General features: G+C 39.4%; 5 protein-coding genes across 9 annotated transcripts in view; 2 read left to right on the top strand and 3 right to left on the bottom strand.

Annotated features, from left to right (window-relative positions):
* The first annotated feature begins 10,208 nt into the window (after positions 1 to 10,208).
* On the top strand, positions 10,209 to 33,560 carry AGPAT5 (1-acylglycerol-3-phosphate O-acyltransferase 5). 2 transcript variants are annotated; one of them, XM_087916292.1, is made up of 9 exons: positions 10,253 to 10,879; positions 14,393 to 14,462; positions 15,845 to 15,960; positions 17,826 to 17,915; positions 19,103 to 19,193; positions 24,500 to 24,661; positions 28,173 to 28,296; positions 29,455 to 29,662; positions 33,412 to 33,560. In XM_087916292.1, the coding sequence occupies exons 1-9, from the start codon at positions 10,661 to 10,663 to the stop codon at positions 33,427 to 33,429; spliced, it is 1,098 nt and encodes a 365-aa protein (XP_087772418.1). In that variant the 5' UTR covers positions 10,253 to 10,660; the 3' UTR covers positions 33,430 to 33,560. The 2 variants fall into 2 exon arrangements, with proteins under 2 accessions (XP_026550991.2, XP_087772418.1); XM_026695206.2 differs by lacking the exon at positions 33,412 to 33,560 and having other exon boundaries at positions 10,209 to 10,879; positions 29,455 to 31,515.
* Positions 33,561 to 44,682: 11,122 nt separating this feature from the next.
* Positions 44,683 to 60,511, bottom strand: LOC113432927 (glutathione S-transferase 3-like). The gene is made up of 7 exons (XM_026695205.2): positions 60,318 to 60,511; positions 55,436 to 55,549; positions 51,537 to 51,588; positions 49,679 to 49,811; positions 48,538 to 48,679; positions 45,711 to 45,842; positions 44,683 to 45,519 (listed from the first exon to the last, which is right to left on the bottom strand). Exons 2-7 carry the CDS (start codon positions 55,520 to 55,522, stop codon positions 45,373 to 45,375), a joined length of 693 nt encoding a protein of 230 aa, XP_026550990.1. The 5' UTR covers positions 55,523 to 55,549; positions 60,318 to 60,511; the 3' UTR covers positions 44,683 to 45,372.
* A 3,207-nt stretch (positions 60,512 to 63,718) lies between these two features.
* CILK1 (ciliogenesis associated kinase 1) lies at positions 63,719 to 94,381 on the bottom strand. Its single transcript, XM_026695199.2, has 14 exons — positions 93,899 to 94,381; positions 89,692 to 89,964; positions 88,791 to 88,845; positions 87,790 to 87,911; positions 82,905 to 82,984; positions 81,582 to 81,714; positions 79,849 to 80,020; positions 77,628 to 77,795; positions 76,049 to 76,351; positions 73,542 to 73,729; positions 72,372 to 72,514; positions 70,900 to 71,028; positions 70,026 to 70,154; positions 63,719 to 66,954 (listed from the first exon to the last, which is right to left on the bottom strand). Exons 2-14 carry the CDS (start codon positions 89,790 to 89,792, stop codon positions 66,800 to 66,802), a joined length of 1,878 nt encoding a protein of 625 aa, XP_026550984.2. The 5' UTR covers positions 89,793 to 89,964; positions 93,899 to 94,381; the 3' UTR covers positions 63,719 to 66,799.
* On the top strand, positions 94,009 to 122,883 carry FBXO9 (F-box protein 9). Of its 4 annotated transcripts, XM_087916261.1 has the most exons (14): positions 94,010 to 94,373; positions 97,555 to 97,632; positions 97,983 to 98,135; positions 98,840 to 98,897; positions 108,985 to 109,084; positions 110,781 to 110,908; positions 111,875 to 111,989; positions 115,328 to 115,446; positions 116,769 to 116,859; positions 117,828 to 117,923; positions 118,214 to 118,307; positions 119,307 to 119,461; positions 120,128 to 120,214; positions 121,697 to 121,979. In XM_087916261.1, the coding sequence occupies exons 1-14, from the start codon at positions 94,371 to 94,373 to the stop codon at positions 121,803 to 121,805; spliced, it is 1,386 nt and encodes a 461-aa protein (XP_087772387.1). In that variant the 5' UTR covers positions 94,010 to 94,370; the 3' UTR covers positions 121,806 to 121,979. The 4 variants fall into 4 exon arrangements, with proteins under 4 accessions (XP_026550987.1, XP_087772387.1, XP_087772408.1 ...); XM_026695202.2 differs by lacking the exon at positions 120,128 to 120,214 and having other exon boundaries at positions 94,009 to 94,373; positions 121,697 to 122,883; XM_087916275.1 differs by lacking the exon at positions 97,983 to 98,135 and having other exon boundaries at positions 94,015 to 94,373.
* A 19,146-nt stretch (positions 122,884 to 142,029) lies between these two features.
* The window catches only part of GCM1 (GCM transcription factor 1), a 14,444-nt gene continuing 12,294 nt past the window's right edge, over positions 142,030 to 144,179 (bottom strand). The window contains exons 4-5 of the mRNA XM_026726557.2: positions 143,987 to 144,106; positions 142,030 to 142,770 (exon numbers count right to left, since the gene is read on the bottom strand). Of these exons, the coding sequence (XP_026582342.2) occupies positions 142,030 to 142,770; positions 143,987 to 144,106 (861 nt within the window). The remainder of the gene's footprint in view (positions 142,771 to 143,986; positions 144,107 to 144,179) is intronic.

Here is a 144,179-nt window from a genome sequence, read left to right as displayed (position 1 = left end):
AAGCAACTCACTCACGAGCCTCAAAACCACAGGTATTTCAGCCTGCAGCAAAATCCTTTGGAACGTATGTGTGGAAAATTGTTCTGCTTACAGCATTTTGCATACTTTTACCTTGGACTACAGTTTCTCAATTAGCAAAGAGGAGGCTGCCTTAGTATTAAAAAGTTATAAAATCATTGTTTAGAATAGATGCAGACCTGTGAATTCTCAGTAGCAGGACTAGATGTAAAACTTGAATATCTGTACTCAGATACGTGTACTCAGTTTGCAACAATGCAAATGTATTTTAAACATTGCCTTAGTTATTGATCTGGATTTTGGGGGGGATTGTTTCGAATTACAAGGAAAAGAAAAAAGCTCTAGAAAGGTATTGGAAGAAGGCATTGAGAAGTCATGTGGCAAGGAATCTGGCAATAGTCAATCCAAAAGCTAAACAAGAGTTAAAAGCTTTCTAAGATATAAGGCATCAAGAATCATTTTGATTATAGCAACATAGAAATATGTTAAATAAATAATGAACTTCTCATATGAGATGGCACTGAAGATCTTTCAGGGTACTAATTGTGTTTATGACAAGTTAAATTAAAGCCTTTGGGATGTCTAATTGCTGAGGTTGCCATGCAGGGAGAGAAAATCTGAAGCTGCAAGGACAGTATTACAGTGGGAGCTTGCACCATAAGAAAATAATGTTTAGGATCATGCAGCATAGAATATGGATCTCTAAGGAAAGGAAACGCCAGATGTTCATGCTGGATTTAGAAAAGACCAAGGAAAAAAAGACATTATTGTTGTTATAAGGTGAATAATTATAAAAGCCAAAGAATTCCAAAATTTCCATATATAAAAGCAAAATACCACTCACGCATCATCACAAAAACTCCAGAACCGTAAAGCCTACAAACTTGAAATTTGGCACATACATTCCTCTTGGCTTCTAGGTGCTCACTAATAAAGGATTTTTCGAAATGATCATCAGAGCTTTAGTATTTTGTATGTTATTATTAACACACACTGATGCTAAGGAGTTCTACTCCCCCTCTCCAAAGAAATCTGTTCCAGAAAAGAAATCTGTTCCAAATGCAAAACACAGAGGAGTCTCAGTTTCAGAGCAGCAACCAGCTTTAGGACAGAACAGTTGAGCTAAGCCACGCCCAGGCTCCTTGCCGATTCCTTCTTGCTCACACAGCAAATACTGTTTCAATTTCCATGTTTCAGTTTCCAAACAGCCCTCAACTCTCTCTGACAGGATGCTAGCCAGATGAACACAGATAACAGATAATCAGAGTTGGAAGGGACCATGTAGGTCATCTAATCCAACCCCCTGCTCAAGCGGGAGACCCTACACCATTTCTGACAGATGGGACTCCAGTCTCTTCTTGAAAATCTCAAGTGATGATGCTCTCACAACTTCCGAGGGCAAGCTGTTCCATTGGTTGATAGTTCTCACTGTCAGAAAGTTTCTCCTTATTTCCAGGTTAAATCTCCCCTTGTTCAGGTTCCATCCATTATTCCTTGTCTGGCCTACAGGTGCTTTAGAAAATAGCTTGACCCTTTCCTCTCTGTGGCAGTCCCTCAAATATTGGAAGGCTGCTATCATGTCTCTCCTGGTCCTTCTCTTCACATGCCCAGTTCCTGTAACCATTCTTCATGTGTTTTAGTCTCCAGTCCCCTAATCATCCTGGTTACTCTTCTCTGTACTTTTTTTAGATTCTAAACATCTTTTTTATAGTGTGGTGACCAAAACTGGATGCAGTAGTCTAGGTCTGGTCTTACTGAGGCTTTATAGAGTGATATTAGTACCTCACTTGATCTTGATTGAATCCCTCTGTTTAATGCAATTTAGGATTGCATTAGCTTTTTTGGCTACTGCTGCACACTGCTTGCTTATATTTAGTTGGTTATCCACTAAGACTCCAAGATCCCTCTCATAGATCCCTCTTGTCGCAGCGAGCGACCGGTCCGTTGCTCCGTCTGCGTTCTTTCGCTGCCTATGGAGTTCCCCGCAGGGAAGAAGTTTAGAGGGACCCTCGCAAGGGTGAATACCAATAACAGACACCAGACATCCGATTGTTTTCATAGGAGGCAGCACTTCACACCCGAGGCAGATGGAATTGACCCAGGCAGATGCAGCTGCAGCAGGAGGAAGGGGAGGAGGAGAAGGAGGGGGACCTGGAGAAGGAGCTGAAAAAGAGGCCTCGGGTGCTCTGTACAAACCTCATTTATTAACCTCTTTCAAGCGGGTGGGGGAGCACACAGGGGGTAGCAGAGTTTTACCTTATATGGAAGAAGATCATAAACAAAGAACAAAGAACAAAGTATGTGATAGTTTGCAAGCTTGCAAATATGCTTATCATATTGGCTATGGTGTCCTGGGAAGAAAAGCAACAACAGTCAGTGTTTCGTGATATTGAAACATTATTCAGTTGGCTAAAACAAGGTCATTGGATACGTGCAAACATCCCTGTATCCGTGTTTGACAATGTCTGCTTAATGGTGGAATAGCCACACCCTCTGAAGGCTATTAAGCCTGGTTTTGCCCAGTCTATATGTATACTTTTGGTTTTTCTTGCCTAAGTGTAGGATTTTACTTCTCTTTACATTGAATTTCATTTTGTTACATACAGCCCAGTGTTCTAGTCTGTCAAGATCCATCTGGATCCTGAGCCTATCTTCTTGGATGTTAGCTATTCCTGCCAGCTTAGTATCATCTGTAAATTTGGTAAAGTCTACTTCTATTCCCTCATCTATGTCGTTAATGAAGATATTGAAGAGTACTGGGCCTAAGACGGAACCTTGTGGCACCCCACTGCTTACTTTCCTCCATGTAGACTTAGACCCATTAAGGACTACTCGTTGAGTACAGTTTGTCAGCCAGTTGCGAATCCATCTGGATGGATGCTGGTAGGCAGAGACATAATTTCCCCTCCCCCTTATTTTCCTTCCTAAAAACTAAGCCTCATCACATAGTTTCATAGTGAAGCACGGGTATAGAGCTAGTACGTTAATATGTGCTTCATTGAAGATAAGACTTTGAATTATGTCAAGCTGCAGAATGTGCTCAGAACAATGAAAACTTCAAAACACGGTATTGACCTCATGCGAAACCAATGCACGTATCAGAAAACTGCAGTCCAGACTGAACATAGCTCCTAGTTAGCAAAGGAGTAAGAAAATGCTGTGTGTGTATACTCTCTCCTTATTTATTCAGATTATACACTGAATATATATTGAGGGAAGCAAATTGGAAAAAGATGAGTCAGGTTTTAAAACTCAAAGAAGAATCAACATGTACTCTGCTGATGACACTACTCTGAAGGCTGAAAATGCAAATAATCTGCAAGCTCTGGTAATAAAAGCCAAGGAGCAAGCTGAAAAAGCAAGCTGCAAGAAGTACAGCAATCAGTCTTAGAACTGAGAATAAAAGATATTCAAACAGTAGACAGCTTTTGCCTTTTAACTATCAACTATTTAGAGTAAAGGAAGAAGCAGGCTGTAGATTAGAACGTGGGACAGTAGTAATAAAGGCCTGAGAGGCCTTAGGACAGGGGTCTTCAAACTTCACAGCTTTAAGACTTGTGGACTTCAACTCCCAGAATTCCTCCTCTAGTCGTTAGCTCAGGAATTCTGAGAGTTAAAGTCCATAAGTCTTAAACTTGCCAAGTTTGAAGACTCTTGCCTTAGGATGTCATATGCAGGCTACCAAAAATCAGAATCATTAAATCAACGGGGGGGTTTTTTGTGATAGTCAATGGAAGTAAAAACTGAACTTTGAAGAAATAGAAAAGGAAAAATATTAAAGATATGGAACTTCAGTGTTGTAGAAGGCTCCTGAAAATATCGTGGCTGGCCAAGAAAACAAAAAAACGGATCATTGAATAAATGAACCCTTAGTTCTCACTTGATGCATGACTAAATGGTCAAGTTCAAATTATAATCTTTTGGACACAACATGTGAAGACCTCATTCTTCAGAGAAGTTAACAATGCTGGGAAAGGTAGGAAAGAAAAGAAGATAAGCAACTGCAAGGTTGATAGGTGATGATGGGTGCCATACTGGAAGATCAGAAGGACCAAGTTGCTGACAGATTGTCAAGGAGAAAAACTGTCTATTTTGTCCTTAAAGTCAGCACCACCTTGATGGCATATTGCTAATTTTAAGGGCTTTGAGCTAAAGTTGTTTCAAGAGGCAATGGGGTACTGAAAAACTTGTCCCCTAGGAGGGACAAGTTCAGATCTACCATCTACCACCGTACCTCCTGCCAAGATATTTTTACACAAACACATTCCAAAGTTAGAAGCCACCCAACTCACTCACAAGTATTTTTGGATGACATACAAATGTTGAAAGGTGCCAAAATGCCTTTCTTTCAAGGATTCGATTTCCCCGCTGGGAGCGCTCCAACGCAAGGATACGAACTACTGCTTGAAAGCTGGATCTTTTTATTTTTCAGGAAGATGGGGAACAGCGAGAAGCCTGCATTCCTGGGCTAGCTAGCTTCTTATGGTAAGTCCCTGGTTTTTATACTCTTTTCTCCTTTTGTAAGTTGATTTTGTGTGAATGTATTTGTGCTTAATGTTTCAAATCCTGTTTGAGTTTGTCTTTATTCCCGCCGGAAGGCAAACTCTGTGGGGAGACTTTGGAGTCACAGTCTGAGTCTAGGGTTTGGAAGGCTCTCCTGTGCCGTCTCTGTAAGGATGGCATAAGCATGGTTAACCTTCCCAAGGTGCAAGGGCCGTTGGTGTCATTTGCAGGAAGGTATGAGTAGGCTTTTAAGCCACAAAGGAAAAACCACCCTGGTGGGAGCTTCAGGTAACTATATGAGAATGATATGGTCTCGGTGTAGTTGCATTTTAGTTCTGTGTTGCTACAGCTGGTGCATTCTGTGACCCTAGGTGTGCTGCACCCAGTGACATTAAAGCATCTCTCAGAGGTGGTTACTGCAGCAATGTGTAGGGTGTACATGGTGTGGTCTTTGGTTTTTGTAGAGTGGCCCCAGCTAAAAATGCTTTCCTAGGAGTCAGGAAAGTTTCTAAATGTGGTGTAGTTAATGATGTTATGTGATCTAGCTGCCATTCCCATTAGGCATGTGGTTAAGATGTCCTTGACTGATTTCCCTCCTGCTAAGCAAAAGTTAGTGGTGTTGAGTATTTTCCTTACTAAATATTCCCATACGTTTCCTTTCTCTGGGATCAACTTTGGTTCCAGGAACGCAGTTGCTTGTGTTACAAGTGTTACAATTGTTACAGATAATAATACATAGTATATATTGCATTTCATGTTTCCCATTGCTAGATTCCTTTTCTTCCCCCCCCTTTTTTTTTGTACAATGTAAAAAAAAGGTAACAATAAAATGTAAAAAAAAAAGTATAGGTCAAGTCTCAAAAAATTACTGAAAGGTATTGCTGAAGTCTCTTCCTTGTTAAAAAAAAAAATACGAAGAAAAAAGGGAAAAAAGAAAAAAATGGAGGTGAGAGAAAAATAAAAAAAATAAAAAATAAAAATAGAGTTTTATAACTCAGCACCTGGGAGTCCAGTTTTCTATAATTCAGCATTTGCACTTGGTTCCTCACAGTTGTGTGGTTCAATGGTGTTGAAGAATGCTGCAAGCGTCCATTGATCTGTGTCCCGATTTTTCTTGAGTTTGATGGGTGGGATTGATTGTGGTGGAGTTTGTCTATGACTGCTGGCTTTGCATGTGTCCAATGTATCCAAGAGTCTTGTTCTGCAACCTTTATGGCGGTGTGTATAGTTAGTAAGACTTGGTAGGGTCCTTTCCACCTGGGTTGTAAGGGTGAGGCTCTGGTGAAGAACTTGATCCACACCCAATCTCCTGGCTCATATGGATGCAGGGCTTCTTCTAGCGGTAAGGTCTGTATCAGCGCACTCTGGGTCCAGAGGGTCTGTAGTCTCTTTTGCAGGGCTGTAAGATAAGAAGAGAGAACCCTATCCCCCCATCTAAGCAAAGGGAATGAGGATCTAGGCCTTGTAGAGTATCGGGGGGAGGGGGGCGACCAAAAAGGATCTCAAAGGGGGAAATACCTATATCTTGTCTTGGTCTAGTTCTGATATAAAAGAGGGCAATTGGGAGCACCTGTGGCCAGGAGAGGTGTGTCTCCCGACAGAGTTTGCCCAGTAGGGTTTTCACCTCTTTGTTTGCTCTCTCCACGGCTCCTGATGATGTCGGAGAATAGGGCACATGGAGGTTTTGAGTAATGCCCAGGGCCTGGAATATATGTGTGAGGACTTGTGCTATGAGGGGCACGCATGGAGGTAGTCCATGTTTCACTTGGATAATAACAGGTGTTGCTCCTTTAAGTAGTCCCACTTCTGATGCATCCCAGCCCCATAAGGAGGGTGGCAGGCTTTTTAAATCTTCATGAAGCCCTGTGTTGCTGGTTATCAGCATGATTGTCTTGTGTGTGCCTTTTCCTGGGATCTCCAATTGCAGCCCCTGTTTTCCACATGTTATGGTAACTCCCATTTTACATAGGAGATCCCTTCCTAGTAGGGATAGTGGGGACTGGGGGGAAATAGTGAAGGAATGGTCTAATGTGAAAGGTCCTAGTTCTACTGTTACATTGTGGGTAAATTCTACAGGGATTATTTCCCCCACCCCCACTCCCATTATGCTATCCCGAGCCCCTTCAGCCACTGAAGCTTTATATGGCGGTTCAGTAATTAATGAGGAGGTGGCTCCAGTGTCAACTAAGCAATTGTATTTTTTTCCTCCTATAAGAATGGTGACAATGAGTTCCCCTTCAGGGCCGTTTTTTAGGGGAATAGCCAGCCCGTTAAAGGTAGCCATGAATTCAGTGTTTTCATTCTCATGTTCTAGTCAGGGAAGGGCAGGGAAAGTGAGGAAAAGGAGCGCTGGGTGGTTCATGATGATTAAAGCTTTGTTGTTCAGTGTAATGGATTGGATTATTGCCTGGCTTCATGTTTCTAGGTGGTGGATGATACCGGTTGCGGGAAAGGTGTTGCCTGCATTGCCTGCTGAAATGCCCTTCCTGTCCGGACCTATAGCAATGCTGACATCTGCCTTGCGGCCATCCTGCTTTATCACAATGCCAGCATTTCCTTGAATTATAGGGGGTTTTACCTGGAGTTTGTCTGGCATCATGTTGCATTACAGCAAACATTTTTAAGTCCCATGTCTTTCTATCCTCCTTTTCTTATCTTTCTCCTCCTCTTTCAGTTTGTCTCTTTGATCATAGACAAAGTTAGCGATCCTGTGCAACTCTGCTATTTCTAAGGTTGGTCAGTTAGAGACAAAGCGGTGGAAATGCTCTTTGATATCCACGGTGGACTGGTCCATGAAGGCTGAAGCTAAAATCCTTTGGTCCTTCAGGCAGCTAAGGTCTTGATGGACATATGCAATAGCTGCTTCTGACAGGAGGACCCAAAAGGCATCAGGGCTTTCCTTTCCTCTCTGTGTTGTTTTTTGAAATTCTGACCAGTTTAAAGGCTTTTTACCTATTTCCTCTAAAGCTTCTAGTAAGTTATTTTTTGCTCTTGTGTATTCATCCCAGTGATTGGTATCATTGTAGTCCCAGTCAGGGCGATGTCCTGGCCATGTGATGCAGGCTGGGGCTGCCTGTCCAGGGATAGTTGGTAGTTTAGCTATTTGGTCTGTTTTTTCAAATAGTTTTAATAGTTCATCTTTAGTTAGAAAGACTTGTAGCAGCTGGGTCATATCACCCCAGGATGGATTATGGCTGTCTATGATAGAATTACTGTTTGAGGATCAGCCCTGAAAGCTGGGGTATCCAGATGACCAAGTCAGAGGCAGAGAAGGGAGTGTGGGTTAAAACGTATTCTAATTGTCTCCTATTTCTGCCTGGTACTGGTTTGCTTAAAAGGGGAGCCATAATCCGTGCCTCAGTCTTTCCTTCCAGGGAATGGGTTTCAGGTTTTTCCTGATCTTTTCCCTCAGTCAGGTTTTTGGTCCTAGCCATTTCAGCCCAGTAGTACCAATAGGGTATTTGGCTGGGTTTAATGCGTGTTCTAAGTGCTTTCAGGGTTTTATAATCTAAAGTACCACTATCAGGCCAAATTTGTCTACCCGTGTCATCTCGCAATAAAGCCCACTTTTTGCAAATTCTTTTTGCTTCTTTTTTATGCATTCTAGTCAGGACAGTCACTTGCCCTTCATCCCAAGACTCAAGTAGTTTATCCAAGGGGGTCTCTTCCATTGCCCTTGAGCTACAACTTCCCCTATTCCCTGCCTGATGTGGGGATTACTTTGGTTTTGCCGGGCTACAGCCGTCAGTTTTCGGACAAAAAACCTCTGGAAAGGACTCCGGTTTCCCTACACACGGAGTACGGGCCCCTTTTTTTTAGGGAAACTCAGCCGTCAGTTTTAAGACCCCCCCTCTAAAAAACAGGGATCTCGGAGGACTGTCTGCCTCCTAGCAGGTTCGGTACAGGCCCCTCCCTACACTCAGCCGTCAGTTTTCAGATCACCCTTAAAGGTGGGGATCTGGAAGGACTTTTTCTGCTTTTTTTTAGACAAACCATTTCCAATTTTGTTTGCCAGCAGCTGGTACAGGTCCCTTCTAAATGCACAGGGCTTTGCTTGCAGGATGCACTGGGACTATTTTTCCTCTGCTTTTTATTTATTTCCTAACACTAGTTCCTTTTGCAGCCCGCTCGGTTTTTCTTACGTCCTTCAGAAGGACTCACACTTCGTGATCACCCCTTGCGTTCCCAAATCCAGCCAGTCATGGCTCGTGTTTGAGCTAGCAGCTGGCTGGGGTGCAGCTGGCAATCACGGAGGAGGTGAGGTCCCGCTGTTCCCGCAGAGAAAACCCACAATCACACACCTGGTTCACTCACGCTTCCACTCCCCTCCATAGTAAGATTATAAATTTGAAGCGGTACTCACCTGCTTTCAAGCAGCTGTTGAGCGGAAAAGCCCAAGGACTCCCTTTACTACTCTATACCTTCCGGGCTGGGTCCGTGGATGTTGTCCCTGGACAAAGAAGGTCCATGCCGGCTGGGTTTGGATCCGCGACCCGGTCCAGTGGCAGGGTTGGCTGGGAAACCTTCATGGTCGCCAATTGTTGAAAGGTGCCAAAATGCCTTTCTTTCGAGGATTTGATTTTCCCGCTGGGAGAGCTCCAGCACAAGGATACGGACAACTGCTTGAAAGCTGGATCTTTTTATTTTTCAGAAAGGCAGGGAACAGCGAGAAGCCTGTGTTCCTGGGCTAGCTAGCTTCTTACGGTAAGTCCCTGGTTTTTTTATACCTTTTTCTCCCTTTGTAAATTGATTTTGTGTGAATGTTTGTATTTGTGCTTAATGTTTCAAATCCTGTTTGAGTTTGTCTTTATTCCCACCGGAGGGCAAACTCTGCGGGGTGCAGACGGCAAACTCCACGGGGTGGCCAGATTGTATTATTGGTTTTCTCTAATCTGTTTTAGCTTTAAGATAGTTTTTCATATTTGTTCTGTGGCAATCTCCTGTCTGTCCCTTTTGTAATTTATATTTTGTCTTTTGTCTGTTTGTTTTGCTTATTCGGTATGTCCTGTGTTTATAAGGGTTTTCTAAATTATCTATTTCCTTTTCTTATTTGTCTAGTTTTCTTAATTACTCAGGCTTTTGTCTATAGGGATTCTTTAATACCTTTTTATTTGATTCCTTTTCCTATGTAAATTTGTTTTCTGACTGACCTGATGTTCGCCTTGGGCTTTTCCTGTTTTTGTGACACTACTGTCTCTGTGGAGTTCCCTTTCCACACAAATTAAACATAACTATATATAGGTTGTATATTAAATCTCCCTATAAGTTTATGGAAGTGTCCGGACATTTCCTTTCTAGGGCTGAGAGAGAGTGACTGCTCTAAGATCACCCAGCTGCCTAAGGAGGGCCTAGAACTAAAAATCTGCCAGATTCTATTCCGGGGCCTTAACAGTACCGCAAACCGATTCTCATAATTCTCTTTGCGGGCCCTCAAAGTTTGCAAGATCTGCTGTTTCATTTCCATTTCTCCAACAACAGTAAGACCTATCAACAACCAAAGGGCAAATTAAGTTTGGAAAAGCGGAGCAGAGAGCAGAACTCCCCTCGTCCTTCAGCTTCTGCTTTTACTGTCCATTTTACTCTTCTTTGCCCTAACTTTAGTGGCTCCTGCTACTCCACGAGTTAGGACGGGTCACTCCGAGTCGCCTAATTCCGGGCTTTGCGGCTCAGCCTTCCGCCGCCGCTCTTTCCCTTCCCCGCGGTTATTCGCGCCTTTCCAAAACGTGGGGAAAAGGTGGAGAAAGGCCCGGAAGTCTACTCGGCGGCTCCCGACAACCAAGGAGGAGTTGGCTGGTGGTCGCGGTCGCCGCTTCCCACTCGCCCTCCTCAGCGTCGCGGAGATGGAAAAAAAGCGGAGGGGAGGAGTGATGGCAGCGCCGGCTGATTGAGGGCGCGGGCTTCCGTGAGCTCCACCCGGCTGCCTCTCCGTGCTCGCCCATGCTGCTTCCGCCTAGGCTGCGGAGGGCCATGCGGCCGAGGGCTGAGGCCGTCCTCTTCCTTTTCCTCCTTCTCCTCCCCTCCCTCGGCAGTAGTCGGAGCCCCCAGTCACCAGAAGGAGCAGAGGCGCTTGAGTGCAGCGGCGAGAGGAGCTGAAGCCAAATCGCGCCCCGTGCCAAGAGCCCCGGGCGGAGGAGAGAAAATGCTGCTGTCGCTGCTGCTGCACACTTACTCCTTGCGCTACGTGCTGCCCGCCGCTGTGATGCTGGGCACCGCGCCCACCTACATCCTGGCCTGGGGGGCCTGGCGGCTGCTCTCGACCCTGCTGCCCGCCCGCTTCTACCACCAGGTAGACGACCGGCTCTACACTATCTACCAGAGCATGGTGCTCTTCTTTTTCGAGCACTACACCGGCGTGCAGGTGAGGCAGGGCGGATCACGGGGTGTGCTGAGGCTGGGACTCTCTGTTTTCCCGCTTGTCCCTCCAAGCCCAGCCCAGCGAGAGAGGCTGGAAAGGGACCGGGGAACAAATGGAGATAGAGGCCGCTGCAGGCTTCCTAGCCCAAGCAAAGGAACCCGCAGGGGAGGCTTTCGGGGGGCTGGTTAAGCTGTAACCTCCCAAAGCAGCAGACGGAGAGGCAGAGTCTACCTGTGTGCTCAGTTCAAAATCAGCCAGCATCGCAAGTATTGGCAAGAAGGAAGAAAGCAAGCTGTTGACCTCACTTGTCAGGGTTCCCTCTGGCACCAGGGATAGTGAAGGATTTTTAGATTATGAGTTGTGACAGCTGCAGCGGACACAGCTCTCCCTCTCTCCCTCCCAAAACCTAAAAGGAGGGAGGGTGCCTGTGCAAGGTAGCAAATACAGCAGCCGCTGCTTCCAGGTCTTCCTGACATTTTTTTCTCTGTAGCATAAAACTAAGGCACAAATACCATTAATGCACTATAGACTGACTTGCCTTTCAGTCTGAAAGTTGTCACTATTTTCATTGCCCAGAAAAGAGACAATAGATCAGAAGTGAGGGACTGAAAGAATGTTGATGTACGTAAGTTACAATGTGTGTTGAGATGGGTGGCTATAGAAATCAAATAATTAATAAATCTTGATTTTGGCTGATTGACTAGGACCTGGCTGGCTGGCTGGCTGGCAAAATAGATAGGGAAGTGAGCAAATGCAGAGGCATGGTCCTGTTTTTCTGTTGAAATCAGTATTTTACCAAGGGACACAGGTCCAGCTTTAAAACCTGCATGGAGTCAAGGTTTATTCCCACTATACTGCCATGGTCTCATTGGATTTCTCTGAAATGATCTAGTTAGAGCTGCCCGGTGGGTGGTGTAATGCAGATTTGGAGGTTGAACCTTAGAATATATCTATTTTTGTTGGATTTATATTTTACATTTCATATAGTAAACTCAATACTTGTTCCTACAGTTTTTCTGACAACAATCCAGTTGAGCTGATGCCTGAATTACCAGAGTATCATTCTGAAGAATGCTATTCCACTCAAACTACTATTCTTTTTGCTTACGTTTTGATATAATAACTGTAATAGAACTGGCCCCTAAAACAGTTTTTAGGGACAGGGACTTTCGTTAACTAAGCTAACTGTAGGTTTTTTCCCCTCAAAAATGATTTTAAAAGTTTCTCCCCATTTTTTTCAGAGTAAATATATGTGCTGAATCACCTGAATTAAACTGCATTAAATGTTTAATGTGTAGATGATTAATTAAAAAACGTTTTCATTACACAGTATCAGCAACAGGTTTTAACTTGCTTTTAACTGTCCCTTTAACTTTCTTGTTGCATAACTGTTGCAAGCAGCTGCTGGAGCTATAACTTTTGATTACAATATATTTTCCATTCTTACATTCCCACAGACTCCATTATAGTTTTAATGAATAATTTTAATTTCATCAAATTACAATTCTCAGTTGTCAACAAATTTTGGATTTATATTGCAGAGATGCAGTGTTAGATGCTTAAAGCTACATACACAAGTGATGTTGATTTCTGATAGTTTGCTATGTGTTTGGATTGCAAAGATTTCAAATTTCAAGTGGGGAATTATATGATTGAAATTACTCTTATTTATCAAAAAGCAAAATATAGTAATCCTTTGGACACACAAACACCTTGCATGTCAGTAAGAACTATAGGAAAGCGTTCTATTTTTTACATTTTTCCCCATAAATTTAGAAGTCTTGTTTCTTGATTATGATGTAACTCCACCTAAATTATGAAGTAGTATGAACTGCTTATCTCTAAAAACAGCTTGCATGCTCTGTTGGTGCAAGTGGTACTTATTTAAAAGAATTTAATTAACTGCCATGGTAATGAAATTATACCTCAGTTACTACATATGTTAGAATATTCCTGGATTTGCATAATATACTATGTTTCCCCCCCAAATATAACCTACCCCAAAAGTAAGGCCTAGCCTGATGGGGGGGGCTAATATAAGACCTATCCAAAAAATAAGCCCTAGTGAAGGAGGTGGGCTTGGCCAGTACAGGAGGCAGCCCTTCCCTTCCCTAGTTGCCTCATGGAGGCTTAGCCCCTTAATTGCGGCCTGCTGAGCCAGCGAGGGTTGGGCATCTCGGACCAGATGTCCAGAGCACCTCCCCAGCTGCCGGCCTACTAGGGCCCCCTTTGCCAGCGGTCATGCTGCCCTGCACAAACTCCATGGCGGGCCTGCAGTGGGATGGACGAGGTGGGGAAATCGCCCCTTCCTCCTTTGCACCCTAAACCCCCATCTTCCCTGACTACCGAGCCCCCTGCCTGCACCTCTGTCACTGGAGCAAGACGCGCAATTCAATACTGGTATTAACCGTGGAGGGCTCCCAGTGCAACGCACTGATGTAGCTTCGGAGCAAACTTCCCTGTGCAGGATTGCACAGGAAAATCCACCCCCCCTCCATTTCAGCCTTGCAATCCTGGGATGTGGGTCTATGCGGCGATCCCAAAGAAAGGGCTGTCTGCAGGAAAACCCCCCTCCCCATTTTCCTGCCGATTCTTTATTGGAATTGCAGCATAGACACACATCCCTAAAATGCTCCATCCGAAGCCTTCAGCCTTGCAATCCTGGGATGTACCTCTGTGTGACATTCCCAAGGAAAGGACGATGTGTGTGTGAGAGAGGGAAAGGGAGAAGGGGAGAGGGAGAGAGAAAGAGAGAGATCCAACCTTGGAGAGTTTATCCAGGGCTGGCGGCAATGTTCTCTCTCCCTGTCTCTCACATACAAACAAACAGAGATCCCTCACCACCACCACCCACTCTCCCAAGGCAGCCATATCCCTTCACTAACCTGCTTTCCCACTCCACTGTGACATGCAGGGCAAGAAAAGTAGTCTGTGGGATTACGGTAAAAAAAAAAAAAACCTTCCAATTTAGCAAGACTTTTTTTTCATGATAAGTTGGAAGGTATGAACTACCAGTATTTATTTATTTTTTAGTGTAGTCCAATAGACTACTTTTCTTGTCCTGAATGCGCTGCAGAGAACGGAGCTGGAAAGCAGGTTAGTGAAGGGATGTGGCTGTCCTGAGGGGGGATGTGAGAATTTGGCATGGGTGGCTTGGCTGATGAGGGGCCCTTGGGACAGCTCCACACCTCCTGCCTTGCTTTGTTCTCCACCCCCTCACCTCGCTTTGTTCTTCACAACGTGCAGCCTCTCACAGTAATGAGAATTGCAAGCAGAATACCCAGAATACCTTAGCAGGCCACGATCACTGGAGAATAGTGGGAGTTGAAGTTCACAAGTCTTAACGTTGCGAGGTTTGGAGACCCTTATAGTAGACCAATGCTGCATTGAGGAGGAAAAGGGAATCTTGAATAAGATTTATTATTCATCTTTAAAAGAAGAAACCAAATTTGAGATTCGATTTTAAATTTATTTTTATATAATAAGGCTAATTAAGTACTTTTTCTCCCTTCCTAGATAATTCTGTATGGTGATTTGCCAAAAAATAAAGAGAATGTGGTATGGATATCAAATCATCAAAGTGCAGGTTTGTGTATTGCTGGTTTCTCTATAAGGCATTTTTTTGTAATGTTAACGATTACAATGAATGAAGTAGAAGTACAGTAGTCTTTCCTTAAAAACTGTAATTGGGACTTGAGTTTTGCTCATTGAAATGAGATGCCCATGTCACCGCTTCACTGACAACCACAATCCCACCATTCCCGGTTGCAGTCACTAAACAATCTCACGGGTTATTAAGTGAATGAAGTCCCTCTCCATGCTTGTTGAGGGATTTTAGCTTCATATATGTCAACTGCTGAGGTTCAAGCAGACATGAAGGTGGCCATTCTCCTTTCCTGCCTCTGCAGAGCCAGAAAGGCATAAAACAGCACAACCAACCCCCAGAATGAGAGGCTGCCAGATGGTAGCACTATGCAACCTTCTTGCCAGCTTCCCCATCAACTTTCTGTAGAGGCCAACAGGCAGGATTGCAAGGGGTGATCACATGATCACAGGGTACTTGACAACCAGTCATAAGGGTGAACAGGTTGCCAAGAAACCAGATTGTGATCACATCACCATCTTTTCTGAGGTGTTCGTAATTTCAGATAGTCATTAAGCGAGAACTACCTGTATGTAGAACTAACATTCAGATTCAAATGTCTACAACTGAAAATTGAAAAATGTGTAAGAGTTGGTAGAAGTTTGATTTTTTGTACGTTATGGTAGAAGCCTAATTTAAAAGGACAAGTTTTCTATATACAGTGAAGCTTTTAAAGTTCTTGACAATACCTTTCCTTTGGTGCTCTTGCAAGATGAGATATCAAATTTTCTCCAGTTCTTCCCTGCTCTTTATAATTCCCTGTCTATATTGAAAAAATACTTGAAAAGATGGAGACTCGGTAGGGTAGCATGTAAAATGGTTCAAACAGATGAGGGAGTCAGATAGGAGAGATGAGTTTGGTTGCCATCTTCTGGGAATAGAAGCACTTTCTACCACTATAAAACTACTATTGGATTTTGTCACAAAAGTTTCCTGTTTGTTATTAACTTCATTGATAAACCACTTTATACCCCACAAGTCATCTTTTTTCTAATTCAGCTTTTAAGAGCACATTTTATAAAATGACAGTTTATATAGACCTTGTTATGTACTATACTAAAATGAGTTCGAATTTTAGTGAAGTGAATTAAATAGCATCATATTCATTTAAAACTTTTCTATTGAGAATTAAGAAATAAACTGAGAATAGAAAGTTCAAAATCTAAAAAGAGAAGAAATAGAATTGTGGAAAGAACTTATTTTTCTTTGTAACTGAAAAGCTCAATTCATGATCTTTAGCAGCATTTGTTTTTCAGGAAAGAGAATTGGCATTGTGATGCCAAGGATGTGTTATATTTATAAATATTTGTGTTCTGGATTTGCAGTTGATTGGATAATAGCAGATATGTTGGCCATCAGGCAAAATACTCTTGGACATATTCGATATGTTTTGAAAGATGGATTAAAATGGCTTCCTTTGTACGGGTGGTATTTTTCTCAGGTAAATCTTAATTATGTTTCTGTATTTTTATTTGTTTATCGTATTTATATAGCTGCTCATCTCACATAAAATGACTGTAGGGGGTATATAACAAAAGCAATTACATAGCAAGCTAGTTGAGAAAAAATATTAAAAACAATACAGTTCTTTATCATATAGCCACCCATCACACAAAAAAGTTTGTAGTAATGTAAAGTAGCCAGAAGTTACTGCTTATTTTTTAGACAATTGATTCTGAAAAATATTTGGAAATAAATTCCATTAGTTTCAGTAAAATATCATCCCCAATAAAGGATTTTTCACATCCTTTCTTATTGAAGCATAGAGCATAAGAACTATAAGTAAATCATATAGTTATTCTATCTTAACAATGAATTACCATTGCATATTTTGAAGGAAAAGAAATAGAAGACTGATTTACTTACAGAGTTAATTGATTTTGTTTGTATGCCACAAAAGAAATGTATTTCAGTCTGATTCAAGCTATTCCCAATCAAACAGTGTTTGCTCCACTACTAATCCACCCTCCCCTGTTATTTGAAACTCGCCTTAATGTGAATATTTTTGCCATAATAAATGGCTAAAGTTGCTACAGTACTTTCATTGTGCTGCAAGAGAGTATCTTGGCTAATGCCCTGAAAAATGCAAAATATTTCAATCCTAATTAGATTTACTTTGATTTAGAAGTAAACTGCATGGCATTAATTATAGTCAGGCAAGTTGGCATCATTTACAACCTAAGTAGCCACTGAACCAAACACAGTTGGGTTTCCCATGTAAGAAATGTCAACATTTATTTCATTAAAGTCAGTGTCTGACACAGATAAAGCCTTTAACAGATTTAACAGATAATCAGAGTTGGAAGGGACCTTGTAGGTCATTTAGTCCAACCCCCCGCCTGAGACCCTACACCATTTCTGACAAATGGCAGTCAAATCTCTTCTTGACAGTCTCAAGTGATGGCGCTCCCACAACTTCCGAGGGCAAGCTGTTCCATTGGTTGATTGTTCTCACTGTCAGAAAGTTTCTCCTTATTTCCAGGTTAAATCTCTCCTTGTTCAGTTTCCATCCATTATTCCTTGTCTGGCCTATAGGCACTTTAGAAAATAGCTTGACCTCTTCCTCCCTGTGGCAGCCCCTCAAATATTGGAAGACCGCTATCATGTCTCCCCTGGTCCTTCTCTTTACTAGACTAGCCAAGCCCAGTTCCTGTAACCATTCGCTGTATGTTTTAGCCTTCAGTCCCCTAATCATCCTGGTTGCTCTTCTCTGTACTTTTTCTAGATTCTCAACATCTTTTTTATAATGTGGTGAACAAAACTGGATGCAGTACTCTAAGTGTGGTCTTACTAAGGCTTTATAGAGTGGTATTAGTACTTCCCTTGATCTTGTCACTACCCTGCATTGTATTACTTAGATAAGCATGTAAAATTTGGCTGGAGCCTCACTTTTGAGACAAAAGAAATAGGGGATTCTGGACCTCTATGAATTTTTCACTGCTTAATATATATAATAGTCCTAATACTTTAGAACTTTGGCATAGTAATAACCATAGCTCAGATTCCTACACTTAGAGAAACTTTCTTTTATCTAGCATCAATATACTGTAAAATCAACTCTTATAGAAAAAACTGTATTTTTTCTGTTTCCTATTTTTTGAATAGAAAAACGTTATAAAATAAAAGCAAAAACACCTGCATGTTCTTATCACTGCAAAAGCAAATTTAAGAGTATAGAAAGCTGCTTACCCTTCAGCATGGAAAATGCTGGTACAGTACACTATTTTTTTATTATTCTGGAGTATCAAACTACTGTTTCATGAATTATTAAGAGTTACAAACATATTCAATTTGTTTATATACTAGCATGGTGGAATGTATGTGAAACGAAGTGCCAGATTTAATGAAAAGAAAATGAGGAACAAGTTGCATATGCAGATGAAAACAAAAACTCCAGTAAGCTTCTCTATTTCCACTTTGTACGGTATACAAGTTCTCTCCTCCCTCCCCCCACCTCCCCTCCCCCTCCCTCTGCATGTGTGTGTGCATACATATGTTTATCATATCAGGTGACACAAAAGTAAACTTCAGGAGTCAAATCATTTTTTTCAGAATCGGATGCTGGTTTATACTTTCCTTCTGAGAAGTGAGGGAACTGTTTTAAGCAGTTCTCTTTGTTTTGTTACTGGAAGGATAAAACATCTGTACCTTCCAGGAAAAGTCCTGGCATTTGTTTACATAGAAAAATTAGGCTGAAGAAACTCAATTTTTAAAAAAGCCTGTTAATTCTATTGAGGGGTCATATATATCTCTTTTAAACAACCCTAAGCAATAGGATAGGTAGTCCTTGACTTACAACCACAGATGAGACCAAAATTTTGGCTGCTAAATGTTGCAGTCTTTAAGCAAGCCATCACATGATCAGACCCAATTTTATGACCATTTTACTGCTATTAAGTGAATCGCATGATTTGTTAAGCAAATCCAGCTTCCCCAATTGTCACAAATAGCAAGATGCTGCAACCGTCATAAATGTGAGCCAGTTGCCAAGTGCCCAAATAGTGATAATGTGACTGTGGGGACGGTATGCTGATTGCAACTTAAAGGATGGTCTGTAGGTTACTTTTCCTGAGAAGTTGTAACTTTGAACCATCACTAAACAAATAATTATAAGTCAAGGACTACTTGTAGTGGCAAAATATTAATGTAAGTTTATATTCATAAAAAATTAACTTCATGATTAATGCATTGTTGTATTAGAGTATTTGTATTATTAAACAGCAAAGAGAATAAGAAAGACATTAAAGAAACAAAAGAAAATAGTTTCAATTCAGCCTTATTGTCCAAATAATTCATTATGGGGTGCTAATGTTAAATGAATCGAGTTTTGCTTTAGCGCAGCAAGCGTGGGTGAGCTCTACATTCTTTCACAAATTACATTTGTGAGAACTGATAGAAGCACAAAGTAATTTTGTTATGATGCAGGGCTGGAAGAAAACTAAGACTTGACTGGAGCAACCTCATAGAAGTGGGTCTTACAACTTGTTTGTAATTCAGTTCTCAGTCTTGAGGCTGAACTGTTTTACTTAATAAAACCATTTGTACACATGGACACATACACTTATATATATTTAATTCCACAGATGTACTTTGTGATTTTCCCAGAAGGAACACGTTACGATCCAGAGCAGCCCAAAGTCATTGCAGATAGTCAGGCATATGCTGATAAGGAAGGTAAGAGAAACAAAGCGGATTTGAGATGAAAAGACAAGCATGACAGACTTCCATTTATTTAAACTAGTTTTCTCCCTCTTTGCTACTATAAGAAATAGATCTATAGAGGCCACAATAGCCATCACTCTTCACACTGCTTTGACTCATCTAGAACAGCGGGGGAAGGGCTATGTGATGTAGATTTTGTTCTGCATTTAACACAATTCTTCCACATAGATTAGTGCAGTGGTGGCTAACCTTTTTGGGCTCCTGTGCCAAAAATGGTGCACATGCTTGCATGCTCATGCTCGCGTGCCAGCACCCAGAAGGCAATGCGCGCCGCAATGCCCCCACACTTGCACATACAATACCCCACCACCCACCCCACCCCACCCGCTTACCTGCACTGCACCTCACAGCTGACTTTTGGCAAATTTGAGGCCTTTTTCGGCCTCCCAAAGGCTTGAGGAAGGCTTCTTCAGGCTTCTACAAGCTTTGTAGGCCGAAATCTAGCCCCATTTCATCACTTCCTGTTTTTCCAAAAATACCACAAGTGATGAAATGGGGCTAGATTTCGGCCTACAAAGCTTGTAGAAGCCTGAAGAAGCCTTCCTCAAGCCTTTGGGAGGCCAAAAAAGGCCTCAAACCAGCCGAAAATCAGCTGTGAGGCGTGCACATATGCAGTGAGGTAAGTTTGTCTGCAGCTCGCGTGCCGGCACAAATGGCTCTGCGTGCCACCTGTGGCACGCGTGCCATAGGTTCACCATCACGAGACTAGTGTCTAAATTTCTGGACCTTGGACTTTCTTATTCAGTCTGCCTTTGGATTATGGATTTTCTGTCTGGCCGCTCATAGAGGGTCAGATTAGGTAATCATACCTCTTCAGCCCTTATTCTTAACACTGGTACACCACAGGGTTGCATGTTGAGTCCCTTATTCTATACTTTTTATGTGCATGACTGCATTCCCACTCACACTATTAATACTCTTACTAAATTTGCAGATGATACAACAGTAGTGGGACTCATCTCCTGAGGTGGAACAGTTGCTTTCATGGTGTGGAGACAATAATTTGGTCCTCAATACCAGAAAGACCAAGGAGCTTATAGTAGACTATAGAAGGAACAGATCAGACATCCAGACTTTGTTTATCAATGGAGACTGAGCGGAGCAAGAGGCCAGTTTTAAGTTTCTGGGTGTTACTATAAAAGAGGACCTGACCTGGGGTACTCACATTGCAGCATTGGTCAAAAGGGCGCAGCAGAGATTATACTGCTTGAGACTTCTCAGAAAACAACAACTGAATGAAAAACTGCTGGTGACCTTCTACCGCTGCACCTTAGAGAGTATCTTAACTTATTGCACTTCTGTATGGTTTGCCAATTGCACAGTGGCAGATAAGACAGCACTCCAGAGAGTTAACGTCATTGCCCAGAAGATCATTCGTTACCCTCTCCCCTCTTTGGAAGAGCTTTATAGCTCCTGCTGCCTTAAGAAAGTTCAAAACATTCTTAAAAGATCCATCTCATCCTGGGCACCCTTTTTTGGAACTATTGCCATCTGGCAGACGGTACAGAATAATAAAAACAAGGACAAATAGGCTGAAAAACAGCTTCTACCCCAGAGCAGTAGCTCTGTTGAATTCTATTGTATAGTGCAGTGTTCGTGCGGTGTCGGGGGTTTTCAATCTGTGAAGGATGTGTGTTTGTGTTTATTTTCATGGTCATGATGTGCACTGAAGACGGTGTTTGATTTGGTTGTATGAAGTGCAATGACAATAAAGTAAACTAAACTAAAACTAAACTACACTGCTCAAAAAAATAAAGGGAACACTTAAACAACACAATGTAACTCCAAGTCAATCACACTTCTGTGAAATCAAACTGTCCACTTAGGTAGCAACACTGATGGACAATCAATTTCACATGCTGTTGTGCAAATGGAATAGACAACAGGTGGAAAGCAGAGGCAGTTAGGAAGATTTCCCCAATAAAGGAGTGGTTCTGCAGGTGGTGACCACAGACCACTTCTCAGTTCCTATGCTTTCTGGCTGATGGTTTGGTCACTTTTGAATGCTGGCAGGGCTTTCACTATAGTGGTAGCATGAGACGGAGTCTACAACCCACAGAAGTGGCTCAGATCGTGCAGCTCATCTGGGATGGCACATCAATGCGAGCTGTGGCAAGAAGGTTTGCTGTGTCTGTCAGCGTAGTGTCCAGAGCATGGAGGTGCTACCAGGAGACAGGCCAGTACATCAGGAAACGTGGAGGAGGCCGTAGGAGGGCAACAACCCAGCATCAGGACCGCTACCTCCGCCTTTCTGCAAGGAGGGACAGGAGGAGCACTGCCAGAGCCCTGAAAATGACCTCCAGCGGGCCACAAATGTGCATGTGGCTGCTCAAACGGTCAGAAACAGACTCCATGAGGGTGGTATGAGGGCCCGACGTCCACAGGTGGGGATTGTGCTTACAGCCCAACAGCGTGCAGGACGTTTGGCATTTGCCAGAGAACACCAAGATTGGCAAATTCACCACTGGCGCCCTGTGCTCTTCACAGATGAAAGCAGGTTCATACTGAGCACATGTGACAGACGTGACAGGGTCTGGAGATGCCATGGAGAATGTTCTGCTGCCTGCAACATCCTCCAGCATGACCAGTTTGGCAGTAGGTCAGTAATGGTGTGGGGTGGCATTTCTTTAGGAGGCCACACAGCCCTCCATGTGCTCGCCAGAGGTAGTCTGACTACCATTAGGTACCGAGATGAGATCCTCAGACCCCTTGTGAGACCATATGCTGATGCGGTTGGCCCTGGGTGCAAGACAATGCCAGACCTCATGTGGCTGGAGTGTGTCCGCAGTTCCTGCAAGACGAAGGCATTGATGCTATGGACTGGCCCGCCCGTTCCCCAGACCTGAATCCAGTTGATCACATCTGGGACATCATGTCTCGCTCCATCCACCAATGCCACATTGCACCACAGACTGTCCAGGAATTGGGGGATGCTTTAGTCCAGGTGTGGGAGGAGATCCCTCAGGAGACCATCTGCCACCTCATCAGGAGCATGCCCAGGCGTTGTAGGGAAGGTCATACTGGCACGTGGAGGCCACATACACTACTGAGCCTCATTTTGACTTGTTTAAGGACATTACATCAAAGTTGGATCAGCCTGTAGTGTTTTTTTCCACTTTAATTTTGAGTGTAACTCCAAATCCAGACTTCCATGGGTTGCTAAATTTGATTTCCATTGATAATTTTTGTGTGATTTTGTTGTCAGCACATTCAACTATGTAATGAACAAAGTATTTAATAAGAATATTTCATTCATTCAGATCTAGGATGTCTTATTTTTGTGTTCCCTTTATTTTTTTGAGCAGTGCATAAAACAGCATCTGAAGATAAAGTGAAATGAATAGATTACAAATGCTTTACCAGAAATTCACAGTCATATGGCATACAATAAGCTGTTAGAGCCAGGATTTGGGGATGGGGGCGGGTAGTCAGATCTTCCACACTCCCCAAATTTTTTTAATTATTTTTTTTTATTTTCATATATAATAAATCCATTCAATTTCAATTGTGTGTTGATTAGGTACATATTTCAAGTGCTTAACAATTACTAATAATATTCTTATCAATATACCAACGTAACAATAATAACATTCCCATATATATAATGTAAGTAGTATCCAGTATATCTATTACTCTAGTTTCGCTTATTGCTTTATAGATACATCTAGTCCCTTTTAGTTTATTTTACTTTCTACCTATTGGTAAAATAAGTCCCATATCATGTAATATTCAGATTCTTCTTTTTCTTTGATTTCTCATGTTAATGTATTCATTTCTGCACATTCAAATATTTTTTCAATTATTTTTCCCTCTATCGGTATCTTGTCACTTTTCCAGTTTTGAGCAAATGCAATTCTAGCTGCTGTTAATACATGCATAATTAAGTAGATTCTTTTCTTTACTATAACCTTCAGGTACCATTCCTAATAATGATTTAGGTCCATAGGACCACCGTCTCTTGGAATTTCGGCATCCTCCTTAGGGACACCTAAGGATTCTGCCGTACTGCCACGATGTCAGCTCCGCCCTCCTTCCCAAATGTTTTTAAAGGCCCAACTTATGATAGGGGTAGTGCAGTTGCCCTGATTCTGATAGCATTGATCAATGGCATTGCTTATTTATGTCAAACTAAAAGCAGTTCTGTAGCAATATCACTATTAACAGTGTGAATTTGAGTAATGAGACCATTTCATAGGATTCATTAACTGCACTAATCAAGACCTACCTGTATTCCTAAACTTATCACTCTTGACAGTTGAAAAAAAAATTTGGGGCTAAGACTGAGAGATCATCTCCAATTTACTCTGCTTACACCTTCCAGCCTATCTCTTTCCAAGTCTTCCAGAATTTCAGCTGGGAGGAGGTGCCCTGCATTGCCATTTTGAGAGACAATACCCAATCAGGACACTGGTGTCATGACTGAATGGTCAAAGCAAGGTAGAGTGTTAAAAGTAGCCCTCTGGAGCATAAACAAAAGATAACAATAGTTCTGGAAGCAAAGACTGAAGGAAAAAATTGCTGAGTTGAGTTACAATTTACTGGTTAAGATTCTATATAGGATTGTATTTCCTGTGAGCTGCCATGAGTGAGTAGGCAACAATATAAATTTTCCAAATAAAATAGAATAAATATAAAATGTCTAAAAGTTTATAAAAGAAGATATATAAGAAACGTGTTAGGGTTTGAAGAACTCATGAACATTTTTTTCCAAGTCTTGAAGTTGATTTGAAATTAATTTTATGTGCCATGGATGCAACACCTGACAATATTTTATATTCTTTTGCAGTTTTGGAACGGTGTAGATTTGTAACTAAACTGCATTCACATGTCACTTATTTATTATGTTCAGATTGGACTCTTGGGATACATATTTTGTGTTCCATGATGAAGAAAACAATTGTCATGATTAGTTATTGAGGAATATGTTTTGCCACAACAGCTCTTTTTGTTCAGTGAATAGAGAACATTTGGATATTTTCTCTGCAAATTAAATGTGTATCTTGAAGAGATATGGAGGCTTAATGGAATGCTATGAATTTACATGCATTTTAGAATAAGCCCTATGATTCACTGAACTGACCCGTGATAATGTGATCATTCTCCTCAAAGATAAGGAAAAATAAAAATACTTGCTTGGCTCTACGGAAAATCAGAATCTATGGCTGGTTTTATAGATGTCACCTGCAGGATCTAGAGATGTTACCATTTTCCTGGGCAACCTGCTAAATCTTTTTCACTCTGCCTTTCCTCTTGGTTAGGTCTCCCAGTACTGAAACATGTCCTTACTCCACGGGTGAAGGCCACTCACGTTGCTATTGATTCAATGAAGAGCTACTTAGATGCAGTTTATGATATTACAGTAGCCTATGAAGGTACTATAGACCATAAAGGACAAAGGAAATTGGCACCATCCATGACCGGTGAGTAGGTGTTATTGAATTACTTTGAAAAAGCCTTCTCTTGCCTGATTCAAACTGGGAGAATCCACATCCTTCGTGGAATTTCTAGAACATTCAACACAAACTTTTCCTGTTCTCCAAATGGTATATGGTTGGGCTCAGGGTTTTGTTTGACTTCTAAATTTCCAATTAATGGCTTATTTCCATTTTAGGTTGTCTTTCTACTGGCCGGCAAATACATTAATCTAGAATTTTACTTGATTTGTTGCTGCCCTGGATTTTAAACTGGAGAGGAGAGTTCTTTGTTTGTTCTTTCTCTTTTTATACATGTTTTTATATTATGTTTTAATTATATAGTTACATCATTTATATTTTGTTAGCATATACTTAACATTAAGAATAGCAGTTTATTTTTGAGTGTGTAAAAGCAGACATAATTTGTGACTTCCGTGATCTGTCTCTCCTAACAGGACAAGAGTGAAGTCTTACCTCTTATAGCTAGCATTACCACATGTGAGGCCAAATGTGTTTCAAATGGATTTAAGGAGGGGAAGGGCAGAAATAAAAATGAAAATAGAACATTTCATCCTCACAGAACAGGCACCCTCATTGATTGACTACGTGCCAACAGTTCAGTGTCAACACTTAGCGACCACATAGATGGGTATTCTCAGGTTTTCCCGCCATGTACCCATCACTGCTGTAATCGAGTCCACCCACCTTATTGCTGCTTATCTTCTTTTTTCCCTTTCCTTCCACCTTTCCCAGCATTAGAGCCTCCTCCAGAGAACTAGTTCTTCCCAGAATGTGTCCCAAATGAGATAATATGAATCTGGCCATGTTTGCCTTGAGTGAGATTTGTTCTGTGATCCATTTTGTTTGTTTTCTGTGCCATTCATAGTATTCTCAGGAGCCTACTCCACCATCAGATATGAAAAACATCAATGTTGTTTCTATCCTGCTTCTTCAAAATACAACTTTCACTTCCATAGAGTATCACAGAGAAAATCATTATCTGCAACATCTCTGATCTCTGACATCTGAATGTATTTTACAAGTTTTCATTTCTATTCAACCAAGTCTTGTCTATGGCATATTTCTTTATTGCTACTTCCTTCATCAATGGTCAATCCAAAAGCCATCCACCACTTCACTGTCTTCTTTTGTAGTTCTAAGGCTGATGCTATACCTATTGTTATTAGTTTGATCTTTATATGTAGTCTTATTCCCTTGTTGTCATCAGGCTGCTTGATTTCACTGTTAGAGCTTGCAGTTCATTGGCAATCTCAGCACTCAGAGTATAATATCATCAGCACAACACACATTATTGATGTTTCTTCCCCAAACCATTCTACTTTCCTCTGCCCAGAGAGTCCAAGTACATTTTCCTCCTTGATATTTCTAACATTGGCATTCCAGTCTACAATCACAAGCTGCACATCAATTTCAATTTCAGATTTAATGTCCTACCCATTTCAAATTTAATGTGATCATTAAACTCACAAACATTCTCTTCTTCCGTATCATTGGTTGGAGCACAGGTTAAAATAATAAAAATAATATATTGATCAGATTAAAGAGTTGTCTGCAAAATCTAATTGATGTAATTGGTCGGTGATTGTATTGTAGCCAAGTATTGTTCTTATTGTTTCTGACTGTGAAAATGCTGCTTTTCCTTCTTTGTTTTTCATGTCCTGAATAATACAGTGTAGGATCTCCTGAGAATGTTAAATTCGTATCCATTTGAATTTGCTGATACTTAATATGTCAAAGTTATTCCATTCATTTCCTATATCACTGGGTTGAACTTTTGTGTATTTATATCTCTTACATAAGCATCTATATTTATCGTTAATAATTGGGGATTTGCTACCAACTTTGGAAAGGGGACCTCAGAGTGCTGGGGCTGGAAGGGTACAATAGAAAGCTAGAGAGTTGCATATTTGCTGTGGGCCTACCCAGGCTACATGTCCCTCCTTAACCACAGATGGACAATAAAGTCTTGTTTTATGACTGAATAATGCCCAGAGCAGCACATCAAGTAATAGCCATCCTTGTTCTGAGTGTGTTGGGGGAAGATCGGGAATGGATTTATGATCTTAAGAAGCATGCAATGAGGAGCTGGTTTATTTCTATGTGTGTATATGTATATCTGCAGTTTTTCCCCTCAGAAAATGCTATTTTCTTTACTTTTCAATATGCTCTTAGAACAGCATTCTATCCTGTTTTATTGTTTTTATTAATAATGGCTTAAAAACATTTATTTATGTCTACAGTTTTGAGAAAATAAGGCTTCGGCACATACATCTCAGTATACATAACTTTGCATTTAACTTTTATAGAAAAATTGTCATTTTTCTGTTGGGTTTCTTTAATCGTAATCTTAAGGATAATGTTCTAAAAACAGATACATTTTTTTGAAAGTGGAATCTAGGGATTTATTTGAAACAAGACATAGATGTTTTCATTTCATATCAGAATATACAGGTAAAAAATAAAATAGGATACATTCATATGAGTCATCTATTTATCTATCTGGCCACTTCCATTTAACAGATAAAGTGTAAGAAAATGTTATATTATTTTGTATCTTTCAAGAAAGAATATATTTCATATTGTTTTTGTTCTTTAACTAAACTAAATTAAACCAACAGTCTGTTTTGTCATTTCCATTCAATGAGGCCTGTGAGTATTTGCAATACTGTAAAGAGTCACATAGGAATGTGAGAAATTATTTTTCTTGAATATTATCAATGTTTAATATAAAACGTTAGCAATTAATACCACGATTCCCCGAAAATAAAACCTACTCAGAAAGTAAGTCCTAGCTTGATTTTTACACATGCGCCCAATATAAGCCCTACCCCCAAAATAAGTCCTCATTAAGACTCCACCAATTCCAAGGTGCACAGGTAAAAATTAAGCTAGTGTGGGGGTGGGAGCGGTGGAGCTGCTCTATTAACCTTTGGATAATTGCCCATTTCTTCTGCTGCAGCCAGAAAGGATTTCCTGAAGGCCTCTGTAGCCAATAACAGTGCTCTATATCAATCCAGAGCTCTGTTATCAGTTGCAGAGGCCATCAGGAAAGCCTTGCTGTCCTTCCTGACGGCTTCTGATAGCGAAAAAGAGGCTGGGTGCGATGCATGCAAGTGAGGTGAGTCAGTAGATGACATCCCTCCCCGCCCCCCCGCCCCCCCCAAAAAGACCTGGTGTCTTTTTTGTTGGGGAAAATATAAGACATATAAGGGTCTTATTTTGGGGGAAACATGTTATATTTAAACATATTCTAAAAAATCATAGCTCTTGTTACACAATTTTTAAAATTTATTTTGAAAGAAATACATGCAGCCTTTTAGAATAAAATATTTGCTAGCGTGGCTTTAAAAAGAGTTTAAAATCAGAGTCTAAAAATCCAGATTTGAAACCTGGATCAGTTTTAAAGGTTGTTAAATAAGTTAGCCTTTAATTTTACAAATAACTGAAATTAATCATGTTGTAACGAAAGTATTTATAATGTCCTTCTGGATTATAGACTTTCTTTGTAAGGAGTGCCCAAGACTTCATATCTATTTTGAACGAATTGAACTAGAAGACATTCCAAAAGAACAAATATTTATGAGAAGATGGCTTCATGAACGTTTTGAAGTCAAGGACAAGTAAGTGGTAAAAGGCCTGGCTCTGTATCTGGAGCATTTGATTTATTTTTAGAAATAAAGAGCAACTATATTACTTGTATTAATAATAAATGTTGCTAGCTTAACATTTTACAGAATTGTGGTGTATAAGTTATATGCTATGTTACACATGGGAAGATTTGAGTGTGGAAAGTAGAGTAAGGTAATGAGATCGGTGGCTATAAGAGTGGGAAATATCACTCAAACTAATGTTGTGGTACTGTGTGATTGTAACTATAAATCAATATTGATGTGAATATTCTTTACTTACAGGGCAAAAAAAAAAACCTGGACCAATTTGAATCAGTATATCCAGATCTATAAAACAAAACAATATTTTTTTTATAGATGTGGATATACTGATTCAAATTTGATTAAGTTTTTTTGCCTGAAAGTAAAGGTTATTCACATCCATATGGATTCAATAGCAGACTAGCCTTTTTATGCAATAAGTTAATTGATTTTATCTTGAGTGCTGTGCATATTTAGTTAGTTGTGACTTATCACAAATAAACTTGGGTTTATTTGGTACAATAAATGCACCCATATAGCTTCGCTTAAGCTCCAGTCATTTTCATTTGAGTCACTTTAATTATTTATATTTACTTAAGGAAAATAGAGCTGTGCAAAGCATTCAGAATTGGTCCTTCACAAAGCACATCAGTATGAACCAAGGGCTGTTTTTGATGAGTAAAACAGCTGCATCCTTTGTGAGACTAAGGCAGCTACTTCAAAAGGACATGAACACTTCCATTGGAATTGCTAACAAAATCTACAGAGATATTAAGAGAGCTGGCGATATTCCTTCCAGGGGTTGTGAACTGCTTGAACATTTCAGAGAGAGATGCTGCATATGTGCTAAATTGCTTTGCATAGCACCTCTTTTAATGCTTTGTACAGCCCTGAAAATAAGTCTGGCCAGATTACACACTGTTAGAAAAAATTGTGCTATTTGCAGATGAAGCTTAAAAAGTTCAGTCCTTGACTCATGAAAGAAAGAATTTCAGCCCAAAAGTCATGGTGCCTGGAGGAAAGTATTTGTGATAAATTATCAGAGATAATCAGAGAATTGTATAAAAGCTTTTAACCAAAAGGATATGATAAATTAATCTCATTTTTAAACTTTTTCCTTGTTCCTAGATTGCTAATAGAATTTTATGATGCAAAAGATTCTAAAAGAAGAAATAGGTTCCCTGGGAAAAGTGTTCATTCCAAACTAAGTCTCCAGAAAACAGTGCCATCCTTATTATTTTTAAGCGGCTTGACTGCCAGCATGCTACTGACAGAGTCTGGAAGGAAACTTTACATCAAAACATGGATATATGGGAGCTTATTAGGCTGTCTTTGGGTCAGTATTAAAGCATAAAAACTGCACTTTCATTCAGTGGCTTTTCTCTCTTGCTTTGCACATAGCATCAAATTCTTTCTTAAATTTATATTAAACATTTAAATAAATTCTTATCAGTTGAATATTGTATCAACACACTCTGTTAATCTATTTTTGTTGTGGTGAATTATGACAAAAAGGCAGGAGTGGGATTCTTCCGGTTCAGACCGGTTCGAGTGAACCGGATGTTAAAGTTACATCTGGTTCAATGAACCAATATTTTAACTGACCAGCTGGCCCCGCCCACCTCACCCCTCCCCTCCCAGGAGTCTCCATGCGGCCCATTTTTGATGGAGGCAAGTGCAGGGTCTTCACGGAGGCTCTGGGAGGGAGAAAAATGGAACTTCCAGAAGTCCAGAAACAAAATCGGCAGTTGCAAAACAGGCCTGTTTCCAGCTTCCAACTGCCGGTGGGCCTCCAGAGTCCGGGGGAGGCTGTTTTTGTCCTCCCAGGGGCCCGGGGGAAGCCTCTGGACCCTTGGGAGGGTGAAAACTGCTTCCCCTGGGCTCTCGAGGCCCGCCAGCAGCTGGAAATAAGAAGTTCCAGTAGGCCATGCCCACCATGGCCACGCCCACCCAACAACCAGGCAACACACCGGTTGCTGGGATTTTTTACTCCCACCCCCGCAAGAAAGGTAAATTATGTGATTTTTTATTATGATTTTGGGGAAAAACAGAGGAGATAGTAAAGGCTTAGCAGCATATTTTTCTACCATGAATATATATCTACCTACATATAACATGTATGTGTTTAGACTGGTTCAAAGGGAGCAGTGAGTGGATTTTCTAGCATTATTTTAGATGAATGTGTTTATTTCTGGCAAGGTTTTCTGCTTTTTAGTTTATTACAAAAGCTCTTACATCATAAACTTAAAAACCAAACTGGTTTCTATTGATACATTTTTCTCTATTTGAATCTAGATATGTTTTTTTCAGTTTTGAAAAGTTGCTCTAGTACAGGTTATTAAAAAAAACAGGTGAAAAACTCTTTATGGAAAGATGAGTTTAATAAATGAATGAAATTTTGATCCCGTTATGTGGCTAGTTAACTTCAGTTTTATATATATATATATTTTATCAAAAAAGTATAGTTTTTATTTAAACACCTTGAATTTGTACATGAGTAATTATATATTCAAAATAGATAATGCACTAACTGAGGATCATTGTTATAAGTTTGCCAAATTTCTAGAACCCTTCAGCTAAACTGCCAGTTAAGAAACACTAGAAAAGTTCATGGATACTACAAGTTCCTGTCTAGCCAGGCTGCTTCAGGTACATTGACTTGCCTATACAGGTCTCTTCACGTTAACAAGACAAACACACAATCCAGTTTGGGAATATACCAGCTGTGAAACAACAAATAGAGATGGACAATGTTAATGGTGGAATGGGAATAAACTGAAGTAAGCAATGCTGCTGTGCAATGAAAAGTACATTTTATGGAAATGCGGAATATTTGTATGTTCTTGCCAAAATATAAAATATGTGCCTTCATTCGACATGGTCCTGAATTGCAGTCTAATTATTACTATTCAGTCTTACTTTTGGATACTTTGAAAGTTTTTGCCCTTGATGCTTCTGATGAACAGGAGATTGGGTTTTTGAGCTCTGTGGTTTGAAATGTGAAAAAGACGAGAACTTCTGGTCACTGTTTGGAGACCTACCAGTATACAATTTCATAAAATGTAGCATCTGTTTATTCTGTATCTAGTAGGAAAAGAGATGCTATTTTATACTTCCTGTTTTATATAGAACAAAGGGAAAATGTCATGATTCCAATATTAGAATAAAAAACATGAAAGGCTTTTTAAAATCTTCCTGAACTTCCGGTTTTTTGACCTTGCTAAACCTCAAAGTGTTTGATACAAAAAGTTCTTAAATGATCAGGTTTGAAGTGTTTTTTAAAAATAATATTAAACATATTTTACTCCTGTATGTAAAGAAAAACTAATTGTTCTTTATATTCATCCTAAAATTATTTAATGTATTTATTATTCTGTAGATGATCATTTTCATCTGCTTCAATGTTTGACTTTTTGTTCTCAGATTAATGGAAAAATCTAGTAACAAATTTTATGGGAGGAAAGTTTTGAATATTTAGAGTGATATATTGTGCCATGTCAAAACAAGCACATTTCAGAAGGCTACATACTTGTCATTGGCTGTGTTTAGATTAATATTCTTCTCTTCAGCTGTTTTGGTTTAATAAGGCAGAACAGTTAGTTACAAATTTAAAATTATAAACTTCAGGTCGACAAGTCTCAGGAGCCAGTTCACTTTAGCCTCTTGCAATGATCTGCCCAGAATTTCTTCAGTTCCTTTGACTGAAACAAATTTAGAAGCATATTTGGAAAGTCAATTATAAATGGAGTGAAAGTAGTCTTGTTTAATTTTATTATTTCAGTTTATTCAGTAGCTAGTTTTTATTTTAGTTGAAGAAAATGGATGCATGCTCATGGAGGTTTAGGAAACAATTGTGTGGTGGAATCCTCTTCAGAAATTTGTCAGGTTCTGAAAGGGCGGAGCTGGTGTCACGGCGGTACGACGATCCTCCAAGATCGCCATCGATATCTCCATTGCTAGATGGTCCTGACGGACCTAAATTGTCCCGTAGAGATGGTGATTGATTAGGGCACGTCCTGTCGATTCCAGGGACATCGCAAAGTCCCTGGTCAATCCAGGAGAAGCCTTTTTGCCGGTGGCAGAGAGGCAGCCATTCAAGCTGCTGAAGCTGGGACAGCTCCGGAACGGAAGAGATCGAAAGGAAGTGTGTCAGTTTGGTGAGATGAACTTTTACTTATTGCTTGAAGAGAACACCCTGAAAGATTTAAAGTGAAATTAAAAGTGAAGTGAAAAGAGTTTAAGCGGCGAAATTAAGCTAGTTGAAATGAAAGTTTTTTTTCACCTTTTTATTGGAACTTTGAATTTGGTAAAGCTACTGAATTTTAAACTGGACCGGTTTCTTTTAAATTTTCCATCTTTGTTTTTATTTTTTTTTAACAATTTTTTGAAAGTCTGTTTTGATTAAGACTCTTCTTTTGGATTTGAGTTTTTTTTTAAAAAAAGGAAGGATTTCATTTTCTCTTTTTGTTCCTGGTTTTGGATATGTGACGGGGGAGTGAAAGTGAAGGGAAAAAAAGTAGCATTGCCATCTAGAGGCTTGGATGTACTGTTTCTTTCTTTCCTCTGTTTATGTACTTGTGCTATACTCAAGGATTCTGAGCTTTGCACTGGAAAAGATAGTGGGATGAGCATGGCAGATTGTTTATGCAGGTGCCCATCTGTGAAACTATAAATAATTAGAGCTTCGAGTTGAAGTTGAAAGAAAGAAGATTGAAGTGACCTTGAAAATACTGAAACTACAAACATTGAGTTGATTTATTAAAGATCCTTGGATACTCAGTGGCACTGGCTGGCTTAACTTTGGTTATTTTTCTTCTCCTTCTTTACTCCCCCCCCCGCCCCCGCAAGCTGGATTTTTAGATTTAGACTTCAACCTTCTATTCCAGAAACTAGAACATAAATTTTTTACTTTTTTTTTATCCTCGTCCTTTTCTCTCTTTTATTAAGAGAAATAATTGGATTCAGGTACATAAGTGCCTGAAGATTTTTCTTTTTCCCTTTTTATTTTTTAGAGTGGCAATTGCCTGCCTGCACTCCTTTTTTTTTCTTTTTTCTTTTCTCTTTTTTCTCTCTCCCTCTCTACAGGTAAGCACTACAAGATGAGCAGAAAGACAACAGCCCCAGCTTCCTCAGTACCAATATGGTCAATACAGACAATCATACAACAGGAGAAAGAGAAGGAAGTGACATTAAAGATGATTATGCAAGGAATTCAGAAGATTAAAAAGAGAATGGAGAATATTGAGCAAAGAACTGAAAAGATAGATGAGAAAGTAGAAAATATTCAAAAGATGATGATGAAATATGAAGATAGATTTAAAAAATTGAAGAAGATACACAAAGGGACAAGAAAATTGGAGATATTGATACTTGATTGAGCGACGTCGAGAAGGCCAGGTGCGAACCATTAGGATGGGAAATTGATAAATCAGAATTCTACTTAAGATTTCAAAATGTAGAAGGAGAAAAAGGTGAAAATCTTGCTGAAATAATGACAGAAATACTGGCAGAAGTGTTAGAGATAACCAAAGAGAAGATGATGGATGGGATGGATGAAGTGTTCCGTGTCTATACATGATATGCAGTGAGAAACAGACTACCAAGAGAAGTTCATATCAGATTCACTAAAAAAAATTATCAAGACATAGATACTGCAGGTGGCAAGAGAGAAAACTTGAAAGTATGAAGATAAATTGTGGTGCTGAAACAGCTACCAAGAAGAGTAAGAGAGATGAGAAGAGAATACTTATTTTGACCAAAGAGCTATTTAAAAGAGAAGTAAACTACAGATGGCTGATGCCACAAGGCTTCTTGTTCACCTGGCAGGAACAAAGACATAGATTTGACACAGTTGCAAAAGCTGAGCTATTCTACTTAGAATATTTCAAAGAAAAGGAGGATGAAGCAAGAAAGGTAGAGTCATTAATTGAATTTCAAGAGGAATGTATAGCAGTAATTGAAAAATAAAAAGAAGAAGGTGCAGTAGGTGGTGTACCCAGAGAGCAACGAGAATTAAGACCTTCTAGAGCAATAAAACCCCTTCACAAAGCCTAACATGGATGAAAGAAAATTGATTACGATTAACATAAATGGACTTAATTTGGCTACTAAAATAAGGAAAGTATTTAATAAATTAGAGAAATTAAAATTTGATATAATTTGCTTACAAGAAGTACATATTAAAAAACAACATGAATATATATTGAAGCCAAAAAAAATAGGGACATTATTTACATCACTGGCACAAACTTAAAAAAGAGGTGTTGTTTTATATATTAAAGATACAATTTCGGCAAAATTAATTTACTCAGGTGATGATGGAAGGATTTTGATGGTGGAAATAATGGACAATAATGTTAAAACACTTTTTATTATAATCTATGCTCTGAATGATAACCAAGAAAAATTTTACAGGAAATTACATATGAAAATAATTGAATTGGACTATGTTAATATTTGTATGATAGGAGATCTTAATGGAATAGTTAATGATCGGTTGGACTATAAAACGCAGAAATCAACAAAGAAAGCTAGAAAGACACTACCATAATCTTTCTTTCAAATAACTGAAGAATTTAACTTAAAAGATGCATGGAGAGAGAGAAATGTGGAAAATGTGTACACTTTTTACTCAAACAGACATGCATCATGGTCTATAATAGATATGATATGGATATGATATGGATGTCAGCCAAATTACTGGCCAACATACAAGAGATTGAAATAGAAACAAGCACCTGGGCAGATCATAATCCAGTGACAATTATTTGGAAAGGATATAAGAGGAGATCTAGATGGACCTTAAATAATATGATATTAAAAGAAAAAGACTTTAAACAGAAAATAGAGAAAGAACTTTTCTTTTTTAAAGAAAATGGAAAAGAGGATACATCTTTACAGAATCTCTGGGACACGATGAAGGCCTACGCAAGAAGCTTGAAATATAAAACAGAAAAAAACATTCAAAACATTGGAGGATGATTATAAAAGACTGGGAAAAGATCTATAGAAGTCCCCGCAAAAAAAGACATTAAAAGTAAAATGGATATAATTAAATATAAAATGGGACTAATGGAAAAAGAGGAACTAGCACAAAAAACTAAAAATGTTAACAGTTACTTTGAAGATGCAAATAAACCAGGCAGATGGCTAGCTTATAAACTGAGAAAGGATAGAGAATCAAGAAGAATTAGCCAGTTAATAAATGAAGAAGGGCATGTTTGCTATGGAAATGAGGAGAAGAAGAAAAATTATACAAGATTACTATGGAAAATTGTACTTTTAAGAGAATATTCAAGAAGAAAAAGTTAAGCAATATTTACAGAAAGCGAATTTACCTCAGATACCTAAAGATATTGAAACAATGCTAGAAGGAAATATAACAATGGAATTAACAGAAGCCTTAAAAAAACAGAATGTTGGGAAAGCACCAGGTCCAGATGGCTTACCAGTGGAGTTTTACAAGACTTTCCAGGAAATATTGAATCTTCACCTACTAGAAGTTATCAACGAAGTTATGCTAAAGAAAAGAATACCCAAAACATGGACAGAAGCTTATATTACACCAATACCGAAGGAGGATACAGACCTGCAGAAAGTTAAAAATTACAGACCTATATCCCTATTAAACTCAGACTATAAAATTTTTCCTTCAATTTTGGCAGACTAAAAAGATATTTAAATAATTTTATTCATATTGATCAAAATGGATTCCTGCCAAAGAGACAAATCAAAGACAATGTGAGAATTATTTTGGATACTCTGGAATACTATGAGGCACATCCTGAAAAGCAAATGGCCTTGATGTTTTTAGACGCACAAAAAGCCTTTGATAATGTGAGTTGACGATTCATCTTATTTCAATTGACACAAATGGGCTTTGGTAAAAAATTTATTCAAGCCATTGAAATGATATACTATGAACAAATTGCAAAGGTTATGGTAAATGGAGAACTAACAGAATCTATAGATATAAGAAAAGGGACAAGGCAAGGTTGTCCACTGTTGCCCCTGCTGTTTGTGTTCACATTGGAAGTGTTGAATAGGAATATTAGAGAAGATAAAGAAATAAAAGGAATGAAAATCAAAAAGGAAGAGTATAAATTGCAAGCTTTTGCAGATGACCTGGTATTCATATTAGAAGACACATTCGAAACAGCACCTAAACTAATAGAAAAAAATTGAAGAATATGGGAAAGTAGCAGGTTTGAAAATAAAGATAAAACGAAGATATTAACAAAGAATATATTAGCAAGACAAAAGAAAGAGTTGGAAGAAGTTTTAGAAATACAGGTCACAAACAAGGTTAAGTATTTAGGGATAAATACTTTATGGACATAAAAAAAACTTTATGGACATTTATTAGAATTTAAATTGGAGGAGGAACAAGTTAAAGAAACGATGATTACTTGGGGGAAAAATTTTGGATATGAGATTGATTTAGAAAAATGGCAAAAATTGTGGTCTCAAAATTATAAAATGACAATGTCAACTGCATATAAAGAAAATTTGTATAAGATGTTTTACAAGCAGCATCTACCCCCGACGAGACTTGCGAGAATGTTTAAGAATAAATCAGATAAATGTTGGAAATGTCATCAGATACCTGGTTCATATTACCATATGTGATGGACATGTTCGGACGCAAAAAAATATTGGACTAAAATCCACACATGGTTGGAAAAAATGATAAAACAACATATAGACTTTAAACCAGAGATCCTTTTATTGGGAATTATACCAGAAATCTATAACAAAGAGTTGAAATATTTGATTGTAAATGTTTTAATGGTGGCTGGGATTGTATTTGCTAAGAATTGGAAAAATGATAAAATACCTATGCAGGAGAAGTTATTAAGAAAATTATGGACTGCTGAAATGAGTGAATTGATATTTGAAATTAGAGAACAAGAAGATAATTTTATATGATATGGGGTTTGTTTTATCAATGGTTGGATAAAAAGACATGGTAATGTAATAGACTAGATAATTCTGTGATAGAAATTTAATAGACTGATATAAAACTTAATATAGATATATATAACCATTGGTTGAAAGTATAACATAAATTTTAAGATAAAAATTGGAATATCAAGTATAAAATGATGGAATAAATAGTTTAGTCATGGATGATTAATAACTGATAAATTTATAAGCATATGTTAGTTTGACAATGTGAAAATTGATATAAACTGTGAGGAATGACTACAGAAGGGTAGCACAAAAGATTCATAACCAACTGACACACTGTATGTATATAAATGGAAGATGGTTTTATGTTTTTTTGTTTTGTATGTGTATGTTTGTTTAAAAAAATAAAAACTCTTTAAAAAAAAGAAATTTGTCAGGGGCTCTTAATCAGTTTTAAGGGAACAATCTCTTTTGATAAGGTTATGTTATGGAAAAAGTGTGGCGTTTATGGCAGGATTAAACTAAAACATACATTACCATGGAAACTTCTTGCAAAAGATGACTTTTTTTGTTTCTAAACATGCATAATTACAAATACAATTTTTGGAACTGGAATAAATATTCATAAATAACTGCTATTCTATATCCATATTCTCTAGCACCCACCCCAACATCTGCCTATTGGCTCTCCAAACTGTCCTTCTGTTACCACTCTGTAGCACCAGCCTATGGCACTCACACACCTGGTTACATTCCATAATGCCCACCACACCACCCACTTGCCCATATTCTATAGCATCCACTCATGGCACTCACCCACACACCTGCCTGCCCATTCCTAGCTCCCACTTATTAGCCTGCCTGTGCCCCTTTCCACATTGTGGTCACATCAGATCCTCCCACTTAACAACCTTAAAAGTTTAGTTTAGTTTTTTGTAATTGCACCTCGTACAACGAAATCAAACACTATCTTCATTGCACATCATGACCATGACCGTGAAAATGAACACAAACACACATCCTTCACCCTTCACCCATTGAACCAAACCCCCCTGACACCACACCAACACTGCATTATACAGCAGAATTCAAAAGAGCTACTGCCCTGGGATAGAAGCCGTTTTCCAGCCTATTTGTCCTTGTTTTTATTATTCTGTACCATCTGCCAGATGGTAATAGTTCAAAAAAAGGCTTCCCAGGATGAGATGGATCTTTGAGAATGTTTTGAACTTTCTTAAGGCAGCGGGAGCTATAAAGCTCTTCCAAAGAGGGGAGAGGGTAACGAATGATCTTCTGGGCAATAACATTAACCCTCTGGAGTGCTTTCCTATCTGCCACAAACCGTAGAAGGTGCAGCGGTAGAAGGTCACGAGCAGTTTTTCATTCAGTTGTTTTCTGAGAAGTCTCGGGTAGTATAATCTCTGCTGGGCCCTTTTGACCAGGGCTGCAATGTAAGCACCCCAGGTCAGGTCCTCTTTTAGGGTAACACCCAGAAACTTAAAACTGGCCACTTGTTCCACTCAGTCGCCATTGATAAGCAAGGGCTGGATGTCTGATCTGTTCCTTCTATAATCCACTATAAGCTCCTTGATCTTATTGGTGTTGAGGACAAAGTTATTGTCTCCACACCATGAAAGCAATTGCTACACCTCATCTCGATAGGCAGATTCATTCCCTCACCCCCCCGGAGATAAGTCCCACCATTGTTGTATCATCTGCAAATTTAGCAATAGTATTACTAGCATTACAGTTCTCACTTGACATTAGCAACGGGGACTGCTGGGATTGCTGTTGCTAAGCAATGTGGGCACATGACATAGCACTTTACAATTACAATTAGTGGTGCAAATTCCAGTCCCAATTGCTGTCATGACCTGAGGACTACCTGTAAAGAACAAAACAATCAAGAAGCTTTTTAAAAGTAGAAGAGAAAGACCCGATACAAAAACACAAGCTGAAAGAATAGAATAATATTACACCATTGTTACTAATATAAACTAGGAAGCAGACTGTCGTTTAAATTTAGTACTTACATTGTGACACAAAATTAAGATAGTAAGGGAAATGGGCAAAACTAAGATTGTAAGGGAAATGGGCAAAAAGTGAGGTAAGTATGCACTTATTCAGAGTTATTTAAGGGTTAACCAATTTTGTTATATTATGGAATGTGAGACTTTAAAAAAATGTTGATTTAATCTTCCTGTTAGCATAACCAAACTTGACAAATTCCAGGAAGCTAGAATCCATTTGATCAAACAGAAGAGTCTGAATATAGGTGTCAGGATGAGTTGGATTCTTTATGCCTAATGATTCTAATATTCCTATAAAAACATCAATATAATACACTAAAATGTATCTGCCTTCCAGAGTAGCTGTTTAGCGCATTAAATTGAAACAGATAATCGAAGGTTATCTCAACTTGAATACTGTGAAGTAATTTAATATATCTTGGTCTGAGAATATAAGGTTGCCTGCTCAGGAAAACATTCCGGGCAGGACAGACTGGTCTTGTGGCTTTCCATGTCCAGAATGTATGTTGTGTCAGAAGTCCCTTGGCTTATTCATATTACAGGGGCAAGAGAGTCTCTTGAAAAAAAGCCATAAATATACCATTTATCTAGGAAGTATCTTATCTGCTAGTGATAGGGAACTTAGTTCCATGGAGAAAAATAAACTTCAGCCAACACATGAAGATCAGCCAGATCTTCAACTCCATCATAACTGAACCTGTGTCAGAAAGGAGAGCAACATTAGAGATGCACCGTAGTACCTGGAAGGTTTTTCTTAATAATTTGGATTGCATAATTTCTATCTTCAGTCATTGTTACAAGGACCAAACATGCAAGAGCTGGGCACATGCTTTAGCTAAGAATACCTATAGGGGAGCTGGAATAAATAAGGCATCTCTTATTCAGACTTATGTCTAATGCTCCTACTGACTCAATGCAATGGATCATCAGCCTATACAACAATGCCATCTCTTAGTAGCTAGGACCTTCTGTTTTATAGGCATCAAGCCACATACCAAAATAAAAGCTATGATTGGCAGACAGCTTGGGTACAATCAGACATCTGAATGGTTGGTTTAACATTTTGTTTAAATGTTGACACAGAGGGACTGGAGAATCAGAATAGGCAGCCATCTCCAAACTGCTAGTGCATTTGTGTCTGATTGCACAGAAATGCATCGAACAAACTTTATAAATTACAGGTAGTTCTCAGCTGCCATATCCAATAATATTGAAAGTCTTCATTACATCAGGGGTGTCAAACTCAAGGGCTGCAGGTTAGATTCAGCCCTTGATGTGGTTGGATCTGGCCTGCAGAGCTGTCCTGGGAAATGAAAGGGGCTGGGCCATGTTGCTTTGGCCTGGCCCACCCCATCCCAGCAAGCATGCATGCAAAAACGAAGCATTAGGCCTACGTCATTTCGTCCCAGCCTATTCCATCGTGCCTAAATGGCTTCGGCTTGGTCTATCCCTTTCTAGCAGGCCCACCTATGAAAATGAAGCATCAGGTGAGACTGGGCACTGAGGTAAGAGGCCCAGTGAAGAGATGAAGAGGCTGTGCGTGCTCAGGCTAAGTGAAGAGGCTGGGCGAGGCCAACAGGCTGCAGCTGTTGCCGGGCAGATTGATCCCGCCCAGCCTCTTCGCCTAGCCTGTGCATGCACAAACTCTTCATCTCTTCACTGGGCCTCTCACCTCAGTCCCTAGCCTCATGTCTTTAACACCTGGCCTGGTCTCTGTGCCGTCCAGCATTGTCTCTTCACTCAGCCTCCTACCTGGTCTTGCCCCACAGTGGCACTAGCAGCAGTCTTGAGGAGGTAAGTGAATGCCCCCTTGGGGAAGCAGGGCTGGGGGATCCCGATGCTCGAGGACTGGACTGGGTGCTTGCCCTCAACTGCCTAGGGCTCTGGAGTGAAAGTACAAAGTGGAAGGCTCAAGGCAAGACGAGGTTAAAATGACAGGTATCCAGATATTTTGCTGATAAAACTGATTCACACACAGAGCTCCTCCCTGTTCATTTTGTAACTCTAGCATTTCCCAACCTTGGCAACTTTAAGCTGTGTCAATTTCAACTCCCAGAATCCCCCAGTCAGCATGGTAGGGAGAATTCTGGGAGTTGAAGTCCACATAATTTAAACTGGCCAAGCTTGAGAAAAGCTGCTCAAGAAACGATCAGCTCTATCTGTCTCTTTGGATTGGAGTAACAAGCCATCTCAGCTCAGTCACATGACCATCCAGCAAGCCATGCCCAGTGAGCGGTGTCATGCGGGCCATGCCCACCCAATCAGCCATGCCTGCTCTCCCCGAGGCCAACCATAGCCTTGATGTGGGCCTCCATGAAATTGAGTTTGACACCCCTGCATTACATCAATAGCTAAATCAGAAACAGCAAATAGATAGTGGTGATCTGTTTGTGAATCTGGGGTCATACCACCTTTCCAACATCAAAGAGTTGGATTTTGAATGATCCCATGCGCAAGAAAACTATTTCATAATAAGTTCCAAATTTGCAAAATATATTCACAAATAAAGTATTATCCATAAATCACATTGATCATGTTAATACCATGTTAACAGAGCAGAGATCTTACAAGGGAGCTTGTGAGAATATTGATACAATATTTTCAAAATATGCCTTAAAATTTTCCCTATAGCAAGTAAAACCTACTAAGTTCTTCACATTTATGAGTAATGAACACCACTGATAAACCAAAAATCCCGGTTTACCATTTTGTGATAATGTGGTTACTTTCTACATCTGTTTTTTTAAAAAGCAAATGCTGAATGTGTAGTAACTTTCCATTAAAATAAAATAAAAAACTTAATATAACACAGTTCTAGTCACAGTTTCTGCATATAAATTATGATGGGCTTTTATACTATGCAATATTTTATGCTTTTGAGTGACATCTAAATGTCTAGAAATGTTTTTTTCTATCAGCATTCAGTTAACATCTTTTGAAACAATACTATTTTACTATAACTGATATTTGTATAATTATTTACTTGCATGATACTTTTTCTATTTTAGGTGCATCTTGGTTTTTCTATTTTTTTGAAAAACAGTACATGTTCATATTAAAGAAAAAATGGAAATAAAATTACTCATTGTTAGTTGTCTTGGTGTGGAATAAGATAGTATTGTTTAAATAAATAAGTAAACCAATATATATTTGTTTATGACTATTAGTTTGTTATGAAATAATCTCAAACTAGCATTGGGTTTAATATTCTTTTGGTACACTTTCAATGTTTGGGGGAAAACTTCAGTGTTTCATTTTGCTATAAATTTTCCATCTGATGGTGGCTTCCTTTGGATTGCTGGCTGCAAAATCTTAATGGAAGGAATTTAACAAATCCTTGCTCTAAGGGCCTAAAATAGGCTGAATATTTTGTCACGTTTCCCTAAATCTGCAATCTTAACATAAAATCATTGTTAAAGTGATTTGTAACACAGTATAGGTATCTTGGCTAAGTCCTGAGAAATGTCTGAACAGGATGGCTATATTTCCTCTATACCAGGGGTGTCAAACTCACATCGTCACATCGTCATGTGACATGACTTTTTTCCCCCTTTGCTAAACTGGGCATGGGCATGGCCAATGTGTGATGCATCTACCCCATGAGCCACGAGTTTGACAGCCCTACTGTATATAAACTGGGGTGGGGTGGGGTGGAGACTGAGAGAGAGAGCAAGAACTGAGTTTGTTGACTTCCATCCTGACCACAGGTAGTCAATACAAGAGCTAAGGGTTCTTCTTCTTTTGATGCACCAGGTAAACAATGAGCATTCTGAGAAATGTTTTAAGGTTAATACTAATTTATAATATACACTTCTGTGGACTACAGGATAATGATCTTGTTTGAGACATTTGGCTGTGATCGTTTTTCTTTTGCATGGGACCAGTCAGTATTGAAGGTATTAAGCAAGGCTGTTCCAGTGTGTTTGCTTGTTTTTTTACAGGTAAGCCTAAATAAACAGCAGTTGGGATTAGAACTACCGTAACTAAGTAATATGCTCATAAAGCACATCACATGACGGCACTGCATTTTTGCTGAAAATATTTGATGTTCTATGAATCTATGAATCATGATATTCTTGGAAATCCTATGCATTATGAAACCTCATCTTTTAACCATTAGATGACAACAGGACATTATAGTGCAGTGATTAAAGCACCAGGCTAGAAAGCAGGAAACTTTGAGTTCTAGTGCTGCCTTAGGTATGAAACCAGCTGGGTGACCTTGGACCAGTCAATCCCCCTTAGCCCTCTGAAGGAGACAATGGCAAGCCACTTCCATAATTTTGGCAAGAAAACTGCAGGGACTAATTCAGACTGTTGCCAGGAGTTGACATTCACTCAAAAGCACACACCCCCTCCCAAAAAAGAGACCTTAAGTTTTATTAAACATTTTATTCCTTTCCTAAGTGCCGAAGTGTATTGTTGGCATGTAACTTCACGAGAGATAACTTTTATTTTTTTAAAAAAAGACAGATTTTTAAAAACAAATGTAGTGGGAGTTTGTGTGCGCAGATGTGTGAGACAGAGCCTGTGTCATTAGTTATGTTATTCTTAGAGGCACATATTTCTTTAACCAATTTAACTAGAATATTAATCAGTAAGAGAGCTGGCTGAGTCTAGGAGAAAAATGCTAAAGGCCTTAGAAGACTGAATTTGCTGGCTCTTGTAAGAGGGCCCTTTTTGCTTCAGATGATGGCTTATACTGCTACCTTTATTTTACCCTTCCTTTTTTAAAAACAAAGTATTTTCTTCATTTGTTACATTGATAAATTGTGTGAAAGGAATCCTACATTTTAATCTACGAATCATGATATTCTTGGAAATCCTATGCATTATGCTTAAGATTCTAAAATATTCACCTGAAGTAAGTATTCATGAATTATAAAATTGTAAATTGCATTCAGGGAGTTTAATTAATGAATAAATGGTCCTAAAAACTACAGTACAGTATGTGTTTTATCTATAATTGTCACTTATAAAAAGATTACAAGATCAAAAGATCCTGATAAAATCAGAAATTAGAGTTCTTTGTGGCAGTCAGGCAAAAATATTTTTCTGTACAAGAAAAACAGCTCATTAGGAACAGAATAAAATTCCAAAGCACAGAAAAATAAAATATTGACATGTATGCATTTTAAGAGATTGATAAAATATTATGGAAACTTGGACTATATGTTTAAATCCTAAACATATTTAATTTGAGCACTTTTTATGGCATGCTATAAAATAATAATTCATTGTATATCCCACAATGGCTGAATTTGCAAACCACTTTGAATCAAAATCAAGGAACACACACACACACACACACACACACACACACACACAATGATCTGGGACAACAGGAGAAAGGAAAAAGAAGGTTTGAACAACCCAAAAGACTTTGTAAATAAAATACAATGTTAGGTAGAAAATGTTCTTTTTTCTGTTTCTTGCTAAACTTTATTTTATTGGACTAGTAAAAATATTACTTCATACAATACAATGATTCACAATAGCCTTTAAAACAGCAGGCAACTTTTGATAGATCATTTTACAAAAAATAAAATAAAAATGATGGTAATGGCAATGATGAGGACTGCAGTGGCCTGGGTACTATGCTGTGACATTATTCAAAAGGATTGCAGGATTGGTTTACTTATTAGGAGAATTAACTTTTTTGACTGACCCACATTTTGTTTTTCTACCAAAACTTGGTTAATCAGTAAGAGAGCTGGCTGAGTCTAGGAGAAAAATGCTTATTTTGGAGATTGTTCACTAAATCTCAAAAGTATAATTTCAGGGGGGCTATTAAGTTGCCAAAAGAAAAAGAGATTCCAGGTAGTCTAGAATTAGACACTGCTTCTTAAAAATATGATTTTCTTGGTGAATCTGAATCAGTCAAAATGCTTATATCAAATCCCGTTAAAATTATGACTCTCTTTCTTTGCTATAACACTATCATCTACAAAAGAAGCTATTTTCACAGACTATAAACCAGTTTCCAAGGGTTGTGTGATACTCTTGTAAACTATGTGTCTCCAGTACTATGTGTCGCATGGCTTTTGTCTTGGACGTATTACAAAATTCTATAATTCTGAAATTGTCAGAACAATTCGATGGAATGTCAAGGACTTGGCTTCAGCTGGTGATACATCTGGAGGACATTTCTCACGGTCTCCACATATTTACCATCAGGGATAGGTTTCCTCTGGCTTCCCGGTTCCAGAAACTTCTTAATTGTGGGAATGTGACTGATCCTTGTTTTAAAAGCCTAGTGGGGAGGATGAAAACACTTTCATCAACTGGACTTTAGCATTAAACAATCAAAAGGTACAATTATGACACAAGTCACAATATATACACGTAATACCAACCACGTTTAATCCATTTGATAAAATTCTGTTCAAACTCATGGCATAGGCTTTAAATTTAAAGGAATACTAAGACTTCATTTTCGCATACCTGCAATTGAGGAAATTCATTTAGAATAGCAGGGACTTTTTCCTCCACCATTAAAATAGTTTCAAAGAGATGAATGTCGGCCAAGCTAAACCGATTGCCAACAAGGAAATCTTGTCCATGATCCTTCAGCACCTGTAAGGGCAAGAGGATTAGACCAAATCTAACAGCAGCCACCCAGTTGTCTCCAAGATTCCAGTGAAGAGATCTTCTATGAGTAAAATAAGAAATGAATGACTCATTTAGTATGCAGAACAAAAGTGTTGAAATGATGGTTTCACTGTCATATATTGCTCAGAAGGAACACCATAGCCATATTTCTCCCCTTTTCATTATAGCAATAGCACTTAGACTTATATACCCCTCCATAGTTTAATGAATCAGCAAACACCTGGAAGCAAAGTAATAACCAAAGCCAACATGAGTTTGTCAAAAACAGATCATGCCAGACAAATCTTATTGCATTCTGTGACAAAGTGACAAAATTAGTGGACCAGAGGAGTGCTGTCGATATCATTTACTTGAACTTCAGTAAGGCATTTGATAGACAATAGCCTACTATTTGATAAGATAGAAAAATGTGGGTTAGATAGCGTAACCACGGGGTGGATTCATATATTGGCTGACCAACTGGACTCAACTTGTAGTCCTCAATGGAAATGCATCTACATGGAGGGAAGTATGCAGTGGGGGTACCCCAAGGCTCTGTTTTAGGCCCAGTACTCTTCAACATTTTCATCAGTGATTTGCACAAGGGGAACTTGTTAGGAATGATAGTTACCTAACAGTTGGGTTGGCAATATATAAACCAGGATAGTTATTTGATACTGTTGTATCTTTAAGAGAGTGCTGTAATTGTGATTGGCTGAGGTTCCTCCGATGGCCGTAAGATGGAGCCAGAAACCTGGTTTGCTTTCTTATTGAATTTTCCTATTGCCTTTTGCCTGATCGTCATTCTGCTTGGATTGCTGTGAGTCTTGCAAACTGTTAGCAAACTCCGTTTACTGAATTTTGTTTATGATACTGGACTTCGTTTTTGGATTATCCCTGAACTGATTGTATTGAATACTACCTACTTTAACCATGTATGATTTAGGCTGTTTATTGGACTTTGTTTACCCATTTACTGGAAGTAGAACCTACATTTTACTATTCGGTGTATCTGTGTTCTGGTTGTGTGTTATTCCTCACCACTCTCACTACATTTCCCTGAGTGCACTCATTCTCCTAACGGGGAATACCTTAACAGAACTCACCAAATTTGCAGACAAGAAGAAGCTGGCAGGAATAACCAATACAGAAGATATGCTTAAGATACAGAAGGATCTTGACAGAGTTGAACATTGGGCTCTATCCAACAAAATGAAATTCAGTGGTGAAAAAAGTAAGGTTCTACATTTAGGCAAGAAAAACAAAATGCACAGGTACAATATATGTGGTATCTCACTCAATAATAATAACTGTGAGAGGGATCTTGGAGTCCTAATGGACAATCATTTAAATATAAGCCAGCAGTGTGCAGCAGCTGCCAAAAAACCAACACAGTTCTAGGCTGCATAAACAGAGGGATAGAATCCAGATCACGTGAAGTGTTAATACCACTTTATAATGCCTTGGAATACTCCATCCAGTTTTGGTCACCATGATGTAAAAAAAAGATGTTGAGACTCTTGGGGTATCAAATTCAATTTCATTGAGGGCCGCATCAGGGCTATGGCTGATCTTGGGCAGGTGGGTGAGCATGGTCAACTGCGTGGGTGTCGCCAAATGGGTGGGTGTGGCCAGCTTGATACCAATCACTGGGCATGGTCAACTGCGTGGGTGTCGCCAAATGGGTGGGTGTGGCCAGCTTGATACCAATCACTGGGCATGGCCGACTGGGTGGGCATGGCCAGCTTGAGGCCACCCCCCAGACTGTTGGCATGTTTCCTCTTTGCATTGGGTAGACCGGGAAGAAGCCATGCTGTCCCGATGTTTCCTCTTTGCATTGGGTAGACCAGGCCAAAGCAATGAGGCTGGCCCCTTACATTTTCCAGGATGGCCCCGTGGGTCTGATCTGACCACATCGCAGGCCAGATGTGGCCCGCAGGCCTTGTGTTTGACTTCCCTGCTCTAGAAAGAGTGCAGAGAAGAGCAATAAAGATGATTAGGGGACTGGAGGCTAAAACATAAAAAGAACAGTTGCTGGAATTGGGTATATCTAGTTTAATGAAAAGAAGGACTAGGGGTGACATGATAGCAGTGTCCAATATCTGCCACAAAGAAGAGGGAGTCAAGCTATTCTCCAAAGCACCAGAAGGCAGGACAAGAAGCAATGGGTAGAAACTAATCAAGGAGAGAAGCAACTTAGAACTAAGGAGAAATTACTTGACAGTTAGAACAATTAATCAGTGGAACAACTTGCCCCCCAAAATTGTAAATGCTTCAACACTGGAAGTTTTTAAGAAGAGATTGGATAACTATTTGTCTGAAATGGTACAGGGTTTCGTTGCCTAAGCAGGGGGTTGGACTAGAAGACCTCTAAGGTCTCTTCCAACTATTCTATTCTATTCTGTTCCATTCCATTCCATTCCATTATATACATCATTTCTGAGTACAGGATTCAGCACACCTCTCAAGACAAGTCCAGGCTTCAAACAGAACAAAAATACCACTGCATAACCCTGCTGTAAGGCAGAGGTGAGGAACTTGATGCTTTCCAGATGTTTTAAATCCTTCCAACACTTCCACCCAGGCAAGAGATTGTTGGAGTTGCAGTGCACCTGTAAAACATCTGGAAGCTATGTGGGGCTGATTCTTGAACTAAAAACATTTCTTTAGTAACACTTACCTTTTCATAAACGGGAAAATATCTTTTTGTTGCTTTTTCTTTAATAGTAACAAGTTGGCGCTCTTGATCCTCTGGCGTCAAGAAAGGGAAGGACAAAATAAAGAGACTCAGGTCCGTTGTTCCTTCCACATACATGTCAATCCTAAGAAGACAAAATATCCTGCATCAGTCTGAGCACTTATGTTACAATCTGTCAAGCGTGGATGACTTCCAATTCTTGAGTCCTTTTTTTCAGAATGCTCTCTTAGCAAGATCACCAATTGGCCATCATGCTGAAGAAAAGAACACACACAATAACTGCAGTAAAATTCTAAAATACGTGTAGTCTGGTTTTAAAAAAACTGAATATCCCCCAATTTTAGCTTTTTAAATGCCTCTACATGAACAAATTTTCCAGGAAATCTATTTAACCAGATAGCTTTACCGGTCAGAAGTAATATCTAATCAAGGAGTTAAAAACTTGATTTGCAGCTGCAAGATGTTTATTCTTCCTTGGATTCCAAGTGACCGGTGGGAAATGCATAGCGGATGGCGGTAGTAGCTATGCATAACCCTGGGAGAAATTCATACTACTTCAGTTTCTCTAAGTCAAATAATTAAAGACACACACACACACAAGGACCAGCCCTGGTAAATTTTCTTTTGGCATAAGCAAAGAAGTATTCTGAAGCATAATCCTAGCCCAATGGTTGAGTTACTCACAGCTTGCATGCCAATGTGAGAAGCTGCACCTGTACATTGCGTTAAGCCACAAAGTTTGTTTAGTGACAGATATGCATGGCTCTGCCCAATGGCTCCACCAACAACTGTCCTATATGTTGTGCTTACATTCAGTTTCAGCTTCCCAGAAGGAATGCGGGGGCTGAGGGACAGGGAAATCACACAAACAAACATGATGGAGCCCGGCTGGCAAAATCACAGGTGGTTGGTTAGCTGCATGGGCCTGCAAGCAAAAGTAACATGGGTTGCTAAACAAGCCTTATGGTTCAACATGGTGGACCAGCTTACGTAGCATTTTACAGAGTGGGCCACAATTTATTTCAGCAAGAAGGATGCCGTTATGTGACTGAATCAAAGGCAGGGACAATAGACAGGGCTCCAGCTGAAATTTCAAGTTAGCTAAATACAGTGGGGACATTACAGTGCTCTGTCCTTCAAGTTGGTCCCATACAAGTTGTACTTCGTGGCAATGTAACGGAGAATGGCCCGTGTCTGCACCAGCTTCATCCCATCCATTTCCACCATGGGTGTTTGCTGAAACAGGAAGAAGCCATCTTTGGAAAGAAGAAGAACACAGCAAAATGTCAAATATTATGCCTACAAAGCACAGAACAGGACAGAAGCCAGGAGAAGCCAAGGTCATTTTATGCTTGTTGCAGCCTATTATTAGAATACAGATATAAAGAAATTGTTCATTAAACTGATATAGGTTTTGCTATTCTGTTATTAGATCTGCACAATAAAGCAATAAGGATGGTTTCGCCCCATAGGCTTAGCAATAAAACTTGTTTACAAGCCACAACGGATTTCACACAGCAAACAATATCATTATTCAATGCATTGCATGAAAGACACACACACCCTGCTTCTCAGATTTCTGTTTAGACAAAAAGAGAGTATCCTTGAAACTTACAGCTGTCTACCCACATTATATTTGGGATTTTAACACAGCTGATTTAAGGAACGTGTCAGGAGAACAAGAGCCCTGTTTAAAAAGTTACAGGACAAAAATGCATCTGTATATTCCCATGTGTTTCCAGATGTTTTCGGAGATGGGATATCTATTCCTTCATTTTTCAAGCAGGGTTTTTCCCCCCATTCTGTTTGCAATTTAAAAATGTAGAAATGCACACAGCAGGTGCTTAGGCTCTCCTAGAGTCTCATTCAATTTGTTATTAGAATAACCATAGCTTAATAATGCAAACAAATATGTTCTGTGCCGTACTGGTCATCCAACCAGAATTGCAAACAAAGTTTTGAAAAATAAACATGTAGTAACATTCAGTTAAAGATGTCCAAATAAGGCAGTGAATGTAAGCATTCAAGGATACAAAGAATACGGCATAATGTTCCATCTGGATTACAATACAACATAAAATCAGAATTAAAACCAGAGATTTAAAACCAGAATTTAAAAGACAAAGAAACAATACACAGACACACAGGAACTAAAGACAATTAAAATGAAGACTTGATACTCTATTATAAAGAGTGTATTTTTAGTAGTCAAATTAAGAAGTCAAATTGAGCCATTGAGCCAGAATTGCATTCCAAAGTCAGGGCAACACTACTTTCAGCTACTGCAAGAACATCCACCAGCAAACAAGAGTTGTAGTTATTCTAAATATAAAATCTTGCAAAATTTAAACATGTGGTTGACGGAGGCTTCAGATAGTGCCTTCATAAAACTAAGAAACATCAATTTGATAGGCAGAAACCGATCCTTTCCTCCCAACAAGTGTAGGATAATTTACATTTTCAAGGGCAGAGATTGGGTGCCCTTCCAGATGTTGCGTTACAGCCCCCAAGCATTCTTCACCATCAGCCAGACTGGGAGCTGTAACTCAACATCTGGAAATCATTAGTAATGTTTAGAGTTTATCAGGCTACAATCCATGGATATACTCTGTGTTGCAGCAAAACTTGAAAGGGTTCTGTGAGATACTAAAGCCCCCCAAAAGTTCACTCAAATGGAGCATTTTTTTCCATCAGCAGAGCTTTTCCTCTTAATCAATTAATATTAATTAATATTGGGGTTAAAAAAAAACTAACAGGTTTTGTGTTCTAAAAAAGTTGGACAATCCCTGGCTTAGAAGGCCACAGCTTCCCAACCTTGCATTGGGTCATGATGGATTATCGCCTGAGTAAAAATGTAACCATTTTTATTATGCATTGTTCTTCCCCATCTCTCAAGAATTAAAACATCTACTTGTTTCCATCCAAATAGAAATTCAGTGCCATTGGGACAGCCAAATATTTGCAGTTTCATCACAAATAACCTTGAAGCAGCTTCTCATATTGTTCTCGGGTCTCAAAAAATTCCTCTTCAAACTAAAAGACAGAAAAAAAGACACAGAGGAAATTGCTTTTAGAATTCAGTTCATAATTGAACGCAATCCACACAGAAGAATCCCCAAACTTTTGTCTACAAATCAGAGATGGCACTCAGCAGGTTCTGACCAGTTCTGGAAAACCGGTGGTGGAAATTTGGAGTAGTTTGGAGAACCAGCAAATACCACCTCTGACTGGAGATTTTACAGTCTCCTTCCCCTGCCATGCCCACCAAGCCACACCCATAGAACCCGTAGTAAAAAAATTTGAATCCCACCACTGCTACAAATAACCATATCTGAACATCAAGTACCTCAGAACAGAACTGAATTATCTTTCAGGGAGGCTTGTATATTTATATTGAATATTGTATATTTGAAAAGAGTAACTTTTAGTAAGCTGGGTTTTTGCAAGCCAATTTAATCAGAATTATACTTGAAATTAGCCAAGACTAGCTGACAAAATTTTAAATAAAGATAAAGCTTCACATAGAGTCATTCAAGTACCTTGAAATTTGACTCTTTCCTCTCCAATACAACCAAGAGTTTTGACATTCTCTTTTTGGGTTATGCAAGTCAGATCCACACAATTAGCTAGAAAAAGCTAGTCATAAAGTACATGCATTACAAGACAAAAAGATGTAATTGTCTGTTATTAACTTTCTAAATCATGTACTGTGTGGTTCAAAATGCATATCCTACTTTTCAGCCTTTTACACGATCCACAAAATTGCCACTGTTAAATGCAGTATTGAATAATGGGGGAAAGATTGCATCTATCACACGCCCCTTTTCACTCCACCCTCAAGTCTTTTGCACAGCTCATAAACCTTCAGGAAAATCCTAATGTACAGACAGTCCTCAAGTTGCAACAGTTCATTTCGAAGTTCGAAGTTACAATGGCACTGAAAAAAGTGACTTATGACAGTTTTTCAGACTTACGACCATTGCAGCATTCCCATGGTCATGTGATTAAAATTCAGACACTTGGCAACTGACTCATGTTTATGCTGGTTGCAGTGTATAGAGTCATGTGATCATCTTTTGCAACCTCCTGACAAGCAAAGTCATTGGACAAGCCAGATTCACTTAACAACCTGTGTTACTAACTTGACCACTTCTATGATTCATTGTGGTAAGAAAGATCATATAATGGGGCAAAACTCACTTTAACAAGCTATATATATTTTGGACTCAATTATGTTGTTGACCGCTACTTGTATTAGGGACTTTGCAAAATATTTCTAGCACTTTAGATATAAACTTCAAACCTCAAACTGAGGACAGAAAATATCACTTGAGCCTTAAAAGCCACTCATACAGGACGACGAGAGAAAAAGAAAGGGAACCATTGGGAACCAGGAGAAATCTAGTTAGAATCATTAACTATGCCCGCTACCTAGGCGCATATTGATAAAGAGAGAAAAAAGACAACCAGGGCATTGTGTCACATGTGCATGTTGCCTTGGCCGCCATTTTGGCAATGAGCAAATGCTGATATCGCAAGTGTACCCAACACTTGTTCTCTCCCACCCCAAAGCCTGGAGATGTTGTAGCTATCCTCTCACACTCTACAATAAAGCTCCCTAGTGTGCGAAATCTTGGCTTAAATTTTGAGCAATTTTGAAAGCTTTGCCATCCACCCCCCACGATTAGAACTTCAAATCATGACTTTCGCTCTTTCTCTATGGCATAATCATGCCCTTGTAACACCATTTTTTCCCTGCTTGCATCCCCACGATGTTACCTCCATCCCATTGCACTGATGGATGAGGCTTGCTTATTCTTCCTTAGCTGTACTGTAGCTGCAAGATCTCCCCACTTAATCCTCACACCATCCAAGGACAGGTAACTCAATCTCTTACGCTTTGACCTCTTTGGAGGCAAAGCAGGCGATTGAAGATTGAACGAACTTTGGAACAGATAATAAAGGCAAGACAAGCAAGTTTCCCATTGTTATTCAGTAGCTTTCTGTCGAGTCAAGGATTTGTGGATTGCATTTCAACTCACCAGTAGGTAAAGACTCTTAGAAAGCCCCCACCCCCACCCCCAAGCAGCAATTACATGTAGTCCTTGCTTAATGATGGTAATTGGGATTGGCAACTCTGTTGCTAAGTGACATGGTTATAAAATGTGACATCATAGGACTGAGCCGACTTACAATGACAGCTGCTGAAGTCCCAGCTGCCATGGTTGGGCAAACCCCATCCTTAGGCAGCGTCTCGCAGTCATGTGATCACCATTTGCGACCTCCTGCCAGCTTCCCCCTTGACTTTGCTTCTTGGAAACCAGCAGTGAAATTTGCAAATGGTGACCAAATGCCATTGTGACTGTCATAACTGTGAGCCAGTTGCCAAGCACTCAAATTTGCTTTGAGGATCTGCCATAAGTCTCCCTCATTCAATATCCTTAACTTCAACCCATTGTTGAATGAGTTGATCATTCAACAAGGATTACCTGTACTCATCAAAAAACAACAACCCATAATACAATTATCTTATACTTCAGCAATTCCGATATCAGTTCTCTTCATATATTAATTCAGACTAGTCATCCTGAATACACAAAGGCACAAAGTATGTAGGGTGTGTCGAGATCATATGTACCTATAGCCATGCTGGCTTTTCTCCTCACCAAACTAGACTGGAGAATGTTATGAAACACAACATTCTGAAAGTTGAATCCTTTTAGTGCTGAGAGTCAAGGGCAGAGAAGGTCACACACAGCAAAATAGGTCCTTTAAGTTCCCCAACCTTTCTGGCTTTGCGGCCTGGTGGGGGGAAAAGGGGGGAAAGAGGGGATGATTCTGTGGGAGCGGCAGGCAAGTGCGCATGTGTGCACAGCTTCATTTGCGTGCAAATGGAGTGCGTGCACGCACGCTGCTCGTGCAAGTGGGGATGCATGTATGCTCGCCCGTCACTTCTGTGGCCCGATTCTGAACAGCTCAAGGCCCACTACTCAAGGTAGTGGGCTGCAGTCTGGAGGTTGGGGACCCCTGCTTTAAGCATTGCCCTCTGCTCCTCATGTTACCTGTCCTCACTTCAGGGTGTAGATCGCCCGGCTCTAACTTGGAATTGAGGACTCTGAGGAAACAAGGACATTAGATTTGGGATGTAGGGAATCTAAAATATCACTGTTTGGATTCTTAACAAGCATTACTCTTTCCAAAATCCAAGCAATTCCTGCTGCATAGAGGGAAAATTTGACAGAGGAAAATGATACAGAGGAAAAAATATACTGGCAGGGTTATAAGGAATCACTTCTATTGTGTTTAAGCTTCCTAAACAGGTTATGTGGCCACAGCAAAACATTTACAATGCATAACATACAGGCAGTCCTTGACTCTATAACTGCTCATTTAATGACAGTTTAAAGTTACGATGGCCTCAGAAAAAGTATCCTCAAAATTGGTGCACTACCCTCATCGTCACATGATCACAATTAGGGCCCATGGCAACTACTTCACATTTACAAACGTTGCGGTGTCTTGGGAGTCGTGTGGTTGCAATTTGTGAGCATTCCAGACACTTTCTGACAAACAAAATCAATTAGAAAAGCCAAATTCATTTAACAATATCATTAAGCAGGGTTCTCTTAATGATGACCATGGTAAACATGGTCATAACTGGTCATAAAATTAGGTCCAGTCATACAATGACTCACTTCAGGACTGCATCACTTAGCAACCAAAATTATGGCCCCAACTGCGGTTGTACGTTGAGAACTACCTGTAGATCTTTCCTTGAAAATGGTTTGCTTTTTCAAATTCCAAAAGATGATTCTTTCGGAGAAAAATTGGCAAAAATATTCCAACAGCCTTCTGGCTCTATAAATAAGGAAACACAGACCTCTACGCCAGCAGCTGCTAACAACCACCGTATCTGTTCCATTCGGCCTCGTCCATTAAAATAATATAATTTCGGTTTCTCGGCCATTGTTTCTTAATCTCCTGGGATGGGCACCTGAGGAGGGAACAAAACAAAGAACAAAAAGTAATGAAGTGATAATTCTGTTACATGAACACAGGAAAGGCAGAGCAGAGGAAAGCTAATTTATCAAATCAAGATATCTCATCAGACACATGTCTCAAATACAGTTTTATTAATAGAAATACTGATACCACTTAACATAATCTTTGTTTTGTTGATGCATTGGGCTAACACAGAATTGGGTCTCAGTAAAGCAACTGCTAATTCAGAAGTGATGTCCATGGTAACTTGAACTTGATTCAAGGCCTCTGTGTCAACATAGGACAAAATGTTCTGTGTATAGAACTATATTCTATATTTGTCCTGATCTGGATATAGGGCTGATCCATCTCAAAGCAATCTCTTTTGCAAGACTTGATTAATCTCCACATGGTCAAACACCTACTTTTTTTTTTCTAAACTAAGCATAGGTAACTGAATCTCTGGTTTTTAGTGGGCAAAATGTATGTTCTTCAAGTGTGTTGTGGTATACTAAGCAATGCAAACCAAAGCTTTTTGCATGCGTTCAAGTCGGAGACTCAACCCAAAAGGCCTACGGTTGCAGTGATGTTGACAACTAGCATAAGTCCAGGTGAACTATGGCTGCCCTCCTGAAAACCCTTGAAAATCCTTGTCTTTCTGTATCTGGAATGACTAGGAACGATTAAGAACAGGAAAAAGCATCTTGCCCTCTCCTGCAATCCACAGCAATATTCATCAGCAATCCGAGCTCAAATTATAACCAAATTATTACAGTCAATCTAATCAGTCTAGCATAAATGTCACAAAAAGGACAACCCATCAGTCATTTTCTAAAGCCCCATCTAGACTGAATGACTGGAAAGCAAATTCATTCCTGTAGAGCTCTCTGATAAGAAAGGTATGAAAACAGCCCACTGATTTACAAACCTGGAAGCAACATGCCTAGATAACAAGGAAGGGAGAACTCATAAATATGTGTGAACTCAACTTGGAAAGCTTAGCTAGGAGCTCTAGTAGTCTCTTTCAGATAAATAAGTAGTTGCTTCCTTCAGTTCTTTTTCTTTACAGATTTCGCAGAAAAAGCAGGAGCTCCCTTTGAAACAAGCATGAGAAAAAAAGGAAGGGACTTTAATCTACTTTTTACAGCAAGGGCCTTCACACTTAGCAACTTTAAGTCTTGTGGACTTCAACTCCCAGAATTGCTCAGCCCACAAGTCTTAAAGTTGCCAAATTTGGAGATCCCTGTTATACAGGGTTGGATGCACACTTGAACTGGTTTTCTTCTCGGTGCAGTGGATCCAGAATTGGGGGAGCTCTCCATAGCTCCTATCTTTGTTGCTCAAAAGCAATCAAACCATAGCTCCTATCTCCCTAGAAACTAAAAGATTCTCTGGTGCTGCCCGCCCCTCTCTGTCAGCTTTGGAAGCCATATTCCACACTGTTAGGGATACACCCTAGCAGAATCTGCATGGCAGTCAGGCAGGCAGGCAAAATATGTGAGATAAATGTTTTTGTAGCTTACACTCAGTAAAACAGATACACCGTGCTAGTTAAATAGTTTATTCCAGCAAGAGTTTTAGCATAGTCAAAACAGTCCATATATCATTCACTAATTCAGTCCATCCGGGGATTATTCAGTTGCAAATTCCAGTGTCGAAAAAGAGGTCAGTAAACTTACAAATATCAGTCCAGGAATATATCTCCTTGCAGTAGAGATATGAAGAAGTCAAAACCTCCTTTCTTCCTCCAACGTTCAGCAGCTCAGCAGTAGGGAAACACGCAGTTAACAAACCATCAATCCATCAAACCAGTCAATCATCAGCAATCGTCAGGAATCAATCAGGTTCTCTTGCTCCCTCTTATGGCGGTTCACAACCGCACCCAAAATTACATGCTTTGCAGTTTAAAGTGACACACACTTAAACTTACAATCATAGTTTATATATATTATTTTACCCAAACTACGTTAGGTAACCTATGTTATTCCTAACACACACTGCCACATAGTCTGAGATAGTGGGAGGGGGGGTGATTTCAATTAAGTAGCTCTAAGTAGACAAAATAAAATTCTTTTGTTAGTTCAAGGTCATTTAGTATGGCGCAGGATGAAATAAGGATCTTACTTTGGGATGGATCATGTGATGTGATGACAACCATGTGATGTGATGACAACCAAGGGGGGGATGGATTTGTAGTTTGGGAAATTGTGGAAAGCCCGAAAATGTTTAGATCCGGGCTTCCACAGATGTGCCAAGTGCTGTTCTAATAAAGGTACTTTTGAGATATGTTTGTCTTGGGGTTACTGATTGGAATGGAGGTTTGCTGGAACACTGACACTATAATTGGGCCAGAGAGAGACTGGCAAGCCAGGGGGAGAAGTCAAGCAGGGAATTAGGCTGGAATCCTTATATAGGTACAAGAAGGCGAAGTCTGACCACCCGACTCTCCCCCTCTTGAATGAACCATATCTAATCTGGCCCAGATGCAAATGACCAGTTTGGGAAGATTCCTGTGTAAAAGGCATGAGCAATAAAATAGCTAATGGAACTCTTCACGTGTGGATCTTATTGTTCACATCTAACATCCATCTTCTCATACTCATTACCCGCTTGACCTTTGCTCCTGATCCTCCAATCTCTCCCCGACAAGACAATCAGGTGCAAAATTCAGTAGTAGGGGATAGTTTTGTGTACTCCTTGATCAATGCCTGATAACACCTTTGTTCTACAAGTTGCACTGGTTGTCAGTTTGCTTCCAGGTTCAGTTCAAGAAGATGGTAATCCCCTAGCAAAGGGCCGGGTTATCTGTTAAATTACATCTACCCTTCCTTTCAGGGTCAGCAGGAAAGACATATTACAGGTCCCATTTACTAAAGGAATGTCATCTGATGGGATCCAGTGGGAGAACCTGTTCTGCTACAGGCCTTCACCTTATTGGCCTTTTGAAAAGCTCTTAAGGCATGATTTTGTCTTCAGACCTGGGGGAATCCAGTGTTTTTATGGCACCCATTAGGTAGTTGTTTTGTTATATATTGTACGGATTATGCCCTCTGGCAAATTACATTTTAAATTACTTTAATTTCCCCCCCCCCTAATGTTTTTTAATTATTGAGTTATAACTCTTTATTCCTTTTTGGTTTTCAATTGTTATCAGCTGCCCAGAGTTACATATGTAAGATGGGAGGCTTTGAATCAATCTACCCATCCATCAATCAATCCAGATACATAATTTCTGAAGAACAGTGACCAAGTATGACGATTGTGATACTTATGACAATGACATGGCAAAGCAGCAGAAGCTTTAGGGTAGTAATCAGTGGTCTTCCACTACTTAAGGTCCAGGGGAGCTTCAGAAAATCCTTTTAAGATCCGGCCACTGGAAAAAAAAAAAGTCTGGTTTTTGAAAATACAATTTGCTCTTGATAGGGAGGGGATTATTTTAAGTTTGGAAATGGGAGTGCCAGGGCTCTGTGAGGCAAACTACTTCAATTACCATCTGCGTGGTAGGGATGGCTATTGAAGCTATTTTTAAAAAAAAAGAAAGATAAAGATCAGATGCACGAAAATTCATAAGCAGAAAGGAAGATCTGAAAAGGAGATCTGAAGTCACTCACTTGGCCTGCCAATATTTGCTTTTCTCCTATCATCTTCATGGACAAGAGTGATGGCAATGGAGAGAACTAACTCCTGAAATAACATTTATTTTTGCTGTAGAAATCTTCTTATGCCAAAATAAAAAGGCCAAAATATTGAACTGTTTGAAGCTCTATTAGCTGTTTTACGGGGAATAACAACTAAAGATGATTTTGTGTGTAACATCTACAGTCGTTTGACTGCAGGACTGAGCATAGTGTGATATCTACAAAGCTCCAGATAAGATCTTAACTACAGATAAGATCTTAACTACTGTGTTCTTTACAAGCAGAGAGAACACACGAACAAAATGTTTGAACAAAGTCTTGACGCATCTCAGGGGCTTTTACGAACTTCTTCCGAAATGATGTGGGCAATCAGAGGAAGCAAAAGGGTAAATTCCATTCTAAATAGAATGCTAAGCGGAGCATTTCAAACAAAGGTCATCGCTCACTTAATTACAAAAAGTATATTGGGGGAGCTGATAAAACCAATATACAGTACTGTGTTTTCACTAAAAACCCAGCCTGGTTACGCTCTTTTCTTTCAGAAACAAATTTTTACTTCCTTTGAATTAATTCGATGCCCAGGGAATTCTTAAGAAAGAAGTAGGAGATGGGAAGAAATCAGCCAAAGGATGACTTTAAGAAAAAAAAAGTTTTTAAAACACCTGCCATTGTCGCAAACGCGCTCTCTGGTAGTCTATATCGTGTACCACCACCACCCTTCACTTTTACATACACAGACACACTACAATGTGTCCCACGATCACTCTCGAGTTGCAAAGCCTAATTCTGAAACCCAAAGGCAGAGGTCTCCAAACTTGGCAACTTTAAGATTTGTGGACTTCAACTCCCAGAGGTCTTAAAGTTGCCAAGTTTGGGGACCCCGGCCCAAAGGGATGAAGCTTCCGTCTAAGTTCTGTATGTGCAGCTCCATCTCACCGTCCACCGCCCGCCCCCCGCCCCCAAATAATTACCTTCACTCAAACCTGCTCGAGCAGGGGCTTGGACTAGATGACCTCCAAGACCCCTTCCAACTCTATTAACAAAACATCTCCCACGATCAAACCAAGCAACCATCGCAGCTAGCGATCATCCTTCTCAAGCCTATTCATTAGCGCTTCATTTCTCCACAGGATCCAGTACCTCTCCAAGCAGAAGAGCACCTCGCGGTCCCTTTCCAAGCCTTCCCAGCCTCTGCTCCCGAACCACTCGTAGAACGGAGAGGCACGATCCGCGTCTACTTCTCGCTGCCGCTCAACTTTGTCGGGAGCCGCCGCAGACCCTAGGCGGTCCTCTCCTCCTCCTCCTCCTCAAGCAGCGGATTGGAGCGCGGGGGCGGGGAGGGAACGCCAGGAGGAGGTGCTTAAAACGGTTAATTTGCATTTTTCTCAAAGCCTTTTGGGGACGCGTTTAAGGACGGCCGAAACGGACTTTGAAGCTTACAATCATCGCTGTTCGTTCACGGTTTCTTTTTTTTGCAACGCATACATAGCTACAGTAAACAAACAAAAAAAAGAATCGGCTAAGCAGTACCACCATAACCTCGAAGATATCTGTATTTTGTTCTTCATATAAGTATGTGGTATGCTATATTCCTTGGATGTGAGGGCGATCTGGCTGCGACATCTGTCACCCCATTGATCGCCAGGGTTGATTCGGCTGATCTGGCTGGCTAGGCGGGTGTCCCCTTCCTCCCTCACCGCTCCATGTGCGTCCCTCCCGAAGCTGCGCGCTCGGTGGAAGAGGACGACCATCCCAGATAGAAGGAGTGTACCGATCTTCGGTCAAGGGTATACGATAGCTGCGCTCCCCTGCTAGAACCTCCAAACAAGCTCAAGGTCCATTTGTAGGAGAACGTAGGGTAGTCAAGCTTCCAAGACTCCAGACACATCCAAGTGAGGCGCTGCATGTGGCAGTTTGCCATTCTTTTTTTTCAGCTTTCACAGCTACCATTTCTCTTTGCTATAATAAAACATATATAGTATACTATTTTATATTATTTTATATTATGTTTATATATATATAAATGTATTATATATTATTTTATATTATTCTATACTATTTTATAAATACTACTAATATATATGTACCGTATATTTTTCGTAGATTTTCACGGGTACAGGAATGCAGGTCTTGGTGTGTTCAGCTCTTTTCCCGTGTAAGATTGAGAGCATCTTGGCAACGTTTCCACGAGGTTTTACTTGCCATCTTCAGGCTGGTGCTTTTGGCTTCGTGCTTGTGCGAGTATAACATTGTATACATTATATCTTATATAAATATACATAATTGCTTTCAGTGTCTTTTTTTTCAGGTTCAAGCAGAATTTGTAAGACTTTCTGTAAAGCTTAGGTTTTCTTTGGCTATATAATGTATGCTGGAGTCTCTTTCTTTCTTTGGCTATATAATGTATGCTGGAGTCTAAGGCTGCATTCGTTAAGTTTCTTCCTCCTTTCCAACTTTCACCAAGACAGATCAGGCTGAGAAGTTGATGAGTAACCTTTGGCCATGGCTGGGGAGAGTAGCTTTCGTCTAAAAAGGGCTGCATCAATGTGCAGAGGTACAAGTGGCTGCAAATGCTTTTTTCTTTTCTTATCCACCAAATCCAGCATCCAGACACAAAACTCAACTATCACTATTGTCATGACCAAGAATAGATAAAAAGCAGAAATAATTGTGAATTAGCAGCTGCTTGCAAGGCAGGAATGTACGTTTGGTAATGTCTACGTCAAGCACAGGGGAAATCAGGAAATCCAGGCACTTCAAATGAATATAAAGGTTTATTGTAAGCTTAAGCTCTCTACAAGAATCTGAACTACTAACAGTCAAATTAGCAGTAGTAGAGTCAATGGAATTCAAGGTGGGCTGGACTTAGATCTCTTGTGAGCACAAAAGGACCTGAAACTGATGATGCATTTGACCCCTCCCTCGGGCTCAGCCTGGTCATCTCCCACATATAGACAGGACACCTCTTTTTCTCTCTTGCTCCCTACTTACTTTTTTCTTTTACCCCATCACCATTCCCTTTCCCTTTTCTTCCCCTCCCAATATAGCTATCCTTTCTTCTTCCGTCCAATTTCCTTTCTCTTCTTTGTTTTCTATCAGGAAGTAGGTAGGGGTGTGTGTGTGTGTGTGTATACATGCTTTATCTAAAATTGCCTCTATTCCCAACCAGTTGAGCCTAAGGATGCCAAAGCTGGCCAGCACCGATTATTTAGATTTTTACATCTCCCAATAAGGGTCACATTTGTCTTGTGTTTGTCATGACACTGGTATTTCCATTGGGTAAACAATACCCAAGAAATGTTGAAACAAATGGCATAGAAATTTAAGTAACAAGTCAAACAAATAACACTTTAAGTATACTTCTCTTTGCTGAACATTAGAAATTGTCAGTTTCATCCTGTTCAGTTAGAACATTTGGTTTACTAATAAAATGGCAATTATTGCATACTCTGAGTATCTAAGAGGTACTTAATACTCTACAGTGGTACGTAGTTATGTCTGCCACCTCTACATCCCTAACATTTACTTCCTATACGTATCTTTCGTTTTTGCTTGTCATTCATACCATGAACATCACTCTGTACCCTGCAGGATCAGGTGGCCTTTTGAAATGATGTGGGAGACAGCTGGTGGTCAGCAAAAGTCCCCCTAAAGATACTTTGCGGTGACAACTTTTAGGAGGTAGTTTGATGCACTGAATAGTAGAAATTGTGAATGGGAGCCTTCCACACAAGGTCTTGTTTCAGCATTTTGAAGCATTAGTTTCATTATTAGCTCTTCTCCTAAGCATACTGGTATTATTTCAATTCATACCAAATTATTTATTGAATTGTTTGCTGTTCTTGGGGTTCAGGTATCTTCAGCAATTTCCCCAGGACAATGGCCCAGATTTTTTTATTCAGCTTTTTGGATGATCAAGTTTCCATAGGCATCATATGGCTTGGAAAAAACTGTAGCCTTGATCTTATGTATCTTTGTTGTTAGTGTGGTGTTTCTGTACTTTAATACTTTGTAAAGACCATAATTTTCTTTCTCTCAAATAGCAGATGTCTGTATTACATGGTTACACATACCACATCTATGGATTTTTGAACTTGGGAAAATGAGTCTTTTACTACTTGAACATCTAAAACTTGCATTGGGTTGGCATTTTGCCATAATTTTATCAGCTTTTTTTTTAAAAAAAGTTTTTGCCTACAACAAAAACTTTCTTATGTTTAGTTGCTTTGCAGATTTTAATTCCAATATCCATCCCTTCCATTATCCACCTCATCCAATCCAACATTTCTCACTATCATAAAAACTCACAACTGGCTCTTAGCTGGTTAATTTTGAGAGCTATCTGACTTGTTAAAATTTACTTATTTTGATTATAAATACTTACATCATTTATTTCCTAAGAGCCAATAAATCATCTTGGAAAATGTGATTATATATTTTCAATTATACAACAAGCAGAAGACTTCAAAGTGCATTTCTTTTCAAAGAGTATTTAGAAAATAATAACCATATTTGTTAATGCAGAAATTATGAAACAGTAATCAACAAAGTGTAAATAATTTTATTTTGGAAAACACTTTCTGAGATAGAAAAGGAAACAAGCACAACCACACAGAGGAGGAAAAAATGGACAATTTTCATTTGTCAGATATACTTGCTTATTCAAATTAAACTTTAATACTTTTTATACCTACTGTTCTCAACCAGAGGACACAATACTTTTATTTTTAAAAAATACCTAAAGCTTTCTATGACTGCGGTGATCTGCAAGCCGTAGATTTGTGATGGCAATATAGTAACTTTATTCAACACTGATAAATTTGTACTGACAGAAGTATTAACAGAATTATTTTCATATCCTCAACTAATGATATGAATAAATATTACTCAATAGGTTGACAGAAATTTTATTAAGTCATAAGTAACTTCCCAAGAATGTATTACAATGAGTAATTATATTAAAGATGGTTTAAATAAATGAAAAATAGATAAATTTGCATTAACTTTAAAATAAGATAGAGGGAGTATTTATATTTCAAGTTCTGATCTGCTGCATGAGTATACGAACAAGTTTGCAAGTTTTTATCTGATTCAAATCTAATTTTACCACTAATTAGGCATGCATACTTCTTAAATCATCTCAGATTTTTTATAGAATTCTTAAAAAGTCTCAGTTTTTTTTCCTTTCTAGGTTCCTTCCTTCTAGAAAGAAAGAAGAACTATGGAGGCCTATAGTGGAATAGATTGTTTTGTGCATATTCTACTATATGATTTTATTATTTCGTGGTTTCTCAAAAGAACTAATGGCCAAATGTAACCAGTAGATAATTTCAGTTTCGACAATGAGATATTTTTAGACACTGCAGATTCTTTTTACAACATAGAACAAGCATAAAATCCAATATCAGTGAAGATGGCTAGGGGAGTTTGCATATTTTTGTCTTCAGCAAAAATGCTGATCAATTTATATAGCACATCTGTTTCTGGGGGGTGGGGGTGGGTGGGAAATCCCGTTGTCTTAGGATAATCTTGGACCAGCCTTGTTAGAAATGTTATTTTCCAAGGCACTTCCGCGGTCTTTGACATTGATTGTTGTCTTTAGTAATCAACTGCAATTGAACAATTATGATTTATATCAGAGGTCTTCACACTTGACAGCTTTAAGACTTGTGGACGTCAACTCCCAGAATTCCTACTCGTCATGTTAGCTCAGCAACTCTGAGAGTTGAAGACTTCAGCTTGCTAAGTTTGAAGACCCTTGATTTATATCTACAGTTCTGCTATACAGTTGCTTCTCACAAGTTGAGCAGCACCAGGGAGGAAAACTGCTGCAACCAATGAGGAAGAAGGTATGCAACAGGGTGTTAGAACAAAGGAGTGCTCTTTTCCAGCTTTAATCTGGAGTTTTCAGATCCAGCACAAAAGACAGATACTTGATTAGCTATTGAACTAATCGTCTTAATAGGGAAAACTTAACATATACAAATAACTTTTCTATCTGTTTTATGAAAAAGAGAAGAAGCAAATAGCATGCAACAGACAGAGGGGTCTAGAAAACAGCACTATAGAAGAGAGATGGATGCTACATCCAAGACTTAACCGGAATGCTTATTTGGGATTATTATTTCTCCCTGAGAAGATGCAGCCTCCAGCCTTCTCTGTGAATTGATATGCATCGAGTTTAATTCGTCAATATTTTTCAGCATAAGAAGAGAGAGAGCCACTGAACTTCAACACCTGGACTTTTTTTCTTTAAAATAACGCACTGTAACTTTTATTACCTTTTTCCATCCCAAAGCTCCAAGATTTCCACTTCTGGTGTACCAAACAAAAAACAAAAAAAAAACAAATCTATGTTGATTTCTGAAAAAGATGAAATTTACTTCTAAATACTTTAAAAATAAGCAATGCCAACTTATTCCTGAAAGTAAGCTTTTAATTATATGGAATAAATTTTTTCTACTCACTTTTTAGTGAAGCAACAAAATTGCCTTTGGGCAAAAGAAAAGCTAAGAAATGAAAAATAAAATGTAGGCTACGAATATATAAAAATCTTCAACTCTGATGCTGCCGCTGGTACTTATTTTAATACTTTATACTTCATTATATTACTCTACAAACCCAGCGTTGTCATATTTAATATTGCTTTAAATAGTTTTCAAGACTTACTATGCTACAAAACATATTGCTCGCAACTGAAGCAGGATTCCCTATAATAAATTTATTTTCACTGTGAAACGAGGCTACTGTTAAGTATGAAATGGCATGGGGTCCTAGCACACGACTACGCTACTATTTCACTACCATTAACAATGAGCAGAACCATGTTGTAATGCTTTTGGTGAATTATACCAACCAGTAACTTTAGAATTCCACAGAGATATGATACTCTGACCAAATACTATTCAAAATATAATTTTAAAAAACGCCTCTTTCCCTGCCAAAAGTACATTTACCACCTATATCCTAAAATTATACAATTGGGGTCAAGATTGTGCTCTGCTGATTTTATACACTGGCTCTAATAATTCCCAGTTATGTAAAAACAAAATGCCCATCTCATATTTTACTACAGAAAAGTGAAGCTTAGTACCATCCCTGTGGCTATTCAGTTATGGAGTTAGAAAAGAATGTAGCTACCCAGTGGGTTATTTGCCCAGCATACCATATTCAGAAACTTAACTTATAGAATATTTGGTAAATGTCACGACAGTATGCACCATATCTTAATTATATTAAATACTGCCTTATTGCTACATTTATTCTTTTATATAAAATGTGGTCAAAAAAGAAAAGAAAAAAATACTTTTCTTTCTAATAATTTGAATTTCAAAAGTTATTATTTAAAAAAGCCCCCAGAACAAAAAAAAAAATTTTTTTTTCCCCACAATTCTATGCTGATATACAAATGTGCATTGGTCCTGTGAAAATAAATGCCTCAATCATAAAATAAGAACAATACAAAAGTTACACAACTTTGCATTCAAATACATACAACTAAAAAGTAAACTCTCTTAAAAGGTCCTGAAATGTCTCGGTCGTAGAAAATATGGAGAAGAGAAATATTACAGGAGAACGGACGTTTAGCCAGTGTCATGGAATGCATGCTCCAATCCCGTAATTCAGCGGTGAGCAGCATATTTTGAAGACCAGTCAATCCTTCCATGGACTGGTTGAACAGGAGGTGGGGCCGGCAGGAACCCTGGTGTGCTTTTCATAGACATGTTAAATGATGGCCTCACAATATGAGGTCTGACAGTCTTCAAGGAGCTGTACTCTACAAATGAAGAACAACATGAAAAAGAGAGCAAATCAAGGTGACAATCAGATGTGTAACTCAAAGCATCCTATTTGAAATTAAAGCACTAGATTCAGAATTCTATGAATGGAAGAAGACACGGTTGGGTCTTGGTTCATCCAAAATCTACTCGGATTTTGACACTGTCCTTCCCAAATAAAATATAATTGGGAGGGGTGATTTTCCATATCAGAAGAGGAAACGGTAGGAAAGAGCTCTTCTCCTAAGAACAATTTAATCAAAAAGGAAGCAAAATGCTGGGTGCCTTTTTAATTATTAAAATCGACAAGAATTTGGTAGTGGTTCTATCTTATCTGCACGTATGTTGCATCTTGTGTGATTGGTGGTGTTGATAGCCCTGTAGGCATCCCATCACACAGGTGCTGGTCACAGAGGTGTTAGCCCTGTGAGGTAGTCCAGACAAGAGGCACAAGCAGTAGTCTCAGCACTATCTTTATTGCAATGTTACATTAAACAGAACCTTGCAATCTCCTCTCGTTTTAGTCTCTGGAAAGGGTCCCTTCTGAAATGCTTCCCATGTTTTTTTACCACCCCACCTGCAGACTGAGATGCCGGTTATCAGATTGAACTGTGGGTCTTCCTCCTGCCGCCTAAAGTCATTCCCACCTACCATCACAACAGGGCGGGAACCAACATATCCGTAAGAGATAGACTCTTCTCAGCTCAATAAATAATCACTGTCAATCACTTCCAAAATAAAATCTGCCATCCATCCCAGGACCAGAGCAGGCATAACCCTCCCAATGAATGACCTTCGCTTCCCTAAAAGGCAGCAGTTGGGCAATGAAACATCTACCACCCAAAAGCCAAGCGCAGAGAAACTCAACAGTGCAATAGCTGTGTTAAGTTTCCACATAGCTTAATCCATATATTTTTCTTCAAACTAAACTAAAATCTTTCCACTGAGTTTTTTGACTTATTCTGTGCAGCTCTTAGAGGTGAGTTTTAAAAGAACAAAACACATTCCCTATACCTCTGCTTCAACAACACCCTGCCACACCATCAAAATGACAATCTCTGGTTTACCTACAATAACTTATCAATAAAGGAGAGGTCTTTACTGCTCTCTGAGCTTGGTTGATTCCTGCAGATATTTCATTATCCGAATTAGGTAACTTCATCAGTGCTAGGATCATCAGCTAGCACTGATGAGGTTATCTAGTCATTACCTAGTCATGAAATGTCTGCCAATAAACAACCAAGCTCAGAGAATGCCAATAACTTGTTCTATTACTGGCATTCATAGTAATAAGGAGAGCTATAAAGCTATAGCTTTGTTAGCTTCTGAAGAGTTATCTGGGCATTGCCTAAGCAGTCTTCGCTACTATAAGAACTAGAAATGTTCTAAAAAGGAGGAAGAAAAACCAAGATGAATTCCCAAGTTCCAATTATAGAAAAAGCATTGGTCATACTCAAGAGCACAGTTCTCTACTGAAGAAGAGAACATTTTCTGATTAGGGCAATGTTTTCTTGATTCTTGGTTTTCTTGTTTTGCTGCTTGCTTGTTTGTTGGGTATTAATCTCAGCTTATCTAAGTTTTAGTACAAAACATTCCAAAGAGACACTAAGAAGGAGAAAACCAAGCCCCACCAAACATTGACAGGGCAAGCTCCATACTCATTAGCGCTGGTGATGTTATCTAGTTGGGTAATGAAAAACCTGCAGGCAAACAACCAAGCTCAGAGACCTCTTTGGACTCCAGCATTCAACCCCATGAACTGCAGATACCCTCTTCTATTGAAAGAGAACATTATCATGTACATTAGTGCAAGGCATAATAGAGTATACAATATAAGTATCTACCCTGTTTCTCATAAAACAAGGCCGGGTCTTATATTTTTTTGAGCCCCCCAAAAACGGCTAGGCCATCTTTTTGGGGGTGACTTAATTCCCCCCCTTACATCCTCATCTAGAGCACCCTGCGGGCAGCCTCGCCACCAGCCGCTCCTAACCGGTGATCATGGCGAAGCGCAGAGAGCTCCCTACTCCCACCAAACACCTTTCCTGCAGACCCAAGACCTTTGGCACCCGCTGCTGTTGCTTTCCCTTCTGCCCATTCCACCGCCACGTTTGGAGCTGCCGCTTCCATGTTTGGAGTGCTGCTGCTATTTGGAGTGCCGCCACCATTTGGAGCATCACCATCATGTTAGAAGCTGCCACTTCCACGTTTGGAGCTGCTACCATGTTTGGAGTGGCGGTGGCGCTCCAAATGGCGGTGGCGCTCCAAACAGCGGCAGTGCTCCAAACGCGGAAGTGGCAACTCCAAACAGCGGCAGTGCTCCAAACAGCAGTGGGGTTCCAAACACGGAAGCGGCAGCTCCAAACGCAGCAGCAGCTCCAAATGCGGAAGTGGCAGTTTCAAACAGCAGCAGTGCTCCAAACAGCGGCAGCACTCCCAACGTGGAAGCAGCAGCTCCAAATGCAGAAGCGGCAGCTCCAAACAGCAGTGGTGATCCAAACGTGGAAGTGGCAGCTCCAAACGCGGCATGGGTAGAAGGGATATCAACAGCAGCGGGCACTGAAGGTCTTGGGTCTGCCGCAAAGGTGCTTGGCAGGAGTAGGGAGCTCTCAGCACTCTGCCATGATCACCCATTAGGAGCAGCTGGTGGCAAGGAATTGCTGCCCACGGGGCGCTCCTAACGGCAAGTCCCCCCGCCCTCCCCCCCATTTTGCATGTTTTAAAATAGGCCTAAATTTGGGGGGAGGGGCTTAATTTCATTTTATGCCTAGAAAACATGCTGGGTCTTCCTATTGGGGGAGGTCGTATGGTTGGAGAAACATGGTATATTTCTCGTTGGTTTTGACTGTCTTAACACAGAAAGTCAAAAGTTTCCAAAAGAAAAGATCCTTTCAAAGCAGTTACTTATTAACATGAGGTTTGCCTGGCTGGTTTCCCCATTAACACTGAGTTGAAGCCCAAGAAACTGTGAACTGTGAAGACTTCCCAAATGAAAAGCCAAGCACTTTCTAGAGCTGTGGCCTTTCTGTCATAGTGCATAACATCATTTCCAGAGGGAGACAGATCTTACGAGAAGTTGAATCTGCAGGAGACGGATCAAGAATTGGTGCCAACTGCACTCTCTGGCCAGCAGAGCCAACTTCTTTTTTCAGAAAGGAAGGAACATAAGCACCCAGTAGGCCACTTGATCCTGTGCCATCTAAAATAAATTAAAACAAAGGGGGATGCATCAAGGCAGAAGGTCAAGATAAACATTCCTTAGTCACCATACACCACTTGCAATTGTCTCTTTAAAAGGAACATCAGTTAATGCCTAATCAAAATATGTTAGACACTGACATTTAATTAACATAACATCAAATGCAAACATTATTTCAATCAGCATAATAAGGCCTAATTTTATATATATTTTGAGCTTATGTTAAGGGTCTTGTCTTAATACCTTATGGGGGAAAAACCATGCCATCAATCTCTAAAGGGACACTATCCCCACTACCGTCATTAAAAAGGATGCTTATTGGAAGCCATTCTCCTTGTAATAAACCCCAGCCCATATGAAAAAATGCCATAGAGGTAACTTCATTTCTCTAACAAGGTCACATAAAGCAGCAACCTGCATGAAATATAATACATTAACAATGGGCCAAGATTGTACTATAGCCAGCAAACTTTCTGCACTGATAATGAAAGGCATACTCTTAATTTAAAAAAGGAGTGGTTTTTGTCATCATAACCTTAAAAGCCCAATTCATCAGAAATCGAAGACTGCAATTCTATCCAGAATTATTAGGATAAAAGTACCCACTGAACTCAGTCAAACTTCGAATGCTTTTAAGATCTTGGTTCAGGGATCTTTTAGAAGTATCCCATTCAGAAAACTGGTGATGGTGGGGATCAGAATCACTTCAGTAAATCTTTCAGAAGGTTTCAGTAACGCTTCTTACTGGTATTCATCCTGGTGATCCCGCCTGATGTTGCTGACGTCTTTCTAGGCAAACTAGAACTTGGCCATGGATTTGGTAGGGCAGAATCTTTGCTTGAGCTCGATACCAAATTATTTCTTGGGCTTATTCCTAAGGTTAAAACGAGACAGCTGTTAAAATGCCGCAATATATGACGATATATATTGATGTATCTTTTTCTCTTCTATTTCTGTGCTGTTCTAATTTCCAACTAACTTATTTGCAAATGTTACTGCTGATTGGCACCAATTATTCTTTTTAGAGTAAGAATATTTTTAGAAGATTCTTTCTTCTTAGAAGGAATCCAGACCTTTGGACAGTTAATCAGTATTTGCCTTTAGCAAAAAGAAACAAGAGGTGATGGAATAATGAAGAAATGGCAAAGTGATCTGCTCAGAGACAACGTTGTGTCACTTTACCTAGTTAATTTACACAGCTGGAAGGTGCAAATATATTGTGAAAGCTGACTACCAATTAGTATCAAAAATCTTTCTGTTGCCATTCTTAGTTTTCAACCAGGTGATGACTTCCCAAATGTCCTCCTGAGCTTCAACACAAAACCACAAGATTGCATTCTGTCTAGTTCTGGATAGATACACCATTTAGCTAGGATATTGCTTTGACTAAAAAGCCGTCTGATTGCAGTTGCTGACCCTATAGAGCAGGGTGAGCAACCTTCCACCAGATAATTACTACAGCCTTTATTTATTTTATTTTATATTTTTGAAGGAGGCAGTTAAGAGCCACAATGGAGGTAAAGTTCATTGTTTGATTAGAGGGGGAAATTCTTTTGCTTGGTTTTGGGTGTGTTTAAGGCAACAAAAGTTGACATCCCTTTAAAATGCTTTTTACCAAAAACTGATGGGAAATTCAGTTTCTGTTTGCTATTTGCCAGCAAAATTTGGTGGTATATTTTCTGGGAATGACAGAAAGGCTGCCTGCCTCTTTTGCATGCTGTATTTGGACAATTTACAAAGGGGGAAAATAATTTGTGATGTACAGTATTTTAAGTTTTAGACAAGACCAATTTATGTTGACACTCAACATACAGTTTGAGCAACTTGCTCCTTTGAAATCTGGCATAATTCACAGGATTTCTGTGAAAGTAAACCAGCTACTATCAAAAAATAGACTGAGCTCTTTGGGAGAAGGATGGCATAAGGCATAAGCAATTATATGGATCATAAACTGAATATAATTTAATCTGTGAAAAAATTTTCTGCAAAGCGCACAGTAAAGATAATGTTTGCGCATGGAAGAGAAAGTTTATAACCTTTTGAAAATTATAGAATATCTGCTGCTATTTGGACACACGAGTAAAGGAAACAAAAGTATACAACAAGCAGTTTGAGGCTGTGAATTCATATGGTACTCCTCCCCTTCCTAATCTAAATGCCATTTCCTATGAAATATTACAGTAAAGATTATGGTTTGGGTTTGTTTGTTTTACTAACCAGGTAAATACCTAGAATGTTTCAAGTAATGTTGTTTGGCTGCAGAAACTTGGCATGTTGGCATGTCCTGTTGAAGATAGGAAGGTGCGCTGTTTCCCGTCCCTATGCAGGCTGAAGGTTTCAGATCCAAAATGCTTTCAAATCTGTAACCCAAAACAAATAACCCACTTCAGACTCTCACAATACACCCCTCTATATCAATTCACATGGTTTTTTTTTCCTGACCAAAAGAAGCTGCAATTGAATCCTTCCAGGGCTGCTGATGTGGGGAAAACAGAAGAAGGAAGGAGTACTGATATGTTTGCCACCTTGAGTTGCATATAAAATAAAAAGTGGGATAAAAATCTGAAACAAAATTATAAAGTTTCAGTGCAAATTCCAACACACATTTTTCTGATGCTCAAATACCAAAAGTAACAACATACTAAAATGATTAATTCAGGTCACATAGAAAAAGATACATAATATTCATTTGCCCTGCTCCACCATATACTTGTTATGCAAGGTTACTTAAACAGGAGTCTCCAGTGAAGTAAATAATAGTCTTTAATAAATATACATGTAAACTAAGTTGTCTTTCTCTAAGAGTAAGCGCCATTAAACTAATTTGGATACATTTCTAAATAAATACATGACTGAATAGCTAGATAGTTATTGAACAGGCAGGTTTACCTTAATATCAAGAGATCTTTGCATGTTAACTGAGCAAAATCACAGGATACACAAATGCATATTTACACAGAATACTGAAAATGTGATTTTGTTCCACTCATCGCTCTGTTGGAGTAAAAACTAGCTGCACAAATGGTGCCAATACAATTTGTGCATTCATATTTCCTCAGAAAAAGGCATTACTAAGTTCAACTTTAATTGATCTTAAGTTAAGCAGAAATGGAATATAGCCTATCAACCAGAGAGGAGCTATACACAGCCTTCCAAGGATGACTGAACTTCCTATCAACTCTAGCCAACATGGCTAATAGTCCTCCATTATCGGAAAAGCCATATTTTGCCCATCCTTGTTTTTAAAATATCTCATTAGGATAGGAATGGCTGGCTGGGGAATTCTGGGAGTTGAAGTCCAAACATCTTAACATTAAACATTATGATATATATATGGGAAATCAAAAGCTTGCCTACAAAGATATAAATGGGAAATCAAAAGCTTACCTACAAAGAGCATCATCACTCTGCCCTTTGTTTTTAAAATCAGTTCTGCTGAGGGAAGACTTCCTATCACTCTCTTCCAAAGTATCCCACTCCACAGAACTTTTTAGTGTTCCAATAATGTGGCCCCATTTATGTTGGTTCTTTGGTTTGAGATCACAGTTGGCTTCTTCTGTGGCAATGGAGGTTCTCTATCAAAATAAAAATATACCAGAGTTTAAACTGCTTTGTAAATGAAAGGAGGTTGGGACTCACTCTCTGTGAGCATGTGATCGACTTCCAGGTGTGATTTCCTAATCTCCTATAGCTGCTGGAATCTAATGCCATGGTCATTTCCCTCTCCTGGTCTACTACCTTCTCAAAAATGAAGGTACTGCAATTATTGGAAAGCAATGATTCAGTCAAAATGCAATGTGCACACAGAACAAATGTGCATAATTGATTCCAATCACAGAAAGCTTCTCCAACAGAAAAAAAAGCTTAGCTAGATAGACCTATTACAAAATAAAAGTATCCCACGGATGTGAATTGCAAAGAATAGAACATCATTTGAAATGGCAACAATTGTTAATATTGGAGCAGATATGAAGCAGCATGAAAACAAAACTTATAAAAGAAGGTTAACCAATAAAGTTGGGTACAAAAGCAACCACCACGAAAACTAAATAAAATTATCTCACAGATCCTTTTATATTTCTCTTTTGAATGTTCTTATTTCTAGTGATATCTTTGTAGCGGTTTTGCAGATAAAGATGAAAAAGCCATGTCTATAGAAAAATCCTACTGGAAATAAAAAGGAAGACACAAAAGATAAACACAAAAATAGGTTTGTGATGTAGAAAATAAAGTGGGAAAGGAGGATGAGATGTAAGTCACAAAGATTCTGATTTGGTTTGAGGAGGCAAAGTACAATCTTGTCAGTGTTTCTAATATATTAATAGTTCTCTAGCTCCTGTGTGATGGAGAAGTAGAATTGTATTCAATCCTTCCTGGTTAGCATATATAAATAACAAGTGTATGAATATAAAATGAATGCTATGAATAGTGCAATCTGTACCACAGATAAAATCTTGGGAAGGGATCATAAAGTTTGGACATGCTCACAGTAAACCTGGATGCAGGGATGTTTTTTTAAATGTTTCCCCCATGTACTGGTACTAAGTAATTCTGAAAGGTTCAAAGAATGTGAGCTGAGAAGGGAAATACGGGTAGTCCTCGACTTACAACTGTAATTGAACACCCCAAATTTGGGTAGTTAACTTGTGATGGTTGTAAAGCGAATCACCACATAGCCAGGCCCAATTTTATGACTTTCATTGCAGTGGTCATTAAGCAAACCTATCGTTCACTACGAGGCAGTTTTTGATATAAACTGAGGTAAATGCTGGTTTCCAGAAAAAAAAAACCCATCGTAAACATGGTCATCTGACTGTGGGGTGCTGCAAACAGCTATGAATGGGGTCACTTGACCAGCGGGATGGGGGCGCAGATATCAGAACTTTAAATCCAGGTCGTTGGTCTGTTTTGGGGGGAGGGGGGGGTTCTGTTGTAACTTTGAACAGTTTCTAATCTATACATTCTTGGTGATTTACAGATCAGAAAGCAAACCAAGGCAATATAGTTTTAATTGTTGGAACATAGCCTCAAATACAGGTAGTCCTCAATTTACAACAGTTCACTTAGTTGTTACGTTTGAAATTACAATGGCACCGGAAAAACCTATGGCCCTTTTTCCCACTTATGACCATTGCAGCATCCCCATGGTCATGTGATTTACATTCAGATGCTTGACAACTGACTCACATTTATGATGGTTGCAGTGTCCCGGGGTTACGTGATTGGTTACCTTTTGCAGCCTTCTGACAAGCAAAGGCAATGGGGAAACCAGCTTCATTTAACAACCGTGTTACTAATTGTACAACGGCAGGGATTCACTTATCAAATGTGGCAAGAAAAGTCGTAAAATGGGGCAAAACTCACTTAACAAATTGCTCACTTAGCAACATAATTTTAGGGCTCAATTGTGGTCCTAAGTTAAGGGCTACATTTAGCTGCTTCACAGTTGTTTTCATCAAAATTAAGCATTCCCTGCTCATTTAAGGATTACACACATTATCTGACCAACTGAACTAAGCAGAAACTTGACTGTTTGTAGTTGGTGTAGCTCGGTAATCAATACCCATCAACATAGCAAAGTTCACTCCGCTTGATTTATAGTAATTCAACTCTAATGCGCTACAGCTCATCTTCTGGTGGTACCCAAGACTGCTCTAGAATAGCTTCTGAGCGACTGCATACTGCCTGGTGATGGAGTGCTAAGTGTGGAAACAGCATGTCCCCCAAGGACAAAGGCAAACTCTTGGTGTGAAAGGAAATCTCCAAGTAAGCTCTTCTTTTGCCTCTACTTCCACAAAGCAACCTGATGAGGGGAGCTAGTCTGAGGGAAAGTAACAGAGTGAGAGAACAATTGCACCTGTTTTTAACAATGCAAAGCGTTCAAAGCTTCTTACCTGTAGAGAAAGCTTGCTGTGAATTTCTGGGAAGACCACCTGGCTTGGCTTGGCTTCCTTTAAGTGGTCCCTCGCTGAGGAGTCTGCTTTGTGCGGGTAGGTCAGGGATTGGGAGGAATGGCTCTGCGGACATGGTCTCAGTGAGAGGCCACTTTGTGCTTTAGGTGGGGGTGCTGGTGGTGGAACGGGCTTAAGGTGGCTTTGGCCTTTGTCAGGAAGGTCTTGCTGTTGCTTTCCCAGCTCCCGAATATACTGAGAAGGGCCCAGGGCTTGGCCAACTTGGAAGTAAGGATATCGAAGTGCCTAAAATCCAAGGGAAAAATTCATTATTTAGCGAAGAAGGCCAAGCAATCAAACAAAGGTAGGAATATGGGCATATTGTCAATAGCCAGAGCTGCATTTCCTGTCATTCTGAACATGGGAAGGAAAAGCTCAGGATATCCTAATACATGCAGGATTCAATTTCCAGAAGCTTTTCATTTTTACGTGATTTTTTTTAAAAAAACACTTTAAGTTTCTTTTGAATTTTTGACACACTTTTGAACCGAGTTGACCAAAGAGTGTGATGCTCAGGAATAGGCACGAGTGAACTGTGGGACCTGCTTTCACTCAAATGGACATTTTCCTGTGATCCTGCAACCGCTTTGAAAGCCTAGGGAAAGGCCCATTTCAAACAGATACCATTTGCACAATTATTCTGAAAAGAAAAGGAAAGAAACCTTCCAGTTTCAGATCTAAAGGGCAACACATCTTTCAAGAATGCCAATTGCTGAGGGTGCTCTTCATGTCCTGTCCTGCCTGTGGGCAGATGGCTAGCCTCTGTAGCAGAGGTGGTATTCAGCAGGTTCTGACCAGTTCTGGAGAACCAGTAGCAGAAATTTTGAGTAGTTCGGAGAACCGGCAAATTCCACCTCTGACTGCAGATTCTACAGTATCCTTCCCCTGCCATGCCCACCAAGCCACACCCACAGAACTGGTAGTAAAAAAAAATTGAATCCCACCACTGATCTGTAAGGAACTGAGTGCTCAGCCAGGGAGCAAACCTCATCATATGTTTTTACGAAATGAGATCCTGTGTTAATGTAACAACTGCATGAAGACCTGAAGAATATGTTGTAGCAGTAGCAGCAAGAGCACATATATTACAGAGCAGAGTTCTCCAACGTGTCCGACTTTGCGGACCGGCAAAGGGGGAGAAGGGATGGTTCCACACGAGCGGTCAGCAAGTATGCACATGTGCAGCTCCATTTGCACAAGCGGTGTCCACACACCACTCACTTAAATGGGGTGCGCATGTACTTGCCCGCTGCCCAGCCATTTCCCAGGGTCCGGCTGCAAATCCCTCACATCCCCACAGGTTGGGGAGCCCTGCGATATAGATTTGCGCCCACCCTGCATAATAAGGACACTGATTTGGGGCTTGTAGCAAAAGGAACTCAACAATGGTTAGAAGCAGTAACAGGCAAAACGGTTCTGCATATTCTCCTCTTTGATGGCTCCTTCAGTTTTGAGGGAGAGAATGTGTTATGCTATCAACAAATATTGTCTATAAAGAGCTGTTAATAAAAGAATATCAAACCTGACTGGCAGTTGGCCGCTTTTTGGGGTCCCATTGCAGCATGTCTCTCATGAGCTGGATGGCCTCACTGCTGGCATTAGGGATGAGGGTCTTTAGGTTATTTGGTACACACTGGGGCCACCGGAAATGCATGGTGCCTGCAAGCTGGTAGCCTTCAGGCCAATCGTTCTGAAAAGGATTAAAGAGGACTGATATTAAAGAAACTTTTGTAATATTATTTGCAGCCTTACATGCTTATTACCGTTAATCCTCAATATACGATGGCTGGACTTATTGGGACTGGAATTTTCATTGCTAAGTGATGTAGTTGTAAAAGAAGACTGCATCGCTTTAGCGATGGCAATTCCTGTAATCCTGGTTGATATTGTTAAACATATCTCACTGTTGTTTGGAGAGTCAACCTCCTGCTCGCTTTTCACAACCAAAGTCAGTTGGCAAGCCATCAGGAAATTGCAAGTCCCAGACTGGGAGACAGGTAAGTTGCTGCTGTTGGTTGGGGAAGGGAGTGAAGAGGTGTGCAGGAGATATGGTGAGAGGTGGGGAGGGTGTACAAGAGTTTGAGGGGTGCATGAGAGGTGCAGCATGGTGTGTGAGGGTGCAACATGGCTCAGAAAAGTGTGAGGCAGTAGACAAGAGGCACAGTGTGGATTAGGGATGATGCACAAGAGGAATGGCATGTGTTGGAGAGGATGAGCAGTGGTGTAGCACAAGTCCGATGTGCAGGGGTGTGGTACAGGTTGAGGAGGGTATCTGGAGGCATTCATATGGCTGACATGGCATGGCATACAGGGGCTGAGAGATGATTTGCAAATAGGGAAGACTTGTGGCCTTCCCCGCTGGCTTCCCCATTGTCTTTCTGGGGAAGCCAGCAGTGAAGGTTGCAAAAGACAATCACATGGTCATGGGGTAAAAAAACAGTTGCTAAGTGTCCAGATAATGATCATGTGACAGTGGGAGTGCTGGGATAGTTGGAACTCTGATGACGGTTCATAGAAACCTGGCTCAAATTGAAAATTTTAACATGCTGTTTCATTGTCACAACAGTTACAGATAATTATATTGAGTTATGCTTTTAAATCAACACAATCATTTTGACAAATTCTCTTTAAATAATGTGTTATCTAAATATGCCACCTTAAAAAAAATATCAGAACTAATTTTGGAAACAACTCTCAACCGTGTCTGCAGTACTATGAGAAATTAAAATGGCTGCCCACAGTTATGGTCAGTAACTAGTAGATTCTGCCAGGGCTTTGAAAGTAAGCAGCCCTGCCAGGGTATCTGATGCTGATGCCAAGCCTACAGAATGGGATCTAATGAAGTTGAAGGAGAAGAATAAAGGCACAATGAATACACCCTAAGAGTGGGCCAATTATTGCAGTATGATCAACAGGACCTGTACTACAAACAAAAGCTATCTCATTTAGGCTTGATTGAACACATACTAAAGGAAAGACAGATGAGCAACCTGCAGTCATCCAAATTTTCTTGCCCTTCAGCTTTCATCTTCCCTAACTCTGGGATACATTATGTCGAGAATGTTTATGCTGATGAAAATTTGTTTGATTGACCACTCCAATAGACAACATCACATCAAATTATGCATACACAATATTGTACAAGTCTATGTATACCACGTGTATATGTCACCTCATCCCTCTGTCATTTGAAATCCATTCTTGGCACAATTGAGTTTTCAAAGTGAGCACTATGTTAGATGAAGCAAGTTAGGTGAACCTTTGTAGTCATTCAAGTACACATACATGAAGAAAACATACACAGTGGTGAAAGAATATTATGTCTAGAATTTCTTGCTAGGAAACACTGAATAGCCCAGAAGTTACAGGGCGGAGTTATAGGAACTATAATGGAAAATAATCTTAAAAACAAACATTAGAATAATAAGTATTCTAACATTAGAATAAATATGAACAATCTAAGCGTATCTTCCTCCAAAGTGCTAAGTTTCGCTGAACTCATTTGGTTTTAAGTAAATATACACAGGATCAAGAGATATAATAAATGCTATCTTGTGTTCTTCATATAATGTGTCATTGTTTAGCTGTTGATAATATAAACCCGGAATCATTTTAATTGTCTATTTGATATCAACACAGCATAATGGGACCTGTAATGAACTGAGAGAAAGGCAAAGTCCATAGAAGCTATTTATGCCTGTAATATTCCATGGGCAACAAAGGTCCGGATCTCATTTAGCTACCTTTTTTGGCGTTCCCAGCACTTGGCAAATTTTGAAAATAGTATCAATTTCACTAGTCCCGGGAAAGAGTGGCCTGAGCGTATAAACTTCTGCCATGATGCAACCAACAGCCCAGATATCAATGGGAGAACTGTAGTTAGTGGACCTCAAGAGCACTTCAGGAGCTCTGTACCTGAAAGCCAAAAATAAGCAAAACACCAGTGTTTTTTTTTTAAATGAACTATAGTAATTAAAGCAGCTGCTAATACATGACACAGACATTTTGAGTGTTCAGTTCTCACTTTACACTCACTACCCACCCCTTTCTCAGGGTAAGACTCTATAGTAAATATACTGAGCTGCAGCTTACATGTTCTATCAGGGGTCATGAGTCTCATTGGATGAGATGGCCTTTTAGGTATAGTGTGTTAAACCATTCACTGGATTCACCCACATTTCTTATCTATCAAGTTGTTCATCAGGATTTATGGAAAGACTATTTTTGGTTCATGCATTGTGCTAAGCCCAAACTGGTCAGATTGGATGATGGTTGTGCAATGTACCCAATGAACTAATTGGACTCAGTTTTATGATTCAGTCTGTGGTGTAAAACTAAACAACAGTTGTTTATTCAATAAACCACACTTAAGCAGAACATAACTTAAGACAATGAATGGACAAACCCTCTGAAGTTGTATAACACAAAGTACTCATGAACCACTATGCATCTGCACTTGTTTAATCATCTCTAATTTTCATGTGGTCGTGGGGAAAATCTATGGGGTCTCTAGGAGTCAAACACAACTTGATGACACATATTAATTAATCAATTCCATGTAACCTGGCTGAAATAAAACTGGTAGCTTTCAACTTATAGCCAGTTGGTTACTGACTGTTCAAAGTTATGACAGACTTACCTGAGGCCTACTTACAATCCAGTTTGAAGTTCTAATTGTCACCCTTCCCTGGTCACATGGCCAAATTTCAGGGGCCTTGTAAGCCCTTACACTAAGTCAAGAAAAACTTGTTGCTGAAAAAAATCTTCAAAATTTTCTCCATAAAGAGAAACACTACTCCTATCTACAATTGCAAAATACTGTACGGTTATGCAAACTTGGGAAGTTCTGTCCAAACAAGCAATTCCATGAATAGAGGAGCTTCATCCATCATATCTGCTTGAGTGATTGACTTACTCTTCATTCATTTCAACACGTGCTGCGAAGATCCCTGCCAATAAAATTCCACCATGCTCTTTACGCAGATGCCAGTTTTATCCCAGATAAAATGGCAGCCGTTTCAAATTTACTATGGTTAAGCCAAGAACATATGGGCAGAGCTCCTCAAGAACAACTTAATGTCATGTGATTAGAGACACCAAGCTGATTTTGAATTAGTGAAGTCAAGGCATGGACATGTTTCTATTGGATCTACCTTTTCTCTTCATAGCCAACCAATTCAGCTGGGCCTCCTGATCCTCCATGTAATGGGAGCCTAGAGCAAGTTTCTTAACCTTGGCAACTTTAAAACATGGGGAATTCTGGGAGTTGAAGTCCATGCATCTTAAAGTTATGGCTGGGAAGCCCTGCGCTAGAGAAACTGCTACAGAAATGACTTCCCTTTTTTATCGGTCCTGTTGCATATGCTCAAAGCTTGACTCTACTTCATTATTTACTTAACAGATATAAAAAAGAAAATCCAACTAAAAGTATCAATAATTATCACTAATAATCCAACTAATGACTCTAAGTATTTACCATCGTGTTGAAACATAGTCTGTGTAGGGAGGTCTGGATCTAATTTCACGTGCAAGCCCAAAATCTGCTATTTTCACAAGTTCTGGTCCCATGCAAAGGAGATTCTCAGGTTTTAAGTCCCTATGAAAAAAACCTGTGTGAAAAGACAAACACTGGTTAGGCTTTTCTCTCATCCTTCTGCTTACTTTTCACCTTATAGACACTTTTAAGAATTACAAGAATGAACTGTTCAGAAAACAAACATCAAAATTTAGCTCATGCAATACTTGATCACTGCTCTTCCTTTCATTTTAGGCTGAGAGGTTTTCAAATTAGAAAAAAATGTTATTTGGTTATGCTTTATGTCTGGAGGTAAAGATCAGAACAAATACCTTACTAAACAAAAGTAAACATAAAAAATAGTAGTTCTGAATAGAAAGCAAAAATTACATTGTTACATTGACTATAGCTAGATTCCATAAGGACAGCTGACTGCTGAAGAATTGATATTTTTGAATTGTGGTGCTGGAGAAGATTCTTGAGAGTCCCTTGGACTGCAAGGAGATAAAATCAATCCATCAATCCTGAGGGACCTCAATCCTGACTGTTCTTTAGAAGGACAGATACTGTTCCTAAAGGTCAAATATTTGGCCATCAATGAGAAGAGAGGACTCCTTGAAAAAGATCCTGATGTTGGGGAAAGATTGAAGGCAAAAGAAGTGGGCAGCAGAGGATGAGATGCTTAGATAGCGTCATTGACGCAGTGGACATGAGATCAGGCAAACTCCGGGAGAGAATAGGGGACAGGGGGCCCTGGTGTACTATGGTCCACGGGGTTGCAAAGAATCAGACATAACTTTGGAACTGAACAACAACAAAAATCATAGACTGAAAGATTCCAGGGTTTTATAAAATATTTAAAATTTGGAATGATACTAACATGAAGTTACTATTGAAAAAATAATAGCAACACAAATTGCTGTATGTTCTCCCATTACAACATCCTGACCTAAAAATGAGAACACTGTTGGGATTATCAGCTCTTAATCTTTTTACATGATAGATCAGTTTTATAAAAGAACGGATGTAAATAACACGTTTTGTACAGTGTAGCACTGTGTCAGCTGACCTGAAATCAGTTCTGTTGATTACTATGGGATTCAGAAGTCTCATTAAGAAGTAATTATTTATTCAACAACAGGGCTTTTCAGAAGACCTTGATGATAACATTGTTTAGTTCCCTGAACCCAAACAAGAAATATCTGCCCACATATATCTGAGATATTCCTTCTGTGTTATACATACAGACACAGAGAATAATCTGATTTGTCATTTAAAGTTTACCGTGTTTATGTATGAATGCAAGGCCTTGAAGAATCTGATACATAATATTCCTGACAGTGGATTCTGGAAACAATTTGTTCCTGTAAAGCAGAAACAGAACTCAATGTTTATATTCACATATGAGGTTTCTTATCAGCAGTCGTTTCCAAAGTGAAGATATAGTGGGAGGCTACAAATAGATCAGAACACAAGCAAATTAGCTCAGACATTCTGAAATGGTTTGGCTCAGAAGCAATTACTCTTCTATTTATTTACAGGTAATCCTCAATTTGGAACAATTTGCTTAGTGACCATTTGAAGTTATAACGGCACGGAAAACAAGTGATTTATTACCATTTTTCACAGTTATAACTGTTGGAGCATCCCCACGATCACGTGATTTACATTCAGATGTTTGACAAATGGTTCACATTTATGACAGCTGCAATGTCCTGGGAACATGTGATCACCTTTTGAAACTTTCTGACAAGCAAAGTCAATGGGGAAGCCAGCTTCACCTAACAGCTGTGTTACTGACTTAACAACTGCAGTCATTCACTTAACCAAAGTGGCAAGGAAAGTCTTAAATGGGACAAAACTCACTTAACACATTTCTCAATTAGCAACATACATTTTGGCCTCAATTCTGGTTGTAAGTTGAGGACTACCTGTATTTAGAACACTCACATGTAGCTTTACTGTTATTGATGTCATATAAGCAACTGAGAAAAAGATTCTCATAGTAACTTACTCAGCTTCAGGACAAGGATGGAAATGCCATGCTATTCAGAATGTCAGCCTACTGGTTGAGCATTGGAATTGGCATGTGGTGAAGTTAAAGCAGAATCCATTGTTGTTGTATGCCCAATAAATAAATAAATATCCCTACTCTGGACTCCATGGATGATGGAAAACTGAAATGGCAGTTCAACTCAGCTGTTGTTATTTCTCAGAAATGCTAACTTAAAGTAAACCCTGAGAGTACCATTGTGCCTAAGCTACATGAAGTATCAGATCTATTGTGGTTGGTCAGTTAGCCAGATAATTAGCATTTTTGTCTATTGTCTCCTTTCCAAGGACCCGGGATAGGAAAATATTATTAAAGGTATCATTGCAAGATGTCAGCTATTTCAAATAAAATTGCCTTTGCAACTGACTGATGGTGATTTTGGTCAATGCCAATGATATCCAAGTGGTGCTTCAGATGTTTTGGGATTGCACCCAAGATGCCTGTTACTATTGGTACTATCTTTGCTTTCTTTTGTCACAGTTAATCTATTTCCATTTGCAGGTCTTTGTATTTTGTGATTTTGTTCCAGTTCTTTCTCTTCTATTCTGCTATCTCCGGGTAATGAAGCATCTACTAGCCAAACTCTTTGGTCTTTCTTATCAACTATTGCTAAGCCTGGGATGTTGTGTGACAGATATTTGTCTGTTGGAATTCTAAAGTCCCAGAGCATTTTAGTCTATTTTCTATTACTTTGTCTATTTTGTAGAACAGTGGTTCCCAAACTTTTTCAGTCCACCGCCCCCTTGGTGCTACAAACTCATCCTGTGCCCCCCACCCAGGGGTGGGGTTCAAATTCCTTAACAAATGGTTCTGTGAGCGTGGCTTAATTTGTGTCCATGTGACTGGCTAGGCGTGGCTTGCTGGCTGGGCATGGCTTCGTGGTCACGTGACCAGATAGGCATGGTTTAGTGGTCATGTGACTGGGTGGGGGGTGTGCGCAGGCGGCACGTCCTCAGGCAGGACTGCAAACAGGACACACAGGAGCTGGCAGGGTTTATGAGAGGGGCGAAAACAGTGGCAGCAGCAGAGGGAGGGTTTTCTTCCCCCTTTGTGGAAGCCCATTCGGGCGCTGTCTCTTCCCTTCCAGCACTGCCTCCAGTGCTGATTGGGAGTTCAGAGCTTCTGAATGGAGCGCTTCTCTGGCTGCTGCACTTTAGTGACGGGGCTGCGTCTCTGGAGCAATGCTGGTGCTTTGGGGATGAGCCACCTCCCCCCACCCCCTGTGTTAGTGCAGTACAATGTTGTGCTCCCCTTTGCACAGGAGTTCGGCCAGCTATCTGCAAAATCGCCTCTCTTGAGGAGCACTTGACAGTTTGCAGATATCTTGGCTGCCTGTTAGTGGAAAGAAGCGGCCAGTCGCTCTCATTTTGAGACCCCGGCCAAAGTTTCCTGCGCTGCTCATGCTTCAGCGCTTTGACTCCTGGGGCAGGAGTTCGGCCAAGCTACCTGCAAAATCCCATCCCTGAATTGCGCCCTGTGAGGGGGCCACCTCTAGTGCCCCCCTGCCACCTCTTAGCACCCCTCTGCCAGCCCGCTTGCCTCTTAGCGCCCCCTAAGGCATCCCACCCGCCCCCACGGGGCGGTACCACCAACTTTGGGAACCACTGTTGTAGACCAACCAATTAATACTTGCAGACAAATGATATTTTATTGCAGATTTCCAATGCACCACTGTTGCTTCTCTGTCATAATGTTTATAGTCAATCTGTGCAATCGTGCAGCAGCTAACTAGATGGTCTACTGTTTCAACTTCTTAGCAGAGGCGGCATTTGTTGTATATAAAATATACACTGCTCAAAAAAATAAAGGGAACACTTAAACAACACAATGTAACTCCAAGTCAATCACACTTCTGTGAAATCAAACTGTCCACTTAGGTAGCAACACTGATTGACAATCAATTTCACATGCTGTTGTGCAAATGGAATAGACAACAGACGGAAAGCATAGGCAGTTAGCAAGACATCCCCAATAAAGGAGTGGTTCTGCAGGTGGTGACCACAGACCACTTCTCAGTTCCTATGCTTTCTGGCTGATGGTTTAGTCACTTTTGAATGCTGGCGGTGCTTTCACTCTAGTGGTAGCATGAGACGGAGTCTACAACCCACACAAGTGGCTCAGGTAGTGCAGCTCATCCAGAATGACACATCAATGCGAGCTGTGGCAAGAAGGTTTGCTGTGTCTGTTACCGTAGTGTCCAGAGCATGGAGGCGCTACCAGGAGACAGGCCAATACATCAGATGTAGGAGGGCAACAACCCAGCATCAGGACCGCTACCTCCGCCTTTGTGCAAGGAGGGACAAGAGGAGCACTGCCAGAGCCCTGCAAAATGACCTCCAGCGGGCCACAAATGTGCATGTGGATGCTCAAATGGTCAGAAACAGACTCCATGAGGGTGGTATGAGGGCTCGACGTCCACAGGTGGGGGTTGTGCTTAAAGCCCAACACCATGCAGGATGTTTGGTATTTGCCAGAGAACACCAAGACTGGCAAATTTGCCACTGGTGCCCTGTGCTCTTCACAGATGAAAGCAGATTCACACTAAGCACATGTGACAGATGTGACAGGGTCTGGAGACGCCATGGAGAACGTTCTGCTGCCTGCAACATCCTCCAGCATGACCGGTTTGGCAGTGGGTCAGTAATGGTGTGGGGTGGCATTCCTTTAGGGGGCCACACAGCCCTCTATGCGCTCGCCAGAGGTAGCCTGACTGCCATTAGGTACTGAGATGAGATCCTCAGACCCCTTGTGAGACCATATACTGGTGCGGTTGGCCCTGGGTTCCTCCTAATGCACAATGCTAGACCTCATGTGGCTGGAGTGTGTCAGCAGTTCCTGCAAGATGAAGGCATTGATGATATGGACTGGCCCGCCCGTTCCCCAGACCTGAATCCAGTTGAGCACATCTGGGACATCATGTCTTGCTCCATCCACCAACGCCACGTTGCACCACAGACTGTCCAGGAATTGGGGGATGCTTTAGTCCAGGTGTGGAAGGAGATCCCGCAGGAAACCATCCACCACCTCATCAGGAGCATGCCCAGGTGTTGTAGGGAGGTCATACAGGTACGTGGAGGCCACACACACACTACTGAGCCTCATTTTGACTTGTTTTAAGGACATTACATCAACATTGGATCAGCATGTAGTGTTTTTTTCCATTTTAATTTTGAGTGTAACTCCAAATCCAGACCTCCATGGGTTGCTAAATTTGATTTCCATTGAAAATTTTTGATTTTGTTGTCAGCACATTCAACTACGTAATGAACAACGTATTTAATAAGAATATTTCATTCATTCAGATCTAGGATGTCTTATTTTTGTGTTCCCTTTATTTTTTTGAGCAGTATATATTTGATAATGAAGAAGTTTGACTTCAATTTTTATTACTTTATCCCAGCTTTTATATCTGTATCCAGGGGTGGAAAGCTACCGGTTCAGCCCGGTTCTATAGAACCAGTAGTTCTGAAGAGCAACGGACACCAAACCGGCTCGCTGCGATGACCTTTTGGTCATCTGTTTGGCTCATCCGGCCACCCGGCTTCTTGGCTGTCCTTTATTTCCCACTTTTTCAATCTCAGCTGCTTTGTGTGGCACAGCTGAGGTTGAAAAAGCAGGAAAGAAGAGGATTTTCAAATGTTGCGCACCCATGCACAGCACTTGTCAGCTGTCCGGGAGGCACAGCTATGGGTTTTTTTTTTGCAAATGTTGTACCATTTTTGTTTCAGAAATATTAACTTTTAGGATTTTAATGTTTTAATGCTGTAAACCACACAGAGTTGTTTTGATATGAGATGGGCAGCAAACAAATTTAACAAATAAACAAGCAGTTTTCACTATGTAATTTTCCAGCAAGAAACATAGCTGAGTGGAAAGCTAAACTTCGCATTCCAGCATAATTTTAATTATTGATTCTATCTCCTAACCTAATGTGTTTTTGCTGATCCTTGAACTGGTTGTTTATTACATGCCTTCTGAATTATCATTCTTATCATCCTTTGCCGAAGTGCAGAGAGCTATTGGGAGTTTTAGTTTAATAATATCTGGGAAGCCAGATGATCTTTCCCTCTTTCTTAGGTTATGCCATTGAACTGTGTCTTGAGAAAAACAACATACCTTTCTTTCATTAACTGATAAAGGTTTTCTTTCATATATTCAAATACAAAGTACAGATTATCATTTTCTCTGATAACTTCTTTTAGTTTCACTACATTGGCATGGTTAAGTTTCTTCAAGGACTGGGGAAAAAAAAACAGAAAACAATTACAGACATTGTAACACAGCAGACTTCAAAATAAGTGACAATGAATCTTTGTTTCAGAAATGTAATTTAAGATGCTGCTAAAGTTAAATATGGTCCCATTCAACAAACAAAACTTTTCAGACCAAGGAAGCCAATTTCTTTGCAGAGATCTTCATGCAGCGAAACACAACATCTAACCATAATCTTTTGATTAATATTCCTTCCAGGCAGTATGAACACTGCAGTCTCAGGTGCTTTCTTCCACATCTTCTTATTATGCTTAAATAGATTCACCAATTAATGTTAATTTTTCACAATAATTTTTCACAATTATTAGATGCTCATATGCCAGCTGCTGGGCAATGGATATGTCAGTCAGCTTCACAATAGTCTTAGAAGGCCTGTCAGTAGATTTCCTTTTTCATAGCTAGAGGACCAAGCATCTTACCAAACCTACCTCAGCTCATTCGTAAAACAGCTCTGATCTGAAGAGCAAAATAACTTCTAAGTAACACTAGGAAAAGTGATTTGAAACCCAATATAAACACATTTATAAATATGGATATGGTCACACTGGAGCTGAAAACCCTTATAGCTGTTTTGCAATAGTCCTATAGACCGAATTCCAAAGTCCTATTAATTCATGGTGCATGCATCTGTTGTGTATGTGCATTTTTTGGCACTAATTTCCTGTTGCCTTACCCAACTACTTTTTAGTTTTCTTACATCATTTACAAACACAAACAACATAGGTCTGTGTTACTTTCAGGAAAAAATGGTTTAGAAAAACAAAGTGTAGGTTACAGCACTACACAGCTGATTTAAACCTGAAACTCCTTCGGGGAGTTTAGAATCAGAAGGAAGTGTCAAGTACCTTGACTTCACGAAGATTCATGCATTCCTCCCAGGAATAAAATTTCCTCTTCATCCTGCAAAAGGAATAAGAACTCTTATTATTGAGCACAATTTGTGTTCCAGTTTCATCGTGACATAAGACTGGAGAAATAAATTCAAAGACACAACAACCAAAGATCTACAATCCCATTCTCTAACCTCGATGCTTTTTTTTTTTTTGTTTCTCAAACATTTCTTTTCATTTTCTAACACGAAAAGAATTTTTAAAAGCAGATTTTCATGTGGTATGAAAATCACATAATTATGTAAGAGGGGAAACAGTCAAAAAGCCATTTTGTTTTCCCAAGTGGTTGAAAATCATTCTCAAGGTTAGTACCATTGAAAATCTGAGTTTTTATTTAGTGGTTTCAAAATAAATGAAGTACTGATTTTTCCCAACTAAGGGATCAATTGTGCCTTGACAAGTTGAAGCGATATCCCTGTGTTAGAACAAGTTTGAACCACAGCAGAAGTGGTATTCTGCCGGCTTGGCCCGATTCTGCTGAGCCGGTAGCGGCGATGAGCTGCTCTGTTGTTGGGCCCGCCCACCGCCTGGGCTCCCATACTCACCTTTATCCTCTACTTTTGCAGCGCAGCTGCTTTGTGTGGCACAGCAGAGTGCTGCGCAACAGCTGCTGAAGCGACCGGGAGAATGCAGGCTTGCGGGAGGTGAGTCGGAACGCCTCTGCACCTGTGCAAGTGCACGTTTAGCGCACACATGCAAAGTGCGCCCACCAAGCCATGCCCACAGAACCGATGGTAAAACTTTTTGAATCCCACCACTGAACCACAGTCTTCAAAAATACGAACGTGTGTCATTATCTGATGCTCAAATGTGATATGCAGAGTTAAAAGGACAGCAATTCAGAAAGGCCGCTTACCTCTTAATGGCAATAAGCTCTCCTGATTCAATACTTCTTCCTAGGAGGACAGAGCCATACGTCCCATCTCCCAGCTGTTTGATAGTTGTGTATCGATTCATGATAGGGATCCTCCAGAAGGCAATCTCATTTCAGTCCTTGGCATTCTCTTTGCTGTAGATGAAGCATTTCCTCTCAGAGTGAAGCCAGTTTTTCTAATGGCAGCACAACCCCAAAGTATCCAGGATTTTGTGAATGTTGCCAAGTTCATATTTTCAGGGATTATCTTTTGGTCTGTGAAAATACAGAGAAATTGTCATCACTTTGCATGCCTTACAGTATGAAGGCTCATTCGGTATTTTTCTTGATGGTTGGTTACCATCTGAATTCTTTAGAATCTGCTAAATAGAAGAAACAAGCTATAGCTGACCCTTGAATAAGAGTGTAGGGTAAAAGGCTCACACAGTCTAGTCTGATGTTTGGATCTTCCTAGTAGTAGACATATTCTTCTAGCTCTTCTCTAGAGTAGCAGTTTTCTATCTCTTTCACTTGTCTGTCAAAGAGTCTGGGACTACCAACTATTTATTTATTGAAGAGACTTATATGGGTACCTTGTATGGCTCACAGAAAAATCAATACAACAGAAAGAAAGCCTAACGTCAAAACTATACTTCATGGCATCCCAAATGCAACATTTGTTGAGCTCCAATCTCATTGTGGGCCATGGCATTGAGGAAGAGGCAGCTCTTCACAGCCTACTGAAAGAACGGAGGCCTAGTCAGGAAGGAAACTAATTCCACAGGGCAGAGGCAGTTATAGAGAAGGGATACCTCCTAAGTACCTCTAGATCAGGGCTGTCAAACTCGTGGCCCGTGGGCCAGATGCGTCATGCTTTGGCCATGCTCATGCCTGGTTTAGTGAAGGGGGGAAAAGTCCTGATACGTCATGTGACACTGTCGTGACAATGTGAGTTTGACACCCCTGCTCTAGATGACAACAGTTAAGAGAAGAGACTTGGAGTACACTCACCCTATCTGGTGTGGTGGGATGGACAAGAGCTCAGGGAGAGAGAATCTACAAATAACCCTGTGCCATTCAAGGCTTCAGCTGATAACCAATGCTTTGAATTGCATCCAGAAAGAAATTAGAAGCCAGGGCAGTTTTCATTGCAGCAATATGATACAGGCAGCCGTTGACTTACAACCATTCGTTTAGTGACAGTTCGAAGTTAAAATGGCACAGCACTGAAAAAAAGTGGCTTCTGACTGTTTTTTGGTTATGACAGTTGCAGTATCCCCATGATTATGTGATCACAATTCGGACACTTGGCAACAAGCATGCATTTATGATGGTTGCAGAGTCCCAGGATCATATGATCACCTTTTGCAACCTTCTGACAAGCAAAGTCAATGGGCAATCCAGATTCACTTAATAACCATATTACACAATCATATTACTAACTTAACAACTGCAATGATTCACTTAACAACTGTGGCAAAAAAGATCATAAAATGGGGGCAAAATGCACTTAAGAAATGTCTTGCTTAGCAATGGAAATTTTGGGCTCAATTGTGGTGGTTAGTTGAGACAAATAAACTATACAGACATAAAGACAAAAAGGCATTTTTTTCCAAGGAGAAATTATATATTTACATGCATTCCAGTATTTGTAAATTATGGTAAGTTTTTATTATATAAAACTACAAAAATACTTTGGACTATGATCTTGACCATTATAGGTGCAAAACACATACATAATTAATAAATCAGAAAACTGTGATAGTTCAAACAAGACTTGAGGTGTTTCACTAAATGGCCCAAATCAAAGAAATATCAAATCTCAGCAAAATGAAAGTGGCAGGCATTGCATCTAATTTCTTCCACATTCCTTTACTGATTTCCAGTTATGAAAGGAGTGGAATCCAATAAAAAGGGATAAATTTACATATACCCAAATCTTCTCCAGTTGGGAGTCAGCAAAGAATCTGGGGTCTCTTAGAAATTTGGCAAATGCAAACCCTCTAAGTCCATCTCCTTTTTGACCTTTCTGATAACACCAGCCTTTCCTGACACTGGAAGAAACCAATCTCAGTGGCTGATCGTGGTTGGAGTTCTTTCTCAATCCCTGGAAGAAGAAATGGATGATTTTCAAAAGCTATTCTAGGATTATGAAGCCACAAATTTGGGCCACAGCTCTAGGGGTTGTAGAAGGGTGACACAAGGATTGTTTAATATTCCAGTAATTGTTTTTAAATAATGTTTTTTAAAAGAATAGAAAATGTGGCAGATCAAATTGCTTAATAACCATTATCACAATATTCTTGGAATACTGCATTTATCATAAAAATATTTATATTTTGAAAATTCATCCAGTGATATATCTAGTCTGGTAACAAAAGAAGCATTTGTATTAACAGATCACTAGCAAATTAATATATTTAAAGATTGCAATTATTTAAAGGCATATCTTTAGAATCTTTCTAATCATAGAAATCTAATCCAAATTAGCCCAATTTTGCACATGAAAATCTTCAATTTAGCAAATAAATCCCCACTTTTAACTATTTATACACTCACACACACACACAAAGTTTCCATTTCCAATTTATTAGTCAGGCCCAGAGACATAACTCAATAATTTTGAGCATAAACAAAGGCTGGATGATTAACTTGAGCTTCTGAAGCTGCAAATCTATCATATCTGGAGGATGATGTAAACAAGCTTACATCAGTGCTCCAGATGAAGTCTATTAGTTCTACAGCACATGCAATTTCCACATTTAGAAGGTTGCAACAGCTACAATTAAGGAATTCATCCTCAAGAAAGAAAGAAAATGTGAGCATCGGGGAACTAGAATCTCAAAGATTATACAAACCGTGCTAAGAGATGCTGTGGATTCTTCCATCAGAGGGAAAACAAAGCTGAGAAGGATTCAGTGCATTTAGATGGGTAACGACAATATTTCCGCCCAAGAGAAAAATGCATACACAAAAGGAAAATACAGCCACATTGGAGAACAACCAGGAGCTTTCTCTGGTGAAAGCAACTCAGCAGCTCCCCCATATGGACTTTCATTAAATCTGCCTGGAGGTCGGTGTAATTTTTTTTCCCCTTGAGAAGCAGTGAACCCAATTTAAGTTTGATCTAAAAATAAGGTCTGTGAAAATTCTCCACTTGTTTTCAAACAGGGGGTTTAATCTCCAGTATGTAAGGGGGAAAAGGACTCAGCACACATACAGTGTATATTTATCAATGGGTTACTGTAGGTTCCGTAATGCAGATTTGAGCTCAACCCAGTTTTTAAATATAGATTTAAGCCATTCTTTACCCATATGCATTTTACCATTGCACAGATCAGGAATAAACTATATTCTGCGCTATGAACATTGATGTCACCAGCATTTTACAGAACTTTTTATAGGTTTAGCGATATGGGATAGATCACTACCTCAAACAGGGTAGGAACTGAAATCTAACAGAAAAAAGGCACCAAACAAGATTAGCTTCAAAAATAATGATGGGATAAAATTGCAGTCCACATACTAAGTCTTAGCTTTAATAAAGAATGGGGAAAATAAAACTTCGGTATGTACATCCTTATTCGGAAGTGTGCTTAGTAAATGCACTACATATACATTAAACTATTCTGCTTTTTCTGCAAAAATTGTGACAGATCACACGATTATGTTGAGCAGAGATGTCCAACCTTGGCCACTTTAAGACCTGTGGACTTCAATTCCCATAATTCCCTAGGCAGCATGGGGAATTCTGGGAATTGAAGTCCACAAGGCTTAAAGCGGCCAAGATGGGACACCCCTGAGATGGAATTCTGCTAGTGCAACCTAAAACCTGAAGAGTGGTATTTGAGGGAGTCCTGGGGCAATACAGAGTGCTTCCCTTATTTTCCTTTCTCATCTGGGAATTAAAAAGACAAAATACCAGATGTTTGTAACTGGGGCTGCCCTTCCATAGCTGCAACTGCAAGAAAAAAGCCATTCCCTAGTTCAAGGGTCTTCAAACTTGGCAAGTTTAAGTCTTGTGGACTTCAACTCCCAGAATTCCTGAGCTAAAGTGACTGGAGGAGAAATTCTGGGAGTTGAAGTCCACAAGTCTTAAAGCTGTCAAGTTGCAAGACCCTGCCCTAGTTTCCAAGTCCGAAAGCCCTAAGCCAGCCAATCCCAGCGCCGACTGGTTTGCTCAGCTCCCAGAGTCCCTTGCGACGCTTACGTTTCCTAGCGCAAAATACGAAGGGAATGAGTCACAGGAACCGCGCGCAGCCTTCTGGGAAGCGCAGTCCACGTGAAAGCCTCAGCTCTTCTGTTTATGTTGGTCTAGGCGCATGCGCACTCCCGTCGCTTCGCCTGCTCCATCTCGTTCGGTCGCTGACGTTCCCCCGCGCGCTCGCAATCGCTCCTCGTTGTTTTGAGAAAATGGCTGCCGTACGCCGCGCTCGCAGTGTCTCCCGCTGCGTAGTTCGCTTTTCTGACCGAGAACTCTGCTAGATTTTCTTCCCTGCTTGGTACCCGTTCGAGAGGGAGGTGACTAAAGAGTCCAAAAAGAGCTCCGACGGCCGTTGAGAGGCAGCGGAAACCTTCAACCAACCGGCCAGGCCGCCCGAGTTCGAATCGGCCACAGCGCTGCGGTTTGACGAGACTGACAGGTGGACGGACGGCCTGGCTGCCTCAGCCTCGGCCTCAGCATGGTGAGGGGAGGGGCTGCGGAGCGGATGCGCGTGACGAGAGCGCGGGAAGGGCGGGTTGGAGTGGAGAGGAGTCTCCCGCTCTAACGGACTGTCGCCGAAGCCGATAAGTAGCCCCGCCCTCGAGAGGGGGCGACGAGTGAGGCGGGGCGGTCGATATACGCGAGGCTTTCAATCGCCTCAGTTCGGCCTCGCGCTGAATGTTTGTGGAATGTTATAGGCTTATACTTTAAAGGTGCTTCGCGAATAAAGAAGCCTCTCGTTAACAAAGTGAGCAAGGTAGCTTTAGGATATTTAAAAAAAAAAACAACGAAAGGGGCACAAGTGAGCACGCCATCCAGTTTAGAGCGCAATAAAGATTTAGAAGGCCAAGCTGTGCCGCAAGTCTCTAAGTAGATTCGATCAAAAAGACCAAACCTAGCCGTCCATCGGCAGAAGGTGCTGAATAAGCGGTTTCCGCGTCGTGTCAGAAATAGTTCGAATAAGACTTTGGATGAATGCGGTTGAATGTGCCTATACAAATGGGCACTTGTTTCTAGCAAATCCCTGGAAAGTTCTAGCAACAAACTAAAGTGACATTTGCACTACCTGCTCTCTTTTTCACGTGATAGTTTCCAGGGGAATCATCAGCTTAATAACTTTGGGAAAGGTTATTTGTTTTTTTTTATACAGGAGAAAATAATTAGGTGGGCACATAGAGTTTAACTGTGATTTGTTGGACAATGAATGTGTACTTACTGAGATTGTTTTGCCACGCACTTGCCAATTCTCTGGTTTACATAATAAAATGAAATAAAATTTTAATAAAACCATAAAATGCTGCAGTAAAACCAATAAATGTAGACTTGTCTTTAAAAGCAGGAGGATAGAGTTTTTGTCATCTTCTGAAATAACATGGATATTTCATCATGGATATTTCTTCTGAAATATCATGGATGTTTTTGTCATCTTCTGAAATATCATGGAAGAGGTACACCTGACTTGGGCAAGGTGTTCCAGTGGGAAAGATCTGTTGCTGATAAAATCAAGTCTCTGGGTTACCATCCCCTATTTTTTTTCCTGATCTGGGATATTCATTCTCTAATAGATCATGTAGGTAGTACAGATTTTACATGAAGGAGACTTCCAGAGATTACAAAAGCCCAAGCAGTAAAGAATCCAAGGGCTTGACATCTCTTCTGCAACAGTATCAGATTGATACCACCCTCTCAGAAAAGAGTGGAACTACTTCAAAACCGTTTCCGATCCCCCTCACTTGCAAGCAGCTCAAAAAGATACCATGTTATGAAACTGAATCTTGCAGAGAGGTCGACAGGAAAGGAGAGTGCATCACAGCTGTTTCAAGTTGCATCTACAAAAACAAGTGCTCTGTTTCATATCTTGTTTAGAAAGGATCCAGATAATCTGTCTCATCCAGGACCCTTTTGTGGTTGAAGCCTAGCTACCGTTTCTGTGGCTTTTTCAAGCAGTAGTAGATTGGATAGGTGGATCCAGCCAGGGAAGTATTTTTTAAGAAGAGAGAACAGTTTCTTTAATGGCTGAAGGCATTGCCCCCTCCTCTTTTAGCAGTGCATTGATTTATCAGCTGAATCCATGTGCTCCAGTTCTTGTTAGAAGTTCACATTGAAGAGCAAGGATCTAATCTGCACGTAGCCTCTTTAGGCATCAGTCTTGAAGAAATACCAAAACAATAGCTTACAAATTACAATTTACATACTGTGCCAAATCAAATCTAAACTGTGTTAAAACTTTTTGGTCATGTAAAGTATATAAATTTGATTGCCTCTGTTCCCCTGCTTCCTGAAAAGTATTACAATGTAAATTCATGGAAATTAATAGTTCATAGAAAGCCCTGAGAAGTGGGACAGTTTTACATAGAAATAAAATAATTGCAACACAATATTCTCTTTATATAGAGAGTGAAAAGCATGGGAGTGGGGCAACATCAGATTGTATGGGCGTTTTTACTGAACAGTTTTTAAAATCAGGAATGTACTGTTATTGTTTATCATCTAGTTCCAAGGAAGCTGTTAGCTTTCTTCAACATTAAACTTGATAACAGAAATGAGGGAGCAAGTTGAAATTAAATCCAGACAAAACAAAGGTGCTTTTTGAAAACAGAAAGCTGGACTTTCCATGTGGTAAAACCTGTTTGGATGAGCTTGCTCTCCCTCAAGAGGAGCAGATTTGCCATTTGACAGCAATCCTGAATCTGCAGGTGAAGGCTATTACATAACAGATCCATTCTTTGGTTATAACCTGTCTTGAGTTTGGCAATATGTTTATTTTATGACTGTCCTTGAAGAGTACTTGAAAATAGCAATTGGTGCAAAAATGCAATAGATAGGCTGCTATCTGATACAAGGTAAAAAGATCAGACAGTACTTGTAGTGAAAGATTTGTAATGGGCTTGATTATTTGAGGTACTCCGTTTCTTATTGTATGAATCTACCTATTTAGAAAGATAACAAGGAGGTCTTTTGGAAGATTACTCTGTAGTAGGGCATCAAAGCAATAGCTCCAAAAAGTATGTTTGGTTTGCAATCTCCCATCCATGCCACTAGTGGATACTATTTTGTCAGCAGGATTATAGAGTTGGCCTCAAGACAATTTTGCTCCATCTTAGAAGGAATTAGTTTTCCAGTAGTATACCGGCAAATTTTGAATGCATATACACTGAACATCAGAAATATTTGTTGAGTTTCCTACGTTGTGATAATGCAAACCTCAAACACCTGAAACAGTTCTGAAATTTTAAGTGAAGCAATAAAAATATCCTTAAAACTAACAAAATCAACAGTCACTATGACAAGTAAAATCAAGAGGTGAATAGATACATTGTCAGGTCATGGCAAAACCTTTGCACTGGAAGATTTCCTAATCTTCAAAATCAATTTATTCCCAAAGTGGATATACCACAGGAAACACCTGCCTCTATAACATCATTAAAAGAATTTCAGTAAGTCATAGAATTACTAAGACTTCCTATCATGAATGTAAGGATTGATTAGGCCTACATTGAAGCAGTAACTTAGGTAACATAAGTCGTTTAGGGTTTTTCATTAACATTGCAAATGTCTGAGCAACTGATTAAAATGGACCATCTCTAATATTTTTTGTTAGTATCTGTGATTTTAGGATAGTAATGAATAATGACTTGGAATATTAACTTGTTCTTTATTAGGCAGAAGGAGAAGAAGATTCTTGCTCTGACATAGTAAAGGAGGATGACAATGACAATTCTGGTGAAGCAAATCTTGAGGTGTGCTGTTTTATCTTTACTGTGTAGTCATATATACAATTTTATACTTTATTCCATGTGCCTTTGTACTTTTGTCTCAACACAAAAACTTTCCTGTATATTAGCTTTAAATGGAAACAGTTTTATTTTGGGGGGTGCAGTTGCAATTATCCTGGAAATAATTGTTTATTAGGGAACATAAAAAATCAGTTTAGTAGAAAAATATTTCTATCCATGTGACAGAAATACTTTATATTCTTGATAGGAACATACATCCCTAGAAATGCAGTATTCCTTTTTTTTAATCTGTAGAACTTCAGCTGCTGCTTCTTATAATGTATATTGATCATTGTTCAAAAATGGATTTTTAGGCAGAGCTTCAGATGTTCAGAGCCCAGTGGATGTTTGAACTTACCCCAGGGGGGAGCTCTACAGGTCTGGAAACTCGATCCTGCAGAACAAGAGGGTCTTTATTAAAGACCATAGATACCAAAGGGAAACTCGAACTTGCAAAAGAGGAAAAGGTAAACAATTTAAAACTCCTAAGAGCCATGGTGGTGCAGTAGTTAGACTGCAGTATTGCAGGCTAATTCTGCTGACTGCCAGCAGTTAGGTTTCCACTGGCTCAAGATTGACTCAGTCTTCTATCCTTCTGAGGTCAGTAAAATGAGGACCCAGATTGTTGGGGGCAATATGCTGGCTCAACCGCTTAGAAAGGGCTGTAAAAGCACTATGAAGCAGTATGTAAGTCTGAGGGCTATTGTTATTGTTATTGCTTTTGCTATTTCTAAACTGTTAACGTTCTTCTTTTAGTGTTTAAATGTATAAATTATAACCTTCTTTATTTCTATTCTTACAATTGAGCTGTATCCTATTTTATTGAAATAATGCTGCCAGTATTATGAGAAAAAAACTTGTCCTATACATTTGTTTGGATTTATATTCAAGGAAGTAAAGGCACAAATATGATTAAAAACACGGTCAGATATTGAAGTAAAAAAACATACGGGATTGCAGTGCAGTTAACATGATTAACATTGAAATAATCAGTTTTGGTCTGTAATTAGGTTGTTTATTAAAATTTAATTAGCCATGTACTGCTTTTGATTTTTTTTAAAAAAATAGTATTTAAAAAAATACTAATAGAAGGTTATATTTCATTACTTTAGTCAATTTTCTTTGCTTACATGTAAGGGATTCCAAAACCAAATGACTAATTTTTATGCAGGCAAGAGAACTGTTCCTGAAGGCAGTGGAACAAGAGCAAAATGGAGCTCTTTATGAAGGTAATCCTAAACATTTCAATTTAATGTCATACATTAATTTCTTGGACCATGCTCCTTATAAGCTAAAACCATTTGCTGTTATAGTGAAAAATACAATATAAAGATTAATTATTAAGAGGTAAAGTGGTTGTCAAGGCCCTAGTATATAATATATGTATATACTGTTGTTCTCTGGGAGGTGTTGAGCCCCATCTAGTAGCCAGAGACAAATCCTTTATTGATTGGAAACTGATCTGGCCCTTTAAGGCATCCATCTTCCCATTATCCTTCATTCCAAAAACAAATGCAGTTGAAAGACATCAAGCAATTGTTTCTCTTCCACTTTCCTTACTGGTATGGTGCTGCAGTGTGTCCTAGCCCTTCCGAAAAGGGTCTGAATGTAGCTTCTTTTTTGTGTGGTGGGGTGGTTGCTTGTGAAGCTGAGGATCTGGTCCATGTGAATGGGTTTGTGGTAGACACGGGTTTCCAGTTCTCTGTTGGTTACTCTCCTTATGTCAATATCAAGGAATGGGAACCTTTTGTCTGTTTCCTCTTCATGTGTGAATTTGATCCTGAGGAATATGTTATTGAATAGGTGGTGTGTTTCTTTAATTTGGGAGCATTTGGTGATGACGAAGGTGTCATCGATGTAGCATGTTCAAAATTTTGGTTGGATGGTGGGTAAAGCTATAGTCATTGCATGACTGCTTCTCCTATTAGGCCTGATGTGGGTAATCCCATTAGGGTGCCTTGTACTTGTAAGTAGATTTTCCCATTAAACCTAAAGTATGTGTTGAGGCATAGATCCAGCAGTTTCATGATGGTTTCTATGGACATGGAGTGTTCTGTGGCAGAGTCATCTTTGTGGGTATGGTGTTTATTGTGTAGGTGGTGTATGGTTTGTCAGCCAGGTTGATGTCATGGTGACAAGTGTGGTGACATTGAAGGAAACCATGCTTTCTTCCTTGTTGATCTTGGTGTGCTTGATGACTTGGAGAAATTGTTCCAGGGGGTTTATTGAGCGGGTTGAGTAGTTGACCAGGTGTCTGAGAGTTTCCCCTGCAGGGTTTTTGCTAGATTGTACATTGGTGTTCTGGATAGAGACATAATTGAGTGTAAAGGGATCCCGTTCTTGTGTATTTTGGGGAGTATTTTTGGATATGGAGAAACTTGGGGTTGCATGTTCTTTCTCTGTAGTGGTGTTAGCTATTTTTTCTTTTTCCATTTTCCGTAGGGTGTCTTTTAATGTTTTGTTAGGTCATTGTGGATTATTTGATAGGTGTCAGTGTCGTTTAATCAGCTTTGTTGGTATAGTTACTTTTGTCCATGATCACAGTTAGTCCACCTTTGTCTCATGGGATGATGATATTTTCATCTTGTTTCAGTTTCTTTAGCACTGTCTTCTTTTGCCTGAGTGTCTCATTGTGTTTGTTGCATTGTACGTTGGGGATGATTCTTTGTCTGATATCTTCTTGTGTTTCTTGGTCCTGGTAGGTTGATTTTAAAATGGATTCGAGGTTGGCTGGCAATTCAGTGGAGTCAGTGTCTTTGTGGTTGAAATTGAGGCTGTGTGTGAGGGCAATCTTTTCATCTTCTGATAGAGGTCTGCTGGATAGATTTCTGATCCATAATTCTGAGTTGTCATCTTGAGGTTTTTGAGGTGATGGTATTGAATTTCTCCTGTAGTGAGTTGCATTTTTGGATTTGTATTTTGTTGGCATTCCTGTGGATCGTGTGTTCTAAGGTGTCTGTCTAGTCCTGTCAGATGGAGTTGAGGCATGTGGATTTTTTGTTCATTGGTGAAGTGTTGGTACTTTTCACGGCAGTTGTGGCCATTGGTGATTGATAGCATATACCTTTGAGGTTGTGTTTTTGTGGAGGCATTTGTGAAGGAAGTGTAGTTGATGATCATCTCATGGCAAAAGTCTCCCAGAGGTGGGCAAATCTGAACATTGCACTTCCATGTAAGTTTGCAATAGTGGCAAATATCTGTATACTTTTGTATACAATTCTACATGGGAAAAACATCACATCAGTTGAAAACCAGAGACCATGAACATCAACTGGCAGTCAATTGCCATGATCCCAAATCCCTAATAGCTACCCAAACTGACACCGAACAGCATCAGTTTGATTGGATCAATACAAGAATCATCAACCATGCTATCACAGGTCATGCATATGGGTTTATTGAAGCCTGGCATTCTAGAAAGCAATTCTATCAACACACATCGACCTATAACCAACCTATGAACCCCTGACAATTCAAATGAGCTGCACAACCAGTTAGCGGACAGTACTGACCTTCAACCAACCCACATAGCACTTCACCTCCCAATGATCCTCACTGATATGGCCTCCCATCACAAGTCCCATCATAAGCCCCTCACCTAACGACCCACACCTGACTCCTCACAAGACTCCTCACTAGACTGTCATCTGATGTTATCCTCCCATCACAAGACCTACTGATCACATAAAACCATTATAATGTTTGGAAATGTTTGGAAACCAACTCACAAGCTTGGAAAATGAACTCTACCTTCATATAATTTGTGTATATACTATTGTTCATGTGCTGAGCCCCATCTAGTGGCTGGGGAGAAATCCTTTATTGTTTGGAAACTAATCTGTCCTTTAAGGCTTCCATCTTCCCATCATCACTCATTCCAAAAATAAGTGCATCCTGGAAAGCCAGATTCCATTTTCTTTAACATTCTGAGGGGAAAAAAGCATCAGGAAGAATCCAACCTAATCCACGGCACATGTTCATCTGAGGACAAAAATCCATATCCCATACGCACAGGATTGCTGGTGAGATTTACAGTGCATTCAGAAAGTATTCAGACCCCTTTAACTTTTGTCCATTTTGTTATGCTGCAGCCTGATTCTACAGTTGTTGAAAATCATTTTTTCTCATTAATCTGCATTCAGTACCTCATAATGACAAAGTAAAAACAGAATTCTCCCATGAGCTGTTCAGAGTATCCAATAGTGGGAGGGGTTCAGTCTCTGCATTTGTAGGCTGGGCTTAATTTGTGGAACGCTCCTCCTCCTCCACTGGACTCCTCCTTAGCGTTCCCCCGTTTTTGCTCAGCCTTGTGAGAGATAGGCAGTGCTTGTGATTCCTCCTTGACCGAAACAGGAAAAATTCTTTCGTGGCCAGCAGGTTTGATAGTTAATCAGTTTGTCTCTAGCTTTCTATCCCAAATTGATCTCGCAGCCTGACAGGTCTGATTAGGGGAAGCACTGATTTGCACCCCAAAAAACAGCGGGAGGCTTTGGTGCTGCTCCGTGCCACCTCTTTACAGCCAAATTCTCTACCCCTGCCAGTTTGATTGCCGCAGCATGTCTCTCGTTTATTCTGTCAGTGGCGTGAATCTTTCTGTCCAAAACCGAGTCGTATCGCTCGTCCCCCTCTCCAAACGCCGTTTTGAAGTGGAGAACTTGAACTTGTGATAACTTCCACTTTTTCCCGCCGTTAGCTTAACAGAAAGAACTCTGGCAGCCATTTGCTTACAGGGCGGGAAGTTGCCACTTTGAGGAGCGCACCAAAAGTTTAACGGCCAGAGGCCATTATGAGCTGTCAAAACTTCGTGGCTGCACTCCTGCTTTTTATTCTCGAGCTGTGTGAGGTAGTTCTGCTCAGAGCAGCAGGTTCCCTTCAAGATTCTGGGAACTATTATACCCTTGTCTTGGCTTCTTTGCATTCAAGGCTATTTATTACGTTTCAAATCGTTGGCTTAACCCTCACAGCCTGTGTCCGCCTGTGCAAGGAAACTGTTGAAGGCCCCTACAATTATCAACCCGGGCCTTAGGCATTCGCAATTTGGCTGTTTTGGCTTTATATTATATTGTGTTACTCAATTAACATTCCTATACTTATTACCATAGATAGATAGATAGATAGATAGATAGATAGATAGATAGATAGATAGACAGATAGATATATTAGTGCTTATAAGAGCAATAATAAAAATAATCATAATATTAATAATAATTATAATAATAATAGTAATAAAAAACTCTTCTTCAGTATAATATTTTAATTTCAATAAAATATTATTACTGAGATACAACTCATTTTACATAGGTAATATAAAAAGGGGGGGCAATAAGAATATTATCAGGGCAACCGATCTTGACTCAGATCAGGTCCCTGGGTGTGCCAATCGCCTTCTCAGTATTTTATATCAAACATACTGTAATTCCAATTTGAATCAAAATGGCAGATGGTAGCACCTCTCAGACCTCATCCTTGAAGGCAAAAGCCAAATCTCAACACAAACCTAAGCAGGCTAAAGGGACTTCTAAAGCCTCAGAAAGGGACAGTATAAGGCGCCATAAAGCCTTACAAAAACAGATTGACAAGCGCACTAGAGAGGCGCACAATGTACCACAGGACTTCTCCTCTTCCAGCCCGTCTGTTTCTTCACACCCTCCTCCTCCCCTAGATCTCTCCCTCTCATCCAGGCGCAGCTTGGTTCCCCAAGGCCAACAGGCTCAAGTGCCCGGGACACTGGCCACGCAAAGAGCTCCTGAAGCCACATTCACTCCGATGCCTGCTGGTCTTCGTCAAGGCGATAGTCTCATTGAGGAGGTTCCAGAAAGGATGAAAGCCGGAATGGAGCTGGCAATTCGCCAGGGAATCGCAGCGGGGCTTCAACACGCAGTCATGACCAGGCAATACCCGGTGATCACCGATCAGGAGTCCCAATCGCTGAGGTCATTGACCAGGTCGGAGCAGCACCATACCCAGGTACATTTACAGGGGGAGACCCCCCTCCAAGGGCCGGAGGAGGAGGAGGAGGAGGAGGAAGTGGATCAAATTAATCAAATGGAAGAGTCTGAATCGGGATCAATAGCAATCCCTGTCAGAAGCAGACCCCTTAGAAAGGGAAATGTCTGAGGATGAAGGTCTTATTCCTGACCAACCTGTTTTTACAGGCTTATTCTGCCCACAGCTTTTCAGATCTCTTGTTTAAGGCAAAGAACATTGCACGCCTAAACAAGTTGACCCCTTCCACCACACCAAATCCTTCAGAAGAGGGACCAGAGGATCTGATCTTCAACCAACCAGTAGTTGAAGCAGAGGTGATCCCAGTTCCTCCTATGTTTTCGGACCTGGTACAGAAGCAGTGGGCCTCTGCAACGGTGTACACAGCCCCCACTGGATATGACAGGAAATATTTCAATCTGGCCCCTGATTTCTCAAAATTATTAAGTACTCGCGAGGTAGATGAACCCATAGTGGGATTAGCGTCTTCCTCCATTCCCAGTGATGCGCTGGAGGCATTAAAGCCGAAGGAAAAACGGGCCGGGCTAGCCCTACGCAGAGCTCATCCGTCTGACGCATGGGCCATCAGAGCAGCCACGGCCGCCTTCTTCACACGTTCGTCTCTCAGATGGCTCCGCCTCTTACAGGAACATGTCCCTAATTCTAACCTTAGAGCGCACCAAGATATTGCTAAACTTATTGCTGCTGCTGAATTCTCAGCTGATGCAACTTATCATGCAGTCAAGTTTTCAGCCAGGGCTATTACTTCACATGTCACAGCGCGTCGCTTGCTATGTTTAAAACATTGGCAAGCTGATTTCAAACATAAAACCAAGCTGGCCTCATCCCCCATTGTGGGAGACAGACTGTTTGGCCCTTCCCTTGATCCGCTACTAATCGAAACCCATAACAAAAAGAAAATTCTTCCTTCCCTTTTTCAGAAGTCAGATCCTAGAAACCCCCAGTCCTTTCAGAGGGGTTCCTTTTGACCCTTTTACCAGGGATCCTTTTTACCCAGATACCAGAGACCCCCACCTTTCAGACCAGGACAACTGTCAGATAGGTCCGACTCAGTGGACAGGAGCAGAAGGGATGGTCAATCCAAAAGATCCTTTCGGGGAGCAGGAAACAGGTCCTTTCGGCGTCCAAGATAACTCCTGGGATCTAATCCTCATTGATGGATGCCTTAAATTATTCGCCGACCAATGGGACTCCTCTACCTCTGATTCTTGGGTCAGAGATACGGTTAGATTCAGCCTTGCACTGGAGTTTCAATCCACTCCCCCAGATTTCTTCATGTCATGCCCTCTCTCCAGAGACCCGATTAAACGTAATCTCATGGAATCGGCTATCCAACATCTACTGGATATACGAGCCATCCAACCAGTAGCTACCACTCAACAAGGGTGAGGTTTCTATTCACACCTTTTCGTTGTGCCCAAAAGTTCGGGGGGGTGGGGATGGAGAGCGATATTAGACCTGAAACGTCTCAACCGTTTCTTAGTATATCGCAAGTTTAAAATGCATACCCTGCAATCAGTCTTACTAGGTATCAGGAAGGGGGATGTCCTCACATCCATAGATTTGATGGAGGCGTACCTGCACATTGCTATTTGGCCTTCCCACTATAAATTTCTGAGATTCTGTTATAATAACCACCATTTTGAATATGTGGCCCTTCCTTTCGGACTAGCTTCTGCCCCTAGGACCTTCACGAAGGTCCTCTCAGCGCTAGCTGCTCATCACAGGGACATCCCCGTACGACTCCAGTGTTATCTTGACGATATCTTAATTTTATCACCTTCCGCCCATCAAGCAGTCAAAGACACTCAGAACACATTACAATCCTTACAAAAGGATGGCTTAATAAATTGGAAGAAGAGTCAATTAACACCATCCACTCAGATAATCCATTTGGGGGCGGACATAGATACTGTGGAAGGTATGGTCTACCTGTCACCAGATAGACTAAATAGCATTCAGCAGTTAGTTAAGGAGATCAGGGGTCTTAAGAGGGTGTCCCTAGCTGAACTATCAAAATTGTTAGGCAAGATGATCTCATGTATTTCTATCATCCCTTGGGCCCGCCTCCACACTAGATCCCTCCAGTGGTTTCTGCTACCATACCAGCGCTCAGGCCGAAGCAAACTCCAAACACAAGGTCAAGGTGCCACCAAAGGTTCTCCTATCTCTCCTCTGGTGGACCAGACCAGTCATCAACAGAGGCTGTCTCTTCAAGGAGCCACAAAGACTCACCATCACCACCGATGCCAGTCTGTTTAGATGGGGAGCTCACTTCCAGTCGCTTACAACCCAAGGCCGCTGGTCCACCATAGAACAGTCGTGCAGCATAAACTGGCTGGAGTTTCGAGCGGTACACCTGGCTCTCCACAGCTTCCTTCCCCAAGTACGCGATCAGCACATACTGATACTGACCGACAACGTAACAGCCAAAGCTCACATAAACAAACGGGGGCACACAATCGAAACATCTCATGCGGGAAGCAGAGCGCTTGTGTCGTTGGGCGGAGACCAACTTACTCTCCATCAGAGCAGAGCACATTTGGGGTCTGTCCAATACACAGGCAGACTGGCTGAGCAGGGCCACCATCGATCGATCGGAGTGGCGCCTCCATCACTCCTTGTTTCAAGAAGCGGTCAGGACATTTGGACAGCCAGTGGTAGACCTGTTCGCTTCCCCCCTCAATGCTCAGCTCCCGAGATTTTTTTCCAGGTACCCATCGCAAGGGGTGGAGAACTTCAACTCCCTCCGCTGTCGTTGGCCCCCGGGGCTCCTGTATGCATTCCCTCCACTTCCACTGATTCCCAAGGTCATCCAGAAATTACTAGATGAGAGGGCGGAACTACTTCTAGTAGCTCCTTAGTGGCCCAGATGGCCATGGTTTGCAGACCTCCGCAGTCTCTCTCTATCACCTCCTTGGAGAATCCCGCCAGACAGAATTTTGTTAACTCAGGGGCCCCTTCAACATCCAGACCCTCAATGGTTGCACCTGACTGTCTGGAGGTTGAGCGGAGTGGTTTGAAGAGCGAAAAGTTTTCCAACAGAGTTATCGCCACTATCCTAGCCGCCAGACGCCCCTCAACAACTCGCATTTACAATGCCACATGGTCCAGTTTCTGCAAATGGTGTACCAAGAGTCGAATTGATCCTACCTCTCCTTCTGTGGCTCAAATTCTAGAGTTCTTACAAGAGGGACTTGACAAGGGGTTGTCACCTAATACGTTGAAAAGACAGGTGGCGGCCTTGGCATCAGTTCTCACTTGTGAAGGCCTAATTTCTCTTTCCCATCATCCACGCATACGTTCCTTCCTTCAAGGAGCTACTAATTTACGCCCTCCGGTGGTGCACCGTTATCCCACCTGGGACCTCCTTGTCGCATTCACTAAGGGCCCTTTCGAACCTTTGAAATTGTTAAGCCTCCAATTTCTGATGTATAAAGTAGTTTTCCTGGTAGTGATCACTTCTGCTCGTCCTATTTCAGAGATTGCAGCCTTGTCTATCAGACAAGATCTTTGTGTTTTCCATACTGACCGGGTGGTCCTTCGCCCTGATCCTACATTTATACCCAAAATTAACTCAGCTTTTCATAGGGCACAAGAGCTCATACTTCCTAATTTTTGCCCCAGACCATCACAAGGGATGGAACTGCAATGGCATAGGCTCGATGTGAGGCGTGCATTGCGAATTTATATCAGTTGCACAGGGCTTTCAGAAAAACGGATGCCTTATTTGTGTCCTTTCAGCCCAGCACTCAGGGATGCAAGGTTTCACCTGCTACGATAGGCCATTGGTTACGGGCTGCAATAGCGAAAACGTATCAGATTCAATCCCTGCAGGTGCCCAGGGGCATAACAGCTCATTCAACAAGGAGCGCCGCAACATCGGCAGTGTGGGCCACACAGGCACCAATAACTGAAATTTGTCGAGCTGCAACTTGGGCTTCCCCATCACCATTCATTAGACATTATAAAATGGATGTATTTGCATCTGCTGAGGCTTCCTTTGTCAGAAGAGTTCTGCAACGGGTCCACAGAGACCAGGAGGAGATTCCAGACCAGATGGAGTCCCTCCTGTAGGACAGGCCAAGCTTTGGTATGTTCCACTACTGGATGCTCTGAACAGCTCACAGGAGAAAGGGCGTTGGTACTTACCTGACACGCCCGTTCTCTTTGAGCTGTGAAGAGCATCCAGCCCCACCCCTTTCCCATCTGGTGGGGTCCTGTTTTGACCAACGAATTGTTAGGGCAATGAGAACGAGGGCGTTTATTTCTCTCGTCTTCGCCAAAACTGGGGAACGCTGAGGAGGAGCCCCGTGGAGGAGGAGCGTTCCACAAATTAAGCCCAGCCTATAAATGCAGAGACTGAAGCACCTCCCACTACTGGATGCTCTTCACAGCTTAAAGAGAACGGGCATGTCAGGTGAGTACCAACGCCCTTTTTATAAATGTTGGAATATATTAAAAAGAAAAAAACTGAAATATCACATTGGCATAAGTATTCAGACCCTTTGCAACAACATGTGAAATTTAGCTCTGGTGCCTCCCATTTCTCTTCATCGTTGCTGACATATTTCTATACCTTGAATGGAGTCAACCTGTGGTAAATGAAACTGATTGGACATGATTTGGAAAGGCACACAACTGTCTATAGAAGGCGTCACAGCTGACAATGCATACTGTAGCAGAGCAAAAGCTATGAGGTGAAAGAAACTCCCTACAGAGCTCAGAAACAGCAGCCTCATAGTCTTTATTCCAAGAGTGTTTCTGGTCCTCATGTATTCAAACAAGCACCTTGGGATATTAGATGGATGATAAGGCCTCAGTCTTACCAGTTCATCTTACAGTGAATGGGTGCTTTGTGATTGATCACACTAATAAAGACAGTGGTCAAAATATGTTTTCAACATTTCAAATATGCTAAGTAGCCCAAGAAATTGCCCATTTTATTGTTACACTTTAGTCTCTGAGTACTTACCTTGCCTTGTCTGTTAACTACTCAGTGTTCCTTGTTGCTGATTCAATCCATTGCGCCACTCCCCCCAGCCTCGTCACCACATTTTATGAATACCTGTAAAAAAGTATGGAAAACGTTAAATATTTACACTATTAAAATGGCCTTTAATTAATTATGGTGATTGTACTCTCCTACCATCATATTTTGCAGAATATGTTTTGAATTAATAGTATAATAACAACAGAAAGAAGAGTTGCATAAGAACTCTGCTAATGCACTGATTTTTAAAAGTTCATTCTAAATAGTTATTCCAAAGTATATGAACAATTTAAATAAGCATTGTTTTTATTTTTTAGCTATCAAATTTTACCGTCTGGCTATGCAATTGGTCCCAGATATTGAGTTTAAAATTACCTATACCAGATCTCCAGAAGGCGACAGTATTGGGAAAAGCTAGTAAGTATATATGTATGCATACATATATGATTTAAGATGCACCTAGCTTTTGGGGAGGAAAGCAAGAAAAAAAAATCTGCCTCTGTCCCCCAGCAATTTGCCTCCTTGCAGCAAACAGCAAACAGCTTGTTTCAGTTTCAACACAGCCTGATTAGCAAAAGCAGCTGATTGCCAGTTGGATCGGCCTTCTGATGATCAGCTGTTTCAGGTTGCAGGGATTGCCATAGCCTATTGCTGCCTCTGCACCCCCATTTTCAGCCTCCGCATGCCCCATTTTCGGCCTCTGCGCGTACTATTTTCCACCTGTTCTGGGCGATGGGGATCGGAATGGGCGGAAAATGGGGTGTGCAGAGGTGGCAATAGGCAATGGCAATCCCTGTAGCCTGAAACCAACCAAACAATCAGCTGCTTGTGCTAATCAGGATGTGCTGAAACTGAAACTGAAACAGGCTGTTTGCTGCAAAGAGGCAAATTGCTGGGAGGCAGAGGCCAAAGGGTAGAGGCCGGTGGGTGGGTGGGGCTTCGGCAACATTTGCTATATAAGATGCACAGACATTTCCACCCAATTTTGGGGGTGGAAAAAGTATGTCATACTCCGAAAAATAGTGGTGGTATTAGATGGACATGACCCCAGTAAACCCATCTTAGTGAATTAGACTATTACTAGACTGTAAATTCACAAATAGCTGAAGTGTAGTAGATACTCTTCTGAATTTACATGGTAAAAACTATCCTCCTTTGGTAGTTTCCAAAGGTTTACTGTTACATATATATTTTGGTCTAATTTTTTAGACCAAAAAATCTATTGAATCATCATAATTTTTAAGGGTGTTCTTGATCTCAAATTACCACTTTTGTAACAGAATTTACTTTGTCCTATATTATTGGTGACGAAACTAGAAGAAGCAAAAAGGCAGCATTCCCAAATGAGGCAAAAACAATGTGACACAGTTATTCCAATATGGAAAATCCAATATGAACTGAAGGAGCCAACCCTCCTATCACAGTTAAAAAATAAAGGTAGCCCTTGACTTTGTTTAGTGACCATTCAAAATTACAACGGCAAAAGTGATTTATGACCATTTTTCACACAATCGTTACAGCATCCCTGTGATTACATGTTCAAAATTCAGATGCTTGGGAACTGGCATGTATTTAAATAGTTGCAGTGTCCTGGGATTATGTGATCACCTTACGCAACTTTCTGACAAGCAAAGTCAATGGGGAAGCAGATTCACTTAACTGTGTTATTAACTTAATTGCAGTTATTCACTTAACAAGAAGAAAGATTGTAAAATGGAGCAAAATTTATTTAACAACTGGTGCTTAATAACAGAAATGTTGGGCTCAATTGTGGTCATATTCGTTCTCCCACTCACAAAATCTAAATGTGTGTTTTTGTAGTAATAAAAGAAAACTCTTTGAAAGATTAAAAACTGGAGAAAATGGCAATTGGAAAAGCCATTATCGCATTATAGCCATTATAGCATTCTCTGTTAAGGCAATATTATATCCACCAGTGTGGTTGTTTGTAAGGATGAACAACTGCCATGGTACTGCAAGATTTGTTACTTTTGGGACTTCGTAAACGCTAGGGAGCGCTTATCGTGTAATGAACATTTGCAAAGGGAACACTCGTAACCCAGAAATTCCTGTATTATGATTTTCTGTCTTATATTATGCCTGTGTTTTCTAGCATTGAAGATAATGAAGATGATAGCAAAATGGCTGACCTTCTCTCTTACTTTCAACAACTCACTCTTCAGGAATCATCCATCAAACTATGTCAGCCTGAGCTTGATCTGAGTCAGACTCATATCTCAGGTAAAAGAACATTTTCTGTATGCAATTAGTGAGCATATTTTAGTGCAAAAGATCATGAAAGGGATGTTCAGAAATCATGCTGAAAAGGAGAAAACAGTTTGCGATGTTTAACAGGAACTATAAATTTTAGCAATAAAATAGTTCCTTCTTCATTGTTATAATTCATATATGTTGCAGGCTTAACGTAATGCTTTCTTGGTAGTGAATACATTTAGCATAAGAAATTTATTCTAAATACAGTGATCCGTAGAAATTTTTTTGTTTAAAGTTATTTTATAAATTATAACAGACGTTTTGTACTAAATTTCACTGGGTCCTAATTGAATGCCGATTTATAAAAAGAATCTGTTAATTGTGACAGTTGCTGTAAGTGCTTGTTCTAGAATTCTAAATCTAACAATTAAAAAAATAAATACATGCTGTTACCATATATTTTGTTATCTGAAATTGAAAGAAGAAAATTTAATTTTTAGATATTCACTTCCATTGTCATTAGAATACATGTAAACATGTTAACATGCAGAGTGATTATTTTTGTAAAATGAATGTTTTATGAAAGATTCAGCAACCTGCAAAAATAGCTGTTTGGATGAAAATACCATGCTCAATGTAATTTTTTAAAAAACACTATATTTGAAGATGCATTAATGTTTAGTATAATATAGTACCACATTAAGTGTGGAATCCTTCATTCAATCTTGGAAGCAGAAGGGACCTTTCCCTAAAGCCTCTCACATCCCCCCAAATTTACTTTGGAGAGTTCAGTGATTCTTCAGTTGCTTTTTGTTGTTTGCTAGCTTTTGGTGCCAAAGGCTATAAGAGGGAGGAGAAATAATAGCAGTATTAGATTCCATCCCAAGCCAGTAATTTGGATGTCAAGAGCCTCCCCCACATTGGGATTTTTTTTAGCATGGATCCAAATCAGACTACTGGAATTATTCTAATTTTTACATTTTCCCCCTATAGTGTTGCCTATGGAGCTGTTAATGTATATTTTTCGATGGGTAGTTTCCAGCGATCTGGACCTGAGATCTTTAGAACAGTTATCACTGGTCTGCAGAGGTTTTTACATTTGTGCCAGGTAAAATTGAAACTATCATGCAATAAAAATTTCATTTGTACAGATACAAGTGAGTAATTTTAAGATTTTTTAAAATAAGTGGTGACAACTAATTTTTTGTGATTATAAAAATAAGGTCTTTTCTAAAAGTTACTGAGCTTTTTGAAGACTTAGGTAAAAGGTGTGGTCAGTCAACTAATAATACACAAAGTATTTTTAAAGAAGGGGTTCTGGTTTGTAGCGCTTCGGCGGCAGGCAGGAATCCGCGATCGTGCGCGGTTTCTGCCTGGGCTCACCGCTGGAGCGTCCCGAGCTACTCGGCTTTGGGGCTAAGCCACCCCATAGAGGTGTGTGAAGAGGGGGGAGATTCCAGCAGGGTCGAGGGAAGCCGCATCTTTCCTCCCGAGCTGGCTAAACTCCCTTTCCCGAAGGCGGTAGAGCGGCGGTCAGAAATGGCCACCTCAAAGAAGCACTCATCTGGAAAAGAAAGTGCAGGAGGAAGTTAAGAAGTGAAAGTTTTTGCTGACTGGGACAAGAAGCAACAACTGAGATATCCTGGAATTTAAATCTTATAAAAGATACATTGCTCCCAAAGAAGATTCGGAAACAGCAAATGAAAATGAGAAGGGAAAGGTTTTTTTTCTCACTCTCCTTCCTTACGTTGACAGCAGATGAATGAGAAATCGGAAAAATTCCCTTTGGCACTAACAGGTAATTAAACTGGATTAAATGCCAAGGGGATAGTAAAGATTTCTGAATACTTAAAAAACTTTTTTTTTTGCTGTAAGTGGGAAGGGAGAGGAAAAGAATAAGAGCAAGATTTGGCTGGAGGAGGCTGCTTGGAATTTAAAAGAATCTAAAGTTAAATTGTAACAAGACTTCTAAAAGATACATCTTAACTGGAACTTTGTAACTAAATAGTAACCCCAGGAAGAGAAAGTGAAAAAAGAAGAAAGTGTTAAATGAAACAGCTTGTGTGTATTTGGATTGTTTGGTGACTCTGGGACTTCTGGAAACTATATTTGAATGATTAAAAACAATTGGGTGGTTGTTTAAATTTTTTTTACAATGGCATTACTTGGGGATGAACTGAAAATGGAATTTAAAAAATACAAAGAAGAGGAACAAGAAGGGAAGGGCTCTTTTGGCTCCGTTTTTCATTTCTTAGAAATGGCGATCTGCACTTATCGAGAAGCTACAAGAAAGGACTGTGCAACAAGAGGATTGGGACAAAGAAGAAGCCATCTTTAATGAACAAGTAACTGTATTTGGGGAAGAAAGGGGAAAGGGGGGAAAGAGAATGGAGAATTTAAGACCTAAAAAAAACAACCAAAAAAGGGAAAAATAAGGTGAAAAGTGGATATAATGTCAGAAAACAACAGAAAAGGGGAACACAGAAGAGGGAAATAGAGGTGGAAAGGCAAGGGGGTAAAAAGGGCTGAGTGGAGAAGCAAGGGAGGAAGGAAGGAAAGAGAAGCTATGAACTTTTGGAACAAGATGTAAAGAAACAGGACTTATTCAGAGATAATGGGTAAAAATATAACTGAAAAAGAGATTCTGCAAAGGTACATAAGATTGTATTGTTATACTTGTATTAGAAATAATGTTAGAAAATTGGAACAATATATGATTAAAAAATGGGATAAAATACTCAGTGTAATTTAGTGAAACTTTTTGAACAAAATAAATGAAATGAAATAAATGAGAGAATTGAATTAGGAAGGAATGGGAACGTTTTAATTACACAGTGTTTTAAAATATAAGTGAAATGGCAGGGAAGTAACTACACAAAATTTATAAGTGTTCCCATAGAAGCATGATACCTATTTGAAAAGTGTAAAATGTTTAAGATTTAAATGAATATTAACTTTAATGATAGAGTTGAACTGGTATGGATTGTTGTTTTAATTATACATTTATAATTTCTTTTCTTAAAATATAGTGTGTAGCTTTAGAATGTACTAAGCAGAATCTGAATGAGTTATTGTATTATATTACATGTTATAAATTTAGGGGAAAGATATAAAGGCGTCATATTCCAATCAGTGATTACAGGAGAAATTTTGTTTTAATGAGAAAAGATAATAGACAGCTGAAACAGGACAGACAAAGGATATAAGTAAAATGATTTAAATTGAGATGAAATAAATAAAATAGAATTAAGAGAGTTAGAAGAGGGGAGAAGCTATATAGAAAATGTAGAATGGTAATAAGATATGGAATGGTATATAAAAATGAGCACGAACTTGAATTTGTGTCTGTACGAAGAGATGTAACCCGGGATCAAGCTGCTTTCAAAAAAGATGTTTTATGTTTTCATGTTTTGTGTTTTGTTTGTTTATGTTTTTTAAAAATTAATAAAACTTTTTGGGGAAAAAAGTATTTTTAAAGAAGAAGCTTCACTAAAACTACTAAAAACTTATTTATCAGGCATCATTCCCAGCCAATTACCAAATAAACCTGTTAGTGTAAAATAATAAGTTTATTCCTTAAAAATAAACTTATTTGAATTACTATTACTGCAGTTAAATGATGCCTTTATAAATGTAAGTAATTCAGTCACTAATTCTTTTAATTTTGTTCTGGAAAAATAAGGTTACGTTAAGATTGTAGTTTTAAAATCATAAAAGTAAAAAAATTACAAAATAAAAAGCAAGCATTAAAAAACTCCAGAAAGTTCCGTTATATGTTATATGTTTCCGTTAATGGAACAGTATTGAGGCAATTTCTCTCTAGTTCTCTAAGCAATCTTTGGATTCTCCTCTGACAAATTTATTGGAAGTTTTCAGGTTGGTTCCATTTCAAATAGCTGATTTCATTCCATCTGTTAAGCTAATTGAATATGACTATTCAAATCAATTTGAAAAAAAAGTTGTTTTGACTTTCCTATGCAGTTTAATTCAGTTCAAAAATTTGATAAAAGTGACTTTGAATTAAACCTCTGAATAAAACTGTGCCGAACCTATTAAAACCTATTACTGTATTCCATAAAGTTTTGTGGCATGAGAAGCTCTGTTATTCTGATTTGGCATGAATAACACTTATGCAGTCATATATACTAGAAAGAGGGGAGTTTTAAGGATAATTCTAGCATAGATTGTATATTGATTCTAGTCTAATTAATTTAAAAGCATGTGTCCATGTACACCCACAATACAGAACTGATAAAGGGGGAAGTAGGATGAATTAAATCTTATCAAAGTACAATTTTTCAGAATTTATTAAAAAACTGAATAATAAAGTATCATTTAAAGACATACAATCATTATTTGCAGTGTTTGATAACCTGTAACACACACATTTCTGATACTCTTGCTTGTGCTAACATTTTTATAATCAGATTACACTTTCTTTTCCAGGGACCCTGAAATCTGGCGTCAGGCTTGTTTGAAGGTTTGGGGCAGGACATGTAATAAAATGATTCCTTATACCTCATGGAGGGAAATGTTTGTGAAAAGACCTAGAGTTCGATTTGATGGTAAGAAACAGCAGTGTTGTAATGATAATCAGGAAAGGTAGGGGCCATATAATTGCAGTAATAGTTTCTAATTATATATAGAAAGATTGGTTGAAAATATGGCAAGTATATTTGGGATTACTAATAATTATTGGCATTCTAAATATATGCTTTGGCCTTATAACATAGTCCCACTTAAAGAACACATAATCACTTTTTTAATAACCTCTCACTGAATAGAATAATTGTGATATTTGCATTTGATGAGCTATTCTTCAGGAAGGATCTTTCCAGGAATTGCTAATGAACCCCCCCCCAAAAAAATGTGCCAAGGTCACAGTTTTCCTGGATGATAAGGAAAATTTTAATTGAATAAGGATGTTTCAATTGTGTGTGTGTGTGTATCCAGAAGCTGCATCACAATAAAAGAAAGGATCATGAAAAAAATTTATAAATTGAATTATTCATTAAAATAAATGCTTGTAAATAAAGTGCCCCATTTGAAAATTTAATTGACTTTTCTGTGTGCAAACAAAAACTACTCATGCAAACACTTAAGTATTCTTCTGTTGGAAGAAACACAAAAAAGGAATCGTACTCTAGAGGAAATGGCAGGAAGGAAAGAAACATTTCCAATAAGACACGAAGGAAAGTGAAATGAGAGAAGAAGGAAAACTAATATAGAGATGAAGGTACAAAGAAGAAAAGACAAGAGAAAATTGTAAAAAGCTCAGCAGAAGCCTTTAGGCACAAGTGCATGAATTATTACTATATGTGACTTCTAATAATTAGAAATACTTTATTCTCAGGCAAAGTATGCCTAGCACCTGTCCATTATGCCTACCCTACTCTATATGTGACCATTTCCTCACATTTAAAGGAGAATAGTACAAAACTGTACTAGTCCCACCTATCCCATTCTTGCCCTTCACTTGTTGAGGTGAGCCTACAGTGGAGGGTGAGGAGGAACTGTTTATGTAACTCTTGTCTCACTGAGACAACTAATCTCTGTGTAAACACCAAGGATCTGTCTTTCTCCTACCTCTGTAGAATTCAGTTTCTTGTATTTCTTGTATTATTTGCAGTAGATGCACAACAATCTTTATTTAAAAAATGTAACAAGACTTTCCAACTTAAAGATAATAATTTGAATTTTCAATGCATGATATAGTAATTGAAATCAGTGTAATTATATAGTAATTGCAATAGATGAGATTATAATTGGTAAATTTAATGTGTGCAAAGAAGATTGAAAATTGTAATATGTTCTCTATTTCAGAATCCTAAAAGATATATAATTGAATATTTGAAGGTTAACAAGCAGGTAACTCTGTATTTTATAGGGGTATATATCAGCAAGACAACATACATTCGTCAAGGAGAACAATCTCTTGATGGTTTCTATCGAGCATGGCACCAAGTGGACTACTACAGGTACAGTCATTTTAAAATAACTGAGTTAAATATGTCTCTTGCCTTCCTTCCAATGCATTTCACGTATAATGCTGCAATCCAAGATATACAGTGAATTCAAATGATTACCTGTGTGTAAAAAGTAATGATGGTTTAGATAATTGGAGCCATGTATTTTATGACTAAAGTTTATAATTCTGCTTTTAGACATATTTAAAAATTACTAGGAGAAAATTGTGTGGGGATTCCAAACTCTGAATCTTCCACGACTCCCAGGCTATGAATGAATATATGGAGTTTGCTTAAAGTGTGTAAATTAAATCCTGAAATGAGCTGCTTTTGAATCATAATTTGATACCCTAGTATTTAATCTTCATGCTGATATCTCACTACTGGAATACTTCTAGTAACAAAACTGAATCAACATAGTTAATGAAGTTCTTTTGACATGTTCTTTCGGTGCATTCTGTGATAAGATTCTTCGTATGCAGTGAGATTTCAGAGCTTTTTTCTAAATGCATATCCAGATCATTCACTTTAATTTCTTTATACTTGGAGACTTTGGGAAAAGCCACATTAAAAATTGACTTTCTCTTGTACTCAGAAGATACAAAACACTCCTGGTTGATTAATACTTCATATATTATCTGCTTCTTTTGGTGGACAAAGCCAGAGTCCCACATTTGATTGGGATGGCATTTTTCTCATTGCATCCATGTGGGTAATATATGCATATGAGCATGTTGCTTCTAATTCAGGCATACAACTAACCTAATTTTTATATGAAACTGAGCAGGATTTGATGGATTTAGGTATATTTGGAAGTTAGTTCAAGGTCTTTTGGATCCTTACATTTATCATTTATACATTAATATTTGTTTTTAAATTAAATGTGTATGTTGTGAAAGATGTTTCTTCATTTTATTGTTATTTTTAATACATTTTTGTGAACAAACCCAAATGGGGAAAATCTTGAAAAATTGTTTTAGGTACCTGAGATTTTTCCCAGATGGCCAAGCAATGATGCTAACAACTCCAGAAGAACCTCAGTCTATTGTTCCTCGATTACGGACTAAAAACACAAGGTACCTTCAACATCTGTAATAAAGAATTATATTGTCATTGGATCCTGATATTTTTAATGAAAAACAATTAGGTTAACTGTAAAGCTACTATTATTTTTCATTACTTAGATAAAGAATGCATTGATCAAAGTTAATTATAATTTCAGTAAGCTCTTTGAATCATAGGGATTTAAGTTGGTCATTATTAATTTAAACCCTATGTATTCTAGGACCTAATTTAATTTCAGCAGTGTTTTTATTAGCACTTGAATGGATATATTTTCATGAAATGTTTTCTTTTTAAATCTCAGAACTGATGCAATCCTACTTGGACATTATCGCCTTTCCCAGGATACGGACAATCAAACCAAAGTATTTGCTGTAATGACAAAGAAGAAGGAAGAGGTATTTATGTAAGAAAATATTAGATGGTCAACAGTAATCAACTGATAATAGAATAAGAGTGCAATAAATAAGTATTGTACTTTAGGATAATTTGTTAAGTAAAAATACAGCTTTGGAGTAGTTCCAAATATTCTTCTTATGCTCTGAATTTAAAGGAAACTATCTTTCGGCATAATTTTTTCTTTTTAAGTTCAAAAACAAATTTAAAACTCTTGAGGAAATTACATCCAGAAGGTAGTGAAATATAAGGGTTCTGCAGCCATCTTTGGACATTGTTTTATCATTTTAATTGCTCTGCTTCCTACTGCCTTGTACTAGCGAATGCAAGCTATAGATTTAAAGAAAAGACTGATTATTTTGCAATATATATGGATTTTCTTTTTCCTACCTTCTGGAGGCATAGGAATTAAGATTGGAATTAAGGGCTAGAAGGTGAACAAGAAAAGACTGAAAGGAAGTGTTGAAAGCTGAGGGGGAAATTGAAGACTAAGACTGTTAGAAATTAATAAAAAAAACCTTTTGTTTTCTACCACTCAGTAATTTTTATAGATGCTTAATAATTTCACATCAACATTTAAAAGTCTAGTAGGATATTTATATTACCTTTAAGTATCATGTTATATTTTATATTACTGTAGAAAAACACACTTTATTATAAACACAGACTTTGTTTTTGTCTGAATCAAAATCAGCATTCATAGACTCATAGAAGAAACTGATGTAGAAAAATATATCTTAACAATTGTATGAATACTAATTCTCATTCAGACAATAAACATGTTGTGTGTTTATCATTTCTCACAATAGGATCATTGTATTTTGATTGTATACATTAGCATAGAATATTGCTGATTATGGTTGATTAGTACCAGAATATTTTGCAGAAATAAAAATGTCTTTGCGATGTAACATTTTATTTTTTTAACTAGGGTACAGATACAGTAGCTATCTTTTGCTGCATATTCTTGACAGCCCATTCCTTTCTTGTTTGTTATGTAGAAACCAATTGACTATCACAAGTTCAGATATTTCTGTCGTGTCCCTGTGCAAGAAACTGATCACAGTTTTCATGTAGGGTTACAGCTGAATTCCAGTGGCCGTCAGAAATTTAATAAACTCATTTGGATTCATCATTCTTGTCACATAACTTACAAGTAAGGTTTTTTTCCAAATGTTATAAAAAAACTTGTCCTTGAAATCTAATCTTTCAGTCCTAGCTAATAGAATATATTTTCTTTCTTCCTTTTTACAAGCTTTTTTAATGCCTACATACAACATGTAACAAAACTTGGCAAAAGAAGGAATCTTGTGAACATTTACAGCACATAATCATACCACTTATATAATAAGAAATGTCTGTATCAGCACATTTTAAACTGGAGCCTGAAAGATTAGAAAGCAGACTAAATTTTGTAACATAAAAATAAATGCAACTATCTGAAAGGTGATAGTTGCCCATATATTTCCTTATTTCTAGTTATTTCTATCCAACTGACCAAACAAATATTGCCAGCAGAATAGAGTGACTGAGGAATTTGGTTGTACACAAATATGTAGGAAGAAGAGAAGAAGGGGAAATTCCATTGAGTGAATTTAAGTCCTTTTGTAATTAGATAGTTTGAAATTTTGCCACATACTTTATTTTCTCATAGATGAAGCAGAATACCAATTTTAATTTCCCAGGCAAATAAATCTAATTCGGTCAATAATACTGAACAGATCCACCCAGGGCTATCAAAATTCAAAAACATTTACCAGATTTATCTCACTTCTTTACATGGACAATTTGAAACTCTATGGAAAAACACCATCCAAAATAGAACCACTGCACAACACTGGATGAAGACAAACATTACAAATACCTGGGAATCCTTCAAGCTGATAACATCAAGCTCACTGAAGTCAAGGTTAGAAGTGAATACATCAAGAGAGTGAAGAAGATCTTAAAGTCTAAACTCAGTGAAAGAAACACCATCAAGGCAGATAATATGTGGACAATTCCAGTCACTAGAGCCAAACTAAAATGCTGGGCTAATTCTGGCTGCACAAGACCAAGCCTTAAAAACAAATGTATACAAAATCAGAATTGAGAAGAGAGCAAATGTCAGCTCTACAAAAAAGCTGAAAAAATACTGGACTACCTACTTAGTTGTTTCAAGAATATTGTACAGGCTGATTATAAACAATAGTTTCACAAAGAGCAACAATAGTGCATTGGAATATCTGCAAAAATATCACTTGCCTGCAAGCAAGAACTGGTGGGACCTTATAGTAGACAAAGTAATAGAAGGTGACGAAGCCAAAGTGCTATGAGACTTTAGAATTCAAATAGACAGTTGCATAAAATCCCAGACTTAACAATTATCAGTAACAAAATCGAAAAAGTCTGGATATTAGATGCTGAGGCAAAAGAAAAGGTGATGTCAATAGTAATAGATACCTTGGGTACAGTTCTGAACATTATATAAGGCATCTTTATTTGGAATAGTTTTAGTCTTGCAACAATACCTTTAACACTACCAAACAACAACTGCCTATCCTAGCTCCTTGGGAAGGACCTGATAGATAGATAAAAATACCAAATCCAGAATAAACATGTGCTTACTGTTTGACCATACAATAAATGTATGTTGTGCCCAATTCTCAGTGACTGGGTAGATTACAGATTGTTAAAACTTTTAAAACAAGGAAAAAACAAAAAAATAATAAAGTTGATAAAAATGACAAAACTGAAGAGGAACAATAGATAAAGGGGGCTTCAGCTACCCTTGACGAAGGCCTGGATGTAGAACCACTTCTGTAGGACCCTTTGTCACAATACTAAGATGCGAAACATTCAGATTTTAGAGAAAACCTCATTCCAGAGAGCAGCAGTTGCTACAGAGCAGGTGGCTTCTGAGGTCTTGATAGTTGACATTGTTTAATTAAAGAACCTGGAACATGCCCACCCTGCCAGATCAGATAAACAGATACTAAATTAAACAAATTAGTGTGATATTCTTGTTGAATTATTTTGCAGTATTTTAATAATTTGCAAATTTATTCTCTTAATCATTGGCATAGGAAAGTGGTATTCATGCCTCAAAGTCTCTCTTAACCATGAAAATCCTATGCAGCCATTTATTTGCAGTATAATTACACTCATAGGGGTTTTTTTGAACCATGCTGGGGGTTTTCCCCAATAAAGCCTTAAGGTCTGCAGAACTTTGGTGTCTAATTCCATTTTGCAAAATGGCAGTATATGTAAAAATGCTTGGGTGTCAAATAAAATATTTTCTTACATAGCATGCAAAGAAAATAGGTACAAGTTATATTATTCAGGCCAGTTCTCTTCCTTTTAGTCCACAAATAAGACAGACAGGTTTATCATTTTTTCCCCTCTTTTTTAGGTCTACTGGTGAGACAGCAGTCTCTTCTTTTGACATTGACAAGATGTACACCCCTTTGTTCTTTGCACGCGTGAAGAGCTTTACTGCAGTTTCAGAAAGGCCTCTCTAAGAAGCTTATATTTCTTGCATGAAAGAAATTACAGCAAACAACACTTAAGTTATAAATGTGTGTGTGTGTGTGCGTGCATGGATGGATGGATGGATGTGTGTGTGTATACATGTGTGTGCACGCACACATTATATATATATATATATAAATTTTATTTTAAAATTGGGAGATCTTTTTGGAAGAATATATACTGGAAATACATTTAATTTAGGGTGGCAGGGTTATCTTTCTGGTTTTGATGTCAACTTTACACTTTATTTTAAACTTGTTTATGTTGTGAAAAGACTTTGTAAGATACAAGGCATTTTTTGCCATCTCATTTTATGAGCAAAATTTATAAGCTGTTCTCTTTACAAAGTAAGGCTTCATCTGCCTATGCACCTTAAGTTCAGGAATTGTTATAAACATACTGCTGTACATAAAACATTGTGTGCGTGCTTGGGGAAAGCTCAAAATGTGAAGAATTTGTCCTGCATCTGCGTGGCCTATAAATGTATAATAGAAATTCATGTATTGGGATTACCTTTCAGGAAGAAATGCTGATTTCAGTATAAAAGCTTTATGGAAAAAAAACAAGAAAAAGCAAAAGGTGAAAGTTCAGCTTCAGATGTCTTTTTTTTTAATTACTTGGTTTTAAATAATCATAATGACTTCAGATGTTATTAGGTTTTAAGTAGATTATGACAGGACAGCCACATTGCTGGATTGGTTGCCTTTGTCTTCTGGATCCTGGAAATGTATTATCTGAATTCTCTTATGCAAACAAACAGGGCTGCATTTTGCTTTGTTTTGTTTTTAGCTCTTCTCCTAACTGCTAAAAATACTGTACACCTCTTGGGTGTTTCGTAACACTTAACCTTTTCTTTTGGGACTCCTACAGATGTTCAGGTACTGTGTGTTGCTTCTCCTGCGTATGTAATTTGGGAATTGGATGTGACTGCTGTATTTCATCTATCATAAATACGTATTTACTCATACAACTCACTGTTCTAAATGTTTTTCTTTTACCAAGTTGTGTCATTTTTTTCATTTTGGGGGGAGCATATGAATGAAATAAAGGTCACTTTGTTTGAAATTCCATGATCTGTGTTGTCCGCCATGCTGAGTGCCAGTTACTAGCCAGCCTGAGGAAAAATCAGCCGAAGGCCATCATGAAAGTAATAAAGGACTGCAGGACCGATATGCCATTTGCACTGTATGCCATCAATTCCTAAGGGAAGTAACCTGTTGGGAAGATTGGAGAAGAAGCCTGATGAACATGGCAAAGGGGAATTAGGCGCTGAGAGAATTAATAGGTACACATGCCGTGTAGAGGAAGAGAGTGAGGTCCACTAGCCTTGGCCTCAGTTTGTAAGATTTCTCCAGATTTTGCCTTGGCTGAAATCTAGAACAACAAAATGGATGGCGTCTTTTGATTCAGCTGAATTATTACTTGCCCTAAAGCAAGGGTGTCAAACTCAATTTCATTGAGGGCCACATCAGCATTATGGTTGCCCTCAAAGGACCATTTGCATGTAAGATTATAGCGACTCACAGCAGCCAGGTCGTTGTGGTTGGGTAGGCATGACTGGGTGGTCGCAGCTGGGTTGCTACGACTAGGTGTGTATGGCAAGCTTGATGACACTCACTGGGCGCAGCTGATTTGGGACGGCTGGGCTGGGCTGGGACAAATCACACCAGCTAATTCAGTGTGGGGACACCTCGATGCAACACAAGCTCCTTGCCTCTCCAAACTGCTGGTAGCCAAGCATGCATGTATACACACACACCGCATTCCAAGTTTGGGGTCTTTTATCTTCAGCGGAAGGAGAGGGCGTTCTCCCCAAGCCCAGGCATGATTGGCAGTTTGCTATCTCAGATGTGAATAAGTCTCCCAAGCTTGGAATGGTATGTGTGTGTGGGTGTGCGTGCACACAGAATGCTAAAGGCGACGGTTTTCTCCCAATTCCAACGATGTTGGAAACACTGACATCGTTGGCGTTTCCCTGTTGGGTGCCCCCTCCCAGCAAAGCAGGAAACAGAGGGTGATGCTGCATGTGGAAGCATGGAGGAGAAAGTTTTCAGGAAGCAGTTTCCTCCGAGTCCAACTTCTGTCTTGACAGATCTCTGGAGAGCCAGAGGAGAAGGCAAGGGAGCAATGCTCCCTGATCCTGCACAAAGGAGGCTGGCCCTTCTCAAAAGGGAATCCCCATTTCCAATTGTGTGTGGTAGGAATGCTGGCTTATTGGGGCAGACTTTCCTCACATCGCTCCCCACCAACCCCTCCTCATCTCCAGAGATCTTTCAAGCAAACGATATAAGAACATCACAAATAAAATAAGCAGCAGACGTTAAAAAAAACCCATCAATGCAACTGTTGCATAGACCTTGATACAGATGCATCTGGATCACCTGGTGACAAGCCATGTCTTTAATGCCTTGTCAGGGCCAGTTCATCTCCAGGGCGCAGTCACAAAATTTCCTACAACTATACCTTATCAAATCAGGAGAGGAGACTTTTAAAGTTCTAAATCATAATTTAGCTCAGTCTTGTCCCCTGATTTGATAAGGTACAGTTGTAGGAAATTTTGTGACTGCATTTTATACACTTGTGAATCTTTCTAGAGACATACAGAGAGGAAAAAGATTTCTAGAATCATAGAATTGTGAAGGCACCACACAAGGACCATCCAATTCAAGGTTCTGTAGTATGAAGGAAAACCAATTAATCCATCCTTAACAGGTGGGTTAACATCTTGTTTTTTCTTAAAAATCTATAGATGAGAACTCTAAAGCTCCATATTTAAGCTGTTTCACCTTATATATCAGGGATGTCAAACTCATGGCATCACGTCATGATGTATCATGATTTCTTTTCTCTTCACTAAACCGAGATGGGCATGCCACGGGTTCGACACCCCTGTTATACAGCTATCACCATCAAGTTTTAAAAAAAACAAAATCTAGGCAGCTGCAACTTACATCACCATTTCTGGTCCTACATCCTGTGTCAATGGAAAATAGTCCCTGACCATTTTCTTTTTGTTGCACCTTTTTTTTTTTTTGGCAACTGGAATTATTAGATGAAGTCTTAGACTGATGAAAAAAATATCGAGGCAAAATGTGTAGCCTGGTTAAACATGAAGACCATCTTGAGGTAAAACACAACCAACTTGCACACACCTAACACGGATCACCTCCAGTAACATCTAAATGTACCGTGAAAAAGGTTTAGCCATCTTTAGTGATTTTTCTGATTAAGATACAATATGTTGATCCATATGGCATGGATCTGTTTGTGCCATTGTGATCATTTTGGCTCGGTGTGTTTGCTCTCCCCTATCTTCTGAATCTCCTACTGTTCCAAGATCGACAGTTGACCAAATGGTCAAATTGGGAGGGAAAAGGGCAAAGACCGAAAAGAGTGGTAGGGCTGGAAATGCCTGCTCCTAAATGAGGTGAGTGACCCTGACTCTTAAAGGTCCGGGATGAAGAAGCCCTCATTTTTGCCACTGCTATCAGATGACCCTACAGGATAATAAAAATGGTAAGCTGGTAAGTTTCAGACCTTTGTATTGCAAAATAAAAATACAGAAGAATCACACAAAATTATTCAACAACGAAACTGTCACTCTATCAGAATGACATTTTTACGAGTGAAAATCATGTGTTTTCATGCTTCACTGCTACAAATGCCATGTGACCAGAAATATTTATTAATGTGAAGTATTTCTCCTTAAAATCATATGTCTGTGTATCTCTCTGTCTCACTGATAACAAAATAATGTGTTGTGAAATAAAATATCTGGGGGGGGGGAACGCCCTATTGGAATGTGTTCTGGAGAATGGAGCCATAGGGTTCTTAGCTGCACCCTTGATTAAGTTTCTATCATATCAAATGGTTCGTTCTGGAAAATTTCAGGTCAGCTTTTATTGCAATAGCTCCAGTTCTTTTTTAAAAATAATAATAATAATAATAAGTGTAATTAAAACAAGCCTTGTTTGTGGCCCAACAGATGGGATTTTATTTAACTATAATGAAGAAGAGTTTCAGGCTCCATGATCCCGCAAGTGGGCCTTCTGCTAAGTTTCAATCTTTAGAGGTATTTCTACCTTTATTTGCTTCACATTTGATCTTAGGACGTACTAACATGACTTAGCACTGGCCAAATTTGGGAGATGACAGTTGCTTGCAGGGACCTTTATAGCATCACTTGCTGGTAGGAAAACACCCTTAACTGTCCTCTGTATGTCAGGCAGGGTAAAGTAGATGAGGGGCATGTTGTTGTTTAGTGGCTTGTGCAGTTGCCAGAATAACAGGTTGCTACCTCACAACTGCTTGGCTCCTGTTACTTGTTAGCTGGACTATTTATAAACATGGCTCTAGCAGGCTCCTTCTGAAAGAGTGTTAAACCTTGAGCAAAAGATTCCCAGATCACAGGAACCACATGAGATTAAGTGGCTTTGAGGCCTATGTCACTCTTCCTTCCTTCCTTCCTTCCTTCCTTCCTTCCTTCCTTCCTTCCTTCCTTCCTTCCTTCCTTTCTTTCTTTCTTTCTTTCTTTCTTTCTTTCTTTCTTTCTTTCTTTCTTTCTTTCTTTCTCTTCCTCTTTCTCTCTTTCTCTTTCACTCTCTTTCTCTTTCTCTCTCTCTCTTTTCTCTCTCTCTCTTTCTTTCTCTCTCCCCTCCCTGCTAATCAATTTATTTGAAGCGACAACAAACGTGAGCAAACATCCATTTCAGACTGTTTTTTTTAAATGGATGGGATGAAGGAAGGAGTGGAATAGGTGAAAATACCCCTTGACCACATAGAGAAAGGGAGGGGCTATACATATTCTAAAACCAGCTTAATTACTAGACAACTTACCTATTAAGAAACAACATTTACAAATAATATTTGGAGATATTAACATGTCAAAAATATGAAGGGGATTAGGAGCTCAAGTTTAAAAAAAACACCAAGAAATGTAGGTAGCAAGACTGTGATATATGCAAAATGTACAAAATAAATTATCAAACGGAATAACTGAGAACAAAGGTAAATGAGTTTACACTGAGAGAGATCTAAACATCAGTCACCTATGCAATAGTGGCAAATATCTGTACCTTGGGTGTGAGATGAGGGATCCCCCAGACTCCACTGAAGATGTTATCTAATCTGATAATGAAACATTCAGAAACCAACCCACAAGTTCGGAGAACAAACCCTCAACTAGCTCAATAAAAAAAAGGGATATGGCTGGGTGAAAATAAAATGGGACCACAGAGCTGATTTGTTATAAACGTGACTATAAATTGCCAGTAGATGGCAGTCTATGATTTAAAGACACCTAATATAACACCTCCGCATCATTCCTTGGCCAACTTAATGGCTTCTAATAGAGAATAATAAGGTTGGAAGGGACCTTGGAGGTCTTCTAGTCCAACCCCCTGCCTAGGCAGGAAACCCTATACCATTTCAGACAAATAGCTGTCTAATCTCTTCTTAAAAGCATCCAGTATTGGAGCATTCACAGCTTTTGGAGGCAAGCTGTTCTACTAATTAATTGGTCTGTCAGGAAATTTCTCCTTAGTTCTAAGTTGCTTCCTTCCTTGATTAGTTTCCATCCATTGCTTCTTGTCCTGCCTTCAGATGCTTTGGAGAAAAGGTTGTCCCCCTCTTCTTTGTGGCAGCCCCACAAAATATTGCAACACTGCTGTCCCGTAGCCCGTAGCCCTTTTCACTAGACATACGAATTCTGCAATTGTTTGCAATTCTGCAATTGCATATGTTTTAGCCTCCAGTCCTCTAATCGCATTTGTTGCCCTTCTCTGCACTCTTTCTAGAGTCTCAACTTCTTTTTCGTATCATGGTGACCAAAACTGGACTCAGTGTTTCAAGTATGTTCTTACCAAAGCAGTATAAAGTGGTACTAACATTTCACATTATCTTGATTCCCTCTGTCAACCTGCCAACCTTTTTGGCAGTTGCAGCACACTGCTGGCTCATATTTGAGTGGTTGTCCTTAGGACTTCTAGATCTCTGTCACAGTTACTGCTGTTGAACAAGGTGCCTCTTATTCTATATCTGTGTATTTGGTTTTTCTTGCCTAAGTGTAAAATCTTTTAGAACTGTTGCATATCAACCCTGTGAAGTCTAAGGACTAGATGACTTAGGGCTTCAGTGGCTCAGTGGCTAAGATGCTGAGCTTGTCGATCAGAAAGGTCAGCAGTTCGGCAGTTCGAATCCCTAGCACCGCATAATCAAGTGAGCTACCGCTACTTGTCCCAGTTTCTGCCAACCTAGCAGTTCAAAAGCATGTAAAAATGCAAGTAGAAAAATAGGGACCACTTTTGGTGGGAAGATAACAGCATTCTCTGCGCCTTCGGCATTTAGTCATGCCAGTCACATGACCATGGAGACGTCTTTGGACAGCACTGGCTCTTCGGTTTAGAAAAGGAGATGAGCACCACCCCAGAGCCGAAAACAACTAGCTCGTATGCACAAGGGGAACCTTTAAGAGCTGAAAGGCACTAAATTCGAAAGGCCTGAGAGAATTCCAGTTCTTCAACTGAATAATAGACCTCATAATTTTCAGTGAGCCAGAACTTTGGGCCAGAGGCACAGTGAGATTTGAAGCAGTTGAGAGAAGTGGCATATATGAAGACAGGTTGTATATAGATTGTATAAAGGGAGAAGAGAAGAAATTTAAAGAAACAGGGTGCAGTAATTCAGGTTGTATTCACACTAAGACATAATTCACAGAATGATCACAGTGATTTGGACTTGCACAAGATATTGAACCATAAAATAACTGTATGGGTAAAGTTTGTACAACAAACTATCAAAAAAAGAAACACAATGTAGCAATCTCTGACTTCTGGAGTTTCTCAAAAGGAACAATATAGGATTCCCTTCAACATAGCCAAGCTTACTTTTCCCAGAGATGGATCAAGGCTCAGAATGGTTTGTACCCCACAAAGAGGCACACGTCTAATAAGGATGCATTATTGTCGTTATGAGCGAACCATATTTTAAAATCATATTTGAGTAAGAATGCCCTTGGCTTATCTTGCCAATGTTGGTGGAGGTGTAGTTTTCTTCTCAGTAGTTCCTTCATTGGGGAACTGTTTTCCGTTTGATCTTTGTCTGGTGTTAATCCCTGCTTAATCCTTTCTTAAGGAGAAAACCACAGCCCCAACCAACACTGGCAGGGAAAGCTACTGTATATAAATAGGCAACAAAACACTGATGATGTTACTTAGTCAGGTAATGAAATTTCTACAATCTAACAACCAAGCTCAGAGAGCACTCAGGACTCCAAAGAAAAAATGTGCAGCTGTTCTGTACTTGCAATACTTGGTAAACCTCTATCCACTTTGCCAGGCTTTAAGAAAGCCATGAATTCTGTTGAGTATTGCCTTATAGGGCTATCCAAGTGGAGTCTGATGCCAGGCTCCACCAATTGGCCCAGACACTGGCGGTGGAAACAAAGCCCTGTCAGTGGCTGAAGCTTTGGACAGTGCCGGCTACATAAGCTGGCGCCAGCTGTGGCTTCACACTCGTGTTTTCCAAACTGCAATAAAGACATTACCTGTTCATCGCGTGTCCTCCTCTTCATTCGCCCACATCTAACAAATTAATTGTGGTAGACCATGGGCTCCTGAGAATTTTAACCCTAAAGCATTTCTTTTGGTGCACTTTTGAAATCCCAAGGAAGTTAGCCCTACTGTTCTCTTGTTATATACAATTAACAAGTAGAACCTCAAGTTTATCTACTTTCTCTGTTCTTCTCTCTCTTCCTAATCATAGGAACAGTCAAGTTAATTTCAGGTGAATAACTTGATGAATAAAAGGTCAATTCAGTCAAATTCAGGTTGTCATTTTCCTTCATTGTGGGAAGCATGTGAACATGAAAGGATGAATCAGGCACCACACTAGAGATACCTGAACACCTGATTTTAAAAATAGCCTCAGAGATTGCAATGGAAAATGCGGAGTGCGTTAGAGAAAAGGAAGTGTGCAATTGTTTTTTTTTTCTTGTCCTTTCTCCAAATTATGCACACAAAATGCTCCTTCCCCGGCAAAGGACTTTTTGCTTTTGCTGAAAAAATAACATCCAGGAAATTCTTGGGCAACTCCTTTGCAATATATTTTGTCATTAGCCAGGGAGAAGATTGATGAATCGTAGGCTAAAACTTCACTATATACTTGGATTTCATCAGCACCAGACAGCTAGAGTCAAAATGAAAAAGTTATGTGGAAAATGCTGTTGATTTTGTGACTTCTAACTATAGATTCATTTGTATAGGTGTGCAGACACACAGACACATGTATGTACAAACAACATATGGTACTTTAACTACTTTCTTCTTCTCTGTAAGATTGCTTATTAAAGACAATGGTTGGAAAAATCTAGTTAAACCTGAAAAGCTAAAGAAAATATGAAGAGAAGAGATGAATGTTTGTCTGGGTATGTGACAAAACAGATGATTTCAGTCTGGTTTTTCTTCTTTGTTTGGAGTTCTAATTAAAAGGCTTTTTATGATATAATATATATGGGATAGTAAATATAAGTGTGTATGATTATCATATTTTTGAAAGTGAAATTTCTCCCTAGAGGCAGATTTTTTTTTAATGTTAATAGATTACGATCTCTAAGTTATGAAAAGTTGTCATTTTAACACTTCAGGCTAAAAACTTCAGGCATCCAATAAAACATTCTGTGGTGGCGCAGTGGTTAGAGTGCAGTACTGCAAGCTACTTTTGCTGACTGCCGGCTGCTTGCAATTTGGCAGTTTGAATCTCACCAGGCTCAAGGTTGACTCAGCCTTCCATCCTTCCGAAGTCGGTAAAATGAGGACTCAGATTGTTGGGGGGCAACATGCTGACTCTGTAAACTGCTTAGAGAGGGTTGTAAAGCACTGTAAAGTGGAAGACAACCCTAAGTGCTATTGCTATTGTTATTGTTTTTCTCCTGATTCTTATGTCAAAGAATTCAGTGTTAAATCATCTTGCTCACTGACTGTGCTTTCTTTGAGCAGTATCACGTCCAAAGCTTCCTTCCTCTCTTCCATTTTAAGCCTCAAAGACTGCTAAATATTCTTAATATTTCAGACCTAGATTGATTCAAAACATTGCACTGGTCAAGAAAAGGGAATGATACTCCAAATCAGGGCTGTCAAACTCCAGGCCTGAGGGCCAGATGCATTATGTGCTGACCACGCCCACACCAGGTTTAGCAAAAGAGAAAAAAGCCCCGATATGTCACGTGATGCTGCTGTGATGACATGAGTTTGACACCTCTGCTCCAAATGTTTCATGGTGGTCAGACTACTTTAATTTCCCTTATTTTTCTCTTGTCAGTTTCTGTGCTGCTTCATAGAACTGAGGAAACATTGCTTGAGTTGCACTAGTGTTTAAGAAGAAATATGACAATTACAGACGATCACTCAACTTGTATTGGGCTAAGCCAGTAAGAACAGAAAGTTACAGGCTGTAAATTGAAATGCTTTTATGTCCTTGAAAATTTCTGTTTATGACCAGCTGTCCTCGGGGAATGAGTGGATTGAGTAGATTGTGTATTATGCAACGAAAGATATTTTCCAAATAGCTTATAAATAATATACAAGTTAGAGTTAAGGAAAAAAAACTTCAGTCCAGATAAACCAGACAAACTCTTTAGACAAAGTAGCATTTGAAACCATCCTAGAAAAGAGATCCATAAGCTTGGATGCGTTTCTGCACCGGCAAAATTTAAATGGTTAGAATCATAGAATTATAGATTGGAAGGTAATCCAAAGGTATCTAGTCCATCCCTCTGCAACATACTGAAAAAAACATGTAACTATCTTTGAGAGGTAACTATCCAGCCTATTCTTACAAACCTCCAGTTTCCATTGGAAGATTGATCCTCTGTTGTACAGATCTCACCATCAGGAAGCTTTTGATTTATTTATTCATTATTTTTATAAAAACCTCCAGGTGGCAGACGTATCTAATGCTCCTTCCTCTTCCTATTTTCCCCACAACATCCCTGTGAGGTGGGTTGGGCTGAGAGAGAGAGTGACTGGTCCAAAGACTTTCATCGTTAAGATGAGACTTGAACTCACAGTTTCTTGCTTTATAGCCTGGTGCCTTAATCATAAGACCAAACTGTCTCTCCTTTTATTTAAAATAAAACTAGGTAGCTGCCCTTACACCCGTTATTGCTGGTCCTTTCTATGGCCATGGAATATATTTCATGATCATCATCCTGTAAGCTTCCCTTATACACCTAAACATGGTCATAATGTCTCCCCATTAAGTCTTTTTATCTTCAGACTCAATGTTTATTTGTTTGTTTGTTATATTTGTTTATTAAATTTATTTACTGTCCACCTCACCATATTCCTTCAGCCATTCTTCATTATTACTTTGAACTTTGGAATATAATATTAGCCCTGTAAATTTAATTCATCAAACAAGCATGTATCCATTAGGAAAGAAGTTTCTTCTCTGCAGAAGAACTCTGCAACGGGATTCCTAATCAACTATGATTTAAAAATATGGTCCACTTATAACAATGACAATAATAATACATCCTTATTAGATGTGTGTATCTTCTGGGGGCCAAAGATCATTCTGAATCTTGGGCCACATTCAAAAAAGCAGCCCTTGACAGGAGTACAATTAGTTAACTTATATAACTTAATTATTATTATTTTTTATCGAAGTCAGTTGGCCTGACTATTACTGTGTATTCCATGCTTTCTCACTGTCATGTTAAAAAAATGGAATATGGTGCATAATTAGCGGCAACTTTTAGATAGCTTTCTGGGTAGGAGGGCACCCAAGGTTTGCATGAGGAGGTCTGCATGAGGCCTTGGTGTTTTAAGAGGTGAGTCTCTAATCTATCTGGTGATTTTCAAAGGATTTTTCCAAGGGTTATCTCCAGAGTGCTGAAGAAAGCCTACAGCAGCTGAAGTCCTTGCTTAAGGCCAGTCTGTGGGGGAATGGCAATATTTTAAGGACATTGGAATGAGGACATTTTGTCCTTGGGTGGTATTTTGAGCCACTTTAGTATAATAATCTACTAGAACTGCTATACTAAAAACCAATCCACAGACCAACAAACCTGTCACTATTTTTCCATCACCTTGACCAGCCTGATGGGCCAGGGCACTTAAAGCTCTATTTTTCGGTATATCTGTTGCTCTATTGATACGAAGAGATAATGATCCATAGCTCATGGCCCTGTACAACCTGAATAGCACCATGGGCTTTGATCTATCTGACTTTGGCTGATCTCAAAAAAGCTAAGCATAGCAGGTCTTGATGAGTACTTGAAGGGAAGACCACTCAACCACTAGGACCCCAGGAAGACTGGGAAGTTCACAAAACATCCCAGAAAATAGAGAGAGAAACCATTTCCCCATTAATGTATGTGGACGTGTCCTGGTGATCTCCAAAAGATGAGTTGAAATTGAGGGACTGTCTGTCTTCTGGCCAAAATGATCATATAAAAAATTAACCCATATTTATCACCTTTCACATCTGGGCCTAATTACATTCATGGGTTCTGTGTAGTGCTGTGTTTGAAAACAAGCCTACAACAAACTAAACATCTTTATCGGTTGACAATTTGGCCACTTAAATTTAGATAAATATCATCTGGCACACTTGTATTTTGCTATTCCAAAACAGTTTTGTTTGCTTGTGGTTTGCTTCAAAGACAGTTTCTCTCTGTGTGTTTGTTTTTTCCTTTTAAAATTCTAAATAGACTTTTCCTGAATCTCAGGAAATCACAATTTTTCTTGTGATCAGAGCCATCTTGGGATCAGGTTTCTTCCCATTCAAGAGAAGAAAGAAAGAAGAGAGAGAGGGAGGGAGGGAGGGAGAGGGAAGAAGGAAAGAACTCCAGCCCTACCAATATCTAAGAGGTGAAAATTCTGTACCAAGTTCTGTACCAAGTTCTGTACCAAGTTCTGTAACAACTCGATCAGGGCAAAGCAACAGATGCAATCTACATAGACTTCTGTAAAGCCTTTGATTCAGTGATACATGACAAACTACTCCTAAAATTAAAATCTTATGGTATCTCTGGACACCTGCATAACTGGATAGAAGCATTCCTGTCAAACAGACAACAAATGGTCAAAATTGGGAGCATCCCATCAATTTCTGTACCTGTCAACAGTGGTGTCCCCCAAGGCAGTGTTCTAGGACAACTCTCTTCATACTCTACATAAATGATCTCTGTGACCATATCAAGAGCGACTGCGTTCTTTTTGTTGATGATGTAAAGCTATTCAACACCACAGACAATACTGCTACCCTTCAAAAAGACCTTGATTATGTATCAGAATGGTCAAACAAATGGCAACTTCAAATCTCAACCAATAAATGCTCTGTCCTACATATTGGCAAAAAAACCCAGAAAATAAAATACAGGCTGAATAGTCAAGACCTTGTTGATGATCCAAACTCTGTCAAGGATCTTGGAGTACTCATCTGTAATGATCTAAGTGCTAGAGCCCACTGTAACTTCATGGCCAAAAAGCGTTAAGACTTGTTAACATAATCCTACCTAGCTTTTTCTCTGGTAATATTACACTAATAACTAGAGCATACAAAACATTTGCTAGACCAATACTCGAATACAGCTCATCAGTCTGGAACCCACATTACATATCTGATATTAAACAGTTGAGAAAGTCCAGAAATATTTCACAAGAAGAGTTCTCCACTCCTCTACTCGTAGCAGAATACCTTATGTCACCAGACTTGAAATTCTAGACCTAGAAAACTTAGAACTACGCCGCCTTCGGTCCAATCTAAGTATAGTATATAAAATCATACGTTGCAATGTCCTACCTGTCAATGAATACTTCAGATTCAACCATAACAACACAAGAGCAAACAATAGATACAAACTCAAGGTTAATCGCACCAAACTTGATTGCAGGAAATATGACTTCAGCAACAGAGTCGTCAATGTCTAGAATACTCTACCTGACTCTGTGGTTTCTTCCCCAAACCCCAAAAACTTTAACCTTAGACTGTCTACTATTGACCTCACCCCTTTCCTAAGAGGTGTATAGGGTGGCGTGCATAAGCGCACCAATGTGCCTACTGTCCCTGTCCTATTGTTTCTTTTATTTTTCTTATATGTATCCATGTATTCATAACTATGTTTTACTTATACCTATTATGTTGTAAGTAATTGACAAATAAAAATAAATAAGTTTCCTTTCCTTTCCCTCCCCTCCCCTCCTCTCCCCTCTTATCCCCCCTCCCATTTTTCTGCCTGCTCCTTTCTTCTTTCCAAGTAGAAAATCTAGATAATCAGCCTGAAACAGATTTTTTTTTAATGGGGCCTTTCTTAAAAGATTGTATACACACCAGAAAATGGCTATGGGTTGCCATTCAGATGGCATTGGGTCTATCATTGGTTTTAGTATCCTGGAGAAGCCACTACCCCAACCCACAAAGCTTATCAGGAAGTGGTAAGACACGGTCTTCCTCCCACTAAAAGAGCACTGTTGATTATATTTTCATCCAGGTTCACCATTCCCTATTTTCCCCACTTTTGCGGAATGAAAAATATACAGATGACCTGATAGGCTTCATAGTAACCGAGTTATCCAACCTAGCACCTTCCGGGTACAATAATTCTGGAGAACCCAACATACAGTTTATTGATTTTAAAAGCTGCAATCCAACACATCTGGGCTAAATGTGCATTTGTTAATTCCAGTTGCACCTTTATCACTAAAGCAATGGGCAAATTACCTCTTGGCATAGATTAGATTAACACAGTCTGCTGTACAGGTAGTCCTTGACTTTACTGTAATTGAATCAGGTATTGTGATCGTAAGTCATTGCAGTAGTTAGGTGGGTTGTTGAATCCAATTCTATGACTTCTTTTGTGGTGATCGACTCAGTTTTACCCAATTGGTGTTTTTTAACCAGAAGCCAATAAATAAATACGTAAGTAAGTAAGTAAGTAAGTAAGTAAGTAAGTAAGTAAGTAAATAATTGAATATTGTGGTCCTGTGACTGTGAGATGCTGCAAATGGCAATAAAGGTGAGCGGGTAGACAAGCACCACAAATGTGATCACATAACTGCTGGAGTGTGTGTATGTGTGACTGTTGTATCTTCCAAATTGGGTGGGGCAGAGATATTGTAATGTTGCTTGGGACAGTGCAGGTAGTCCTTAACTTACGATGGCAACTGAGCCCAAGATTTTGGTTGCTGAATGAGGCAATTGTTTTGCTACATGTTACAACCTTTTTCGCCACCTTTGTTAAGTGAATCACTGCAGTTGATAAGATAGTAACAGAGTTGTAAAATGAATCTGGCTTAACCATTGACTTTTGTTTTTCAGAAGGTTAGAAAATGCAATCGCAAGACCCTGGGACACTGCAACTGTCATAAATGCATACCAGTTGCCAAGCCTCTGAGTTTTGATCAGGTGACCTGGTGATGCTGCAACATTCGTGAGTGTGAAAAACAGACATAATAGCAATAGCACTTAGATGTATATACTGCTTCACAGTGCTTTTATATCCCTCTCTAAGCAGTTTACAGAGTCAGCATATTCTGGGTCCTCATTTTACCTACCTCAGAAGGATGGAAGGTTGAGTCAACCTTGAGCCAATGAGATTCGAACTGCCAAACTGCTGGTAGCCGGCAGTCAGCAGAAGTAGCCTGCAGTACTGCATTCTAACTACTGCGCCACCATGGCTCTTTACACTGCCATTGTAATTTCGAATGGTGACTAAATGAATAGTTGTAAGTTGAGGACTACCTGTATGATGTTTGCTTCCTTGTTCAATTCTGCTATTATGTTCCTTAACTTTTGTATTTATGTTGCTATTTTTACCTCATTACTGTAATTTCTGTTACGATTCTAACCTGATTTATACAGTAGGGTATGTATACTGCTCAGAGTCAAAGATGAATGGAGCCATCTATAAACTTAATAAATAACAACAATAATTTTAATATACTCAACAATAAATTTAATATACGCAAGATAAACATTTACAAACTCTGAAAATGTTGAGGTTTCATCCTGTCACAGAGGTTTTTGTGCAGCATCTTCTTTTTTTTTTTGTAAAATTTTATTAATTTTCAAAAAAAAAAAAAACAGTACACAAACAAAACATACGACATAAGAACATAAGACATCTTTTCCAACAACTACTTAACAAAACAAATAAGACATCTCATTTAAGTACAATATAATTCTAAATTATCACATTTTCACACATAACTTAATAAGCATCTTATATATTCAACTTCATATCTTATTACTGTTTTCCACCTTCTTACTGTTTCTTCCTTTATTTCTATTCAGTTTTATTCATTCATATATTTCATCTTACTATATTTCGTATTGTTACTATTTCATATGTTCTTATCCAATATTACTCCTCAATAAGCAAATATAGACTGACAAACACATAACATAAAAATATAAAACTTCTTTTTAGAAAGAGGCTTAACCCGGTTATAACTTTTGGTACAGACTTAAATTAAATTCATGCTCAGCTTATATACTATTTCATATCCTGTTAAAGATTCTACATTTTACAGATATCTTCTCCCCTCTTTTCACTCTCTTAATTCTACTTTATTTATTTAATCTCAATTTAAATCATTTCACTTGTATTTTTGTCCGTTCTTTTCAATCATCCATTTATCTTTCTCTTAAACACAATCTTGTCCCTGTAATAACTGGTTGAAGTATGACACCTTTCTATTTTCCCCCAAATTCAACGCTTAAAATTAAACATTATTTCTATTCTGATTCTGCTTAGTACATTCTAAATAACATTTTAGAATAAAAAAAACAAACATAATATTCTTATAGATATTAAAAATAGTATTCCCTAACAAATTAGTTAAATACACATCAATTACACAGTCCCTACAATATTTTATTGACATATTTCAAATACAAATATAAAATGCAGTCTTGTGTACCTTTGCAGAATCTCTATTAAGATTTTATTTTACCCTTTGTCTCTGAAAAAAAGTTGCTTATAAACAAAACAAACATCTTGTTTAAAGTCCTTATAACTTCCCTTTGCTTTGTCTCTTCCTTCCTTGTCAAATCTAGCCTTTTACCCCCCTCTCTCAATCTCCCACTTTTTAATCTCCCCTCTCTGTTGCATTCCTCTTTTCCATTGCTTTCTATCATTATATCGATTTTTCACCTTTCTTTTCCCTTTCTTAATTGTTTTTTTAGAGCTTAAATTCTTGATTTTCTTCTCCTTTTTACCCTTTTTTGAAATCATATGTCCATTAAAGATGGCTTCTTCTTCATCGTCCCAGCCTCTTTCTTGTTGCATTTCCTGGTAAGCACAAATCGCCATTTCTAAAAAGCCAAAGATAGATCCAAAAGAGCCATCTTCCTCTTGTCTTAGTTTTTCAAACTGCATTTTCAATTCTTCAAAAGACACCATTGTGAACAGAAAAGGATTTTTTTTTTTTAAGCAGTCCAAATGTTTTCTTAGTCTTTCAAAAGATAGTTAAAGTCCCAAAGTCATTTGCTCTTCCTGGGGGAGAATTCAATTACATAATTCCAAGACATTTTTTGGAAGTTTTATTACAGTTTAATCTCTAATCTTATAAAACTCCTTCAACAAACGTTAGTATAAATCATTTATCTCTCTTCCTTCCCCCTTTAAGCAAAAAGATTTGAGTTTTAAAGTATCAATATTTGAAAATATAATTTCCCCTTGGCTTCAATTTTGAAACTTAATACCTTCTATTGCCAATACGGGTGTTTCAGATTTCCATCTACTGCCTCCGTGGGAAGGAAAGTGAGGAGGAAAAAAAAGTTTTCCCTTTACTCTTCCACCGCAGCTTAACGATCCTTTGGAAAACAATATATCACTTGAAAAGCCAAAGTTCCAGGGTATTCAGATGTTAATTGTTGTCCCGGTTCAGCCAAAAGCTTTCTCTGTTTTTTTCTTCCTTCAGCACCCCTCCTGCGCAATCTTTTCCCGGATGCCAGCCTCTTCATGGCGGCCATAAGACCGTCGCTGCATCGTCTTGAGAGAAGGAGGTTTAAACTGGGTGGGGGGGGTCTGCGACACCCCCAAACCCATCCCCACATCCTCCCTATCTTCGGCTGTCTCTACAAGGCAGCCTTATCCTCCAAATCGATCTGGATCGGAGGCACCAAGACGGTGAGCACAGCGGGGATCGTGAAGAAACACAAATCCCTGCTGTCACCGAAGCTGGCAACTGGAAGTGCTTTGTGCAGCATCTTCTTGAAGCTGTTTCACAGAGCCACATCATCTACTAGTCTAAAATGGTTGCTTTCTTGTTGAGCAGTTCCAGGAGCCAACAGATATTTCTGCACATATGCAATGCATGCACAAAAGATGTTCTAACTATGGATTCAGGGTCATCCAAAGAGCCTTGATGAAGAAACTCTTCTATAGCTGGGCTCTCCAAACTTGGTAACTTTAAGAGTTGTGGACTTTGACCCTCAGAATTCCCCAGCCAGCCATGCTGACTGGGGAATTCTGGGAGTTGAAGTCCACAAGTCTTAAAATTGCCCAAGTATGGAGACCTGCACTCTATAGCCATAAAAGCTTAGCTGAGGAAAATTGTGAACAATTCCTCACTATGTTCTCCCAGAACTGAAATGTGATGTATTGTTAAGTGAACCGTTACATCTTGAACCCAATATTCATTTTTCATCTTGGCTTCTTCTAGATCACGTTGTGTCAAACTCACGTTGTCACAACAGTGTCACATGATGTATTGGGATTCACACACACCCTTTGCTAAATACAAGAGCAAATAATAGATACAAACTCAAAGTTAATCTCACCAAACTTGATTGCAGGAAATACGACTTCAGCAACAGAGTGGTCAATATCTGGAATACTCTACCTGACTTTGTGGTTTCTTCCCCAAACCCCAAAAACTTTAACCTTTGACTGTCTACTATTGACCTCACCCCTTTCCTAAGAGGTCTGTAGGGGGCGTGCATAAGCGCACCAACATGCCTACCGTCCCTGTCCTATTGTTTCTTTTATTTTTTTATTTTTCTTATATGTATCCATGTATTCATAACTATGTTTTTACTTATACCTATTATCTTGTGAGCAATTGACAAACCGAATAAATAAATAAAATAGATAAAATAAAATGACACATGCGGCCCACGCACTGGGAGTTTGACAGCCCTGTTCTAGATAGTTGGTTTAAAGAAGAATGGAGCAACTCTGGCTCTTGGTACACATGAAGCTTTTGGCTTAAATTTCAAAAACTTTCTGCAAGGTAATTTAAGGCTTCTTAGAAGTAGTATCTATTCATTACACCCTATTGTTAGGAAGGGAAAAATTATGTCAGGGAAAAGAGAAAGAGAAAGGGAGGGAGGGAAAAAGAGAAAGAGAGAGGGAGAGAGAGAGAGAATGGAAATGTGACACGTGAAGTTGAAGGAGTGAAAAGAACTTTCAATAAGAACAATCTTGTTTCTCTTTTTAAAACCTCTGAATATGTACAGTTTTCAATTTTAAACTTAGAAATCCTACCAAAAGTGCTGTTATCCATTTACTTGGCATTGAGCAACATTTTACTGTAGAAAAGGGGAGTATATCATTCAAGAATGATAAATCGAATGTTTGTAGCCATGTATATGCTTGCCCAGTTTCCTCCTAGCCGTAACATGTTTTACGGTGCAAATAGGAATGCTACGCTATGGTAAACAGCCTGCAATTATCCAATGTGTGCCAAGATAATTTCCACAGCCATTTACTGTTTGGGACTCCAAGGACACCAAGCAGATTATTAAGGTTTATTTAAACCATCTGCACTAAAAAAAATGAAGAACCTAGAAGACAGTTGAAATATGATGTACATGGCCCCACACTTCCTGGCAGCCATTACAGGAGATAGACACATGGTAAATGTGGAAATCTAAATAATTTCAGCCAGAATTATGGGTTGCAGTTCCATCACACCAAGATCTTTAGTTTCTTAAACTCTTTGGCTTCTTCCAACATCTGATCTGATGTGAGTACTAATGTTGTAGTTCTGGCCATCCTTGTAGTAACCATTTACTAAATTATTAAACTTTTATTTTAGCAGTAAAATGTGTACCCATCCCATTAAGTACAAGTTGGCTAAGAACTGTGTTGGCTTATGTGGCTTTTTGAGTTGCTTTCTGTTGAGTAATTAGCCCCTCAAAATGAATGAAGGAAAGTTATGCCATAAGATGATAGGATAAGCAATTCAAGGGCATAAAATATAGAGGCTGATCTGACTGTATTTTCCCTCTGCCAACTTTTGAGTTTCTGCTTTCCAAATGAATGAACGGTCTTCTATTGTGTACAAAGAATGAACCACTTACAAATGAGCACTTTAAAAATCATTTTGGTCTGCACCAGGACAGTTTTTAATATATGATATTCAGAGGTCATTATGACAATTTCATGGACAATCAATAAATTAAGGTGTAAAAATATCCTTTTAATCATAATCAAAGCACCAAAACAGCAATGAATACCAGTATTTTGAATTCTAAAATATAAAAATACCATTGTGAAATTAGATTACACCTTGCTGCTCAAAGCAAAAGGTGAAAACATGACAAGTTAGTTGTACTGTTTGAGAGCAACCATCCTGGACGGAAAGAGGGCTCAAGCAAGAAATCAGCCCAGGCTCCCTTCATTAATACAAGAGGACAAAGTCTGACAACCATCCCCTTCCACAAATGCCTCTGAGCCTGATCTGGGCTTTATCAAATGAAAGCTGCCAATCTGGGGAGATTCCTGTACCATAGGCAGAAAACAATAAAGTAGGTCTCATTTCTCACGCCAGATTGATACATACTAAGGAGAGTCTACTTGTAAATGGTCATTCTGATTAAAATTAATTCTATATTTTTTATTAAAAATTATTTCTCACTCTGAGAAAAAGAAAAAAAAATAGCTTTAAAACGTGATGGATACGCACATAGGTGAAGCATCTGGGCTTACTGCATGCAGAGGAAGGCATCTAATCAGTGGAACTCTCAGTCTATACTTTCATGATTAATCCCCTAGTGCAGGCATAATATAGCCAACTTATTCGCTGTGAAATACTTCACACAAATTGCTGGACGCATTTTTTTAAAATCATACATTCAACCACAAAGTATAAAAGAATACCCACATAGGATGTAACTTAACTGACACCCAGACTCAAGTGGCAACACGATGTTCGTAATAGTTGAGAATCTACCTCACAACTTGAGGGAGATGATAAAAGAGCTTCACCGCAAAGGAAAGAAGTTGAAAAACTTCTCATTGTTGCAGTGGTCGAGATTTGTATACTTTTGGTCTTCACCGCTGGGCCACTCATTCCTTTTGAGGGGCAAGGAATTCTGGTAATAGTGATGGGCAGAGTCTCCAACAAGGTAAGGATCCTCTGGAGACAGCTGGCAAAACGAATGGTTACTGTTACAAAACAAGGGTGCTTTGATTTCAGATATATCTTCCCCAAGTATATTTCCAGGAGATCTGAAGGAATGGTAACCAACCTTCATTGAGGATTCCCACCTACTAGGAACATGTTGGGGACTTAAATCTACTGTGTTAAAGGAAGATAGTGTCTCATTGGGTAGACCCGGCAAAACTGTAGTAGAGCCACTGACATATTTCATTGATGGAAGAAGATGCCTTCCTAAGTCAAGGTTTTGATTCCAGCTCTCCAGCTCCACGTATTCAGAACAATCAGAAGCTAACAATTCCACTGGCTCTCCGCCATCATATTCACTGCTTCCAACTGGCTTGTACTTGTCCAAGTATTTGCTATAGTCCATATCTTGAGTGTGCTCTAATACGTAGGGCAACTTTGTAGAACTGAAGCCTTTGGTGAAAGTCAAGCAATTATTTAGCTCTTGAGATGGATTCTCTCTGAAGTATCCACTGAAGCTACTGTGTGCTATTCGCTCTTCATGTTTGGGAACAATTAACAATAAAGTATCATCACTTTGCATCTCTCCTGTTAGGGACTTAAGGGAAATCCATCATATTACAATTCAGCTCTAATAAAGATCCATTCATTCTCAAAGCTAAAGTATAGCTGAATTCCAAAAGTTGGGTTCTTACTCAAATTATAATGTGAAGTCACCCTGCTCTTTGGACTTTTCAACCTTTGAAATGGTCTCAGTTACTGTGAGAGTCAGTTCTCACACAGATGGTGAAAATCAGAAAAGGGGCAAATTTGACAGTTGTTGGGGTGGCGGGGAGGCCAGATAGGATCAGTCAACCTGCCCCAAAGAGGGAGTCATGTTCTCCATTAGGAAGAACTTTTAACTTACCTTTTCTGCTTTCTCTGTTTTCTCCCTACATCTGTCTTGACCTTAAAGCAGGATCTTGTCTTTTTCAGTGCTGGATGGTTACATCTGCTGTATTTATTTTTTTTTTTAGCCAAGCAATAAGTTGCTTGTGAGTAGGACTAATGAGAAAATGTAAAATTTCCTCCCCCAGAAATAGAGCCAGAAAGAAAGGTCTCAGCAAATGAAAGCTATTCCTTTCTCAGGGAACTGGTAACTAACTTAATAATGACATTACACCCAAAATTTTGGGCAAACCTTTTTGGGTATAATATAATGCTAGATAAATGGGAGAATGCATGAACGAATGGACTAAAATTTACATTATATTATGTCTTGAAAGACAACTTTTATAAAATGATGTATCATTGGCACTTGACCCCGATAGACTAGCGAAAATGTATAAAGGGATTGCTAATAAGTGTTGGAAATGTAGTCAAAATCGAGGCTCATTTTATCATATGTGCAGGCCTTGCAAATATGTAAAAACATATTGGATGAACGTAACAATGACAATGCAATATGTTGACGGATTTGGTGTTTTGTGTGTATATGTGCGTATGTGGTCTCCAATTACAAAGGTTAACTAGTGTGACTTTGGGGCAGGGGGAGGTTAGACTAAGTGCTGCCTCTTAGCTTAACTTCTTTTTGGATTATTACCTTCTAAAGAAATGGTTGCCATTTCTTGTCACTTGATTGCCACCAAAGGAACCATCCCAACTGAGGAACATAACTCCAGGGGGGAAGGCAAATTGTACTCAGGCTATACTAATACCAAACCTTCAATCAATTCCCCCGACATGTTGAGTCCTTGTTGGATGCTCAGCTGCAGGAACGCCATCTGTGATAACAGCACATGGTCATTTGGGTATTGGATTCCGTGAACATTTACCTCCATCTCTCTGTTCCTCTTCAGTCTTGGAGAAGTTGCAATATATGCTTTTTGTATTGACCTTCTTGCTTCTGCTTCCAGTTTGGTTTCTGGTCTTGGGTGATCATGAGCTCCCTTTGACTTAACAAATAAATGAAGAGAGACATAATGATATAAATATAGGAAACAACATAGCATCATGCAGATCAAGTAT

The sequence above is a fragment of the Pseudonaja textilis genome, chromosome 1 (genome assembly GCF_049901715.1).
Source record: "Pseudonaja textilis isolate UNSWEBS1 chromosome 1, rPseTex1.2, whole genome shotgun sequence".
NCBI lineage: Eukaryota > Metazoa > Chordata > Lepidosauria > Squamata > Elapidae > Pseudonaja > Pseudonaja textilis.
The sequence above is the reverse complement of the archived record's forward strand: the minus strand, read 5'-3'. Positions and strand labels throughout refer to the sequence as shown.

Excerpts from the sequence above, each read along its gene's own strand:
- AGPAT5 (XM_087916292.1), top strand. The coding sequence starts at position 10,661 with ATGCTGCTGTCGCTGCTGCTGCACACTTACTCCTTGCGCTACGTGCTG. Across the intron at positions 14,463-15,844 it reads ATCAAATCATCAAAGTGCAG|TTGATTGGATAATAGCAGAT; the intron begins GTTTGTGTATTG and ends CTGGATTTGCAG. Across the intron at positions 17,916-19,102 it reads AGATGAAAACAAAAACTCCA|ATGTACTTTGTGATTTTCCC; the intron begins GTAAGCTTCTCT and ends TTAATTCCACAG.
- LOC113432927 (XM_026695205.2), bottom strand. The coding sequence starts at position 55,522 with ATGGCCGAGAAACCGAAATTATATTATTTTAATGGACGAGGCCGAATG. Across the intron at positions 51,589-55,435 it reads TAGCAGCTGCTGGCGTAGAG|TTTGAAGAGGAATTTTTTGA; the intron begins GTCTGTGTTTCC and ends TCTGTCTTTTAG. Across the intron at positions 45,843-48,537 it reads ATTTTCCCGTTTATGAAAAG|GTGCTGAAGGATCATGGACA; the intron begins GTAAGTGTTACT and ends TTGCCCTTACAG.
- CILK1 (XM_026695199.2), bottom strand. The coding sequence starts at position 89,792 with ATGAATCGATACACAACTATCAAACAGCTGGGAGATGGGACGTATGGC. Across the intron at positions 80,021-81,581 it reads GACTATGTTTCAACACGATG|GTACAGAGCTCCTGAAGTGC; the intron begins GTAAATACTTAG and ends TTTGGCTTTCAG. Across the intron at positions 66,955-70,025 it reads TCCTGCAGATTCAACTTCTC|AGTACAGCTCCTTGAAGACT; the intron begins GTAAGATCTGTC and ends CTTCATTTGTAG.
- FBXO9 (XM_087916261.1), top strand. Across the intron at positions 111,990-115,327 it reads GGTTTTTACATTTGTGCCAG|GGACCCTGAAATCTGGCGTC; the intron begins GTAAAATTGAAA and ends TTTCTTTTCCAG. Across the intron at positions 116,860-117,827 it reads CACCAAGTGGACTACTACAG|GTACCTGAGATTTTTCCCAG; the intron begins GTACAGTCATTT and ends AAATTGTTTTAG.